Source organism: Mauremys reevesii, linkage group 1 (genome assembly GCF_016161935.1).
Source record: "Mauremys reevesii isolate NIE-2019 linkage group 1, ASM1616193v1, whole genome shotgun sequence".
Taxonomy (NCBI): Eukaryota; Metazoa; Chordata; order Testudines; family Geoemydidae; genus Mauremys; species Mauremys reevesii.
The window spans coordinates 209,333,125-209,441,230 of NC_052623.1; the positions used below are offsets into that span (position 1 = coordinate 209,333,125).

Genomic DNA, 108,106 nt, shown 5'->3' on the forward strand with positions numbered 1-108,106 from the left:
GATTTTGGATGGGCCCAAGCCAATAGGCAGCCTCAACACACCTACTGGATTGGGCCCCGCAAATGAGATATTTCCCTGGGGCTTCAAAAGGGCGGGGTAACCATCAAGTGATCCATCTCCTGTCATCCAGTTCCCGCATCCATCAAGTGATCCATTCCCTGCCATCTAGTTTAATATCAAAGAACAGAGATTCAAGAGATAGCGAGTAAGAATACTGGAAACAAATGGTTATAGAATCATAGAATATCAGGGTTGGAAGGGACCTCAGGAGGTCATCTAGTCCAACCCCCTGCTCAAAGCAGGACCATATATACAAATCATAACACACTTTCTAGAGACTAAACTAACAGGTTAACCTCCTGTGTAAAGAAGCTTATCTGAGCCAAAGTGCTCTGCAGCCTTTTCAACCAACCCCAGCTGAGGAGCCCTTTTTCAAAAAGCAAACTGGCTGTCCGTTTACTTCCACAGTGAAGAATGATGGGGTGTCTTCTTTGCCTCCCAAATATATGACAGCCAGCCTTTGAAGTGCACCTCAAGCTAGGGCTCTCCCCTGCTGTTTGCTTCTGCCTGTTAATTTCAAAGAGAAAAATAAAAGTATCACAATATTGCACTAGAATTCAGTTCAGACTGGTGAGCTAGACAATACTTAATTTACATGTCAACACCCAGCCAGATAAACATTGCTAGTCTGACAGGAAACCTGTTTTTCCCCTTTGCCCATGATCAGTCCCTAGAAACAGACTTTAAGAACATAGTTTCAGTGTAGACACACAACTCCTTACACAAGGTATCTAATGTGTGTTTCGTGAGGATATCAATGACCAATGTGACACCAGCTTTTATCAGAGACCTCACACGATGCTTTAATGAGCTCAAAAGTACATACTAGACCTGGGAGACCCCTGTAACCCCTCTGCACCCCCATGAGGTTGGCACTATGAGGCTCTTGGGTCACAAGAGGCATAGGTGCTGTCCAGGCTGATTCCCCACTCTGGCACTTTGAGTGCAGAAGGTGGGGGCCTGCAAGGATTTTAAAAATTAATACTGGCCACTCCAGGCTTGTATTAAACTCCCAAGGTTACAGCTTCTCTCTGACCTTGGATGGGTAGATGCTGCCACCACCCAAGTACAGAACTCCTTTTAAAGCCCCGGAAGGAGCACTTGGGAATTCCTTCATGTGCAGTACCCTCAAGCCCTTTCTCTCTCTCTCTCTCTCTCTCACACACACACACACATACCCGGGGAAGAGCTGAGGGGGGGAAAAAAGGGAAAGCAGCTGTTGCCACCAGCTAATTAAACATGTGCACAAACCTCTTAAGACACAAAAATCCAATTCTGTTCTTAAAAAAGGTAAATTTTATTAATAAAAAAGGAGAAAGAAAATACATCTGGGAACTCAGGCTATTGCTAGGTTTTACAACAGCAACTACAAGGATTAAGCACCAAGAATAGCTTTCTTGAGGCCCAGCTTAAAGGTTCCAAGCAAAACAAAAGCACCTGGGGTTAGCACAGGGGAATCCACAAGCTATAATGAAATAAAAGGGGTAAACCTAATTGCATCTCCCTAGACATTTCCTGGTCTACTGACATATCTGGGGTTTTAAATGAGTAGTTTCTAGGTATGATACGGATGATTTTTTCATACCTGGCCCAAGTTTCTTACAGCATAGCTCTGCCCTGTCCACTTCTCCCGGGGAGAACAACAACAGACCGACAAAAGTGAAGTCTTGTTTCAATTTTAAACAGCTCTAGCCTTCCCATTGGCTCTTTTGGCCAGGTGCCCACTCACTTCCTTTTACCTATGCATAGCAGTGAGACTTTTTAACCCTTTACAGGTAGAGCAATTAGAGAACAGCTACTAAGAAGGATTTTATAGCTACTGGCTGGCTGGGTGTCCATAAAAGGGAGCGACCTCCCCCACCCCCCTTTCCATTCATCACAGGCACCTAGGGAACTTTTACCCTGAAAACTGAGTTTAAGTGCCTACAGGGTTCAGCAGGAGTTTTTAACTGGGATTTAGGCACCTAAACCCCTGATTTAGGTGCCTAGGTATCTTTGTAGATCTGGCCAAAGTGCACACAGGTTGTGGCAGAGTTGGGACTAGAATCCAGGAATCCTGACTCCCTGCTTTAATGAGCTATGCTTCCTCATGGGTTAATCCACCTGTGTTTGTAAAACACTATAAGGCTCATGGAAGAAAAATACTCGGGCAGTATCCAGTGTTTCTCGAAGCATCAGTGGCTCTTTAGTGCCTTTTCATGGCTGCACGAAGGCAGTTTCAAATTGCAGCTCCCAGCCATCCTCATAATGCAGAGACGTGAGATGCAGAGACGAAAGACCCAGCATGCAATGCTCCATCTTCATGTGAGTACTGCTTATCACTTCGTTTTGTGAAAGAAAAGAAACTCCCAGGCTCCTGGCAAGTGGCCAGTGCACTTCTCAGTTGAGCAACGTTTGTGCATCGTCCCAGAGCTAAAAGGAGAGGGTGATCTGAAGAGGGGCTATGGGAAAAGACTAAAATGCTGTAGTTTGGGAGCTGGGAAGATGAGATCGGAGGCCAGTGTTCAGGGCTGGATTAAGTCTCATGAGGCCCTGGGGCTGTCATAGTTTTGGGAACCCCTTTTTTGCACATCCCCTTTGCTGTTTTACCACTGCCCACGCCCAACGCCAAACCCACGATTGTTGAATTATTGCTTATTTCAATTCTGGTTTTTAAATGTGATGTGCCAATTGTAAAGCTGGGTGCAAGTTAAAAGAAAGAACAGCATTTGAATTTGGGCACGTAACTCATGGCAATACACCTAGTGATGGCATGGCTTTAATTACCTATTTACTTATAGCAGTGGTATTCAATTACATTTGCTGGTAGGCTGGATAAGGCAATGCCCATTGCTTAGCGCTCTCTAGGGCCAAAGGGGTGTTTGCTCTCTCGTGAACCTGCCACTGGTCAGAGGTCATAACCTTTCAAGCTGGATTCTCTTTATTAATCTAAAATAAGAAGTTGAGCGTGCCAGCAGACAATGTTCCAGCAAATCTTCCAAACTAGTAATTATACAAATACACAGCACTGCTAGTAAAACAGCATGCCATTAATATTAATCTAATAAAACCACAACATTCATGTCAGAAGTTAAACTCCCAGGAAATGAACAGACAACTAATTTCCTTTTCTAATTGTCTGAAATTTTGACTCTCGCTCACACTGCCTTCCCCCCGCCCCCACCTAAAAGTATTGCGCAGAACACAGTCAAGTTAACTAATGAAATCACTTCGATTGCTCATCGCTTTATGTTGTGTAAGCATGTGACTAAGTACCTGATTCAAAGGGTACCACTGGGGTGACCAGACAGCAAATGTGAAAAATTGGTATGGGGGTGGGGGGTAATAGAAGCCTATATAAGAAAAAGACCCAAACATTGGGACTGTCCCTATAAAATCAGGACATCTGGTCACCCTAGGTACCACTGTCAGTTGAAATGTACCCACACAGTCTAGCGCAGGGGTTCTCACAACAAGGATTTTGGTGGTCTCAGAGTGTGGCCATCAACTCTTGCTGGTAGCCACACTCACAATTTTTCCTAAAATACTTAATGAACTTTAGGAAAAACAAACACACATGCACATCTACATGTCCAAATCATTGTAATGTATTTATGTAGGGGTTTTTTTTTGTTTGTTTTGTTTTTGCAGACTCAATATTAAAAATAATGTTCAATTGTCTTTATTTTTACTGGACCTAAGTAGCATAGAAACACAAACAAGGTGCTTTGCATGTTTTTAGAACATAGAATCATAGAACATCAGGGTTGGAAGAGACCTCAGGGGGTCATCTAATCCAAACCCCTGCTCAAAGCAGGACCAATCCCCAGACAGATTTTTACCCCAGTTCCCTAAATGGCCCCCTCAAGGATTGAACTCACAACCCTGAGTTTAGCAGGCCAAGGCTCAAACTACTGAGCTATCCCTCCCTTTTTGCCTTTTTTCTTGTTTCTTTTTCTTTTTTGGTTGCTTTTTTAAAGACTTGCCAGCATGTAAGTCTCTTGTGAAAAGTGCTATTAACAAACACACAAATAACACTTTTCACAGTAGACTTACTCAGTCCCGGCAAGCCTGGGGACAAATTAAGCCCTGGATGGGGAGGTGGTTACGGTGGCAGCAGAGACCAGTGACGATGGGGCACTAAGGGAGCGGCAGAGGCCAAAAAATGGGCTATACCTGGAACCAGCTAGAGCGAATGGCCCAGGATAGAAGACTCTGGAGATCTGTGGTTGGCGGCCCATACCCCGGTTGGGGTGACGGGCATGAATGAATGATGAGAGGCCAGGGTGATGGGGGGGAAATGAGCTCAGGGCCAGAGCCTGCCACCACATGGCCAGGGAATGGAGCCTGAAGCCCCATGGCTAGAGCCTGCCACCCACCACCCAAGGGCTGAAGCCCAACGCCATTGTCCTGGGGAAGGTGAGGAACTCACTGGCAGTCTGCTCCTCCAGCTATTGTCTCCAGAGGGGGGCAGGACCCAACCACTACTGACAGCTCATGTGTCCTCCTCCCCCATCACTGTCCAGGAGGCTGTGACCACAAGAAAAGCCCCTGGTGGCCACGCGCGGCCATGGTAGCTGCATTTTGAGAAACACTTTTTCAATGTAATTGAAGAGTTCCCAACGTAAATACACAGCATGATGGTAAACAGAGGGCAAATAAACTGCAGATCTGCCCAGCCCCCATCATCTGTGCCCTGCCCAGCCTCATCTCTGCTCCTACAGGGGTTCTTCACCCCCCTGTCAGACTAGGGGGGTGGGTCCCCTATCCCCCTTCCAGACAGGAGAGGGGTACCTCCAGGGGTTCTTCATTCCTCCCCCCGCAGTCAGGTGTTACAGAGAAGGGTGGAGGGGGGATGGGGGAGGCACCATCTCTGCTCACAGGAGGGGGATGGGGAAGAGGGAATGGAGCCACCCTGAGCTCTTGGGCTCTTTCTACTCCTTCCTCCCCTCTTGTGAGCAGAGACAGCATCTCTGTTCCTCCCTCCGGCTGAGAACAGGCTGGGATCCCAAGGGGAGGGGAGAAAGTGCTGCTGCTTCCTGGGCAGCTTTGATTGGCTGCTGCTTCCCAGGAGTCAGGAAGGAAGAGCTGATGCCTAGCAGTGGGTCAAGGCCTTTGCATGGGATCTGGCCCAGGGGTGCCAATTGAAGAACATTGCAATTATTTATATATGTATATATATTATATAAAATAAATGACTGCATTATATATATATGCTGTCAAGCTATTAAAAATTAAGCACAGGTAATCGCACAATTAAAAAATTAATTGCACTATTAATATTAAATAATAATATAATCATTTATTTAAATAGTTTTTGTATGTTTTTTACATTTCCAAATATATTGATTTCAATTACAACGCAGAATACAAAGTGTACAGTGCTCACTTTATATTGATTTTTGATTACAGGTATTTGCACTGTAAAAAACCAAAAGAAATAGTATTTTTCAATTCACCGAATGCAACTACTGTAGTGCAATCTCTTTATCATGAAAGTTGAAATTACAAATGTAGAATTATGTACAAAAACCCTCTGCATTCAAAAATAAAACAATGTAAAATTTTAGAGCCTGCAAGTCCACTCAGCCCTACTTCTTGTTCAGCCAATCAAGTTTGTTTACATTTGCAGGAGATAATGCTGCCTGCTTCTTGTTTACAGTGTCACCTGAAAGTGAGAACAGGTGTTCTCATGGCACTGTTGTAGCTGGCATCGCAAGATATTTACGGGCCAGATGCGCTAAAGATTCATATGTCCCTTCATGCTTCAACCACCATTTCACAATACATGCGTCCATGCTGATGACAGGTTCTGCTCGATAGCAGTCCAAAGCAGTATGGACCGATGCATGTTCATTTTCATCATCTGAGTCAGACGTCACCAGCAGAAGGTTGATTTTCTTTTTTGGTGGTTCGGGTTCTGTAGTTTCTGCATCTGAGTGTTGCTCTTTTAAGACTGCTGAAATCTTTCTCCACACCTCAACCCCCTCAGATTTTGGAAGGCGCTTCAGATTCTGAAATCTTGGGTAGAGTGCTGTAGCTATCTTTAGAAATCTCACATTGGTACCTTCTTTGCATTTTGTCAAATCTACGGAGAAAGTGTTCTTAAAATGAACATGTGCTTGGTCATCATCCGAAACTACTATAACATGAAATATATGGCAGAATGTGGGTAAAACAAAGCAAGGGGCACACAATTCTCTCCCAAGTTCAGTCACAAATTTAATTAAAGTAATATTCTTTTAATGAATGTCATCAGCATGGAAGCATGTCCTCTGGAATCATGGCCAAAGCATGAAAGGGCATATGAATGTTTAGCATATCTGGCATGTAAATACCTTGCAATGTTGGCTACAAAAGTGCCATGCAAACACCTGTTCTCACTTTCAGGTGACATTGTAAATAAGAAGCAGGCAACATTATCTCCTGTAAATGTAAACAAACTTGTTTGTCTTAGCGATTGGCTGAACAAGAAGTAGGACTGAGTGGACTTGTAGGCTCTAAAGTTTTACATCGTTTTGTTTTTGAATGCAGTTATATAACAAAAAAAATCTACATTTGTAAGTTGCACTTTCACAACAAAGAGATTGCCCTACAGTACTTGTATGAGGTGAATTGAGAAATAATTTCTTTTATCATTTTTACAGTGCAAATATTTGTAATAAAAAATAATATACACTTTTTATTCTGTGTTGTAATTGACATCAATATATATAAAAATGTAGAAAAACATCCAAAATGTTTAATACATTTCAATTGTTATTCTATTATTTAACAGTGCGATCAAAACTGTGATTAATCATGATTAATTTTTTTAACTGCGATTAATTTTTTTGAGTTAACTGTGATTAATCAACATATTGATATATATTGGGGGAGGGCATCAAAACCCAAGGCCCTGGGCCGGCTCCAGGGTTTTTGCCACCCCAAGCGGTGCGGGGGAGGAGAAAAAAAAAGCCGCGATCGCGATCGGCGGCAGCTCCACCACGCCACGCTGCACTGCTTTCTTCTTTGGCGGCAATTCGGCAGCAGGTCCTTCCCTCCAAGAGGGACCGAGGGACCCGCCGCCAAATTGCCGCCAAAGAGCCCGACATGCCACCCCTTCCCCTTGGTCTCCCCAAGCACCTGCTTCCTCAGCTGGTGCCTAGAGCCGGCCCTGCCTAAAGCACCCGCATTAATCTGGCCCTGAGTGGGGCGAGTTATAGTCTGCACAGTTTTAGAGGCAGGCTGTGCACTTGTGTTGAGTATGGAGGTGCAGCCCTCAGCAACTACAGGTGCGAGATGCAATACTCTAGGCTGCATTGCATGCTGGAATCTTCCATAGCAAAACCTCTCTATTAAAGCTGAAGGGCTGCCACACTGTTGGGCTGTGTGCAGCCTGTTGGCCAGTGTTTCTCAAACTGGGGCCGCTGCTTGTGTAGGGAAAGCCCCTGGCGGTCCGGGCTGGTTTGTTTACCTGCCCCGTCTGCAGGTCTGGCCGATTGCAGCTCCCACTGGCCGCAGTTCACCGCTGCAGGCCAATGGGAGCTGCTGGAAGCGGCACAGGCTGAGGGACTTACTGGCCACCGCTTCCAGCAGCTCCCATTGGCCTGCAGCGGCGAACTGAGAACAGTGGGAGCCGCGATCAGCTGGACCTGCGGATGGGGCAGGTAAACAAACCGGCCTGGCCCGCCAGGGGCTTTCCCTACACAAGCGGTGGCCACAGTTTGAGAAACACGCTGTTGGCCATGTTCTGGGCACCTTTGCTTTAGCACTGTCAGGGTGTAAATCCCAGGTGATGCTCTGCTCTCAGTGCAACCCCGCTGCACTCAGGAGGAATTGCACAAGCACAGCCCAGGGCAGATGGTGGCCCCGCATCTGTTGCTTGGCTGCACTGTTTTTCCATTGTGAGCACAGCGCCAGTCTGCCATTACCTGTTGCTCCAGGCCTGCCAGATCCACCCAAGACAATGCTTTTCCTGTATTGTGAAACACTCTAATGATGTCCCCTAGAAACAATGCCTATTTTGTTCAGCAGAGAGAACCTGGGGCCAATTAACTCTGCTATCAACAGCAGGTTTCTCAGATGGCAACAAAAACCCAGCATCAATAATGGATAGGACGGGGAATGAGATGCAATGAAGTGGGGAGAGGGAAGCCAATCAACTTAATGAAATAAGGCGCATGGGTAGCGAAGGGCTATTTATAGACGGCCACTTGTTCAGCCTTGTGCACTTAGATTCTAGCTCAAACTGGCTCCTTAACAGCACTAATAATCATTAAAGAAAAGAAAGGGGGGAGCGGGGCGGTGAAAGCTTGGAAAAATTCACTGCCGGAGGTAAATCTTTAGAGCCAGGGCTGGCTGGAGTCAGCAGTAACTGCATTACAGAAAGATTGAAAGGTTAATAGGAAACCAGCTGACACTGAAAGAGAACAATTAGAGAGGTTAAGGGGCTTAATATTAGATTAATGGCTGCCTGGAGGAGAAAAATCAGAGATTCCAAGAAAATATGGAGCTTGCGCAGAGAAAGCTTCTCATAGACAACCCCGTGTCTGCTGCCGCCACTACTCCGCAGGGCTGAGGTGGTTCTCCTCCTCTTATTCAGTCTCCCCAGTCCTCTTTCTCTCCTTTTCCTTCTGTCTCTCTGTCTCCCTCTGGGTTTCTTCCTCTCTCCTGCACACTCTCCATCTCACTTTGCTTTCCTTTCTCTATCTTTCCCTGGTATTTCTCCCCATTTCTCAGTTTCTCACTCTTCCTTAGATAGGAACAAATAACAAAGTAACACTTAGCCCTGCTGTAGCTCTTTCCATCCAGAGATCAGAGTGCCACTCTTCCAGGTGGGTCAGTATCACTCATCTCATATTACAGATGGGGAAACTGAGGCACAAAGAGCAGGCGTGAACGGCCCAAGGTCAGTCAGTGGCAGGGCCCGGTCTCATCTCCCAGTTCTGTGTCCTAGCCTCTATCTCCCTCTGTCCGGCTGTGCAGTACTGACATCATGCATCTCCAGAAGCCCTGAGTGTCGGGCTACCTGTAGTTGTTTCCAAAGGACCCTTAGCAGGAATGTGTTTGCCTATGGCCTGGGGCACTGTCTTACGAGAGGAGAGGGAGAGAAGAAACCAGACAGCATATCCACACCAGTTAGGATACTAAGGGGGGAACCTCAGTGCAGGGGCCACCACAGAGAAGAGAGAGACCATGGGGCAGCCAGGGAAGCGACCACCAGGACAGGATTCAGATAGGGTATGCTCACATAAAAGGACAGAGTCTTGCTAGAGATGGGCCTGTCTACATGCTGTCACTTGGCCCTAGCAGAGACACAAAGGAGACAAGGTGTTTAAATGGGCCTCATGGAGGCAGACAGCAATCTGAGGAGGGATTTTCATAAGGCTTCAAGATTTGCTTTGGTAGCTTCTCTGAGACCCCCTCGTATCCCTTTGCTGTAGGAACCCTGGCTGACAACCTCAGGGTAGATTCTGGTGTCTCTAGCACAGCCAGTCTCGCAGCCAGCCTCTCTCCTAGTTTTGCACTACTGGTGCCATTGGTATTGTTAGCACCCAGGTGACTGGTGCTTTTCTTGAAGAAGGTTAACTTGGGCTTTTTCTAACGTTAAAAAAGGTTCAGATTCAGTTAAGTTCCCAGTGACAGGTAAGGCTCAGCCAACTCTTGCTAAACCCACTGTTCCTTTCTATATCGAACTTCAGACAGCTCAGGGCCTCTGCTCAGCTATTGCTGCCTAAGGTGACCAGACAGCAAATGTGAAAAATCGGGACGGGGGTGGGGGGTAATAGGAGCCTATATAAGAAAAAGACCCAAAAATCAGGACTGTCCCTATAAAATTGGGACATCTGGTCACCCTATCGCTGCCTGAAAACTCTGGTCCTCTCTCTTACCCAGGGCTCTGGCTGGATTTCACTCTCAGGGTCAAACCCTCAGGAACAGAGCAAAGCCTAGAGAAAGAGCTTTGCTGTATGGGTGGATGTTCTGGAGCCAGGCTGTGGGCACGGTTATTGCAGCTTTGCTGCCAGGAGTCACCCGAGAGATGGTGAGCGGCTGTAATGGCTCGGGTAGCAGATGGGCTTTGCTGCTGCCCCCGCCCTACGCAGGGGTGTGGCCTGGCAGATCTGTACTGTTCAGAGACCCACTGGCCAGGCTCCTGGCTTGCCCATGTTCTCTCCCTCAACAAGAAGCAATGGAGCATTTCTGTGGCAAACTCCCCTCAGCTGCTTTGCCCTGACCCCTCTGCCCATCCTGACACAGCTTTTAAGATGTTACTGGGTCTTAACTGCCCACCGAGGGCACCCCAGGATTTGGTTCAAGTTTTGAGCACATCAAAGGGAGAGTAGCATCCTAAGGAAGCACCTCCAGACCCATAGCATTCATCCCATCCCAGGATTGGATTTTACACTGAGCTCAGTCTACGCTGGGCAGGGCTTTGGGAGCTCAGCCAGGTGCTGCGGGGATGCCCCCGCAGTGTAGATAAGACCAATAATGCTGATAGCGCTGTATTTCACTGGTGACTCTCAGCCTTGGTTCAGAGGTCCCAGTCACTTGGCACAAACCACCTGCTTCTGCTCTGTATTCTCAGAACGATGTTCAAAGCCCCACAGGGTCCACCCCCCACCACGTGTTTCAACTCCCAGGAATTCCTGAAGGACAATGTGAAATTCTTTCCCACTCTGCCACCCCCAGCCATTGTGTTTAAGAATCTTTTGGGTTGCTTGTGCTCCTCCCACACAGCAGAAACCTTGCCCGAGTGCCTAGTACTTGCCTGCCACTAGCAGATTCAAACAAGCGCAAGCTGGCTGAATCCAACTAGTTCTTAAGCAGATTCCTGAAGTACAGCCTCACCTGCAGAAAATCCTCCATGCAGATTAGAGAGCAGTGCCGTGCCTTCCTTGACTGCTGAGTCCAAGCCAGGATTTACGCATTGTAAAGATTTTTTCCCCCTAAAATTTCCCCCTCAGTGAGGAAATCAAGGTTCTGAGATGTACCAGGCTGCAGGTTATTGTTGGCATGTCAGTCACCATGTCATCTAGGCTTCCTGGGTGTAGGCTTAAATGACATGATGCTTCAAATGCTGCTGGCTGGTCAACCTGGCTGCTACCCACTGTTGCCACTAGTGCTGGAGCTGTACAAGTGGTGGAATATTTTAAGAAGAAAAGGCTAGATACAGCCAAGGAGACCCTATGTAGGACACTGCTGGGCAGCACAGGCTGTGTTAGTCTGGGAGCTCAGCTAGAGAGCCAGAGAGAACCAGAGGGTCTGTCTGTGTCCAGTACCCCACACAAGAATCTCCTTTATATATGTTGCATCTGAGTCATGTCTCTTCTCTACCCCGTGTGACACAACAAGAAGAAATATTGTTGCTCTTCTCTCGCCAACATCTTTCAGGGATTCCTGCTTAGCCTCCACATCTTCATAGGGACAGAAGAAGGCATCTGAAAGGATATAATTTCCTCCATTTGTTATTTTCTATTTTGCATAAAATCATTTTCCAATTGTAAGACCTGACACCAAACAGAAGGTTGTTTTCATTTACATTGTTACATAATTGGCACTGTGCCTGAGTCAGACATTTCAGATCCAGAGATGATCTTCCCCAAAGCTGGGGCGGGTTGGGGGAGGCAGAGGGGTCAGGAAAGCAGTTGGATGGGGGGTGTTGACTCATCTCCATCCCGATTAATTAATAATGCTCTTGCCCTGGAGATCACCTTTCACTTGAGGATCTGGTGCCTTGCAAACATCCATTAATCCTCAAATCATCCCCAGGAGGCAGACAAATATGTCTTTCTTGTATATATTCTGCACTTTATCCTGTGCACCCATCACACTGTCTTTTGGGGCAGATACAAAATGTAAAACAATACACACAAGTTCATAACATATGGTAACATTACAGTGACTCCAGCCCAACATTAAGCATGTTACGTTCCCTGTAATCACCCCATTTAGGCAAAAACCTGAGAAAAATCCTAACAGCAGCAGCTATTATTTTACTGATGGGTAAGTAGCGGCACTGAGAGGTTAAGGGACTTTCCCAAGGCCACACAGCAAATGACCAAAGAAAACTGAGATGAGAACCCAGGAGTTCTGGCTCTTGATCTCATGCTACTAGATATTCTCCCTCCCTTCAAGGCAGCCTCCAAAGAAAAAGAAATTGAGCTTGCGCCCTTCTTTGTTTTTTTAGAATGGTCTGAAAAGGGTTTGTTTAAAAAAATAAGTTGTATTTTTCTGTTTGCTTTCTTCCATGAGAAATGCAGGACTTAAGGAGCCTAGAAGACTTCAGTCTATCTAGCCTAGAAAACTCCTGAAATGGTATCAAAATGAGAGAGAAGGGTGAAAGCCAAGCAACAGTGAGGAGAGGGAATTTTTGTACTCTGCCAAACTCTTATTTTTGTTTTGTTTTGTAAACTGCACTTTAACCCCAATACCTAAGCAGCACCGGTGAGAAAGGATGTCTCCATTAAAAGACTCGACACTACCTTCCTTTGAGATAAGGTTTGGGCTCCCAATATTTAAGTCCTCCTGAGAATGCCAACAGATCTCCCAGCAAAACATGGAAATGTCAGCTATCTCTGATATTTCTAAGATAAAAATAAAGCAGACACCTCCCCTCTATCCCTCCACCCTATGTAGCCTCCTTTTATCAACCACGCAGAAACCAAAAAGGTTCTACACCATTTTTTTCAAGCTCTTTGCAGATTACATTTAATTCATCCCACAATTTGATCTGTGGAGAAAAGGGGACAGTTTTCAAGGTCCATTTCTTTGCTTATCATCACTCTGGCAATTGGGGCTCTGGCAGCGCATTCAGTTTGCTCCGTTGGCCAAAGCAATGCATTAGTTGCCTTTTGTGATCCAGACAGTCAGTAATAATTCATCTGAACTATAAAGCCTGAAGCAGGTCTTTTCTTCGTGTAATGGGGGATTTGGCAGAGTACATCTCCATCGTGTGCAATTAGATTCTTTTGCACATGGCCGTTTTCCAGCCTGGCTCTGTGTGCAGTTATCTTACTGAAAGCAGAGCCTACAATGAAAGAGGTGGCAATGGCAAACAGTGAGTGGTTAGCAGTTAGAACAGGAGAATAGGACTTGTGGGTGCTATCACTGGCTGTACCTCAGATTCAGTGTGGGGTGTTGGCCACATCATGTACCCTTGATGGGCCTCAGTTTTCCCACCTGTAAAATGGGGATGATACTGACTAAACTACCGAACAGTAGACAGTTATTATTATTAGTTACTTTATCATGGCAGTGCCTAGAGGCTAGCTGAGAATGAGGCCCTATTTAGTGAGGCACGGCCCGCAGATATAGCGAGAACCAGTCCCTGCCCTGAAGAGCTACAATATATATAAGACCAGACAGAGGCAGGGTGAAAGAAAGGGGTAGAACCTACAAGCCGAGTGAGCAGAGGGATGATTTGCAAAGGGCATGGTAGGGCCACAGCTTTATTTGTGTTGGTTATTGCAAGGCTTTGGGTGGGGGCTAGTGAGGAGGGGATTAGCTAAACGAAAAGACAAAGCATGTGTCTACACGGGAGCTGGAGGTGCGATTTCCAGATCCCCACACTAACTCTAATCAAGCTCACAAAGGTGCTAAAAGCAGTGTGTTGCCATGGCAGCACGAGTGGCTAGCTGCCCTGAGTAGATGCTGAGGCCTGTGGATGGGACTGTACTCAGGGTGGCTAGCCTGTGCCGCCGTCCATGCTGCTGCCACTACTTCTATTTTTAGCACTCCAGCTTGATCAGCGCTAGAGCAGGATTGTCTCCTGGAGCTGGAAATGACATCCTAAGCTCAAGTGTAGACACAGCCAAGGGAAGGGAGAGGGGACATCGAAGGGAGGGAGGGGACGAGGGCCAGGGAGGAGGGTATGAGAGGCAGGTATGGACTGGGGTGAAGAGACTGTGAGGAGGTAGGTGCAAACAGCCAATCAGCACAGGGCAGCGAATGTCTATGGAAAACTTTAGACCGTGTCCCACAGTCCCTCCTGAAACTGCCACAGTTCTGCCCATGGCAGTCTCTGGCTGGCTCCTCCCTGCAGTGCCTTTCCTCAAAGCTATGTGGTGGGGGTGGGGAGGATGCCACTTGGGCCCTGCTGCTCTCAGGGGAGGTTTCCCCTGCACAGTGCTGGGACCAAGAACAACGGAGGGGGAGGAACTGACTGGGTTTTCGACAGGGCAGCAGTGCCTCCTTTAACTGCTTCTGCAGCTGTGAGGTTTAATTCAGGCCGGTACACACACAGTTTTTGTGCCCCTTTGAGTAGATGGGTTCTGAAGCTGATATAGCGGTACAACGCCCTAGCGTAGATGCTGTTACACTGGTATAAAGGTGCTTATACCGATGTTGCTTAGCTCTGTAAATATACAATATAAAGTGGAACACCACCTGTGTGTAGACATGTAAAGCACGGTGGGATCTTAGGATTGAAGGCGCTATAGAAGCACAAACATTATTCTTTATATGAAAGGGCCTTCTCCAGCACATGTACTGCCACAGTTCTCTGACCGATCCAGTACCGGGGCCTTTTAAGCAGGAAACCTTTAAAAACTGGTCTGTACGATTAAATCCATCCCCACCCCACCTCTCCTAAAATCCCAGGTGTTATTTTTATCTCCTGAAACCACAAAAGTGCAGGAATCTTCAATGACATTTGTATTTAATTCCCCCACAAACACCTGCTTTCAGAGCAGCACCTGATAGACACACACCCCAGAGCTGCCCAGGTTTGCTCTCATTATTATTGTGAGCTAAGAAGGAGCTTAGCACAATAGAAAATCAAAGTTTGTGTGGCCAAGCAATTATATGAAAAACAGCACCACTCCCTGTCCTGAGAAACTACAGCAGGCAGCTTCTCACATTAGAGAGATGTCTTTTGCCAGCTACGATATGGCTGCAAAATAATCACTGATACCAGTGAGACCCCTCGTGGTTAGTTGTATTATAGGCATCACATAACATAGTCACACAGAAGTGCACAAACTCATGGTTGAATTTATGAACAAATTCCATTTAATTTGGCAAAAAATTTGCAAGAGCTGCAAAGGCCGATTTCTAGCTGACACCAGTTCAGTCCTTGCCAGAGATCAGCTCATTATAGCTCCTACCTGCTCAAAGAAAGGAGGACCTGGGCTCAGAACAACTCAGCATGGTTTCTATTTACTCAGCCAGGGGGGTGCTCCCAGCTCAAATCTCTGCTGTGATAACTCACTGGTGACCTTTGTTCTAGGGGTCTGGCTAGCAGACGCTGCGTTGCCCAACCAGATGTTGTACTTAAGTATTATTCCTATTTGAGAGATGGGAAAAGTGAGTAAGAGACGTTAAGCCCCTCACCCAAGCCTACAGAGGGCTAGATTCAGAACTGGATAGTCCAGTAATTAAGACACTAAGGCCTGGTCTACACTACACATTTAAACCGATTTTAGCAGCGTTAAACCGATTTAATGCTGTACCCATCCACACAACGAGGCCCTTTATATCGATATAAAGGGCTCTTTAAACCGGTTTCTGTACTCCTCCCCGACGAGAGGAGTAGCGCTGAAATCGGTATTACCATATCGGATTAGGGTTAGTGTGGCCACAAATCGACGGTATTGGCCTCCGGGCGGTATCCCACAGTGCACCATTGTGACCATAGGCGGCAGGTTTGTATAATTTTTGGTGGGGCCCAAAATGGTGGGCCCTCCCCGCTCCCACCCTGTAAGCCAATATAAAATGAAGCTACAACGCGTCAGCACCACAAGATTACAAGGGTCAATTCAAAGTGGAAAGTCAGAAGCAGTACTTGCTTACTTCAATATACGGTATTATATTTTGTTGCACCTGTTGTGATGAAGTGGGAATGTTCTTAATATTTTCTCTGAATACTGTGTGGGTGCCTCAGTTTCCCCTGCAAGATGCCACCTGAAGGTGTTGGGGACAAAGAGATCAGGTGGCCTCCTTGTCCGGAAGAGACACAGAGGCCAGAGGAGGGAGTGTCAGTTTGGAGCTGGCTGGGGAAATGCGGAGAGACCCAGAACTTGGTTCTGGGCTCCCCACCCCGCAAGAAGGACCTGATAGAGGGGTTCTGTTTTCTGTACCAACAAGCTCTGTTTAAACTGTGTTCCCATCATCTAATAAACCTTCTGTTTTACAGTCTGGCTGAGAGTCACATCTGACTGCGGAGTTGGGGTGCAGGGACCTCTGGCTGCCCCAGGACCCTGCCTGGGCGGACTCACTGCGGAAAGTGCATGGTGTGGAAGGACATGCTGAATGCTCCGAGGTCAGACCCAGGAAGGTGTAAGCTTCTTGCCCTGGAGACAGTCTGCTCAGAGAGAGGAGGCTCCCCCAGAGTCCTGACTGGCTTTGAAGGAATGTTCCAGAGCATCCCAGCATCCCCTTCCACCCCATGCACTTTCCAGAAGTCCGCACAGGCACTAACACTCCCTCCTCTGGCCTTTGTCAAGAAGGCTAACAGCATTTTGGGCTGTATAAGTAGGGGCATTGCCAGCAGATCGAGGGACATGATCATTCTCCTCTATTCAACATTGGTGAGGCCTCATCTAGAGTACTACGTGCAGTTTTGGGCCCCACATTGCAAGAAGGATGTGGAAAAATTGGAAAATCCAGTGGAGGGCAACAAAAATGATTAGGGGGCTGGAGCACATGACTTCTGAGGAGAGGCTGAGGGAACTGGGATGGTTTAGTCTGCAGAAGAGAAGAATGAGGGAGGATTTGATAGCTGCTTTCAACTACCTGATAGGGGGTTACAAAGAGGATGGATCTAGACTGTTCTCAGTGGTAGCAGATGACAGAACAAGGAGTAATGGTCTCAAGTTGCAGTGGGGGAGGTTTAGGTTGGATATTAAGAAAAACTTTTTCACTAAGAGGGTGGTGAAGCACTGGAATGGGTTACCTAGGGAGATGGTGGGATCTCCTTGCTTAGAGGTTTTTAAGGCCCGGCTTGACAAAGCCCTGGCTGGGATGATTTAGTTGGGAATTGGTCCTGCTTTGAGCATGAGGTTGGACTAGATACCTCCTGAGGCCCCTTCCAACCCTGATATTCTATGATACTCTAAACTGGCCACCAAATTTAAGTTGCGTGTTTTTCCTGTCAGGTGAGGACTCTGGGGCAGGGCTGGGGATAAGGAACTTGGGGTGCAGACAGGCTGCCCCAGGGCTAGGGCTAAAGAGGACTCCCCTCCACCCTCCCTGGCAGCAGCAAGCTACAGGGGAGGGACCCCTCCTCTCCCCCGCAGTTCACTGCACATGCTCCTAGGGTCCCTCTCAGATCCAGAAAGCCCACTCGCCTCCCCTATGGTGGGTACCGAGGGGGGAGGTTGCCATCACGTGTGGCCTCCTCTGCTGCCACCCCTCACCATAGTCTCACTGGAGATGGGGCTGCCCCTTGCCCAGCATGGTGCAGGAGTGGGGACTGCAGGGTGGTAGCTGGGGAAAGGCAGAGTATCACAAAATTCACCCAAGCCCCAGCTGCACAGGTCTAGGAAGCTCCCCTCCCCAGTGGTGTAGCCAGGTTCTAACGTCAGGGGGAGCGAACACGTAAAAAAAGATGCCAGCCAACATATCCAATTACTAATCAGGTAGTTCTATAACAGGCTATAACAGGCTGCCCTGGACCCCATCACCCCCTGAAGCACAAGGTAGGGGTAGGCACCACCATGTTGTGCAACAAACACTTGACAAAATTACTGGACTTAGTGATGGACAATGCGGGCAGGTGGGTATTATGTCATTCAATCATTCAACCCATAAAATTGCACACATTTTGCCTCAGTGAAATTAAATATCCAGAGAATTACTGGGCCTGTGATGATGATGACCAGGGTTTGCTCACCTGTGGCTCCCCCTCCCTGTGCTGTGGAGGCACAGCCAGGCAGGTCTGCATCTGCAAGCAGGCACCCTGCCTCAGGTGCAGCTCCCATGGGCCCTGATAGCCACTAGACTGGGAGCCTCCCGGCCAATGGAATGGGCTGGGCTGGGCTGGGCTCGGGGGCGGAAGGCAAAGGGGGAGATTGTAGGGAGCTTTGGAGGAGGGGAGGCAGTGGGGGAGGGGAGTGGGCTGGCACAAAGGGAAGGGCTCTCTGGAGAGGAGTGACAGGGACACAGGGGTCATTGGGAGTCTCGCGAGGGGGCAGAGGGTTGTGTGGGTCTCTGTGGGGCAGGGGGCTGTGATGGGCGGAGCCAGCTGCAACCTGGGTCTGCTCTGCAGGGGCTGTTGCTATAGTCCCCTCAGGAAGCCCCCCCCCCGTCCTGTGTATTTTATACCAGCCCCGGGGTGCCCATTGCTGCTCCTTTCCCCGCCCACGGCTCCATCTGTCTGTCCCCACAACCCCCCTGGCTGTGTCCTGGTGTGTGTCTGTCCCACAACCCCCTGGCTGTGTCCTTGTGTCTGTCTGTCCCTCAACCCCCAGCTGTGTCTGTTTGTCCTCACCAACCCCCCCTCCCCGGCTGTGTCCATGTGTCTGGCTGCCCCCACAGCTCACCGGCTGAGTCTGTCTGACAGGCACAGACCCTGCCGCTGCTCTGCCCAGGGCTCAGACGCTGCCTGTGGCTCGCTCCCCCTCCCTGCTGTGGAGGCGCGGCCAGGCAGCTCCAGCACCGCCCCCGGCAGCTCCCATTGGCTGGGGTTCCCGGCCTATGGGCTGTGAGCCAAGTCGGGGCTGGGGACTCTCCCGAGAGTTGCCTCTGCGGTGAGAGCGCCCGGCATTGCAACGCGGGGACCCCCAAAGCACAGGGCCTGGGGCCCAAACATTGGTGGAGCTGGGCCCAGCTTCAGGATTATTGGTGGAGCCTGGGCCCCACGGGCCCATAGAACTCGCCGCCTATGATTGTGACTGCTCTGGACAGCAATCTGAACTCGGATGCACGGGCCAGGTAAACAGGAAAAGCCCTGCGAACTTTTGAATTTCATTTCCCGTTTGCCCAGCGTGGAGCTCTGATCAGCACAGGTGGCGATGCAGTCCCAAATCCAAAAAGAGCTCCAGCATGGACCGTACGGGAGATACTGGATCTGATTGCTGTATGGGGAGACAAATCTGTTCTATCAGAGCTCTGTTACAGAAGACGAAATGACAAAGCATTTGAAAAAATCTCCAGACAGAGGACACAGCAGGGACTCAGCACAGTGCTGCGTGACAAGTGTAACAGAAAGCCAAAGAATCAAATGGACGCTCATGGAGGGAGGGAGGGGGTACTGAGGACTCCAGCTATCCCACAGTCCCCGCGGTCTCCGAAAAGCATTTGCATTCTTGGCTGAGCTCCCAATGCCTGTAGGGTCTAACACATTGTCCGGGGTGGTTCAGGGTATAGCTCATCAATTTACCCCCTACTCCCCCCACCCGTGAAAGAAAAGGGAAAAAAATTGTTTCTTGACTTTTTTCAGTGTCACCCTATGTCTACTGACTGCTTCTGGTAGACGCGATGCTGCGGCAGTGAACAACAGCATCCTCTCCCCTCCCCGGTGGCAGATGGTACAATATGACTGCTATCCATCATCATCATCAGCCCATGAGTGCTCCCGGCTGGCCTCAGATGAGGTCGGCCGGGGGCGCCTGGGTAAAAATAGGAATGACTCCCGGTCATTCCCAGTAGATGGTACAGAACGGCTGGTAACTGTCTTCATCATAGCAACTGGGGGCTGAGCTCCATCAGCCCTCCCCCCTCCCCATGTCTAAAGAAAAGATTCTGTACTGCCTGAACTATCATAGTAGCGGGATGCTGGGCTCCTCTCCCCCCACCCTTTAATGTCCTGCCTGGACTATCATAGCAGCTGGAGGCTGCCTCCCCCTCATTTTATCTCACTAACAAGTCAGTGTTTCTTATTCCTGCATTCTTTATTACTTCATCACACTGCCATGGTAGCCGAGGAGGGTTGGCGGAGGAGGGAAGCAACGGGTGGGGTTGTTGCAGGGGCACCCCCTAGAATGGCATGCAGCTCATCATTTCTGCGGGAGCTCTGACACGGAACGGCTGTGCTCTCTGGTTCTCTACTACACTTGCCCCATATTCTAGGCAGGACTGACTCTATTTTTAGACAAAACATAGGAAGGGAATGATCCAGGGGGTCATTCCCATTTTTGCCTATGCGCCCCCGGCCGACCTCAGCGAGGCCAGCCAGGAGCACCCATGATAACAGCAGATGGTACAGAATGACTGATAACCGTCATCTCATCGCCAATTTACAATGGCAGCAGATGGTACAGAACAACTGATAACCATCTCTGCTATCTTGCAAAGGCAAATGAATGCTGCTCTGTAACACTGCAGTACCGCGTCTGTCAGCAGCATCCAGTACACATACGGTGACAGTGACAAAAGGCAAAACGGGCTCCATGATTGCCATGCTATGGCGTCTGCCACGGCAATCCAGGGAAAAAGGGCGTGAAATGATTGTCTGCCGTTGCTTTCCCAGAGGAAGGATTGAGTGATGACATTTACCCAGAATCACCTGCGACACTGTTTTTGCATTGGGATCGCAACCCAGAATTCCAATGGGCAGAGGAGACTGCGGGAACTATGGGATAGCTACGGGATAGCTACCCACAGTGCAACACTCCAGAAATCGACACTAGCCTCGGTACATGGACACACACCGCCGAATTAATGTACTTAGTGTGGCCACGTGCACTCGATTTTATACAATCTGTTTTACAAAACCGGTTTATGTAAAATCGGAATAATCCCATAGTGTAGACATACCCTTAGTTGGACTCAGAAGACCTGGGTTCAATTTCGAACTAACACAAATGCCCTGTGTGACCTTGGGGGCAACTCAGTTAAACTCTCTGGGGCTGATTTACACATCTATAAAATGGGGTTGATAATACTGCCTTTGTCCATTTATACTATAAACTCTTAAGGGCAGAGACAGTCTCTTACTATGTGGACATACCCCTCTAATTCCCCCCCCCCCCATGTGCAGAATTAATTTTGTTATGTGCACCAATATGGAGGTGAGCTGTGACACATCACCTTCGTACTGGTGCACATAAAAAATTCATGGGGTGGGGGTGAGTCCAAGGGGTTCGGAGTGTGGGAGTGGGATCAGGGCTGGGGCAAAGGGTTGGAGTGCAGGGGTGTAAGGGCTGCAGCTGGGGGTGTGGGATCTGGGCTGGGGCTAGGGATAAGGGGCTCAGGTCTGGGGCAGAGGGTTGGGGGGACATATGGGGGTGAGAGCTCCAGCTGAGGGTGCAGGATCTGGGGTAGGGCTAGGGATAAGGGGTTTGGGGTGCAGGAGGGTGCTTTGGGGCTACATCAGGGAGAGAGGACTCCCCCCAGCTCTCTCTTCTCACAGCAGCACCTGGGCTGGGGGGGAGGGGCGCCTCCTCCCGCCACGGCAGCTCCGGGGCTGGGCTCTGGAATAGGGCACCCCTCTCGTGGGAGGTCCGGGCTGGGGGGCTGGGTTTTGGGCTCCCCGGCCAGGACAGGTCCGGGCCAGGGCTGGGTATGGGCCACCTCTGCCCTGGCCGTGGCAGGTCCGAGGCTGAGTTGGGGCCGGGGGAGGGGCGCTCCTCTCCCAGCTGTGGCAGGTCACGTCCGGGCAGGTTCCCTGAGCGCCTGCATGGCACTCAGGGGCGGCTCTATGTATTTTGCCACCCCAAGCATGGCAGTCAGGCGGCTTTTGGCGGCACGCCTGCGGGACATCCACTGGTCCCGCGCCTTCGCTGTACCCACCGCTGAATTGCCGCCGAAACCCGCCTGACTGCCGCCCTCACGGCAACCGGCATGCTGCCCCCAGCAGCTTGCCGCCCCAGGCACACGCTTGCTGTGCTGGTGCCTGGAGCCACCCCTGATGGCACTAAATAGGCTGCTGCATGGTAGCCACACAGCTGTACAGCTTAAACGGAACTTAGCATACAATGCCTTGTGGTAGGGCCCTGATCTCATCTAGGACGTCTGTGTGCTACCATGAAACAAAGAAGAACTAACATCTGGGGGTTCCTAGCATCCAACCCTGTGCTCAGAGCCTGAGACCTCACTTCCCTCTGGTTGAGAAACTGAGATATTTAGACTAATAGTGTTAAAAGTTATAGTCTGCATGACTGGTTTATGCACAGGTCAGTTAAAGAAATTATGGCACCTACTTACAACAGTCTGTGCCTGCAATGAGGATCTTTAAGCGTTAGTGTACATTGTGCACATGTGGGATTTTATTTTTGTATAAGAACCCCGCAGAGTTTAAGATTTGCTACTAACAATCCACCCGTCTTTATACTTTCAAACTCCTGGCACACCCACATATGGTGCAAGCAGCTCTCACAATTTTAGTGCCAGGGTCATGGTGTTTTTCTTAAAGCCCCAGCTCCTGGAGTCCTCCACAAGGAACTCAGCCTTCCTCTAAAAAGAATAAACATGGTTCTAGCTCCAGTACTTGCAGAGAAAAGGTTGGAAACAAACCCTAAAGGCTCAAATACCAGAACGTAAATAAGCCCCATCCCCAACATTTAAAAGAAAATCTAGTGATTTTTAAGCCAGTCGCATGATTTTTGAAGGCGTTGGCAACACAACTTCCTGTACAAGATTCTAGGTAGTGTAGTCCAACAGGCATTCAGTTTGAGTGCTGTAATCGCACCTGTCACCAGGGGGCACTAGATATGTTATGTGTGCATATTACTACAGCACACACACTGCCACCCAATAGGCTATGAAAGCAACATTGCCAACTAGCCAGCCCTGCAGCTGGTGTCAATTGGGGTAATTCCGCTGATTGTGCTGGAACACTGATGATTTACAGCAGCGGAGGAGCAGGCCTGGCGTTTCGATACTGTTCTGAGTTCTTTTTTAACGCTTTACAAACCCAAACACAACTGCAGCTGCTATTGCAGGGCAGGAGTTATGAAAATCAGAAAGTGAAACTGAGCCATTGCACTGTCCAAACAGAGTAAGAACACACCCTAAAACCCAGCACAAGTGGTGAAACGTAGACTGCATTTTACAATGCTTTAAATTGTAATTATTTTGGACGTCACTAACAACAAAGACAGGAAGGCTTCTGTGTTCAAGTCATGTTGGCTCTCTGTGCCTGTTTCCCCATTTGTAAAGTGGAAATAATAATATTTACCTGGATTAACCAGTGAATGTTTTTAAAGTGTGTTGATGATAGAAGGCACTATATAAAATGTGAAGTAATCAATAATACATTCCTATTTTGTGTTAAGTTATTTTTGCGGTGTCCCTTTACTAGCCATTTACAAAACCTCTTTGATCATTTTGTTTTGCTCTGGACCCCTCCCTGCAAGGGAAGCAGCATAGGGCAGCCAGGCCAGTGAAGATAGGAAGTCATGATGAGAGATGAATTCTGTTCTTGGCTCGCTCATTGCACGACCTTGGGCAAGTCACATCACCTCTGTGCATTGGTTTCCCCATTTCCATTAATGCGTGTCATGTGGTTCTATGCTATAAAACAACAAGTGTACATGACACTAAGAAAATTGGCAAAAATCAATGGAGGAAACTCTAAATACTGTCCCAAATGCTATATACAGGTAGACACATATTTCCACTGATATGCAATGCAAACATAACCACAAATATGATGAAGAATTTCAAAAATGACTAGTGATTCTGGGCACTCCGCTTGAAACACCTTAAAGGGGCTTGATTTTCAGAGGGTTGGTGCTCAGCAATTTCTGGAACTCCAGCCCTTTTAAAGAGTCTCAAGCTGAGCACCCAAATCTCAAGGCACCCAGAATCACTAGTCACTTTTGAAAATCTTGCCCAAGATTTTTGCCACATTAACAAAAAATGACAGGTATTGAAATACCAGCCACACCAGAGCTACGTATACTAACCATGATGGTTGGGAATGTTTGGATGTTGGAGCCTTTGTATCTCTCCCTCTGTTAACAACCACATGAGGAGTTGTTATGCACCTGATGAGAATAAATGGAACAGGTGATATACAAGAAAAGAATGAGTATGGGAAGATACCCTCAAATATGGCCCAAGTTCACAAACTATCTTATGAGAGAGAACAAAAAAATCATTATGACGACTCTGGTATGGAGAACAACAATGGAGCCTGGCTCGGGATTTAAACTGCACTTTGATCTAAACCTGAGAACACTGGGATAATTTAAATATGGACAACTGGAGAAACACAACGTGTAGTCTAATTCATGATACTATAAAAGAAGAGGACAAAAACAGCTGAACATCAGTGTATAGTACTGTAGCACCGAGAGGTCCCAACGTGCTGGGTGATGTACAGACACAGAAAGAGACAGTCACTGTTCCCAAAGAGCTTAGTCTAAATAGACAAGACAGACACAGGGAGGAGGGAAATGGAAGCCCGTGAGGGACAGAACCAGGAACAGAATTCATCTCTCCTGATTCCCATTCCAGTGCCCTATCATTGGACTATGCTGCCTCATTTTACGTTATAGGCAGTGCGGGTAGCGATGCCTGTAGTAAAAGGGGCCTGACACTTTTCATTATAAGGCTACGATTCTGTCACAGATTCCATGGCTTTCCAGGACCTCTGTGACTTCTTCTGGGGCAGGGCTGGAGCAGTTGTCAGCCCCAGGAACAGCTGACTGGCGGCCAGGCAGGGTGCCGCAGGTCAGCTGTTTCCGTGATCCAGGGGCTGGCTTCCGGTCAGCTGTTCTGTGCCCTGGGCTGGCTGCCAGTCAGTTGTTCCCATGGGCAGCCAGAACAACTGACCGGCAGCCAGCCCGGGGCTGCCAGAACAGCGGTCCCCAGCCTGCCAGAGAAGCCACTGGGGTTGGGTCAGTCCCTCTGGGGCTGCAGCAGCAGTCGTCAGCCCCTGCCACAGAAGCAGCGGTGGGGCTGGAGCATTTGCAAACCCCAGCAGCACTGTTTACCCCCTCTCCCGGGTATTGTAGTAAAAGTCAGGGAGAGGTCCCAGGCTTCAGTGAATTTTTGTTAATTGATTTTTATAAAAACACCAGTGACAGAATCATAGTCTTAATTAAAAGACCCTGTTTTCACTTCCTTATAATTTTAACCACCTTTAACATCAAACTGAAATTTTCCATGCTGGGTGTCTGCCTCTGGCTGGTTAGGGGCAGGAGCTAGACAGTGGGAAGGATAGGGGAATAGAGACAGACTTCAGGGGCATAAGGGGGACAGGGACAGGGACAGAAGGGTCTACAGCAGGGGTAGGCAACCAATGGCATGCATGCCAAAGGCAGCATGGGAGCTGATTTTCAGTGGCATTTGCACTGCCCGGGTGCTGGCCACCAGTCCGGGGGCTCTGCATTTTAGTTTAATTTTAAATGAAGCTTCTTAAACATTTTAAAAACCTTATTTACTTTACACACAACAATAGTTTAGTTCTATATTATAGACTTAGAGAAAGAGACCTTCTAAAATCGTTAAAATGTATTACTGGCACGCGAAAACCTTAAATTAGAGTGACTAAATGAAGACTCGGCACAGCACTTCTGAAAGGTTGCCAACCCCTGCTCCATAACCACTGCCCTACAGAACCTGGAGCAGAACCCAGTAGTCCTGAGTCTCTGCAACCCTCTGCTGTCAGCAAATAGTTGTGAAACTCACTGGCAATGTGTGTAGCTCATCCTCCTCTAGTGCCTGAGCTGCACACTCAGCCTACTGCTGCTACCAGATATGCTGTCAGCTCAAGTGGGCAAGGACTATGTTGTGGCTCTAAAGGTCTGAACCCCTCCAATGACCTAAACTGCGGGTCAATATGTTTCCATGTGATGGAATTTCTGTTTTGAAAAACTTCAGAAATTACCTCCTGAAGACACCCACATTACAAGAGCACCAGGGCTGCACTGTCAAAGAATCCAAAGTTAGCAAATGGCAGCACTGAGATTGCCTGTGAAACTTTAATTCAGCCTCCATGTTAGCATTAACTGCATGACCACAAACTATTTTTTCCACAGGAAACCCTGGCTCATTCAGTGCATAAGGGTTGGGTAGTGGCTGCTGTCTGCAGAACTTACTATATTAATTGAGATGGAATATAGGGCCCAAAGATGTTAAAATAACCCAGTCACTGTCCAACATTAAACCATGTTAAGTTAAACTAGGTTTGGGGTTTTGTAAACAGAGACCTTAGCCCGCTTCACACCACAGCAAACACGTCATTAACAATTCTTCTAGCCTTTTATTCAAGATAAAAAGAAAGAAAAAAGCAACAAAGCATTTGAAATGTAATTTTAAATAAGGCTTTCATTTTAACAATGTCCTTTGTTCCCTTTCCCTTCAGCTGGAAAGGGATTTTAGGAGAAAAAAACCCGTCTCGTAGATGGTATAAAAATGGTAATAATTGTCCTTCTGGGGAAAAGAGAAGTTGTTAGCTGAGATGGGCTGGAATTGTTATTAAAGTCTGATCCCGTTTCATCTCAGCTGATGTTTGGGATTCAGCTGGACGTGGGAGAGCTGGTGATGCCTGTCTCTGTGGCAGACGTGTAAAACTCATGCACTGCTCTAGTGGTGTGTCTGTGCAGTATACATATAAACGAAATCCACTGCATTTCAGCAAGCCCTCCGCTGGGATGAGTACTCATGTGACTACTATCTCTGTGACATAATACATCATCCAATGCTTTTCCTTGCAAATGAAAAATGGACACCACCATTGTCTTTGCGTCTGGGTCAGGCTTTGGGGTGCGAGACCCGGCAGCCAAACTGGATAGCTTGTGAAACTTTGAGCTTGTGAAACTTTGGATGCTGGCAAAGTTTGTATGAAACTGGCAAAAGCCTTCCTCTCAGGTAGACAGAGCCTGCAAGTGGCTGGAGGTCAGGTAGAATGGTTCTCACCCACAGGATCAGATGTCCGGAGTTCAAATCCTGCAGGTGTTGAGACTGAGGGACTGAAAATTCAGGCACCTTTAATTGGTCTCCAGAGTTTTCTCCAGGAAAAGCAAAAATGTTCTTTGCAGACAGCTGTACAGTTCCAGCTTGGGAGGCCATGTTTTATTACTTGCCCAAAATTGTGCCTGTTGTGAAAAGTGTCTGTCAAACTATCAACTGATAGAGTGTGTCTGATTTCCAAATACCTAAAAAGCCGTTCTCAGCTGCTTCCCAAAAGCAAGCAATGTCTGTGTGGTACACACATAAAACTCATCCACTGCTGTACAGGCATGTCTGTGTGGTACACATGTAAATCAAATCCAGTGCATTTCAACAAGCCGTCAGCTGGGATGTGAGCATTCACGTGACTTGAAATAGTACATAGTATGAAATACTTGCAAAGACAAAGCCTCCATGTTAATAGGTCAAATTCAGGCTCTGTTGGTGTGAGAACCTGCCAGAATGCATTCCTATGCAGCCAAACGCGGGGTGCTGCTCAGTTTTTAAAGGGCACTTTCTACCTAACTGGCAAAGGCCTTCCCTGGAGTAAGAAAGTCCAGCCATAAAATATCCAAATGGCCTAGCTCTCCCCTACAGTGCAATTCTTCATTCATAATTTGCCACTCAATTTTCCACTGCATATTTTTGACAGTTTTTCATTCTCAATTTTTGACTTGCAAATTTAGACTCTGTTTCCAGCTCTGCCGCCAATTTGCTGTGGGACCTGTGGTAAGTTATTTGTGCAAGAATCCCCTAAAGCAGAGTTTCTCAAACTGCGGTCAGTAGATAGTTCCCTCTAAGGCAGGCCTGCACAACTCATAAAGCGACGAGGGCCATATTACTTCAAAGAAAAGAGCTGAGGGCCGAAACCCCCTCGGCCCTGCTCGACTCCCCCCGATCCAGTGCCACCCAGTCCCCTGAACACACACACCCCCAGCACCGCCCGGCCCGCGGAAACACCCCACCCAGCACCACCCAGGCCCCCCGAAACACCCCCCCCCAGCGCCACCCGCCCCATGGAAACAAACCCTCCTTCCCTAGCGCCACCCCACCGAAACAACAGTATTGAACCTTGGTAATATGTTATAGCGGGCCCCTAAAGTAGTATAATTAAGGTAAAAGAAAACTGTCTTTTTGCTAGAAGTAGAATAAGATCTTCCCCCAACTTTGTAATCAATTGCCCTATTGAATGAATGAGGTGTGACTGAGGAAGGCGTGGAAGGCAGCACCTCCAGACAGCTGCAACCCTTGGAGAGGGGATGGGAGCCAGACCAGATCAGGAGAACAGGTCAGCCACTGACTCACTACTCGCCTCCTCAGCTCCCCTTCCCCACCGCTGACTCACACGCCCCCCTGCCACTGCCCACCCGCTCACCTCCTCAGCCCCACCCCGGCTCGCCTACTCACCCCCTGCCGCTGCCTGCCCGCTCGCCTCCTCAGCCACCGGCTCACCTGCCCCCCCCGCCACTGCCTGCCCCCCGCTCGCCTACTCACCCACAGCCACTGCCAGCCTGCTTGCCTCCTCAGCCGCCTCCTCCCCTGCCACCAGCTCACCTGCCCCCCTGCCACTGCCCACCTCCTCAGTCCCCCGGCTCGCCCACTCACCCCCCCCCCCACTGCCCGCCTGCTTGTCTCCGCAGCCTCCCCCCCCCCCCGGCTCACCTGCCCCCCCACCTACTCACCTCCTGCCACTGCCCATCCGCCGCCTCCTCAGCCCCCCTCCCTCACCCGCTGCTTACCTACTCACCCCCCCGCGGGCCGCACAGTGAGCCCACGTGGGCCGCATGCTGTGCAGGCCTGCTCTAAGGTGTGGGCCTGGGCTGCCACACATGAGAGAATGAAGGGCCAGACACCTAATTAGTGGAGCCACGCAGGCATGGCTCCACTAATTACGTGCCTGGACCCTGGAGAAGATGCACATATAAGGTGAGGTGGTGGCCTTGGGGGGAATAGGGGTAGGTGGGAGGGGGCAGTGGGGTGAGGAGGGGGGGGGGGGAATTTGGGATGTGCAGGGCTGCAGCGGCCAGAGAAAGAGGCGACCGTCCCCAGGTCCAGGACTGCGGCTGCCAGGAGAGACACCCCTCCTTCCCAGCCCCAGTTTGGGGGCTGCTGCAGTAGGGGAGAGAAGGAGAGAACTCACTCCTTCCCAGCCTCAGCTCTGAGGCTGCTGTGGTGGGGGAGAGACGCCCCTCCTTCCCAGCTACAGCTCGGGGGAGAGAGGGCACATCCATTGCATTAGAAAGGTAAGACTACTGATATTAAAATGAGTTGTGTGGTTTTATTAGTGGAACAAAAAAAGTTAATATTAAGATTTTTTTTATATAGTGCTTTTATCCAAAGCACTTTGCAATAGTTAGCTAACGGTACAAACAACATCTGGAAAGATCATTAAGTGGTCCACTCAGATCCTCAGCAATTTTCAAGTGGTCCACAAAGAAAAATATTTGAGAACCACTGCCCTAAAGTATGTAGATTTTTTGGGTTGCTAACTTCATACATCAAAGCCTTGACTTGCAGAGATGCTGAAGTGAGAGCTGTGGGTGCTCAGCACGTCTGAAAAATTAAGCCCCACGTATCTCAAAAGGGCACCCTAAATTTGCGGGGTCTTTTGAAAATACAGTTTTAAACTTTTTTGCCTTTCTTTTCCCATCTGTAAAAAGGGGATAATATCTAATTCCTGTATAGCATCTATAGATTTTCAAGTGTCATGCAAAAATGGGTGAGCATTAAGTGAGTAACCAGCTCTATAATCACAAAGGAGTGCATCAAACAATCTGGTTATTAAATTTTGGCACCCTAATGGCATGAAAGTAAGATGTGCACTTTCCCTAGAACGTTAGCAGTTGAAAGGCTTGCTCATAGGAAAGGATAACCCAGAGCTGCACTATGAGTTTGACTTTCTCTTATGACTTCAATATCATATCAATTTGGACACTAATTTGGTTTGTTGTCAAGTTAAAGCTCATGGGCTATAATGCAAAGCAGCTGGAACATACCAGTAAATCTGGCCCTATTTCTAAAAACTCTTTATCGGTGTTACTAAAAACATTTTAAAGTAATGCAATGAAACAATATTAAAAATGGAATACCTTTCTCCTGGTCAGTGGTTGATTCTTTACTTTTTGCACAACATTCAGTTGGAGGGACCTATGCAAGTGGGTGCCACTCTTTCTTAAGAAAGTGACTGTTAATGGTTTCCTTCTTTGGGAAGAAGATTACAGAGGGAAAAATGACGTTCAGTATCTGGAGTCCTCCAATTGCCGTGACTCTGATCACACCAGTTTGAGACCTGGGTTTGGCACAGAGACTCTACTGGTTTCATTGGTTGATAATCTCCTTCTGATAGTGAATGAAGTGTCTGTGCTGATGCTTTCAGATCAGCTGTTTTGACACAGTTGTGGGTGCCACAGACGCAATTGCTTGACACTTACCCTGGAGTCTGAGGATACATTGTTTGGCTAGCAGGGATTCTCAAACTTCATTGCACCGTGACCCCCTTCTGACAACAAAAATTACTACACGACTCCAGGAAGACGGAAAAAGCCTGAGCCCTGCCCCCTTGGGTGGGGGTGAGGGGGCACCATAACCTGAGCCCCACTGCCCAGGGCTGAAGCTGAAGCCTGAGCCCTGCTGCCCAAGGCTGAAGCCCTCGGGCTTTGGCTTCAGCCCCCCTCCTGGGCGGAGGGGCGCAGACTTTGGCTTCAAGTCTAACACCAGCCCTGGTGACCCCATTAAAACAGGGCCGTGACCCACTATTGAGCCCAACCAACAGTTTGAGAACCGCTGGGCTAGAGTAAATAGCAGAGTTGATACCATCTCCATTGAGCAAGAAGGGGTGTCTGCCTTGTGCTATTCAAAAAAAATCAGAATTTGGTGGTGGTGGTGGAAGGTGATGGTGGTGCTTTCTGGAAGGACAGATAGAAACAAGAGCCAGGAAAGCTGTTGCTCATCTCTGCATGGACAGTGTCGTTGTGGCCTTTCCTTTCAGATAGGGAGGCGGAGAAAATGAGAGTCGCCCTCTGAACACTCTTCTCTTCTGAATTTAAATAATGTTACAGTTAGAGTTTTATATCACGCCCATTAGTTTTTTATTTGTCCCCATTCTCTTGTGTTAGTTAATGTCTGGAAACATTGACATAAATAAACCTGGCTCCTATGTTTCATGTTCACTTGCTTGTAAAACAAAAGTACAAAAAGAAGCACGGATGCAAAGGGACTTGGCTCCTTGACTCACTCTGTCCATTTTCAAAATAACTGACAATGAAGAAAGAGCGTCCATCCTGGAAAGATAAAAGTGGGCATTGGTGGAAGGGATAGCTCAGTGATTTGAGCATTGGCCTGCTAAACCCAGGGCTGCGAGCTCAATCCTTGAGGGGGCCACTTAGGGATTTAGTTGGGGATTGGGACTAGATGACTTCCTGAGGTCCCTTCCAACCCTGTTAGTCTATGAAGCTTGAGAACAAATAAACAAATCTTCAAAACACATCTGTTAAGGAGAACTCCAGCACTCGTGGGCAACATCCAGAGAAGCTAGTTCTTCTCTCAGTGTCTTTTGTCATGCCGCAATGAAGTTTAGTCCATTGTGTTGTTAGTCTGCCTCACTTTGCAGTTTAAGATCTGGAATAAAAGATGAATTCATTATATTTTTTATTTTAGTTTGCAATGTTTTATCAGTTACCCAAGACCACTGGAGATTTTAAACACTTGCAAACAATAAATATGAATTAATAAGATACTGTAGCATTTTGCTATGAAGTCTTTGGTCTATGTTAGTAGCAGCACCAGTTGATACTCGGTGTCGCTCCTGGGTATAATGCTGCAGGGTTTTTTTTTCCTATGGTAACATTATGCATTTCTGAAGCGTCTTTCATCTGAGGATCTCACAGCTTTCCTAAGGCAGGTAAGCATTATCCTCATTTTGCAGATAAGGAAATTGAGGCACAGAGAAATTATAATGAGAAAGTGTCAGAACAGAATATCTAAAGTATTTACGTCACGTGATGGGCATCTAAATAAAACCAGGCTGATTTTCAGAAGGGATACTTAACTGCCACTTAAGTCAACACTTCCTTCTTAGTGCACCGGACACCAGCAACACAGGGAGACCAGTCTGTAAGCACCAAGGCAGATGATGCCTTTCCTCCCACACCAAATCTCAGCCCAGTACCATTTCCACCCACTCCAGACCCCAGCAGGGGAGCTAGTCTAGCAGCATGGAGACCTGAAGCAGCTGGCACAACTCTGCAGTTGCACCGGTACTTTTTGTTGAGTTCAGTTACGCTACATTGAAGAAGGGGAAGTAACTCCTGTGTTTGTTACATTTCCAAAGCAGCCTGTGTCTGAGATGTTATCCGACTGTATGGGTGGGTGGTTTGGCGTGGGTGGGGACTGTGGTTGTTTAGATAAGGGAAACCCCGTCAAAGGTGAGACGGGGCAAAATTTCAAAAGGGAACATTTTAAATTATTTTCTTTCCAAAAGTTAGTATCCCAGATCCATAGCAGCTTTGTTTGCTCTTGTTGTGTCCTGGTGAGGCCAGTCTGAACACAGGACAAAAGAAGGTGACGGAGCAGCATAACAAAACAACAACGTGAGAACGTCAGACTTGGTGTTTCTGGTGTCGGATGTTTTCTCAAGGCCCAGATGGTAGGGTGGTGATCCCCTCCAAACATGGAACTAATGCCCTTCTCCTGCCTACAGCTGTGACAGACAGGGTCAGTTCTTACACTCCCCTAGGTAGTTCTGACATAGGTCACACAACCTCTGAACAGCACTGAATCAAATGCTGCTGCTACTGATTTGTTCCTCTGTGGTGAGCTGTAACAATAATGCTTATACAAATAATGCAATTGTATATTACAAATCCCCAAACCCCTGAACATGGCTCAAACACCACAGCAAACCCCAGTGGCCAAATAAAGCATCCTGTATAGAACAGAAAATCATAATAGCCCATGATCTAGCAACAGCCAGCAAACCTCACAAAATCTTACGTCTTCAGCCTCACGCCTCAGGTTCACTGACAGCCTCTGGGTCCCCTTCCAGCTGATCCAAACTGCCACCGCTTAGATCAGCTTCCCCTTCCAGCCACTTGGACCATGTCACTGGCCTGCCTCAGATCGTCACACTGCTGCCTCGCTTCATCTGCATCAAATTCAGGTTTCTCATCCTGTCCCTCACTTAGGCCTGGTCTGCACTCAAATTTAGTTCGACTTCCATGGCCTCTGTTTCAGCCCTGCCTACACCTTCACTCTCATTCCTCTCTATTCCCCCTCACTAGCTATCCTCCTAAGCCTCCCTTTTGACTGCTCCCTCGGTCTCCAGCAAACACGGCTTGGTTGCTATTAAATAGAAGAGAAAAACTCTGCATATTTCTGATAGCCCCTCCACCCAGATTCCTGTGGAGCCCAGGAAGCTTTAATGTACTATCAATGTTATGTGAAGGGAGAAACCCTTATAAAAAACATACTACAGTACTCACGGCTTGTGTACACACACACAAACACACTCTACCACTTTAACTATACCAATACAATAAAAACAGTGCAACCCTCTAGTATGAGCTCAACAACACCTTTTTAAACCTCAGTGTTTTTGATCCACTCCCAGACTGTTCCCATCCAGTACCCTTAACTGTTTGCACCGTTTCTGTCAAAAATGGATTGCAAGCTCCTTGCAGCAGAGCCCTTTTCTTCCCATGTTTGTGGAGAGCCCCATGTATCTATATGGTGCTATACACATACTATTCAAAGGCTAAATACTAAGCAACTTATTCAGATCTTTACTCAGGTCTTATTGAGAGAGAGTCAATGAGAGTTCACCTGAGTACGAGTTACACGTTCTGGGACACTGTCAGGCTGTTTAGAGCTCACACTTAGGCTTTAGTTGTAGCTATTACAAAACCTAGTGTTAATACAAATACTTGGTGAAATAACACCCCTCCCGAAAGCCATTCACTCAGTTTTATTGGACTTACATCTCCCCCTTATATACACCAGAAAGGGTTTGCTACATAGCTAGACAGATCTACCAATATTGACAAATCCTACTAGTGGAGACGCAGCTTATAACAAGTCCCTGAATGAAACTAGCTATACAGGCAAAAGGAACGTGCCAGTATAACCGCATCTACACTAGGGTTTTTGCCAGCAGAGTTACGTCAGTTAGGGTGTGTGATTTTCTCACTTTCCTGCCAGCCAGCAAAACTTGTGTGTGTAGACCAGGGCTCAGTGTTTTCAGCCCCAAGCACTGTGGCTTTGGATTAGTACCTGGTAATCAGAATGTGATACTAATTAGATATACGAGTGAAACTCGTTAGTTTGTTCTTGGACATGTTCTACACTAGAAACGTTTTACTGGCATAACTATTGATTAGGAGGCTGATTCTTTACTAATATCGTAGACCCAGTATAAGCCTGTGCGTGGATGTAGTTATGCACAGATAAAGGTGCCTGATACCGATATCATTTATTTTGCTTTGTGAACCAGAATAAACTATATCAGTATGAGCTCTTTTATACTGGTATAATTGCATCCACATTAAGGATCTGTTTTGTTTTTTAGCCCACTTTAACTATGCCAGTATAGTTAAAGCATTAAGGCTCTCTAATAGAGACAAGCCCTTCTTGTCCAAATGGAGTAAAATGCACAAAACAAACCACCAAAGTAAATGGAGAAGAGAACCTTGATTACTAAAACCTTAAACTCTAAAGTCTTCTTAATAACACTGGGAAGGCAATTAGTTTTTTTTTTAAATAGTAAACCCCTTCTTTACACTCAGGAACTCCTGTGTAAAAAGGGATAAAAAATGTGACACAAGGGATAGCATCCCATGGAAATCTGGTTTAGTAGCAACCTAATCAGCAATTTTGTGATGCATAGGACATGTTTGTTTTGGTTCACTGCTACATCTCTCACTTGCAGTGAGTGGAAAGGCAGGACAGAAAATTAACCAGCCCTGACTCATTAGTGCTCTACATTAATGTAACCCAGGGGTCAGCAGCCTTTCAGAAGTGCTGTGCCGAGTCTTCATGTATTCACTCTAATGTAAGGTTTCGCATGCCAGTAACACATTTTAACTTTTTAGAAGGTCTCCTTCTCTAAGTCTACAATATAGAACTAAACTATTGTTGTATGTAAAGTAAATAAGGTTTTTAAAATGTTTAAGAAGTTTCATTTAAAATTAAATTAAAATGCAGAGCCCCCCGGACTGGTGGCCAGGACCCGGGCAGTGTGAGTGCCGCTGAAAATCAGCTCGCGTGCCGCCTTCGGCACGCATGCCATTGGTTGCCTACCCCTGATGTAACCTGACTGCACAAAAACCCGAGCCCATCAGAGTTGATGCCCAGTTGTAAGACACTGACTGAAGAGGTCAGCGTTCAGAAAGGGTGTGGGGGTGCTACTCTACCCAAAGGAAAGAGAGATCAGACTTTGAAGGAGGCTCTTGAAAACCAGCTACTCATAACAAGAGCATGTGACTGGCTTAACAAAAGATAGAGTCACAGAGACAGGAGATCCCAACTGCCCTTTAAGGACCCATCAACTACCACTGGCTGCAGCAGGAATCTTTCCAATGACTTTACTAAGAGTTGGATCAGCCCCTGAAGGAGTATCAAAATGTGCAAGACAATGCACGACCACAACCTCAACTACTGTGCCCTGCACTGGCAGGAGAGTTCTTGGAACATACCGCTGGTCTGCCCTGTTACACCTCCATCATACCTTCAGGTGCAGCTCCCTCTAGTCAGGGCAGGATCCCAGCAGCTGGGCCAGATACTCACTGATGGCTTCAGTAGAACTGTGCTGATTTATACCAACCTGAGATCTGGCCCATTGCTTTTAAAGCAGTTGCACACAATTTATGTGCTTGTTACACTTCCTTGTTACCTAGTTTGTATAGTCAGATGTATCATTCAATGAATGATGAGGGATTTGGTATCCAATATCAAAAGAGGAAAGAAAGTTTTGTGGTTATGGGTGTCAAGAAATCTGGATTCTGTTTCTGGGTCTGTCACAGACTTTAAGTGTAACTTTGGCAAGTCACTTTGGCTTACATTTTAAAAAGTGGCCACTAAGTTTAGATGCCTCAATTTTTAGGTTCCCAACTAGGGCCAGATTTTCAGAAGTGCTGATTACCAGCAACTCAACCAACATTCAATGGGAGCTGAGGTACTCTGCACATCTGAAAAGAAAAAAAAATCAGGCCCAAAGTGTGTCAAAGGGCATGAAGTTAGAACTGAAGGGAAGAGATTTTACTGCATTATTGCCATACCTTATTTAGGTGATGTCATATTGCATATGATACAGATTTGGTTTTTGATTCATGCTTTGCAAAAAACAAAGAAAATAAATACATTTCTTTCTAAGTCTGCTTGGCAACTTTCATGGAGCTCACCAGCACCCTTTTCCAGCAGTGTTCTCAAGCTATCACTTAGTGTGGTGAAGATGAGATTTCTCTTTCTAAAACTTCTATGGTGATGTCTCCACTGCAGCTGGTGATGTATCTTTCCAGCTCGGGTAGATATGATTGAGCTCAAGAGCTCCGATTGGCCTAGCACACTAAAAAATAGCAACACAGCTGTGGCCATGTAGGCGGAGAGATGGATTAGCTGCCCCGAGTATATAGGTAGGCTCTCAGACAGGACTGTACTCAGGAGTCTAGTCCAGACCACTGGCCATGCCACCGCAGCTGCACTCTAGTTTTAGCTAGCTAAATCGATCAAAGCAAGTGCACACATGTCTATCTGAGCTGGAAATTACACCTCCAGCTGCACCATAGATGGACCCAAAGAAAAGGGAGAGTATAGCATGGCTAATGCACTGGACTAGGAGCCAGGATCTAGCATAATACTTCATATTTATATTTCCTCTTTCACTGGAGGTTCTCCAAGCATTTCATAAAGATCATTTTATTATCCCCATTTTACAGACTGGGAGTGTGAGGCACACATAGAAGTAGTAACCTACCTAACAAGAGCACACACTGAGCAAGTGATAGTCAGGAAGAGAACCCAGGTCTCCTGATTCCCGGTTCTGTGCGCTGATTCCCAGACACACTGCCTGCATCATCTGAGTCTAATCTAAGGTGCCACAGAATTGTAAAGTGTTGTTATTAAACCTTTGGAATGCTGCTTTATGAAGCACCACACATTTATAAAAGGTTGCACATAAAACACAAACACACACCCCAATAACCTTTAAACCTCCTCTCATTCCTGTATCTCCACTCCTTGCTGAAACCCAGGTTATTGGTAGGGATAAAGAGTACAGTAACTCCTCACTTCAAGTTGTCCCGGTTATCGTCATTTTGTTGCGGGGCAGTGTGCATCTCTCTCTCTCCCACACCCAAGATGTGTGTCTGTCTCTGTCTGCTACGCTGTCTCCTCTCCCTCCTGTTCATGCTGCCTTGTGTGAGAGGCTACATTAACAACGTGTTAATCCTTGAGGGCTCAGCCAAGTGCTAGGTCATCATTTAGCAGCAAGGCATTCCCTGGGAAATATCCCTCCCTCTTCCACCCTCTGACTCCACCTAGGGTGACCAGACGTCCCAATATTTAGGTGTTTGTCCCGCGTCCCAACTGATCTTTGGTTGGGATGCAATTTGTCCCAATATTTTGGTCCAAGTCAGCTTTCTTTTTTTTCTCTGCTAGCAGCACTCGGTGTTTTGTTTTTTTTTTTGCTCCGCTGGCGGACACCTCCCCCGCCCCATGTGTACCGATATCTTCTCCCTCTCATCTGGTCACCCTAATTCCACCACCTCAACCAAGCTTCACAATCATCATAGCTGTGAACAGTATTACACTGTTTGTTTAAAACATATATATCAGTGGTCCCCAATGCGGTGCCTATGGGTGCCATGGCGCCCGCCAGGGCATCTATGTGCGCCCACCTACTGAAAAGGGAGCGCCCTGCCGCTGAGGAGCACAGCCGCCGGACAAACAGCCGCCGAACAAGCAGCCACCGAAAAGTGGCAACGTCAAGAAGCACTGCTGCCGAAATGCCACTACTTTTTGGCAGCATTTCGGCAGCGACGCCTCTTGACGATGCTGCTTCTTGGTGGCATTTCGAGCACGTTTCCTCTTCTTGGAGGCATTTTGGCGGCTAGTCGCCAGGCGCCCGCCACACTGTAAAGGCTGGGGACCACTGTAATATATAGTTTTTTGTCTGGTGAAAAAAATTTCCCTGGAACCTAACACCCCCCCCCGCCCCAATTTCAATTAATTCTTATGGGGAAATTGGATTCACTTCACATCGTTTCGCTTAAAGTCACATTTTTCAGGAACATAACTATGACGTTAAGCGAGGAGTTACTGTAACTGCTCTTTCTTTGCTAAGCAGCCTACCCTTCCCTTCGATTCAGCAGGGAACAATCTTCAGTAATTGCACAGAAATACACAGGCTGTCAGGAGTGAGAGAAAAGAACTACAGCGAAAGTACATGCCAGTTACTTGGTGGTTTCATAATCTTTTAAAATGATCACTTTCCAGAGTGTGTAACAAGTTTGTGCCCTTTCTCACTTCATTATGATGTATAATGGGGGCCTGATTTTTTTTTTAATTCCACCTGTTAATTCACATGGCAAATTCAGGTGGAAGAACTAGTAGGATTAGGGCATCACAGACACCATGGAAGTGAAACCCGATCATTAGAAGAGAGTTTTTTCCCCCCAGACTGTTTAAAATTGGTTGTTGTTTGTATTAACTAAAACATTTTGGCACACAGCTGTCATGTCCTAATATCACATCACGCCTTGCCCCTTTCCCAGGGCAGGTTTTCAATCTGCAGTCTGTAGAGTGAGAGCAATACTGTTACCAAACTGAGCCAGCCCAACAGTGAAATACAACATGTGCAAGTACTGAAAGATCCAACTTTTAGTGAATTCAATACCCGAGTCACCTCATCCCCTCCCAACAGTTCACAACCATTTCACTCCACTGGCCACTTCACAGCCATGCACGTCTTCTTCCTTGGCAAGCAGCTAGTCATTGCCATGCAGCACATGTGCCTCACTTCCCCCACTTAACTCTGGCCTGAGTGTGATCGCCACACACCTGTTTTCTCTTGATTGAAGAGAAGGTCAGGCAGGTTCATTGATTTAGTCTTGAGTTCTTCTCTTCCTCTACAAGGAGGAGAGACAATTGTATAAACTTCAGGGGGTACATAACATGATATATTTTAATAGGAATACAACTTTCTGCCTGGCCATCTACTGCACATCATTTATCATCTAAAAGGAGCTGTGAATATTTTCACATTTTACAACTTCCATGCCTGACAGTTTGTGAAGCTCTTCAGGAACTATCTCTGTGCAGAGTTGCTGAAAGCCAGCCAGCTCTGGGGTGGAGAGCAGCAACCCACCAGCATACAGCTAGTTGTATAAAAGCAGAGTAAGGAGAGAATATTTTGAGCTAGCATGGGGAGGAGAGGGAGTAGGGCAGGCTGCCGCTCCTGCGAGGCTCTCAGGGAGTGGCCACACTGCAGTGACCCAGAGTGGCCAGCTTCAGCTGGTGTGAGAAGTGTCTCCCTCCTGCGCCCCCCCAGGCCCGGCTTCCAGGGAGATGGGCTGAACATGCCAGGGGAGTGGGGGAGGCAGAGAAGCAGTGGGAGGACAGAGTCCCCTCTCCCCCGCAAGTAATTCTGGTGGGGTGGGGAGAGCGTGGCGTCCACGGCTTGGGCACAGGGCAGAAGAGGGTGGAGGTCGCTGCGCAAAGGACACATGTGGGGCAGTCATGTGTCCTCCCCTTTAGATTTGGGTCCCCACCCCGCCCATCAGGATCGGGAGACATGAGTCATCTATAGCTAGAGCAATACTGTTACCAAACTGAAGCTATTGCTACACTGGCATTTTACAGCGCTGCAACTTTCTCGCTCAGGGGTGTGAAACAATTACCCCCCCTGAGCGCAGCAAAGCGCCAGTGTAAAAAGTGTCCGAGCGCTGGGAGCCATGCTCCCAGCTCTGTAAGCTAATCCCCTTGGGGAGGTGGAGTACCTGCAGCACTGGGAGAGCTCTCTCGCAGCACTGGCGCTGCGACCACACTCACACTTCAAAGCGCTGCCGTGGCAGCGCTTTGGAGTTTCGAGTGTAGCCATACCCTGAGCCAGCCCAACAGTGAAACACAACATGTTCAAGCACTGAAAGTTGCAACTTTTACTGAATTCCATCCCTGATTGAATCTGGAATTGGAACCTAGGGAAGCCAGGGATAATTAGACACATTAACCACTTCATCTACAACCACTGATTTGCTATCACAAGTCCTGTCAACCAATCCCAGTCCTTATATGGATATCGGTGTTAATCTGCTATCTACAGCTCTAACATTTACGGCCACTCCACACCTTTGAGACACGCCCCCATCAGACAGCATTAAGCACTGAAAGCCAAGCCAGCCGTGAGTACTATAACCTGAGGCGCTATGTGCACACGTCACATGTATCGTCTTGAACGTTCAGGGATGTTTGGAGCTTTTAGCTGTGGACAAGCTCTAGTGAGCTCTAGCAATCTAACGGACTTTTCCCAGACGTGGTCATACAGGGTCTAAAACGTTCCTGTTCTTTTCCATACCTGGCTTCTGATTCCTGCTTGAGATATTTTTACTGTCTGAAAAGTAAGATGCAAACGAGTTGGAGTTAGCACCAATTATTGCACACGTCATTCATGGTCATCATTTAGGGAGTAAAATTCTTTCCTAACCTACCCGAAGACCACTGGCGTAACAGAGGGCTAGTGGCTAGTTGGCATGTCCCTGGTTCAGAGCAGGATGGGTCATGGGAGAGCTGAAGCATAATGTGATAAAATGCACCCCTTACTGCTACTCCAAAAGGTAGCAGCACGCCTCTTATCCTCACCCCTTTTCCCAGGGCTCCTTGCTTACTGCAGCACCAAGCCGGGGTCCAAGGGGCTTGCTGTGTACCCCAGCCAGCTGTTCAAAACCCTTGTGACTCTTGCACTGTGAACAACACAACACCCGCCCCTCCCATAGTCTTCAGTAGAGCACCAAGGCCCAGGTCCTGAAAGGTATTTAGGCTCCTAACTGCCACTGAAACAGGTGCCTAAATACCTTTGAAGATCTGGGCCGAGGAGTCTGTCCTGGCTGCGGGTGCCATAGGGATAAGAGGGCTTAACCAGACACTGCTCTAGTCACCCTCATTTGAACATTTTGCCTGAAATTTGCAGGGCAGCAATCACACATCTAGTCCGACATGGCATCTGGGAAGTGCGGTATTGTCAGAAGATGACTGACACACAGAGGGGTAGGCTAGTATTCGGAGCACAAGACTGGGAATCAGGACTCCTGGGTTCAATTCTCTCTGTGATACTCTGTGCCTGATTCTCTACCCATTTCACCCTTGTAGCCTACTTGATGCCACTAGGGTGACTCCTGATTGACAGCAACATGAGTGGAGACTCGGGTCCTGTGTGGCTCTGGACAAACCATTTCACCTCTCTGTGCTTCAGCTTCCCCAGGTGTAAGTAGGAGATAACACCCACTCCCAAAGCGGCACAATGAGGATTTATGCAGTTATGTCTGGATGGTGTTTGAGGATGGACGTGCTGATGATTACAAATGGAACGGTAAAGCACAGGCTGATGGGCAGGGCAGTAGCGCTCTACAAGTGTCCTGTGTGCACAGAGGAGGAGCACATCAGCAAGTAACCAGGTCATTACGCCAGAGCAGAGGGCAAGTCGAGGCAGGCTGGAGAAGAAAGATCTAAAATTCTTCTGTAGGAGCCTCACAGAGAATTGTCTTTATTCTCCTTTTGCAGGAAATCTGCCTCCAGTGCACACCCAAATGCCTCACTTCCAGCTACATCAGCAACCTTCATGCTCCCTTCATTTCCCCGGTGAACAACAAGCGACTCTCCAGCCAGAGACCCTCCCTGTTTCCCCCAGCTCCCATGACAGTGTCTCTGTCCTACTCTCCTGCGTGTGCAATGGGCACCTCATCCCCTCTCAACACTTCACAACCATTTCCCTCCACTGGTCACTTCATAGCCATGCACGTCTTCCTCCCTGGCAAGCAGCTAGTCATTGCCATCAGCACATGCGCCTCACTTCCCCCACTTTACTCTGGCAGAGTGTGATGGCCACTCACCTGGATTCTCTTCATTGGAGGGAAGGTCAGGTTGGTTCATTGATTCAGTCTCTTTTGAGCTCTTCTCTTCATCTACAAGGGGGAGAGATAATTGTATAATCTTCAGGTGTACATAACATGATACATTTAAACAGGAATAAATAATTTCTGTCAGGCCATTTGCTGCTCATTATTTATCATCTGGGATTACTGAACCCATCAGCTTCTCCCAGGTGGTGTCAGTCCCCAACAAATGCCCCCAACCAGCACTGATTCACTTGGATGTTCTCTGGACAGTTCATATGAAATTATCTGGCTAAAAGGAGCTGTGAATATTTTCATATTTTACAACTTCCATGCCTGATAGTCCCCGAAGAGCTTCACAAAGGATCTCTATGCAGAGCTGCTGAAACGCAGCCACCTCTGGGGTGGAGAGCAGCAACCCACCAGCATACAGCTAGTTGTACAACAGTGGAGTAAGGAGGGGAAATTTTGAGCTGGGGCTGGGAGGAGAGGGAGTAGAGCAGGCTGCCACCCCAGTGAGGCTCACAGGGAGCAGCCGTGCTGCACAGAGTCAGTGACCCAGAGTGGCCAGCTTCAGCTGGTGTGAGAAGCGTCTCCCTCCTGCGCCCCACCCAGGCCCGGCTTCCAGGGAGATGGGCTGAACATGCCAGGAGGGTGAGGGAGGCAGAGACGCAGTGGGAGGACAGAGTCCCCTGCCCCCGTAAGTAATTCTGGTGGGGTGGGGAGAGCGTGGCGGCCACGGCTTGGGCACAGGGCAGGAGAGGGTGGAGGTCGCTGCACAAAGGACACGTGGGGCAGTCACGTGTCATTCCCTTTAGATTTGTGTCCCCACCCTGTCCCCCAGGATCAGGTGACATGAGTCATCTATGGATAGAGCAATACTGTTACCAAACTGAGGCTCTGGCTACACTGGCCCTTTACAGCGCTGCAACTTTCTCGCTCAGGGGTGTGAAACAATACCCCCCGAGTGCAGCAAGTTACAGCGCTGAAAAGCGCCAGTGTAAAAAGTGTCTGAGCGGTGGGAGCTGTGCTCCCAGCACTGTAAGCTAATCCCCTCGGGGAGGTGGAGTACCGGCAGCACTGGGAGAGCTCTCTTCCAGCGCTGGCTGCACGACCACACTCGCACTTCAGAGCGCTGCCACAGGAGCACTCCCATGGCAGCACTTTGGAGTTTTGAGTGTAGCCATGTCCTGAGCCAGCCCAACAGTGAAACGCAACATGTTCAACCACAGAAAGGTTCAACTTTTAGTGAATTCCATCCCTGATTGAATCTGGAACTGGAACCTGAGAAGCCGAGGACAATTAGACACATTAACCACTTCATCTACAACCACTGATTTGCCAACCAATCCCAGTCCCTATATGGATATCTGTGTTAATCTGCCATCTACAGTTCTAACAATCAGGGCCATTTGGCACCTTTGAGATACCCCCCATCAGACAGCATTAAGCACTGAAAGCCAAGCCAACCGTGAGTACTATATCCTGTGGAGCTATGTGCACACGTCACATGTATGGTCTTGAACGTTCAGGGATGTTTGGAGCTTTTAGCTGTGGACAAGCTCTAGTGAGCTCTAGCAATCTAACGGACTTTCCCCAGACGTGGTCATACAGGGTCTAAAACATTCCTGTTCTTTTCCATACCTGGCTCCTGATTTCTGCTTGAGATATTTTCACTGTCTGAAAAGTAAGATGCAAACAAGTTGGAGTTAGCACCAATTATTGCACACGTCATTCATGGTCATCATTTAGGGGCTAAAATTCTTTCCTAACCTACCTGAGGAGCACTGGGGGAAACAGAGGGGTAATGGTAGTTGGCATCTCCCTGGTAGAGAGCAGGATGGGTCATGGGAGAGCTGAAGCATAATGTGCTAAATTGCACCCCTTACTGCTACTCCAAAAGGTAGCAGCACACCTCTTATCCTCACCACTTTTCCCAGGGCTTCTTGCTTACTGCAGCACCCAGCCGGGAGCTGAGAGGCTTGCTGTGTACCCCAGCCAGTTGTTCAAAACCCTTGTGACTCTTGCACTGTGAACAACACAACAACCAAGCCCCCCCCACCCTCTTAGCCTTCAAGAGAGCACCAAGGCCCAGGTCCTGAAAGGTATTTAGGCTCCCAACTGCCACTAAAATAGGTGCCTAAATACCTTTCAGGATCTAGGTCGAGGAGTCTGTCCTGGCTGCGGGTGCCATAGGTGTAGGAAAGCTTAACCACACACTGCTCTAGTCACCCTCATTTGAACATTTTGCTTGAAATTTGCAGGGCAGCAATCACACATCTAGTCCAACATGGCATCTGGGAAGTGCGGTATTGTCAGAAGATGACTGACACACAGAGGGGTAGGCTAGTATTCAGAGCACAAGACTGGGAATCAGGACTCCTGGGCTCTATTCTCTCTGTGATACTCTGTGCCTGATTCTCTACTCATTTCACCCTTGTAGCCTACTTGATGCCACTAGGGTGATTCCTGATTGACAACAATGTGAGTAGACAGTCGGGTCCTGTGTGGCTCTGGACAAATCATTTCACCTCTCTATGCCTCAGTTTCCCCAGGTGTAAGTAGGAGATAACACCCACTCCCAAAGGGACACAATGAGGATTTATACAGTAATGTCTGGATGGTGTTTGAGGATGGACGTGCTGATGATTACAAACGGAACAGTAAAGCACAGGCCGATGGGCAGGGCAGTAGTGCTCTACAAGTGCCCTGTGTGCATAGAGGAGGAGCACATCAGCAAGTAACCAGGTCATTAGGCCAGAGCAGAGGGCAAGTCGAGGCAGGCTGGAGAAGAAAGATCTAAAATTCTTCTGTAGGAGCCTCACAGAGAATTGTCTTTATTCTCCTTTTGCAGGAAAGCTGCCTCCAGTCCACACCCAAAGGCTTCACTTCCAGCTACATCAGCAACCTTCATGCTCCCTTCATTTCCCCGGTGAACAACAAGCGACTCTCCAGCCAGACACCCTCCCTCCTTCCCCCAGCTCCCATGACAGTGTCTCTGTCCTACTCTCCTGCGTGTGCAATGTGCACCTCATCCCCCCCCAACACTTCACAACCATTTCCCTTCACTGGTCACTTCATAGCCATGCACGTCTTCCTCCCTGGCAAGCAGCTAGTCACTGCCATCAGCACATGTGCCTCACTTCCCCCACTTTACTCTGGCAGAGTGTGATGGCCACTCACCTGGATTCTCTTCATTGGAGGGAAGGTCAGGTTTGTTCATTGATTCAGTCTCTTTTGAGCTCTTCTCTTCATCTACAAGGAGGAGAGATAATTGTATAATCTTCAGGTGTACATAACATGATACATTTAAACAGGAATAAATAATTTCTGTCAGGCCATTTGCTGCTCATTATTTATCATCTGGGATTACTGAACCCATCAGCTTCTCCCAGGTGGTGTCAGTCCGCAACAAACGCCCCCAACCAGCACTGATTCACTTGGATGTTCTCTGGACAGTTCATATGAAATTATCTGGCTAAAAGGAGCTGTGAATATTTTCACATTTTACAACTTCCATGCCTGATAGTCCCCGAAGAGCTTCACAAAGGCTCTCTATGCAGAGCTGCTGAAACGCAGCCACCTCTGGGGTGGAGAGCAGCAACCCACCAGCATACCGCTAGTTGTACACAGTGGAGTAAGGAGGGGAAATTTTGAGCTACGGCTGGGAGTAGAGGGAGTAGTGCAGGCTGCCGCTCCAGCGAGGCTCTGAGGGAGCAGCCACTCTGCAGTGACCCAGCGTGGCCCAGACCCGGCTGCCAGGGAGGGCGGCTGAACATGCTGGGGGAGTGGGGAAGGCAGAGACACAGAGGGAGGACAGAGTCCCCTCTCCCCCGCAAGTAATTCTGGTGGAGTGGGGAGAGAGAGCGGCAGCCATGGCCTGGGCACAGGGCAGGAGAGGGTGGAGGTCGCTGCGCAAAGGACACATGAGGTGCACTCATGGGTCCTCCTCTTTAGATTTGGGTCCCCACCCCGCCCCTCAGGATAGGGATACACGAGTCATCTATGGCTAGAGCAAATACTGTTACCAAACTGGGGCTCTGGCTACACTGGCGCTTTACAGCGCTGCAACTTTCTCACTCAGGGGTGTGAAACAATACCCCCCCAAGCGCAGCAAGTTACAGCGCAGTGAAGCGTCAGTGTAAAAAGTGCCCGAGCGCTGGGAGCCGTGCTTCCAGCACAGTGAGCTAATCCCCTTGGGGAGGTGGAGTACCAGCAGCACTGGGAGAGCTCTCTCCCAGTGCTGACTCAGCGACCACACTCGCACTTCAAAGAGCTGCCACGGGAGTGCTCCCCCAGCAGCGCTTTGGAGTTTTGACTGTAGCCATGTCCTGAGCCAGCTCAACAGTGAAACGCAACATGTTCAAGCACTGAAAGTTGCAACTTTTACTGATTAAATCTGGAATTGGAACCTGAAAATCCAAGGATAATTAGACATGTTAACCACTTCATCTACAGCCTCTGATTTGCTAACACAAGTCTGGTCAACCAATCCCAGTCCTTATATGGATATCGGTGTTAATCTGCAATCTACAGCTCTAATATTTGTCGCCATTCGGCACCTTTGAGACATGGCCCCATCAGACAGCATTAAGCACTGAAAGCCAAGCCAGCCGTGAGTACTATAATCTGAGGAGCTATGTGCACACATCACATGTATGGTCTTGAACATTCGGAGCTTTTAGCTTTGGACAAGCTCAAACAATCTAACGTACTTTCCCCAGACGTGGTCATACAGGGTCTAAAACATTCCTGTTCTTTTCCATACCTGGCTTCTGATTCCTGCTTGAGATATTTTCACTGTCTGAAAAATAAGATGCAAACGAGTTGGAGTTAGCACCAATTATTGCACACGTCATTTATGGTCATTATATAGGGGGTAAAAATCTTCCCTAAGCTACCCAAGGAGCACTGGGGAACAGAGGGGTAATGGTAGTTGGCAGCTCCCTGGTTCAGACAGGATGGGTCATGGGAGAGCTGAAGCATAACGTGCTAAAATGCACCGCTTACTGCTACTCCAAAAGGTAGCAGCGCACCTCATATCCTCACCCCTTTTCCCAGGGCTTCTTCCTTACAGCAGCACCCAGCCAGGGGCCAAGGGGTTTGCTGTGTACCCCAGCCAGCTGTTCAAAACCCTTGTGACTCGTGCTGTTCACGGTGCAACAACCGCCCCCCACCCCCTTAGCCTTCAAGAGAGCACCAAGGCCCAGGTCCTGAAAGGTATTTAGGCTCCCAACTGCCACTGAAACAGGTGCCTAAATACCTTTGAAGATCTGGGCCGAGGAGTCTGTCCTGGCTGCGGGTGCCATAGGGATAAGAGGGCTTAACCAGACACTGCTCTAGTCACCCTCATTTGAACATTTTGCCTGAAATTTGCAGGGCAGCAATCACACATCTAGTCCAACATGGCATCTGGGAAGTGCGGTGTTGTCAGAAGATGACTGACACACAGAGGGGTAGGCTAGTATTCGGAGCACAAGACTGGGAATCAGGACTCCTGGGCTCTATTCTCTCTGTGATACTCTGTGCCTGATTCTCTACTCATTTCACCCTTCTAGCTTACTTGACACAACTAGGGTGACTCCTGATTGACAGCAACGTGAGTGGAGACTCGGGTCCTGTGTGGCTCTGGACAAACCATTTCACCTCTCTGTGCCTCTGTTTCCCCAGGTGTAAGTAGGAGATAACACCCACTCCCAAAGCGGGGATTTATACAGTAATGTCTGGATGGTGTTTGAGGATGGACGTGCTGATGATTACAAATGGAACGGTAAAGCACAGGCTGATGGGCAGGGCAGTAGCGCTCTACAAGTGCCCTGTGTGCACAGAGGAGGAGCACATCAGCAAGTAACCAGGTCATTACGGCAGAGCAGAGGGCAAGTCGAGGCAGGCTGGAGAAGAAAGATCTAAAATTCTTCTGTAGGAGCCTCACAGAGAATTGTCTTTATTCTCCTTTTGCAGGAAATCTGCCTCCAGTGCACACCCAAAGGCCTCACTTCCAGCTACATCAGCAACCTTCATGCTCCCTTCATCTCCCCTGTGAACAACAAGCAACTCTCCAGCCAGAGACCCTCCCTCCTTCCCCCAGCTCCCATGACAGTGTCTCTGTCCTACTCTCCAGTGTGTGCAATGGGCACCTCATCCCCTCCTAACACTTCACAACCATTTCCCTCCACTGGCCATTTCACAGCCATGCAGCACATGTGCCTCCCTGGCAAGCAGCTAGTCATTGCCATGCAGCACATGTGCCTCACTTCCCCCACTTAACTCTGGCAGAGTGTGATGGCCACTCACCTGGATTCTCTTCATTGGAGGGAGGGTCAGGTTGGTTCATTGATTCAGTCTCTTTTGAGTTCTTCTTTTCCTCTACAAGGGGGAGAGATAATTGTATAATCTTCAGGTGTACATAACATGATACATTTAAACAGGAATAAATAATTTCTGCCAGGCCATTTGCTGCTCATTCTTTATCATCTGGGATTACTGAACCCATCAGCTTCTCCCAGGTGGTTTCAGTCCCCAACAAACGCCCCCAACCAGCACTGATTCACTTGGATGTTCTCTGTACAGTACATATGAAATTATCTGGCTAAAAGGAACTGTGAATATTTTCACATTTTACAACTTCTATGCTTGATAGTCCCCGAAGAGGTTCACAAAGGCTCTCTATGCAGAGCTGCTGAAACGCAGCCACCTCTGGGGTGGAGAGCAGCAACCCACCAGCATACAGCTAGTTGTACACAGTGGAGTAAGGAGGGGAAATTTTAGCTGGGGCTGGGAGGAGAGGGAGTAAAGCAGGCTGCCACCCCAGTGAGGCTCTTAGGGAGCAGCCGTGCTGCACAGAGTCAGTGACCCAGAGTGGCCAGCTTCAGCTGGTCTAAGAAGCGTCTCCCTCCTGCGCCCCACCCAGGCCCGGCTGCCAGGGAGAGCAGCTGAACATGCTGGGTATGGGGGAGGCAGAGACGCAGTGGGAAGACAGAGTCCTCTCTCCCCTGCAGGTAACTCTGGTGGGGTGGGGAGAGCGTGGCGGCCCCGGGCTGGGCACAGGGCAGAAGAGGGTGGAGGTCACTGCACAAAGGACACATGGGGCAGTCACATGTCCTCACCTTTAGATTTGGGTCCTCACTCCATCTCCCAGGATCGGGAGACATAAGTCATCTATGGCTAGAGCAATACTGTTACCAAACTGAGGCTATGACTACACTGGCGTTTTACAGCGCTGCAACTTTCTTGCTTGAGGCTGTGAAAAAATACCCCCCTGAGCACAGCAAGTTACAGCTCTGCAAAGCGCCAGTGTAAAAAGTGCCCCAGCACTGAGAGCCATGCTCCCAGCACTGTAAGCTAATCCCCTCAGGGAGGTGGAATACCTGCAGCACTGGGAGAGCTCTCCCCCAGCGCTGGCTCCCCGACCACACTGCACTTCAAAGTGCTGCCGTGGCAGCGCTTTGGAGTTTTGAGTGTAGCCATGTCCTGAGCCAGCCCAACAGTGAAACGCAACATGTTCAAGCACAGAAAGGTTCAACTTTTAGTGAATTACATCCCTGATTGAATCTGGAACTGGAACCTGAGAAGCCGAGGACAATTAGACACATTAACCACTTCATCTACAACCACTGATTTGCCAACCAATTCCAGTCCTTATATGGATATCTGTGTTAATCTGCCATCTACAGTTCTAACAATCAGGGCCATTTGGAACCTTTGAGATACCCCCCATCAGACAGCATTAAGCACTGAAAGCCACACCAACCGTGAGGACTATAACCTGAGGCGCTATGTGCACACGTCACATGAATGGTCTTGAATGTTCAGGGATGTTTGGAGCTTTTAGCTGTGGACAAGCTCTAGTGAGCTCTAGCAATCTAACGGACTTTTCCCAGACGTGGTCATACAGGGTCTAAAACGTTCCTGTTCTTTTCCATACCTGGCTCCTGATTCTCCTTGGAGATATTTTCATAGTCTGAAAAGTAAGATGCAAACGAGTTGGAGTTAGCACCAATTGTTGCACACATCATTCACAGTCATCATTTAGAGGGTAAAATTCTTTCCTAACCTACCCAAGGAGCACTGGGGGAACAGCGGGGTAGTGGCTAGTTGGCATGTCCCTGGTACAGAGCAGGATGGGTCATGGGAGAGCTGAAGCACAATGTGCTAAAATGCACCGCTTACTGTTACTCCAAAAGGTAGCAGCACGCCTCTTATCCTCACCACTTTTCCCAGGACTTCTTGCTTACTGCAGCACCCAACTGTGGTACAAGGGGCTTGCTGTGTACCCCCGACAGCTGTTCAAAACCCTTGTGACTCTTGCACCGTGAACAGCACAACACCCGCCCCTCCCTTAGTCTTCAAGAGAGCACCAAGGCCCAGGTCCTGGAAGGTATTTAGGCTCCCAACTGCCACTGAAATAAGTGCCTAAATACCTTTGAAGATCTGGGCCGAGGAGTCTGTCCTGGCTGCGGGTGCCATAGGGATAAGAGGGCTTAACCACACACTGCTCTAGTCACCTCATTTGAACATTTTGCCTGAAATTTGCAGGGCAGCAATCACACATCTAGTCCAACATGGCATCTGGGAAGTGCGGTATTGTCAGAAGATGGGGTGATCCCGGCAATTACAGACCGGTAAGTCTAACGTTGGTACCGGGCAAATTAGTTGAAACAATAGTAAAGAATAAAATTGTCAGACACATAGAAAAACATAAACTCTTGAGCAATAGTCAACATGGTTTCTGTAAAGGGAAATCGTGTCTTACTAATCTATTAGAGTTCTTTGAAGGGGTCAACAAACATGTGGACAAGGGGGATCCGGTGGACATAGTGTACTTAGATTTCCAGAAAGCCTTTGACAAGGTCCCTCACCAAAGGCTCTTACGTAAATTAAGCTGTCATGGGATAAAAGGAAAGGTCCTTTCATGGATTGAGAACTGGTTAAAGGACAGGGAACAAAGGGTAGGAATTAATGGTAAATTCTCAGAATGGAGAGGGGTAACTAGTGGTGTTCCCCAAGGGTCAGTCCTAGGACCAATCCTATTCAATTTATTCATAAATGATCTGGAGAAAGGGGTAAACAGTGAGGTGGCAAAGTTTGCAGATGATACTAAACTACTCAAGATAGTTAAGACCAAAGCAGATTGTGAAGAACTTCAAAAGATCTCACAAAACTAAGTGATTGGGCAACAAAATGGCAAATGAAATTTAATGTGGATAAATGTAAAGTAATGCACATTGGAAAAAATAACCCCAACTATACATACAACATGATGGGGGCTAATTTAGCTACAACGAGTCAGGAAAAAGATCTTGGAGTTATCGTGGATAGTTCTCTGAAGATGTCCACGCAGTGTGCAGAGGCGGTCAAAAAGCAAACAGGATGTTAGGAATCATTAAAAGGGGATAGAGAATAAGACTGAGAATATATTATTGCCCTTATATAAATCCATGGTACGCCCACATCTCGAATACTGTGTACAGATGTGGTCTCCTCACCTCAAAAAGATATTCTAGCACTAGAAAAGGTTCAGAAAAGAGCAACTAAAATGATTAGGGGTTTAGAGAAGGTCCCATATGAGGAAAGATTAAAGAGGCTAGGACTCTTCAGTTTGGAAAAGAGAAGACTAAGGGGGGACATGATAGAGGTATATAAAATCATGAGTGATGTTGAGAAAGTGGATAAGGAAAAGTTATTTACTTATTCACATAATATAAGAACTAGGGGTCACCAAATGAAATTAATAGGCAGCAGGTTTAAAACAAATAAAAGGAAGTTCTTCTTCACGCAGCGCACAGTCAACTTGTGGAACTCCTTACCTGAGGAGGTTGTGAAGGCTAGGACTATAACAATGTTTAAAAGGGGACTGGATAAATTCATGGTGGCTAAGTCCATAAATGGCTATTAGCCAGGATGGGTAAGAATGGTGTCCCTAGCCTCTGTTCGTCAGAGGATGGAGATGGATGGCAGGAGAGAGATCATTTGATCATTGCCTGTTAGGTTCACTCCCTCAGGGGCACCTGGCATTGGCCACTGTCGGTAGACAGATACTGGGCTAGATGGACCTTTGGTCTGACCCGGTACGGCCTTTCTTATGTTCTTATGTTCTTAAGATGACTGACACACAGAGGGGTAGGCTAGTATTCGGAGCACAAGACTGGGAATCAGGAATCCTGGGCTCTATTCTCTCTGTGATACTCTGTGCCTGATTCTCTACTCATTTCACCCTTGTAGCCTACTTGATGCCACTAGGGTGATTCCTGATTGACAGCAATGTGAGTAGAGAGTCAGGTCCTGTGTGGCTCTGGACAAACCATTTCACCTCTCTATGCCTCAGTTTCCCCAGGTGTAAGTAGGAGATAACACCCACTCCCAAAGGGGCACAACGAGGATTCATACAGTAATGTCTGGATGGTGTTTGAGGATGGACGTGCTGATGATTACAAACGGAACGGTAAAACACAGGCTGATGGGCAGGGCAGTAGCGCTCTACAAGTGTCCTATGTGCACAGAGGAGGAGCACATCAGCAAGTAACCAGGTCATTACACCAAAGCAGAGGGCAAGTCGAGGCAGGCTGGAGAAGAAAGATCTAAAATTCTTCTGTAGGAGCCTCACAAAGAATTGTCTTTATTCTGCTTTTGCAGGAAAGCTGCCTCCAGTCCACACCCAATGGCCTCACTTCCAGCTACATCAGCAATCTTCATGCTCCCTTCATTTCCCCTGTGAACACCAAGCAACTCTCCAGCCAGAGACCCTCCCTCCTTCCCACAGCTCCCATGACAGTGTCTCTGTCCTACTCTCCTGCACGTGCAATGGGCACCTCATCCCCTCCCAACACTTCACAACCATTTCCCTCCACTGGCCACTTCACAGCCATGCACGTCTTCCTCCCTGGCAAGCAGCTAGTCATTGCCATGCAGCACATGTGCCTCACTTCCCCCACTTAACTCTGGCAGAGTGTGATGGCCACTCACCTGGATTCTCTTCATTGGAGGGAGGGTCAGGTTGGTTCATTGATTCAGTCTCTTTTGAGCTCTTCTCTTCATCTACAAGGAGGAGAGATAATTATATAAACTTCAGGTGTACATAACACAATACATTTTAATAGGAACAAAAATTTCTGCCAGGCCATTTGCTGCGCATTATTTATCATCTGGGATTATTGTACCCATCAGCTTCTCCCAAGTGGTTTCACTCCCCAGCAAATGCCCCCAACCAGCACTGATTCACTTGGATGTTCTCTGGACAGTTCATATGAAATTATCTGGCTAAAAGGAGCTGTGAATATTTTCACATTTTACAACTTCCATGCTCGATAGTCCTCAAAGATCTTCACAAACTATCTTTGTGCAGAGTTTCTGAAATCCAGCCACCTCTGGGGTAGAGAGCAGGAACCCACCAGCATACAGCTAGGAGGAAATTTTGAGCTCAGGGCATCCAGGAAATATATGCAATCTGCTGCAGCAGTCACAGCAGGATTCTAACTGCCTTTGTGGCAGGAAATTCTCAGTATATTTTTAAAGTTTAGAGTTTTACCTCTTTCCCCGATTTAGCCCATTTTCTGACATATGCCTTTAGTTCCACCAGAGATCAACAGGAGTTGAATTTCTGCTCCAGATGAGTACAAACACCATTATGTCATATATAGCAGTGTTTTAGCTATCAAAGTGACCATTTTTAAATGTAAATATTATTAAAGCAAGTCTTTACATTTAAACCGTCATCCAATAAAACACCGTCTCTTCTTAACAATTCTTGATGAGGTAATTCTTGTCTTTCTGTCTTCAGTAAGGAGTTGCTTAAGCATTGCCAGATACTATTTAGTTCCCCAATATTACTATTTTATACCCAAATGGCTTCTTATTTATGTGAGAGTTTGAAACCAAGGCTTTTACCTTGCAAAGAGGGGTGGTTTAAAAAAAGCCTACTTTATGATGTAGTTTTTGGCTCTTGGTAACACATCCACGAACATTACTTCTCTGAAGTATTCTGAATACAGCGTCCTTACTTTTTTTTCTTCTTCTTCTTCTTCCTTAAAGTCAGGACTCTCTCTAAAATAAATACCCTACAAAGTTTGTTTGCCTGAGATAGTCTTATCTCTATGCCAGACTTGTAGCTCATACCAGAGGGATGTGACTTGGCCTTTGATAAGACAATCTTGTAAACTTGGTTTGCCTTTTTGACCAAATGGTCCTTAGATTTAAAATCTACCATTAGTAGTATATTTACAACTTAAAATTAAAGATTTCTATCAAATATGCTGTACAAAGCATGAATCACAACAGTTATATACATTTTTCAAAGATATAGTATAAAATGCATAGCTTGTTAAAACAAAATAGAAGCTATAAGTGGCATTTCAAAGCCTGAGTAAACACGTTTGAGGTAATAAACACCATGTTATTTCCCCCTGACAGTCTGGGAGCCTGTTACTAGTTCACAGAAAGCAAACTTCCTAGGAATCTCCTTAGCGTGAACATTTGACATAATTAAATAGGCAACAAACAAACATGGAAGTTCTCATAGTCTCCAAGAATAATGTGTATAAAAATAATTGTACATCTCTCTTAAAATTCAGTAAAGGTACTGGGAAGTTTGTAATGACCTGACATAAGAATAAATTATAATTTTATTAAGTTTGCAGTCTATGATCTACTGCCCCCAGAAAGCCCGAGCAGCCAATCTACTCTGGGACCTGAGGGCTGGTCTACACTCGGGGGAAAATCGATCTAAGATACGCAACTGCAGCTACGTGAATAGCGTAGCTGAAGTCGAAGTACCTTAGATCGAGTTACTTACCGTCCTCACGGCGCAGGATCGATGTCCGCGGCTCCCCATGTTGACTCCACTACCGCCGTTCGCGTTGGTGGAGTTCCGGAGTCGACAGGAGCGCGTTTGGGGATCGCTATATCGCGTCTAGATGAGACGCGATATACCGATCCCCGAGAAATCGATTGCTACCCGCCGATACGGCCGGTAGTGAAGACGTACCCTGATTCTCTGCACCTTGTGCTACCACTTACACCAGTTCACAGTGGGTGTAAAGTACTATTCATTCTGATTGATAGAGTTTTACAGGAACTTTGCACAGATGCAAATGACTACACTAAGGGGCAGGACAGTGAGGAATCAGGCCTATTACCTTCCACACTGCTCTGGATCTGGCCACCACCACAGAGAATAACTTCTGTTTCTCTAAAGACAAAGGCGATCTCCATGCCTGGCAGGACAAACCAAGCAGCTTTCCCCTCCTCCCTCCTAAGCATTCTGGCTAGGGCACAGCAGGCTTTATCGCTGCTCAGCAGTTCCTATTCCCCTCCCTGTACCTTCAACTCCTCAGCAAGTGATAAGAGCCCACAGCTGATGGAGGAAGTAAAAGGAGCCATCAAGCAGCCGGGGAGTGCAGTAGGCTGAAAGGTCCTCGGTTGCCTTAAAGCAGAGAAACGTTTTGTGCTGACATGACTGCTCAGATTCAGCTGCCAGTGCATCTGTGGGGGCAGGTGAGTGCCCAGCAGAGAGAGACACCACATTATCTCTTGTCATTTCAGCCAGCCTGCGCTCATGACAGGTGCTGGGCTGCTGCCTGCTAACTGTACCCTGTACACCTCATGGATAGTGAAATCAAGGGGGGGAGGTACTGGATCCATTGTTGGCGCCTCCATACCCAAGTGTAGGGTGCTAGATTCCCTCAAACACAAATGTGCTAAAAAAAAAAAAACAAACAAAAAAAAACACAAATCTCGCTTGATGTCAATAGTGTTGCTGATTATTATCCTGTCCCTAAGGTGGTGTTTGGGGCAAGGTTGTATTAATGGTGATTGCAAGGCAACTTTGGCGCCATCTGGAATCCTCTCATGGCTTTGTTCAGGATCTGGTTTGGGTCTCCTCCCAGCAATAGACTAAGCTCAAGTGTCTATGCTGTAGCTTTGATGCTGTTGACTATAAGGTTTTGTCTCAACTGTGAAGCCTGGATGGGGTAGACTGTATGGTAACTCACCTTCCCTTTAATTTGGTACCTACTGTGCATCTCACATGCCTAGAAGCACAGCCAGCACCTACAACAGCTCCTCTTGGTGCTGGCGACCAGCAGAAAGCCTTGAGCAAGCAGGGAGGAGCCAGCAGCTAGGTCCCATTCTGTTTGCCAGGCCCCATGACAGCTCCTCTCAGAGCTGCAGGAAGCTTCAAGCCAACAGAGAAGGGTGAGTGACTCAGTGCCTTTCTGTCTAAACCCCAGTGTGTTCTGAAGAGAGGTGGAGGAGCACCTGTCTTGTGTGTCTGGCCCAATCTGACCCGATCAATGTTCCCCCTAATTTTTTTCGTCCATGTGTGGACTAAATTTCCCTCTTTCTTGTGGCTTCCTAGGAAAAAATAAAAATTAAATATAATCAGAATTTATTCCACTCAAGTACTAGTTCAACTGATGGCTCGATAGAGGTAACAATGTAAAAAAAAGGTAGGGTGTGATTTGGAAGGGGACGGCCCTCAACCATTTAAGCTATTTTTGACTGAAAGCTGTACACATCTGTTTTTAACTACTGGTTTTCCACTGTTCTACCCATTTTCATAAGCTGTCATGGAGCTTCCATCCACATGAGAAAGAACTCAGACTGATCTTTCCACTTCCTTTGGGATTACAATGATTGAATTTTGCCCTCCATCCTCACACTGAAGAATTATGAAAGCCTTATAAGGGATATGATTGGTAGTCCTGGCACTAAAGAGAAGACTACATTTGGGAGTTTGCTCATCTCATCTAGTGGTACCAGAAGCCTCCAAAATCTCATGGATTAACAGAGTCTACAGAGACTCCTGTGTCATCTCCCCATCTATAAACAGGGGACAATAATAATGACCTCTGTCTAAAAGCGACGAGGTCATTAATGAGACATTAGTATTTTAACCATGGTTTCAGGACGTAAGTGCTGATTAGTTCTTTAGTTCAGTGGTTCCAAACCAGGGTTATGCATCTTCCAGGGGCTACATCAACTCATCTAGATACTTGCTGAGTTTTAGAACAGGCTACAAACAGAACACTAGCAAAGTCAGTAAAAACGAAAATAGTTCATATAGACAAAATGAGACAGTAAGTAATTTTTCAGTAATAGTGCGCTGTGACATTTTTGTATATTTATGTCTGATTTTGAAAGTAAGTGCTTTTTAAGGGAGGTGAAATTTGGGGTGCACAAGACAAATCAGACTCCTGAAGGGGTACAGTAATCTGGAAAGGTCGGGAATCACTGCTTTAGTTCCATCACTGGAACGGAAGGTGAAAGCGACAGGCTAACAAGCAGGGTAGTAATGCTCCAGAAATGCCCTGTACGCAAAGAGCAGAAGCACATCAGCAAGTAACCACATGAACACACCAGAGCAGACAGGCTGAAGCAGAGCGGAGCAGAGACAGGCTGAAGAAATCAAAGAAAGTGTAGCAATGTACAGTGGGCACCTCCTGTAGAATTGTCTTGTTTCTTCTTTTGCAAGAAACTTGCCTTCAAACCTCCTCTCCAAGTCCCCACACCCAGCTTCACCATCACTGAAGCTTCATGCTCCCTTCCCCGCATTCCCTTCCTGAGCAACAAGCCACTACTCTCTCCTCCCCTCTTCTCCTGTCTGCGAGGGCCAGGGCCACAAAGGGACGGAGGGATGGCAACATGCAGCGGTGCAACCTCTAACTTTTAGGGGCCTAGAAAAATCACTGAAACAACGATAGGTTCAATAGAGGCTGAGTTAGGCACCCAAGGATCCTACACAATGAATGGGGAGAATTCAAGAATGGAACCCACAAAAACCAGCATGCCTGGTGGGGAGGGCTTAATTTAGCCAATGGGAGGTATGGAGAGAGGGGTGTATCCTAAGCCAGGACCTTCTCATGCAATTTAGCACCTACGTCCAGGCTACATCCAGCCTCTCCCTGCTTGCAACCCACAGCCAGGAACCCCTCTTCTACTGTCAGATGGTGTAGGTGACCTATAGGTGGCAGGCAGAGGTGGGCAGTGATCCAGGGTCTCCTATGTTCTGAGTGAGTACCCTACCCACTGGGCTGAAGGTTATGAGGAAGGACACTGCCACTTCCTCCCCACACCCATTCTGTGTGGAGCTTGACATGCTCAGAGGCAGTGGAACCTAAAACTAGGATTTAGCTGCCTAAACACTAGTTACAGGCACCTAAGCTCCTTTGTGGATCTAGTCCAAACCCTCCCTCCCACTCTGCTTTGAAACAATGATAGTTTCATCCCCTCCCATCTCTTCACAAGGACCATGTTTTTAATCTTTACAACCCTGGGCTTCTCTCTCTGGCTGCTCATTCCCTCACTTCCATGCCTCAATTCTAGTCAAAATTAGACAGCCACACACACCTCTCTCAGCTTGGCTTTCGTTACTGTCCTGGAGGCTCACTCGCACATCTTCTCCTACCTGCATCGACTTTGCTGCTTCGCCTGAAAGGGGAAAGACAATGATATAAACTTCAAAACTACAGAACACTAACAGTTTCAATGGCAACTGTGATTTCTACCCCAGCCATCTGCTGGGGACTGATTACCAGTTGGGATTAATGAACCCACCAACCTCTCCTACCCACCAACCTCTCCCCAGGAAATGCCCTTGATCATCACCACTGCACTCGGCCATTTTATGCACACTTCATATGAAATAGTTTGGAGAAAGGAAGCTGTTAGTATTTTACATTTCTATTCAAACATTAGATTTCTCATGCTTGAATGATCCCAAAGCACCTCAGAAACAACATACACCTCTACTCTGATATAATGCGGCCCTCAGGAGCCAAAAAATCTCACCGCCTTATAGGTGAGACTGTGTTATGTCGGGTTCAGTCTAGTACGCTGTGCCGGACTGGACCAGCTTCCCTGGCAGGGATTTAAAGGGCCCGGTGTTCCAGCCACCATGGAGAGCCCCAGGCCCTTTAAATCACCGCTGGAGCTCTGGCATGGGGCTCAGGCGGGGATTTAAAGGGTCCGGGGCTCCCCACAGTGACCGGAGCTTCTGGCCCATTAAATCACTGCCCGACCCCAACTGCCAGAGCCCCGGTGGGGATTTACAGGGCCCGGTGCTCCAGCTGCTGTAGGGAGCCCTGGACCCTTTAAATCACCGCTGGAGCTCTGGCATGGGGCTCAGGCGGGGATTTAAAGGGTCCGGGGCTCCCCACAGTGACCGGAGCTTCTGGCCCATTAAATCACTGCCCGACCCCAACTGCCAGAGCCCCGGTGGGGATTTACAGGGCCCGGTGCTCCAGCTGCTGTAGGGAGCCCTGGACCCTTTAAATCACCGCTGAAGCTCTGGCAGCAGGGCTCAGGAGGGGATTTAAAGGGCCTTGGGGCTCCACACGAATTTGGATACAACACAGTAAAGCAGCGGGGCTCAGGTGGTGCTTTAAAAGGCCCAGGGCTCCCCACTGCTTTACCGCGTTATATCCGAATTTGTGTTATATTGGGGTAGAGGTGTATCTACTAAAATGTAGCCCCTCTGCAGTGGAGAGTGGCAACTAGTTAGCACACAACATGTTATAAAAGTTGTGTAAGGAGGGGAAATTCTGGCCTAGTGTACCTGAGCAAACCCCTGTTCTTACCAGAAATGACAGAGGATCTTTTAAAGTGTAGTTCTATTCTACAGAGCAGCTAAGAATGGCATTTTGGGTTCCATGTTTTAAAGATTCCTAATCGAATCCTCTCATTTTACATGACAAGGGCACTGGGTGAGACCCTGATACTCACACCAGCCCCTCTTTAGCAGGGCCAGAGTGGTGTAAATAAGCCCTACACACACACAAACACCCCATTCTGAGGGGGAAGAATTCTCCTGATTTAGGCACTGCAGAGCGCAGGCTTTAGGCCATCCTCCAATGACATTCTCTCAGGACCCAGCATAGGGAACAAAGTGGTGGGATGGATGCTTTGGGGGAGGGGCAGTTTTGGGCCGCACTGTGGCACAATGGGCAGGCCTGGGACGCAGCCAAAATGGACAGACTGTCTCAGTTATGTCAGTTCCATTATGCCCGTCTGCCCAGGACAGGGGACTCCAGGCTTCTAGGGTCCACGGCCCTGGGGTAGCCCCACAACCCCAGAGTTTCCAGCCTCCCTGACATGGAGTCAGAAGCCTGAAAGCCCTGGGAGAGTCGACTGACTGGGGCTCAGCTTCTAGCTCTGCAGCAGGGAGCCTGAAAAACTTGATGGCTCTCAGAGCTTCCAAGCTCCTTGCCATGAAGCTGGGAGTCTGGGGGTCCTTTGGCAGACACCCAGGGGCTGTGGCTCTAGGACAGTCCCACCATGCGGACTGTCCCAGAGGTAGAGATCCCAGAGCTTCCAGAATCTTGGGCCAGCTGCTCCGGAGCATCAGATCCTGAGGGTACATCTATACAGGGATAAAACACCCACGATTGAACCAGGTCAGCTGACTTAGGTTGCAAGGCTCGGGCTTGGGCCTGAAACGTAGCTGTACAGACATTCAGGCTCAGGCTGCAGCCTGAGCTAGGGCACCCTGTGAGGGGGGAAGGTCTGAAAGCTCAGGCGCCAGCCTGAGCCAGAACATCTACTCAGCAATTTTTTAGCTCTGCAGCCCAAGTCTGAGTCAGGAGATCTGGGCCAGCCGCGTCCCTGCTGAAGGTCTCGGCACCCTGTGTAGCTGTGCCCTGAGAAACCTGGGAGTTGCTAATGGAAAAAGACTTTCTTGTCAGTTTCACAACTACTATGAAGAATGTCAATTTCACTCTGCAGCTATCATGGGAGGGAGCTAGTTTCATTTTGTATCTGAAATGAAATCAGATAAAAATTCCTGATTCATGAGAAACTTCAAAATGCTGAGATTTCTCATGAACTGGAAATCCCAACTTCCAGCCAGCTCTAGTGTGGTATTTTGGAACCATGGCGCTCGTGAGGCAACTTCAGAGCCATCAGAAATCCTCAGATTTCCTCAATCTCTTGGGGCTTTGCGCTGGGTCCAGCACAGAGACTCATCTTCTTCGTTTAGGGTTCCCTCCTAGCAATGGACAAAGGTCAGGCATCTACACTGATTAGTTTAGATCTGTCTGCAGTGACCATGACAATGCTGACTATGCAATTCTGTCATGACTGCACGGCCTGGCTGGGATAAGAACATAAGAACAGCCATACTGGGTCAGACCAAAGGTCCATCTAGCCAAGTATCCTGTCTACCGACAGTGGCCAATGCCAAGTGCCCCAGAGGGAGTGAACCTAACAGTTAATGATCAAGTGATCTCTCTCCTGCCATCCATCTCCACCCCTGCCATCCATCTCCACCCTCTGACAAACAGAGGCTAGAGACACCATTTCTTACCCATCCTCGCTAATAGCCACTAATGGACTTAACCTACATGAATTTATCCAGTTCTCTTTTAAACCCTGTTATAGTCCTAGCCTTCACAACCTCCTCGGGTAAGGAGTTCCACAAGTTGACTGTGCGGTGCGTGAAGAAGAACTTCCTTTTATTTGTTTTAAACCTGCTGCCCATTAATTTAATTTGGTGACCTCTAGTTCTTGTATTATGAGAATAAGTAAATAACTTTTCCTTATTCACTTTCTCCACATCATTCATGATTTTATATGCCTCTATCATATCCCCCCTTAGTCTCCTCTTTTCCAAGCTGAAAAGTCCTAGCCTCTTTAATCTCTCCTCATATGGGACCCGTTCCAAACCCCTAATCATTTTAGTTGCCCTTCTCTGAACATTTTCTAATGCCAGTATATCTTTTTTGAGATGAGGAGACCACATCTGTACGCAGTATTCAAGATGTGGGCATACCATTGATTTATATAAGGGCAATAATATATTCTCAGTCTTATTCTCTATCCCCTTTTTAATGATTCATAACATCCTGTTTGCTTTTTTGACTGCTGCTGCACACTGTGTGGACATCTTCAGAGAACTATCCACGATGACTCCAAGATCTTTTTCCTGATTTGTTGTAGCTAAATTAGCCCCTATCATATTGTATGTATAGTTGGGGTTATTTTTTCCAATGAGCATTACTTTAATCTCTGTGGAAACCGTTTTGAAAGCAGCTCTGTGGATTCCTCTCAGAGTTTACAGAGGGTGTCACTGGGAAATTGTTCATGTGTCATAAAGAGCTTCTCATACAGTGTCTTAATGGTAATACTTTGCTCTTCCATGGCTTTGAGATCTAGGGATGCAAAGTGCTCTTTACAAAGAAGGGCAAGTATTGTTATCCTCATCTTAAACATAGAGAAATTGGGGAATGGAGAAGGGAAGGGATTTGCTCATGGTCACACCGGAGGTCAACGGCAGCGCTGACAACAGAATGCAAGTCTCCCGACTCTCACTCCAAATGGAATTCTTTACACTTTAAGTCTCCAGATGCACAGTCCGACTGCCCTTGTTTTTCACTCCTCTATAGCACGACCTCAGTACCTGATTGATGAGGTGCAACTTCAAAATCACGTGAATTTTTATATTCAGGATCTGCAGGTGTGTAACCTGGAGAAAAAAATAAAAAGATACAATGGTTAGCAAGCTTTATCAGTGTTAAAGATACAGCCAGGTTCTTCAGAACAAACTCTCTGGTTTGGAACACCAGGGAATGATGTCGACTGGCTTAAAACACAGGTCTATCAACTTTGGTGATCCCACCAAAACAACCGAAGGCTTGCCCCTCAAACCATGTGTATGTAGTAACCCTGACCCGGGCACTAGTACCTGCAGAAGCTGTGATGCAGCAGCTCAGAATGCTGCCCTGGAGGGGGAGAGAGCCAGAGTCATAAAGAGGGGGCCTGGAATCTGCCCAAAGAGGGTAGTTGGAAAATGCTGTGAGAGGGGGAGGAAAGAAGGAGAAGAACTGAAGTACTGAGTTAGCAGGTGAACAGGAACTGGGGTGAATAATAAATGAAGGACAGGAGAATGTAAGTAGGGAACTGGGAAATGAGAAGGAGAAAAGAAAAAAAAACAGGAAATGTTTCAGGTCAGGAGAAACAGAGAAAGCATAGATCCGGGCATGTAAGCAGGCACTATTAGAGAGGGAAAGCAGAGGGAAATAAAATTTACAGATATACCATAAGGGAGGACGGAAGAGAGGGAGAGAAGCAAGGGAAAAAACAATTTGGTGAAAAAGGGAATTGATCAGAAAGCTGTTAGATGAAAACAGATTCTGAAAACAGTTAACGAGAAGCACACCCACAAAAGACATAAAGTAAATGAACAGAGAGAATAACTGTATGAACATCTATTGAAAGAACAGAGTTCAAAGACACCTAATGGACAGGTGAGGGCCCACTAGGTGAAGAAATCCTTCTTGTGGATAAACTGAAAAGAAATAAAGCCACAGGAACATTGAATGAAAGGAGCACTATACACTGAAGAGAAGCAAAGAACAGGACAGCAAGGGTGGAACAGGACTTACAGCCAAGTAGAGGAAAAGCTGATTCTTCTCTGATGTCACTTATATCTCCTTTGTTCTTTTCAATAACAATGCATTTGGTATTAACTGCACAGAGTAAGGAAGAGTAGTATGTACACGCTTGCAATGGTTAATGTGTTAGTAACCTATAGTTTATTATTATCCGTAGTAAGTACTTGGTAATGTTCTATATTATTTATGCACCTGGTACAATTTTGGGGTTTTTGCTTATAAAGTTCTAAACATTTAAAAATTATCCCTTTTGTCTTGGTTTGCCTCTGTCTCTCTCACAGAGAACATAGCCTAGCCTAGCCAGGTCACTGCATGTTACACAGGTGTACATTTTTATCCACATACTATCAGTGAAGATTAAGACAGTAGAAGGAATAATGTTCTCAAACTCACAAAGGGAAAAATTTAGACATCAGGGAACAAACTAACATTTTGTTACGAAGTCCCAGCAAGCACAGACCCAAAGAGGAAACTTACTGCTGATTAATACATGAATTAATGGAACTATCTAGGATGGGGCACCTAAATTGCTGTCTCAGAACCACACCTAGTCTGCAGGGCTCTGAAATGCAGCCCATGCCTGCCCTTTCCCCCTAATTTCTTCATGGAGAAATAAAATTCATTTTGGTCAGGAACATAAGTAATTTATAAAGGCAAGGTCATCCATTCAGGTAACAAACAATACAAGGTGAACAGTGAAAAGGAAAAGACATTCAAAGGCAATAGTTATCAGGAATCCATTGGCAGAAAATAGTGCAATAAATTTAGCCCTCATTACCCTACAAAATTACTTCAGTATAACTACGTCACTCAGGAGTGTGAATAATCCACACCCGAGTGACGTAGTTGCACCAATTTACGTGCCGGTGCAGACAGCACTACGTCAGTGGGACAGCTTCTCGCACCAACAGATGGTAGTTACCACCTCTCACAGAGTTGCCACCTCTCCTGTCAGCTTAGAGCATCTTCATTAAAGCACTATAGTGATGCAGCTGCATCAGGCCTGCCCTCATTGTGCTGGCTGACACCTCCACACACACTCAGCTCCTAAAGGGTGTGACTCTGACCCAGACAGGAAGAACTCTGGAGTTTGGAAGTAACTCTGGGAGGAAGGTCAAGGCAGGGGGTGTGTATCCTGCCTGGAGAGGATAAAGTCAGCTGTTGCAGCAGGAGGGGATGGGAGCGGTCTCCGTACTTTCTTCCAGTAATCAGTACACCTGTTATTACTGCTCTCGTGCCAGTGTCATTGTTCCATTGACTCAGCCTGCTTGTGCTAATTCACATGAATGAGACCACGATGTCACATAACAATAGTTCGTAGGACCTACTCAAACAATTTTGAATTATGAGCAAACTTATAAAAATCCATGTCTGTTCACAACTAGTTTGCACACAGATTGTTCTAATACACTTTTCTGCATATAGTTTAGCCAATCAGGCATAATTCCACTGAAGTCAATGAAGTTACACAGATGAAAACCCAGTAGAAGTGTGAGAAGAATAAGGCCTTATAATACTAGCCTCTTAACCCACTCACCTACTGTTTGCAGAAACAGAGAAGCAAATAATTAAATCTTGGCAGAGCAAAAACTGTATTTGAGTTATTGTTCAACTACCAGTGTGGGGGTGGGGGTGGGGGGGAGAAATCAGAGAAAGGACTCTCCCTACAGTATTTTCTGTGATGCCTCTCTCTGTGTATGCTAGGCATTCAGTGGAAATTCATCTAGGAAATCTTGTTGCAAGCTACTGGGCCTTAGAGTCTAGCTACGTTTGCAAACAAGCAACACATAATGATGAACTGGAAAACTTGAAGTGATCTGTTTCACAAAATGGGCCAGGCATGTCACACGAGTCTACAGTACTCCCGATTAGTCAGGGGTTTCACAAGCATCTCCCAAGACCTGGTGCATATTGAGACTATGCTGTCGTGTGTCTGTACCTTTTTTAATCTTAGTTGTTTTAAATGTTTATGATTGCATCATTTGATGCATGCTCATGTGGAGGAGAAAAACCAGTCTCTGGTTTAAACATTAATAGAGTTAATTCTGTCCAATTATAGCATAAGACATTTCAGGAAAGGACAAAGTTCATTGTGCTCCTGTACTTTTATGCCAAGTCACCCAATGTAGCTGTAGATATTTTTCTTATCTAATACTAATAATTATTAGAATTTTCAAAAGGGAGCGTTTGTATTTCTATGACTATATTTCTATTAATAATGAGACCATCTTTAGTTACATTAGGTAAGATAAAAATTAGAAGTGATATAAATCCTTATGCTTCAGGGCATCACACAACCTCTGATTTATGCGGTCAGAAAGTAACTTCCCACCATGGGCAAGTATTCTGTAATGAATCACCCATTATGGGCTTTCTTCTTGTGAAGCATCTGGTACCGGCCATTGCCAGAGACAGCATTCTGAACAAGATCAGCACCAAAGCTGGGTCTGATCCAGCCTGGCAATTCCAACATCTACATTTCTATCTGTAGGCTGATTTATAACTCAAAATTCCAGTGAAACAGATGTCTATGAATTTTTTTTTAAACTTTATTTGCTTCTCAGCTGATACATTGGAACTGAACCTGCTCACAATGAAGTCAATTGTGACACAAGGCAGATGAGGCCCTTTGTATGTCAGGTTCCAGCCTGGAACAGTTTTTACAGATGATGTATAAATCCCTACACAGAATGCTAACAGAGCATTAACGATAGCAGTGTGGCCAGTACAAATATATTATATTCCAGCACTCTCACCTTCTGTTTGGCCACTTTCTTCCGGGAATCTATCATCGTCTGTAAGGTGTTGTTCTTCAGGCTTATATGCAGCTAAACAAATGAAGTACAAACTTGTATGTGTAAAAAAAATCCCAAAGCACATCAGCATAAAAATGTCAAAAACCTCAGATCAAGAATTATTTAAATTTTCTATTCACAAAATGAAACCAATTCTATGACTCAAGGAGCAAACTCATAATTCAGTAAAATACTACACTAATACAGAAGTAAAGAGAAGATCCAGAAACAAAACAGAACCACCTCTAACCCACTTTAACTCAAGCTCATGAAGCGGAGTAAAAAAATGGATCTTGCACCAATAAACTTAGGCTCTGTCAGACCAGTGGAAGTGAAGCTGAGGGCCATTCACTGAGAACAAGCCACTCCCTCCCCAGATAATTAAACTCTACAGACTGTTAACTCATGTGCGCTAGCTGATCTAAACTGCCATGATGGCTCACAGAAAGAGGCGTGGGCGTCCATTTAGTTATGTACTTTATCACTGTAACAGTTGAGTGCCTCACAAATATGGCTTTATCCTTGCAACACCTCTCTGAGATAAGACATAACTGTCTCCATTTCCCTGATGGGGAGCTGAGGGCATCAGCAACTTTCAGACACAAGTTTGCCCCCCGAATGCAACCCACCCAGTTTGAATCCAATCAAATTTGACAGTTTAGTAACAAGAAAATTCTTCACAGCATTGTAATGCAGGCAACTGAAAACCACCAGGTTTCAACCACCTGGGACAGTTATGCCAGATGAATGCGAAGGTTGAGAAAAAGCTCTGTCTCCATTCCAGCCTCACCGTGGCAGCTCAGACATTCTCAGTGATGCAATGGAACAGTGTGCAGTTTCTGTGCCTGATGCCATAACACCTACTTCCTATATTTTATCTGGTGTAGGTCACATGTACACCAAGATGAACTGAGCAGATGATGCAAAGAAAGAGGATGCTTTGGAGACTCGGTACTAATGGGTAAAGACAAAAGTGATCATAATACACTATTGGCACATTGCTAGAGTGAGCCACTAAATATGGAGTATTCTCCTGTAGAAAACCTGAAACCTAGCAGGGTCCATCAGCTTCTGTTGGATCTGAAGGGAACATGGATTGGCCTTGACCTCAAACTGCACATGGTCATGGTCTGATCCTAACAAAGGACTAGCTTTCACCCTCGATCTCCAAACAGGATCCAAAGTGCCCAGCCCCACGTGCAGAGCCAAAATCTCATGACAGAGGCCTATGATTGACATGCCAAGCATGAGATTCCAGCAAAGCCCACAAAAGTCATCACCAATGTGGACAGCAAAGTCACCTAAAGACATATGTCTTCTTAGCAGCTCTCTCAAGTCAATGCCAATACCGTGGCTTTCAGTATGGTGGGTACTGCAGCAGCCAACATCACACAAGACGCTGCCGTTGTTTGGGAGTACAAGATCCTGGCCACTCCAGACCTGCTGATACACCAAGACCTCAATTTACTGCCACTCTCCTGACTCAACTCCAAGAAGACCTTCTGGATCCATGCATCAATACTACAGGCCAATGGAAAAAACACTAGTTCTTTCTGGTTTGAATCACGAGCTGCTTGCGACATCTCAACAAGACAAAACAAAAAAAAACCAAACTTGATTGAAGATCTAATGAACAAAGTCCTGGGGTTCTGTCTTCCCCAGAGGCAGTGGACTGTACCCAACCACATTCAGAAAACACACAGAAGGTGTGGGTATCTCTTCCACAAATGGAAAATCAAAGAATAACCAAATTGAGACTGTGGTGAGGTACAAACCATGCGATACATCAGACCAGTGGTCCCCAACATGGTGCCCGCGGGGCATTTATGTTTGCCCACCTAGTCCCCAGAAGGGGAGAAAAGCTGCAGCCCCACGCCTGCCGGGGACAGAGAACTCCAGGGCTGCAGGTGCTGGTGTTCTCTGTCCCTGGCAGGCACGGGGCTGCAGCTTCTTTCCGGCTTCTCCGGGGCTGCAGACTGCAGGCGCCGGTGTTCTCGGTCCCTGGCAGGCACGGGGCCACATCTTAAGCCAGAGAGAAGCCACGGCCCCATGCCTGCCGGGGACAGAGAACTCCGCGGCTGCAGGTGCCAGTGTTCTCTGTCCTCCAGCTTCTCTCTGCACTGCCCAGAACTGGCACCAAAAAAACCCCAAAAAACAAAAACAAAACAAAACAAAACAAAAAACAAACAAAAAATGCTCTGACTCAGCAGAATGGACAGAATGCTGCCCTGTAGCATGTGCTGCCCCAGGCACGTGCTTGCTCCACTGGTGCCTGGAGCCAGCCCTGTATGTGAGTAATTGTTGGCGCCCGCCACACTCTTCTGAAAACATGAATGTGCTAGTGGCCACAAAAAGGTTGGGGACCACTGCATCAGACAATGGTCCCACTCACACATACAGGGTGGCACAAGGAGGATCCATCTAGCTACCCCAGAAGCATTAGAATGGCTTTCATATCTCAAGATTCAATTATAATCCCAACCCATTGCTTTTCAAATACAAAAGCAGCCTGGGCAATTCCAGGGCCAGAGCAGACAAGAACTCTCTTAGCTCAGATAAAAGTTCAGAAGTCCAAGGAGGCACCCTGTACATCACACCTATTCCCAAATTAACCTCCTTCTCATGTTTTATCCCAAACAACTCTCTCTCTTTCCTTCACGTCAGTTAGGCCCACATCCACCAGTGACCTCCTCCCAACTTGAAACCCGATACACACAAAAGAGTGACACTCATTCCTACCATTCATTCCTAGCAGGCACTGAACGCCTGTCTGGGGAGCTGAGCTAGCAAAGAGCCAGATGAATCATCCAGCCAGGGCTTGTGAAGGGCATTTACCAGCCACAGACCACACATTAAATAGCATCAACCAAAGAGTAGGATTCCTGCCAGCCAATGTCCTGTCCTCCCAACATGAAACCCCTTGGTGTGCTCAATAGGGAAAATAAAAGTTCTCGAACTATAAGTCTATGTCTCAGGAATCTTTCTCCATGCTCTTCATAACAGGAACACAAGAGCCCAAGGGCCTACAAAGAAACCCTCAACAGTGCGTCAACACATTCTGTTCCCAGCAAGAATATTGTTGTGAAGCCTCAATTATGAAGAGCTGCACACAGTGTATAATGAGCCCATAAGGTTAGTGTAATGTTTACCTGAGTGCTTTGTGGGTATCCGATGGTGAAGGCTGGAAAGCAAACCTTAAGGGGGAAAAGAAAGAAACAAAGCTGATGTGTCATTTCTTATTATTCTTGACATTATTGTAGTGCCTAGGAGCCCTAGTCATGGAACAGGACCCCATTGTGCTAGGTGTTATACAAACACAGAACAACAAGGTAGCCCCTGCCCCAAGGAGCTCACAATCTAATTTTGGGTGGAGGAGTGTGTGTGCAGAGAATAGGCTTTAAATGAGGCACATATGTACAGTAGGGTAAATTCTGTCTTAATAAGTGCACACCAGATAAAATATAATTGACTGGAAGCAGCAGAGCAAATGATAACTGCCTTAATTCTGGCTCAAGCTAGCAAACGTAGAGACATCTCCATGGGGCTTCCATTTCTGTTAAGAGAAAGGGCCCAAAATGGGCAGTGATCAAGAGAGAGCATACGGTCCATAAGCAATAAATACCTACATACTGTATTTGCAGATCCATACCTAGAGCTCCTGCTCCAAACACACACTGATCATTTGATTCCTCCCAGGAGTAAGTTGCATGGAGAGTGCCCCTGTTGAAGCCGTTGTCAGACAGAATGAGAACGGCGCTCTGTGCTGCTTTTGCAGCCAATGAGCTCAGCTCTGGTGCTCCTCTGCATGCTGAAGTCCCACTGAAGTCAATGAGCGCTCTACACACAGAGCACCTCTAGGATCGGCGCTATGTCTGTGCTTGCTTCTGAGGGGTGGCCGGGGGAATGGGCATCTTTTTTCCAAGCCAGTTCAGCCCATAGTATTAATTGAAAAGTAATTAGCGGGGGGGAGGGGGTGGGGGGAGGCTAATGGCCAAGTCCTGCCCTTCCTGCTAAAGACATGTAATATTTAACTGGCAGCAAAACCAGTACAGTCTCTCTGTACAGGACTCAGGGAGCCTCTACCAAAAGGGGGCGTTCAACCCCCTGCACGTCAGGTTCCACACACAAACACCTCTAGGGACAATGGCGGTCAGAGGCATAACAACTACCTGGATCTACAGGCTGACTCCCCAGACACGCATGCAGACAGGACAGAGTGGCCACAGATTCTGGTAAAGCAGCAGCTCCAGAAGAACTGCACCTACTCACACACAGACAGTCAGGATGTGCCTGTTGTGGGATGCGTACAGAGACCAGGATTTAGCCCTAAGGAAGTTAAAGTGAATTTGTTCTCAAGTCCTCCAGCCCTATAGAGATATAATAAGCTGGGCTTATTAATTACATAACTAAAATGTATTTTGATGCACAAAAGCTTATGTTCATCCTACTGAAACGCAGAATGCAGCAAAATCACACAGCACATGCAAACAAATAAAGTGTTACATACCTCTTTTCTGCAGAACGAAGAGTGCGGCCACGAATAGAAGGATAAGAAGAAGAATAACAAAAATTGCTATTAAACCATCTCTACCTCTTGAAATACTTTTATCACCTTAAAGAAAAAAAATGAATAATTAGCTAATAAAAACATTTCAATGTGCTGTAAACAATCTCATTTGAGTCAAAAGTCTATAGAGAAAGTGTGTTTAAAAGGCACATACAAATGTAAAACTTTTTAAAAAAGGAATAATTTGAAAATAGTATTGGGCCAAATTCAGTCACTGGTGTCACCCCCACTAGCTCCAGTGGAATTACATCAGGGATGACTTTGGCCCAATGATGGTATGTTACATTATGCTTAAGCTATTTTAAGGCTTCCTATCTTTAGAAAGTTAACAAAAGTTTCTATTTTTTAATGTAGGGATTGCATGCCAGATCACAGTACACTGTCCAGCCTGCTGTCTTACCAATGGCTTGTTCCTGATGCTTCAGAGGAAGGGCCAAAAATCAACATGCTGGACAGCCATGGAATAACCTGTCCATAAAGGAAGTTACTTCCTAATTCCTGTCAGTTAGTAATTGGCTTATGCCCCTAAAGCAGGAGTGTTTATGTTCTATATACATGTTTTAGTCTATCCAATATAACTGTAGATATTCTTTTTATTCCTATAAAATGTCTAATCCTGGCCTCAGGCCTAGACAACACACCTGAGAGACGTAGTTAAGTTGACCTTAGCCCCAGTGTAGACACTGCTAGGCCAATTGAAGAATTCTCCCATTGACCGAGCAACCACCTCTGGAGGGGATGGGTTTAATATAGCAATGGGACAACCCTTTCCATTGCTGCAGCATGTGTCTGCACTACAACAGCATAGCTGCAGCACCATACCTGTGCCTCTGTAGTGTAGACAAACCCCGTGTGACACTCTGTGGCCCTGAGTTTCACGAGTTAATTAAAACACAGAATTTGCCGATGCGGCGATGAGAGAAAATATTTCCACCCCCAATTTTCTAAAACACCAGTGCAAATCCAGACCAGGTCAGTAACGATTGAAATCATTAGCCTCTGATGACTGCTTGGCAGGTTATGTGAAATGATTTGACAGACTCAGTCCAGTTCTTACAGGGCAGATTCCACAACACAAGACCACCATCATAATTGACATTAATAAACCCCCTTATTGGCAGGTTCAGCAGAGAGGCCAAGGTTTACTCTGTCCACGGAGACTGAACTCACGCTTCTCCCTTAGTAGTTCATTCCCAGGAGCAGCTGACAGCTTCCACTACTGCTATCCCTGCATTATATGTTCTGTGCAATGGGCTAACTATCAATCTAGCACCTTTCACCAGCTCTAAAGTCACTTTTAACACCATACAGACTCTGCTATAGTGACTTTTGCATTTTGTTCCCTTTTATACTCTATGCATAATTTCCTGAGACATCAAGAGGAACCCTGCAGTCCGAATGAACATCTCATTTCCAGCTCAGTCCCTGGTCCCCTCTCACTGTTACATGCACCTTTCTACCCACATACTTACTCTTTGGGAAGCACACGCTCAGAGAGATTGAGTCGTTGATTTTTGTTTTGGAAACTTCTCTGACGCACAAAACTTTCCCTGAAGGGTCTGCATTTTCTTTAAGTTCAAGAACAGGACTATTAGCATCAATTTTTCTGTCATTCCAATACCAACTGTAACGCACATCCTTCGAGAACTGTATCGCACATGATATTCTAATTTGACCATTAGTGTCGCTGCAATTTAATACTGATGGTGGAGGAGGATCTGGATGAAAAAAAAAATCTACATTAGTTTGACTTCACATTGTTTTGCATTTCAAGAGCACTTTTTCTAGCTGTTTGTGGGTGTAAAGTTTAAAACATAGTCCAGCTGCATAGGGGATATTTGGTTCAGTCACCAAGCAGCAGTAACAATACTTACAGTTCGGTAACACACACAATAAACTTAAGTGTTTAGACTATATTGGGGGCCCAGCTCTTTTAACAGGACACCAGCTTTCAAGGTAGCAGATTCAAGGGCAGACGTCGCTATTTTTTACTTCACAATAGGACCAATCCTACAAGTGTTTCCAACCTGTGGAAAGTGCACTCTCCTTACTGTGCAGCATTCCCAACGATTTCCATAGGAATTCTTTTGTAGGAAGGCCTTGATGGATCAACTCTCCACTCTTTAAAGGCCTAAGGTGATATACTGCTTCTCTGCCCTATGGTGCTGCTTTCCCTTACGAAAAGGTACGACAACATTCTATAGTAATGGTATATAACAGTGGTCCCCAACGTGGTGCCCGACGGGGCATTTATGTGCGCCCACCTAGTGCCCAGCAGGGGACCTGCCGGGGACAGAGAACTCAGGCTGCGGGCGCGGTGTTCTCTGTTCCTGGCAGGTGCGTGGCCTGCCTAGTTCCCAGCAGGGGAGAGAAGCTGCGGCCCCGCGCCTGCCAGGGGCTGCAGGCTGCAGGCACTGGTGTTCTCGGTCCCTGGCAGGCGCGGGGCCGCGGCTTAAGCTGGAGAGAAGCCGCGGCCCCAGGCCTGCTGGGGACAGAGAACTCTGGGGCTGCAGGCGCCGGTGTTCTCGGTCCCCAGCAGGTGCGGGGCCCACCTAGTGCCCAGCAGAGAAGAGAATCTGGGGCCCCGCGCCTGCTGGGGGCAGAGTACTCCAGGGCTGCGGGCACCGGTGTTCTCTGTCCTCACGGCTTCTCTTCGGCTTTTCTCTTCTCTCTGGATTCATATATTATGTTATATTAAATATGTTTTTTGTATTATTTAATGTACAAATACAAAATAAGCCTTGAAAAATCATTGGCGCCCGCCACACTCTTCTGAAAACATGAATGTGCTACTGGTCACAAAAAGGTTGGGGACCACTGTATATAGCATAGGTCCAAGACATTTTACAATAGAAGTTACTATTATTATAAATTATTGCCTCTGCTGGCCTCAATTCTGTAAGTTGATCCTTGGAAGAGAACCCCTGCATCTGCACAGCAGACACTAAAGTCAATGAGCTTTGCAAAGCTACAGAGAACCACCTGCACAGAACTTAGGATATGGGCCTTCAGGCCCAAAGTATTTTACTAACCAATAAGGAGAAAACACCTCTGCAGTTCTCGGATGCTAATGATCGAATACTATTTTTACAAACTTTTTTTGTTTTTTAAATGCTGGAGTAGCACTGTCAGAACACACACAAAATGTGGCACCCTCCATTTTAAGCATGTAGCTGAGAACGGCAGGTACAAAAGTGTGAGAGTGCTGCTGCTGCCGCCTTCTGGTGACTGGGTCCACAAAAAGGATATGGGGATCGACTGCTACGAGCATCTAGAAAAGTGTTTCTTTAGTTCAAGTGGACCTGATGAACCAAGCTCTTCAGGTGCATGTGTGTATGATTTATTTTTTAAATCCAGCCAATTTCTGTCTCGGTCACATCACTGTAAATTCAGAGCAATTCCAGTAACTTCTGCTTGGTTGCTACAGATTTTCACCTGTGTATCTGAGATCACAAACTGGCTCAATTTGTCTCTTGTCCACAGCGTAAGGATTCACTACAACAGCAAAGGTGTGATCATCACCAACCTAATTCACAACAGTGGGACTGAAAAAATCAGGTTGCGTATGTGAGTACAAATACCCATCAGTAGATGCCTCAAGGAAGTGATCTTGAATATAGTCTGAGCCAAAATCACTCAGGACTTAAAAAAAAAAAAAAAAAAAAAAAAAAACCACGGGCAGTTCCATCACTTTCTAGACAGCTACCATAAAGAAAGCAGGGTGGGAGCAATTTATGACCAGTCGTGCTCAAAACACTGCCAGTTGCTGTTGTGAGGATGTCCTAGCTGCAGACTGCACAAATGGAGCAAGTGAGAAATCAGCAATCACAGAAACAGATTTCTTGGCAAGTTAATCACAAGAGGAATTGCTTTCACTTTTGGTCACACCTCTCTCCAGCGCCAGTGACAGGGTGTCTCAGTCAAGACTGACTGATTATGAAACTCGACCCACTTGATACGAAGATAATAAGTAACTTTTCTGGGCCCAGCAGCCAGCAACTTGAAACAGATTATATTTTGCAACAAAAATTATGACTGAGCTATAGATAAGAGACAGATGGGAAAACGAGAAATGAAAAGCTTATGGGTCAAATTCAGAGATGCTGTAGAAAGTGGTACAAGTTACACACCAGGAAATGGGTGTAAGGAGGCTAAAAGGGTGTATGTAATTTACACACTTGCGGGAAGAACGGACATGACAAGTTAAAGTGTGTGGTGGGGGAGAAGGGTTACATTTACATACACCTTCTGACACCCTCCTGTTAGTTGTTTTTCCTGCTGTACTTCTGTCTTCCAGCCCCTGCATCTGCAAGGTATACTACTTTACACTCCCCCAGGCTTAGTTACACTCCCCTCTTACTAGCCTATATCTTACACCACATAGCCTCTGAATTTGTCCCACTGAATCTGCTCTTGGGCAGAAAGCATCTTCTTATGCCATCGCCTATGTTAACATAGGAGTACCCCTCCCTCTGAACCAGAAGCAACCGCCATGGCTGCATAGGCCAGCAGGGTTCATGAGGGCTGCTTTTCGGTTGGTCCTTAGTCTTACTTAACTGTATCACAAACACCAGTGAAATATTAGTTTTTGTTCAGAAAATGCCGTGCCCTGTATATGGCCCATGCTTAGCCTAGCTAGATGAACTAACAGCCTTGCAACTAAATAACGAACATAAGGTGAAGAGCTTGTTTTCTTCAAAGTGAATTTTGTTCCATAGACCCATTGCCATACCTCATTACAATATAAAGACATGAATATGCTGGAGATAAGAGAGTAACACTTTCACTTTTCCATGGGTTTGGATTCTTAAAGTGTTTTTGCTACTGATTAAGTTTTCTTGATTTTTAATTTTTTTCCCCATTTTTAAGCTTTTCAGTCTTTCTGTTGTCATATTACAAAACAATGGGTAACTAATTTAGGAACAAATTACCAAGGGGAGTGATGGATCGTGTGTCGTTTGATCTCTTCAGATCAAAACTGGATGCATTTCAGGGAGATATGCTTTAGACAAGTTATTGGGCTGAAATTCTCTGGCCTGTGACATACAGAAGGTCAGACTAGATGATCTAATGGTCCCTGTTGGACTTAAATCTTCTTACACTATGAATAATAATACTTTGTGTGGATCCTTCATCTTTACAGAGATTTACAAACATTAATTCTCAAAACCACTCTCTGAGGTAGGTGTTAAACTCCTTTTTACACAGGGGAAAGCTGAAGAACAGAGAGATTAAAGGTTAAATTTCAAAAAAAGGCCTTGAATTTGTTTGCCTCCATTTTCCAGTGTCCATTTCTAGACTACTTGGCCCTGATTTTCAGCAGTGCCGAGCATTTACAGCTCTTGATGAAGTCAATGGGAGCTGTGATTCCTCAGGACCTCTAAAAGTCAGACCCAAGAAGTCTAGAAATAGGCACCCAAAAATTAAGGCACATAAAATAAGAGGCTGTTTTTTAAAATTTGGGGCTCAGTGACTTGTCGAGATGGGACAGCGTGTTAATGGCAAAGCTGGAAATTGAATCTCTTGAGTTCTGACTCCCAGCCTGCTACTTCCATTAGCACACCCTCCCTTCTTCAGATATTTGAGTGATTCTCTTTCTCTTGACAAACCAATAAATATTGTTGCCCCTCTATTTCTTATAGAATCAAAGAAATATAGGGCTGGAAGGGACTTCAAGAAATCATCAAGTCCAGTTTCCAGCTCTGAGGTAGGACCAAGTACACCTAGACTATCTGTGACAAGTGTTGGCCCAACCTGTTCTGTAAAACCTCCAGTGATGGGGTGCTGTGGCTGCGGGGAAGCAGCTCAGGGAAATGCAGCAATAGCAGAGTCAAAGGGGTGTAGCAGGAGGCTGCAATCCACATGGTCACTGTACTGGCATCCGGAGTAGTGGTCAGGTCTGGGTGCCCCCCATTTGCCACTGGGGAAGTGGCTTGACTACTGAGGAGCTAAACCTGCCCCAGAAGGGGGGAACACAGACAGTGGTTCCTGATGCTGCAAGGGGGTTGCAGGAGGACTGTGGAGAAGGAGTGACAGGGTGCAGGACAACTGACAGGGGCGTCGACCTCAAGCTAATCTCCAGAGAAACCTGGAGGAGGTGACAGTCCAGTGGTAAGTGATTCCATGACAGGTGAACACCATCTGGTCCTGGTAACTTACTATGGTTTAATTTATCAGTTTGTTCCCAAACCACCTCTAGTGACACCTCAATCTGGAACAGTTCCTCAGATCTGTCACCTTAAAAGAATGGCTTGTGTGGGACTCTTCCTCTCACCCTCCACAGTGAATACTGATGCAAAGAATTCATTTAGCTTCTCTGCAGTGGCCTTATCTTCCTCGAATGCTCCTTTAGCACCTCGATCGTCCAGTGGCCCCACTAACTGTTTGGCAGGCTTCCTGCTTCTGAGGTACTTAAATGGTTTGCTCTTAGTTTGTGTCTTTAGCTAGTTGCTCTTAATTCTTTTTACACCTGCCTTATTATACTTTTACATTTCACTTGCCAGAGTTTATTACTTTCTATTTTCCTCCCTAGGATTTGACTTCCAATTCTTAAAGGATACGTTTTTGCCTCTAACTGCTCTTTTACTCTGTTAAACCATAGTGGCATTTTTTGGTCCTCTTACAATTTTTTTTTAATTTGGGGTATACATTTAGTTTGAACCTCTCTTATGGTGTTTTTAAATGGTCTCCATGCAGTTTGCAGGCATTTCACACCTTGTGACTTTTCTTTTTAATTTCCTTTTAACTAGCTTCCTCATTTTGTGTAGTTCTCCTTTTTTAATGACATTCTGGTTGGTTTCTTTGGTAGTCCCCCCCCTCCCCCGCACAAGGATGTTAGATATAAGTACATTATGCTTATTACTGAGCACTTCAGCTATATTCACCTCTTGGATCAAAGCCTATGTTCCAGTTAGGATTAAATCAAGAACTGCCTCTTCCTTTGTGGGTTCCAGAACAAGCTGACCCAAGAAACAGTCATTTAGTGTGGTTGGTAGCATATTCCTACTGCTACACACTTATTGTTCAAGCATGGAATTTCGAACTATAGAGATACTATAGTACAGTTTCAGTCACTGATTGTTTCATAATTTGTTCCAGTATATCTTTCCATGTATCAAAGTTAGGACAACTAGTCTATCATTCCCCAGGTCCTCTTTATTCCTTTTTCTTTTTCTTTTTTTTTTTTAAAGATAGGCACTACGTTTACACTTCTTCACTCCTCCACAACCTAACATCTTCCAAGAGTTCTCAAAGATTATTGCTAACATTTCCAAGATTTCTTCAGCTAGTTCCTTCAAGTACCCTAAGATGAATTTTGTTAGGCCCTGTCTTGAATACATATAACTTGTCTAAATATTCTTTAATCTGTTCTTTCCTTATTTTGGCTTGCATTCCTTTCCCTTGCTGTTAATATTAATTGTGTTGAGTATCTGGTCACCATCAACCTTTTTAGTGAAGTCTGAAGCAAAATAGGCATTAAACACCTTGGCCTTTTTGATGTAATTAATTATTAGCTCTCCTTTCATGCTAAATAGAGGACTACTCCTGGGGGAATTCTGTGTCACTACACATGTGCAGAATTCATCTCGTGCGCAGAATTTTTTTTTCTCTGCAGAAAACACATTCTGCCGGAGAGGTGCTGCAGTTATGCCTTTCGCCCACCAGGGGTTGGTGGGGTGCTAGAGCAGAGAGCAGCCACTCCCGAGCAGGAGCAGCCCAGCTGTGGATAGGGAAGAGAAGAGGCTGCATTTCTCACAGCGCCCTACCCATGGGGCCAGTCAGGAGGCATGGGATGGGGATGGGGGGGGGGGGACGACAGTGTGGGGCATATGGGATTACTGAAGGGTCACAGACTGGGGTTCAGAAGGGCAACATTGCCACATGGGGAGGAGGGCGGCTGAGTGCGGATGCAGGGAAACATGGGAACAGGAAGGTGCAAGGACACATGGGGACGGGGGAAGATATGTCTGACTGAACGAGTTGTTAGGGGTCAGCCAGGCTCTGTATGGGAGAGGCTCCCTAACTATTTCCCCACACACACACCCAGAAAAAAGAACCATGTTCCATACTTCTCCCACTCACACCCAATGACCCTCCAAGGTCATACCCAGGCTCCTTCCCAGCAATTACTTCCCTCCCCCTCAACTCCTCTGTCACACCTGACTCCAAGCCTTGCACTGCTTCTGAGGGGTGAGGGAAATAGGTTTCTGTATTGTAGTTTAAATGTATTATTACTCAAAGTTCTGTATTAACATGCCTAGGAAGGAATCTATTTGTCAAAAAACATCTGAATCTTTTGTTGTCTATATTGTTACAAACATACTTGCAGACAAGTGATAATATTTTGTTATCAGGACAATTAAAATATGAAGAATTTAATTTTTTGTTGCAGAATTTCCCCAAGAATAAGAGGACCTACATTAGGAGCAAGAGAAAGACAAACAAAAGTATTTCAAGAACCTCTTATTGCCTTTTATGTCCCTTGCTAGGTATAATTCATTTTGTGTCTTAGCCTTTCTAATTTTGTCCCTACATGCTTATGCTATTCTTTATTACTCCTCCTTAGCAGTTTGTCAAAGTTTCCTCTTCTTGTAGGATTCGTTTTTTGATTTTCGGGTCATTAAAGAGCTCCTGCTGGAGCCACATTGGCCTCTTATTATTCTTCTTATCTTTCCTCTGCATTGTGATAGTTTGCAGTTGTCTCCTTAAAAAGTGAAAAGTTAATAGTTGCAAATTGTTTTTGCTGCTTATCCACTACTTACCCAATACTTCAAGTATAAATTTTGTATATTGGAGCGGGCCTTCATTACCAGGCAGAACTTGTGCTTCATACTCTGCAGCATCACCAGCGTTTAACTTTTTGATGGTAAAATTGCCAGAAGATGTCTCAAGCTTTCCTCTCTCTGCTAAGCTAGAATAATATGTAGGTGACCCAACACCATCTTCCCATTCAGCCACTTTATCTTTTCTTTTCATCCAGGTAATTTCTTTTATAGTTCCGATAACTTTTGGTGAAAAAGTAAAATCTTCTCCCACAATGGCAAACACAGACTCTTGATCTTGAGACTGGGTGCATACTATGTCAAAAAAGAAAATACATTTAATCGGTCACAGTTATCTAAACTATTGTTCGAGTCATTCTGTATCCATTCTATATAATATTACACACACACAAATGATGGTAAAAGAACATTAAGACTGCAAAGTCAAGCACACAAAAGCCCAGACCACCTTTATTCAGCCTCCTTGTGAAGATACATTACGAGACGGTCTCCATTTTCCTCCTCAACTCCCAATCTCCCCTGCAGCCAGCCTTCAGTCCCCTCAGCTTCTTGTCCCAATCTACTCTTCTAAGACAGACAGGCAGTTCAGCTCTTCACCCATCTATACTCAAATCAGGCATCTTACTCCTCCATGCTTCCTAGGCACCAACAAGGGGGCATTGAGAGCACAGAAGAGACCCCTGCTCTCAATTCCAATACCTATATCTGGCCTGCTCTGGCCCAAGTACACAGCAGCAATTGCAGGGAAAGTCCTGCTCAGCCCCTGGCTGAAGCATGCTCAGCATGGATGGAATTTTCAGAGTTTTTAGTTGCAAAGCTCTATCAAGCTCGTACTAAGTATGTGTGAATTGTGATTTTTTTCCCCCAAAGGCTTATAACTTGGCCAAATTCAAGCTGATTTTCAAAAGGCACATCCCTGACACAAAGGCCCCCCTCTCCTGCCAAATTTCAAGTCCCTGCTCCAAAAGCATGGGGCACCAGCACTGTTCAAAGAAAAGGTCACCAGAATTCAATATGGGCAAAACAATGCATTCTCCCCCGCCAGCCTTGTTCTCAGAAACATCTGAACCATTTTGGCTAAAATCTTCCAAAAATGTTCAGCCTGAAGCAGACACCCATCAGGTAATGTGGCATTCCTGAATGCTTAAAGTTTGGCCGAGTTACAAGCAACTGAAAACAGGATCTTATAATGGGAAATGTGTGGCAACCTTAGTAATTGATGATGCTCTCAAACCTGCCTATAATTCTATTTAAATACTAAAAACAAAGAATCCTGGAACATGTTTGAACCAAAACAAGGCTGAAAGAGAGAGGATGGGAGATTTTCCCCACATGTTGCTGAAAAGTGTTACAAAAGAGACACAAAAACCTACCTTGTTCACCATTGTAACAAAATGAAGATGAGCTGGCAGTGGTTACAAAATTGATTCTATAGCAGAGTTTGGTAAGACAGCTAGTGACAGTCACTCCTAGCCATGTGGCTAGAGCAGGTTCAAGGAGGGGCAGGTGGGAAGGCTACTGGAGGCAGGGCTGTCCCTAGGGGTGTGCAGGGCCTGTGACGACGCCCCCCCCCCCCCCCGTGCCAAGGTCCTGCCCTCACTCCACCCCTTCCCCCAAGCCCCCCTACTCCACCTCTTTCTGGCTTCCGCCCCCTCCCCCGAGCAACGCCAACGGGGCGGGGCAGAGCGGGACGGGCTGGAGCCGGGTTATTCACTGCTGCCGGCACCAGGCCCCCCGCTAGTCTCCCCCAGGCCACCCTGAACCCCACATCCCAAAGCACAGGACCCCCCAAAGCATGGGGCTCAGGGCAGTTGCTCCAATCCATCCTATGGACAGGACAGCTCTAACTGGAGGCGTGCTGCCTTCTCCCACAAATGAGACAGAATCCCAGGCTCCACCTTCAGGCCCAGATCCTGCAAAAGCTTACGTAGAGGTTTTAACTTTACACACACAAGCAGTCCCACTGAGCCCACATGGAGAAATGTTTGCAGGATCAGGGTGTGCATCCAGCTGCCTGCTGCTCTCCTCCTCTCACCCCATTAAGAGGCATCTTAAATGTATTTAAATTGTCCCCAATGTGACCTCAGGGGCAAATATAACAATAAATAAAACAGTTACAAAAACAACAAACTGAGAAAACAAAAAATATTTGCCTCAGCCATAGCTACATGTTTACCTCTTCCCCACCTGTGACAGTAGCACTGACTACTAGGGTCACAGGAGTACCGCAATAGCATATGTTGATACAATTTACTACATTCAAGTCCTGTGTGCAGCAAGGACTTGATCCTGCTCCACTGTAGTCAACAGGAATTTTGTCGTTGACTTCAAGATCTAAATGAGGATCTATTGCAGCCAAGTAACATTTATTTAAGATTCCCAGTGCACAATAGGGAAGTTTCCCCTTTAACTGCGATTATGGTTAGAACAAGTGACTCAGAATCTTAGAATTCTGCGGAGGACAATGTCTTTAAGCGTAGCATACCCCCAGCTCTCCCCACCCCTTCTGTCCATGGCATTACTGCTAAAACTCCACAAGCCCTTTCCATGCCATGTCCCATGGGCTGGCTACTGTGAAAGGCAAGGCATGGGAGACAGCCTGGAGAGCACCCTCTCAATGCTCAGTTCTGGCAGACAATCATGGTTCCGGTACTTGGTTTGCCTGTGCATTTCTGTTTCCCTTCTCTATGCCTCATACTTCCCCTATGCAGGGTGGATAAAAATCGATGATTTTTTTTAATCGGTTTTTTTTATTTAAATCGGATTTTTTTGTTAAATTGCTTTTAAAAGAAAAAACCTATCTAAAGATAGTATTAATTAATATACATTATAGCTCAGATAGCTCAACATGGAACAAGGATTATAAATTCTAATTCTATAGTATGAGACAATATATTCATTTAATGTTTAAGAAAAGTTTGGTAAATGAGTTCCATTAGTTCATGGATTAGGGACACAATCTTATGGCGTTCCGGGGGCTTTTGTATAGATTGTTTAGGTTAATCTTTCTATCTACCCAATGAGACTCAGTGCTCAGACTAGAAGATACCATCAGAGATGCTTTGTTTTGCAATTCTCAAACTGTGGATTTGTGTCTCCAGAGATAATATGCTTGTTAGCAGCAAAAAATGTTTTTGATACATAGATAAATAATATATAGAGGTGAGAAATAACAGACCTCAACCCTATTTTTCCTCCGCAAATTTGTGTAGACAGAGTCAATCCCTCTAAAAGTGCAAAGTTTCAAAAAGTTCAATAAATAGAAGATTGTTGAGGGCAGAATAGATCTGGACAAGGAGAAGTCTGGAGATAAACGTGAGAAGGAAGGGAATAGAAACAAAAGTCAAACTGTTTGAGCAGCATATTCCAGAAGTACTGAGGTCTTTCTGAGTGTAGCCATCATTGATTTTAGGTCTACCATGACATTCTCTCACTAGAAGGGAAAACCTACAATGGCAGCAGGCCGTAAAAGAGACCCAGTTTGGGAATATTTTAATGAAGTTCCTCTACCCGTGGGTAAGACAGGCATGCGTGCAAAATGCAAACAGTGCAACAAAGAAATGCAAGGCCTGGTTGCCAGAATGAAACAACATCATGAGAAGTGTTCCTCCTCAGGAGGAAGCTGCGTTGAAGATGATGAAAGGAACATGTCTGAACATACAGGATCTTCAGGTTGGTAAACTTTTTTTATTTCATACTTCTTTCTTAAAGACTGGCTGTCTCCCTTCTGGACTATTCTTGAATTCTCATGTCTGAGCAAAAAATATAGCTGTTACTCTATGGTCCTATCATTTTAGATGCAGTTGTGATAAAAAATAAATAGCTGAAATAGGCAGATCTTCCTTTTACAATTTCATCTATAAAGTAGTTCTGAGCGTCAGTGAATGCAATGAGTAATACTAAATGAGCACTATGGGAATAATAATTAAATAGCTGCATTGACTTATTTTGTTTAGAAGAATCCATCATCAACATACAGGACTCTGAAGACTATCCACCTTCAAGATCACCATCATTTTCTATAGTTTCAGAGTTATCTGCCAATGATAGTGTTTCAGTCACATCATGTATGTCACACAGCCATAGTATATCACCTATAGCAAAAATTAAAAAAAATGTCCATCATCCAGAAACAACCATAGATAAATTTGTGATAAGAACCAGCAGATTACAAAAAGAGGTAATTGATGAAAAAATTGCCCAGTTTGTTTATGCAACAAACTCTCCTTTCCGTATGATTGAGAACTCACACTTCATTAACACGGTTCAGTCATTAAGACCAGGATACAGTCCACCCAACAGAGCAGATGTCACAGGCAAATTACTGGATAAAGTGTAAGAGAAATTGAGCAGTGTGCAAAAGGTCTAGAGGGTAAAATTGTTAACCTGAGTCTTGATGGGTGGAGCAATGTCCACAATGATCCTGTTGTACGTGCTTTTGTGACAACAGAAGAAGGGAATGTCTTCCTTACAGAAACAATTGATACATCAGGAAATGCACACACAGCAAAATACTTACAAGAAGTAACAGTAAAAGCTATAACAAACTGTGAAAAAAAATTCAAATGTCTAGTGTGCAGCTTGGTCACAGACAATACTGCAAATGTATCCAAGATGAGAAGATATTATTTAGAAGAGAGTCCCAAGCTAATAACAAACTGTTACAGTGCTCATCTGATGCACCTCCCAGCGAAAACTTCAGTGTTCCAGAAATAAGGCTAATCTTGTTGAAATTGCAAAATTCTTCCGTAACAACCACTTTGCAGCAGCTGCCCTGAAAAAAGTGGGAGAAGCCAAGCTAACTCTCCCACAAGACGTGCGATGGAACTCAGTAGTGAACTGTTCTGAGCACTATATCAAGAACTGGCCTACTCTGATGACAGTTTGTAAACAAAATAGTGAAAAAATAGATGGCACTATCACAGCCAAAGTTCTCAACATTGGGCTTAAGAGAAATGTTGAACACATGCTGAGTACCCTGAAGCCTATTTCTGTAGCCTTGAACAAAATGCAGGGAAATTGCTGTTTTATTGCCGACACTGTTGAAATTTGGAAGGAACTGAATGAGATCTTAAAAAGAGAAATATGCAATGACAGAGTTAAATTACAAGCATTAAAAAACCGAATAAGACAAGCACTATCTCCAGCTCATTTTCTTGCAAATATTCTCAATACTCAGTACCCGGGTCAACCCTTAACTGCTGAAGAAGAGGAGCTGACTATGATATGGACATCCAGCAATGATCCCTCCATAATAATAAACTTCAGAGCTAAGGATGAACCATTCAAGAAATATATGTTTGCTGATGACATTTTAAAGAAAGTTACTCCAGTAAACTATTGGATGTCACTTAAGCACTTGGATTCAGAGACTGTCAAAGTGATAATCTCACTTTTAACAACAGTAGCTTCTTCTGACGGTGTAGAAAGAATATTTTCTTCCTTTGGACTAATTCATTCCAAATGGAGAAATCGGTTGGGACCTGAAAAAGCAGGAAAGCTTGTTTTTCTTTTCCAGATTATGAACAAACAGGAAAATGAAGGTGAAGACGACTGAGTTAGCTGCAGAAGCCAATATTTTAAGTTTCTCATGTTGACCTGGCTGAGATAATGGATTTAATTTTTTATTTGTTTTTTTTTAAATATTTCATTTAACTATTTTAGTTAAAATAAATTTTAACAAAAACAAACCTGATGTTAAAAAACTTGAATGTTTAACTAAATTCAAAAATTCATATGCTTGTTTTGTTAAAATATTATATGTTTGCTGTTGAAGAAAAAAATCCAGAATTTATAAAGGTTGTTGTTTTCAGTTAAATAAAACAATTTAAATGTTTGTCTGGTGATGTTCTCCTCCTAATACAGCATGGCAAGAAAATCCTCCAAATATTAATGATTAACCTGTTGAACTGGAGATAGTTCACCTCCCAACGACTTCATAATATCTGCTTCAATTACCTTTGGTAAATGAAATAACCAAACAATCGTTCATTTTCTGATATAGCTGTAAAACTAATATGAAAAATTTTCAAAATCAATCACTTTAAAAATGTATATAGTGTGTACCTTCTAAAAATGAAACCTACATCTATCTCGGAGTTGTGAAGAATATGTATTAAGGTTATAACACTTTTATGAATGCAATTTTATGTATAATTCCATGATTAAACTGAGTCTTCCTGATTCAATCAAATCCACCCTGCGCCTATGGCCTTTTTAAGACCAGGTGACTAACTCTGAACACAATGCTCAGGTAGAGTATATGCCATTGATTAATCCCATGCCATTGTAACATTTCCCATATTTTTCTCCATCCCCTTCATACGGTTTTCACATCCTATCTGTTTTCAAGGACCGGTGCTGCCCAATGTCAAAATGTTCATTCAACCAAGTCATCTTACATCAACCTAATTATGGCAGTGAACACACTACAGCCTTGCTCCTGCCCATGTAAGTGCTCTACTACACCGACATAATAACTCCACCTCCACAAGAGGTGTAGTGCTTATGTAGGTGTAGTCAGGGAGTCAGGGCAACACAGTGTCCCTGTAGACACCACATTACTTGCATCCACTGTTGGCTGTCATTCCTGTCAATTTCATAGCTCCCCTCTTCAGCAGGGAGCTCACAGCTGGAGCTGTGAAATTGACAAGAAAGGCTGGTCAATGCTGTGCTCTGAACCCTGTGCTGGGCTCACAGTTCGAGCTGTCACCCAGGGCGGATGGGGGCTCCATTTGTGAGCCCCGCTACCACCCAGGCTCTCATCTTGCCATGGAGCTAACCACCTGGAGTCCGGCTCCTGGGGAGCTGAGAGCCCAAGCTCTCAGCCACCCACACTGACCCTCAAGTCAGTGCAAGTGCTCCTGATGAGGACACAGACCACTGACGAAGGGGGATAGAGTGGACATGAAAAACTACAGTCATTACTGTGGTGGCTGTATGTCGACCTAAGTTTGTGGTGTAGACATGCCCACAGCGTAGTAGACACTCACGGCCCTGAAAAGTTTATGATTTAAGCAGACAATACAGACAAAGGGTAGGGAAAAGCTCAGTAAATTGTATTTGCCAGCTCTCCTTTTGTCCTGAGTCCATCCCTGCCATGCAACTTCCTTCTCCTCCTTGAGACCCATTAAAGTAAAGGGGGAGAATGGAGGGGAGGGGGAGAGAGAGACTAAAAGCAGAGGGACAGTTTCTCTCCATGGCCCTTCCTTGACTTGCAGGAGCTCAGCTCTCCTCACAGTTCCTTCTCCTCCTTGGCTGGTGAAAGGAAGACTCACCAGGCAGGGGAATCTGAATGGGGAGGGACAGAGGGAATGTCTGAGGCTCCCAACCTTTCCTGCCAGTGGCTGAATTAGCAACAGGACCAAGCTGGGGAAGATGGCATCCTACCAGAGCTTTTATATCGTGATGCCAACTTTTCCCAACCTAGCGCTAAAAATTTCCCAAATCTGGTGAAAAATTCCCAGATAAAGTTTTTTACAGTGCTTCTATAGCCTGGGAAATTTCCCAAAACCTGGGAATTTTTGAGTAAAATGTTTTGAATGAAAATTCCCAGATTTTGGGAAATTTCCCAGGATACAGAAGCACTGATACTAGCTGGGAAATCTCTATTCACCCTCAGAGATCTTCCACTTCTGCCCTCCACCTCCCACTGCCTCTTTCATCTCTAAAGGGAGAGGGGATAAGACCTGCCACTCACTCCTGCCAGCCCGCTTTCCAAAGATAAACAACATATAATACAGAGATGTTGCATAAAATCCCTTTAGAAATGACTGATCTACTAAAATGCAGTACATTACATCAAGCATTTCAACATTTTCCACAGAAGAACCACCGCCCATTTCTATTTGTTTATGCATCAGTAGAAATTTTCCATCCTGGTCAACTTCTCTATTACAGATGAAATGAAGCCACTAACTCTTTTTCTAGACCGTCTAATGCAGAGATTTTCAAACAGTGGGTGCACCCCCTAGCAGGGTACAGAAGGACATTCAGGGTGGGAGGAGGGGAGTGGTGACACCAGGCAGCTTGGGCCAGACCCACATGGCAGGGCTCAGGTAGGGAGCACCACCTCCACCACTGACTCACCTCAGCAGGCCACCTAGCCCGTGGGTCAGTCTCAACTTCCACTGAAGCCACCATTTTTGTCTGGGTAGGGTGGTCGGGGGGGGGGGAGGAGACAACCAAAATTGTAACTCAAAGAGAGGGGCTCAGCTCAAAATTTTGAAAACCGCTATTCTAATGTGCGTGGTGGTGTGACATTTTTTTCTCTTCACACACACACAGAAGTGTAGATGGATTTTTTTTCTGATGTATAATTTTGGGGGGAATGTTATCTAGACACCATTGAAACACACTTTTGGCTTTAACTCAAAAAAAAAACCAAGGTGGGTGAGGTACTTTTATTGGACCAACTTCTGTTGGTGAGAGAAACACGCTGTCGAGCTACACAGAGCTCTTCTTCAGGTCTTTAAAAAAAAACAGCAATTTTATTGTGAATTTCCCTGTTTATTTTAATTAGTACCAAAAGTTTAAATTGGATTGGTGTATAAAGGCAATCGGATGAGGATTCCTGCTCTGCAAACCTTATGAGATGCAAAAACTGGGCTTTTGTGCTTAGCAAGTCCACAGGAAGTGGTTGGGTGGTGGGGAGGTATACCTTGGTGATAAGGGGCTCCATGCACCCCCAGAGATCTACCTGCCAAAATTTGTCAGATTGGGGTCTCAGTGCCCAAAGTGTGCTAAATGGCTTACTAACAAATAAGGAGGAAACGTTCCTGCTGACACTGCAGTTTTAGGACAATTTTTTTATCAGCCTTTTTTTTAATGCCATAAATGTCAGCAGAGCATTGTCCCCATACCAGCCTTCAACCAGGAGCTGGTAAACCGCAAAAATCAATTTAAAAGAGAGCACAGAAATTAAAAGTTGTTTTTTAAAAAAATATTAAAATTAGGACTGCATACGAATAGTAACTATTTTTTCATTAAATCACTTGCAAATACATTGGCTGTTACATGATGGGCTATTTTCCAGCCCAAACCATTTCAGTTTCAGTGGAAGTGGAGGGGGTGGGGTGGTAGGGATTTGTGCTTGGGTGATATGGAGTAGGGGATGGTAGAGGAGACTGGAGAGAGGGGCAGAAAAAACTTTTATCCAAATTGAGAATGCAAAGTGCTTAAAATTTTGTATCTAGGAAATTTTTAAAAATTTAAGTTTTTAACATAGATAAATGACTCCTTTTCCCTGTCCTCCATGTCTCCCCGTCTTCTGAACCACTCAGTCATCTCCAGCCTCCCCCTACCACCTCTCCCGCCATTCTCCCATCCATTCCTCCTTCAGTCTCCTGATACCCTATGCTCTCCTTAGTCCCCTCCACCCACTTCCATGTTCATCTCTGCTGCTTCTTTTAATTAAAGATTGGTTATTAAAGATGACTCATAACAACAAAGTCAGAAATCTTCTGTATCTCCACCTCCAAAATAAAAGTCCAGTCTGATCCAAATTTTGCAGCTCACTGCTAAAATGACCCCAAACAAGACCTCTGAAGCCAGGACTCTGGGGCAGTTTGGATATAGATCTGAATTTTGCAGCCTGAGCCACTTTCTTTAGTCTTTATATTCTTGGCTTTTTGTTCCTTAAACATTTTCTTAGCTTCCATTTCACATCTCCTTTAACAAAGTTTATGCTCTATGCTAGCAGAATCCACTAGGCTGAATTTCCAGGTTTTAAGATTAATGCTTGTGCCTTTGCCCTTGAACTCCACCCTTTACTTCCTAGTTATTCTGAGCTGCCCTCATTTTAAAAATCCCCTTCCTGATGCTCAGTGCTCTAGTCTACTGTCTGGGCATAACCACTGTTGGGTCTTGTCTACATTATGGATTTTTTAACCCTGAAATTTCTCAGTTACCACCGGCTCCACTCCAGCAGCGCTAGCAGTGTGAGACAAGGCTCTAGGCAGCTGACAGCATTTAGCCACTGTAATGTCTAGACACTTGAGCAATGTTAGATGACACGGGGCTAAAATGTTGGTCTACACTAGCACTCTCACTGATGCTATCCCTGGAAGTGCTACCCCCATGCTAGCCCCAAGGGAAATTTTAGGGAACAAAGGCAACTGTGGACACAGCCTTATTGCCACAGCCTCGCCTACTTTCTGTGATAACTCTTATTACTCAGAATTAAGCCAAAATTAGTATCTCCTTTGTTTGCCTTAGAACAAGCTACACTTCAAGTCACCCATTATTAAAGTTCTAACAGAGGCCTGATTGATCTAAACACCCTCACACTTATTATTATTATTACATTGTATCTTTATGACCAGAGAGTTTTAGCCCTGCATACTCCACCTCATGCTCTCACCACCCAGAAAATCTGTGTAAGATGCTGCACCTCATTGGAACCTTATTACTTGTTATTCATTCACAATCAATTAGAAATGATTGATGTAACAGTTCCCTCCCTCCACACTAGAGGGAGCTCTGTGAAACGCAGAATCTTGTCCTTTCCACCAACAGACAGTCCTACAAAAGGTATTCCCTCACTCACCTTGTCTGATCCTGGGACCAGCACAGCTACCACAATGCTGCTAACATTTAAGCAGATAGGCAAGGAGGTCCTGAGGAGTAGCTATCTTGTGTGTCTATACTGCATTTTGGAGTAAGTGGGAGGAAGCTTCGCAGACAGGCTGACAGACTCAGGCTAGCGGGGCTCATGCCTGTAGCTATAAAGACAGCTCTTCTAATCTGTGGCTCAGGCTGGAGCTTGGGCTCTAGAGTCTAGGGAGGGGAGTGGGCTTCAGATCCCAAGCCACAGCTTCAAACGCTGTCTATACAGCTATTTTTAGAGCACTAGCACACGTGCCAATAGCCCGATTCTATCAACGCAGGCTGGGAGGCTCACTTTGCTCACTCCAAAATGAAGGTAGACATAGCAAGTGGCCAAAGCAGTGTTTTTGTGGCAAAAAGCTTTAACCACACTGTGAACCACGGGGGCCAAAGAGCTATATGTGCAGCTCACAGAGGAATTTGGCCCATAGCAACTTACTCTAGAAAGACTGGGTTAGTTTGACAATACACATATTAACCAAATAATTCGGTTTTTTTCCTCCCTTGTCATCCAGCAAAGGGGAAACAAGGATTTATGCCCCTTTTTGCTTATTTTTTAATCTATAAAGAAGGGCTGTAAAGGTTTTTGTTTGTTTTGTGTTTTGTGTTTTTTTTCCTACATTTTTTAAATTAGAAATTCAGGTCTTGTCTGCCCTGTTTATCCTGGAGAACTCAATGGAGAATTGATGGTTATATGGGATTACTTCATCATAGATATGAAGCAGTGAAACCGGAATAATTGAAAGGGAAAGGAATTTTCATTCAACTGTGTAAAACAATCTGGTTTTGTTAACACATTTAATTCTGTTGAAAGAAAATATCTGATTATTAAAGAGTCAATTTTCCTGCCCCTACAGTTAAAAACTGAAACAATTCCCAATAGATCTGAATCACCCAAGGAAACATCCAACAAAATCAAAGACCAGATGTTCCTCATATTTGTAAGGTAAAAGCAAGTGGAATAATAATTTTTTAAACAAAATATCTGTTTTTTTTTAAATTATCAGGTTTTCCTTATCTATCATAAAAGGGCAAAGGAGGGCAGAAGACATTTCCCCCGCCCCCCCAGGTCTCCTTTAAATTGTGGGGAAACAAAGTGTGTTTGCTTTACCATGAGAGCTGCCCACCACTATCCTTCTGTCCACTTATTATCAACATAGAATAAAGTACCTCTCTCTTTCATACAGGCTGCATCGATTTAAAGAACATTCACATCTCCTCTTCTCCAAACTGAAAGAGGAACAAAAGGAAACCCTCCCTCCCCAAACCTAAGTACTGAGAAAATATATCAAAATTCAAATGATCTTAGGAAAAGACTAAGGTTTTAAATGTCAGGTAAAAGACAGGTAAAGTGGTCCAGGAACAATGGAGAAGAGTTTCCTAACTCTTGAGAGAGCATCCACCAGCCAATGTGTCCACATGTCACAGTGTGAGTGTGTGGAAACATTATTTCTTCAACATATCTATTTACCTCTCCTCTGTAATCTTGGCATGAAACTGTGGCCCTGCTGAAGTCAATGGGAGACTTCAATAAAGCCAGGATTTCACTCTTGGTATACTCATTTGAGCCCTGATCCTGCACCCATGCAGAGTAAAATTTATTCACTGGGGTTCTGTGAGTGTGCAACAGTCCATATATGAACAAGTGCTAGGAACAGGACCTTATTTGGTCTAGAAATGCCAGTGTGCTTCTACTGTGTGTACTTGGCATTTCTAGAACATTATCACCTTGCCAAGGAACTTGCTACTTTCATCATCAGTGCCATTTTGGGCAAACACTGGCAAGGGCAGGGGACAAAAACAGACAGACTCAGGAAGACAAAGCAGACATAGTGTGGCTTTAAATTCTTTTAAAGGAGGAAGCACTTAGATACTATATTGAGGTGGGCCAGAGAGGTGGCAGCTGGTGAGCTGTGATTTCAGTTTGTGATAAGCAAGAATTGTGCCCATCCTACTATTTTTGTTACCCTGTCGCCCCCACCCTGATCCCCTTATTTACCTCATCCACCTGTTATGTGCTCTTTTAAAATGTAAGCTCTTTGGGGCATGGAACGTCATTTGCTATATGTTTCTTCAGGATCTAGCACAATGGGGCCCTGACCTGGTTGGCCTGTACGTGCCACTGCTATTTAATTAATATTTACTTATTCAGATAATTTGCTATCTTTCGAAGAGTGAATAACTAAAAACAATGTGATACTGGAATATAATTTATATGACGCTGACACACACCCAGATCTATATCACTGCCCAAAAACCTGCTGAAAATCAAGTCCGCAGGTCTAGGGTACAGACACCAAGATCCTGACCCTGCAATTAGATGCATGAGGGTGGACTCCTGAGTACCTGCAGAGCACCACTGACTTTATATGGTGCAAGTGCAGGGGTCCATCCACATAGAGATCCAGTTGCAGAATAGGAGCCCACAATGGTTATAAAATGAGAGAGGCTTATCTCCAGAGACCTTATATGGAGCCCAGGGAAGGTAATCTCAAGGGATGGTTTGAAACAGTTAGTAATAGAGCAAAGACAACAAAAGGTGACTTTGTTCTTATATCCCATTTTATATACTCAGGAAACTCCCAATTAAACACAAAAAGTCACAAGCAAGTCTCCTATGCTAAATAATTAAATTAATATATAACATGAATCAGAATTCCTGTTTCAAAACATCTATTTTGGTCAAATTAGCTTAAAATGTTCTGATAGCAATGATCCCTTTTCTTTATCATCTGACGAATCTTTTCAAATGGGTAATTTTCAGTACAGATAGCCTTTAACGCTAATCAAGTAGAAACCTGAGAGGCACCTGATATATATTTCTTATCCTGACAAGTTATGTCAAAAGTTTGTATCTCTCCAGGCAGAGGGAGGAAAATGTCACCTATCTGATATTTAATGACAAATATTACTAGTTATTTAAGCACCTGCCAAAATTCCAAATCGTACTTTAAAGTAGGTAAACCAGACAGAACTCTTGTGACTGATAATTTTTGTTTTTCAAAGAAAAGTAAAAACCCAGAATACAAAGCATTCACCATTTTATCAGTAACCAAATCTAACTAAAGCCAATGAGCCAGTGGCATAGAAGGCATGGAGTATAGTTTCCCAGCCTCTGCAGTGCTACTATGATCACAACAAACCTTCACCTGTTCCTAAAAGAAACCATGCAAGGTTGCTGTCTGCCCCCAATTTTGTGGGGTCATCCTGAATTTACTAGAGCCATCCTGGAAATACTGGTATCAAGCAGCCAGGAATAATTCTGTCACATTCAGTATTTTCATCCCGCTCTGATTAAGACATGCCAAATATGTCTAGAATTTCTATCAACAAGAGTGAAATTTTTAACAGCCCTGAGCAACATAGCTGGGTTGACCACAGGGCCAGATTTACATCTTACCCACCCCTAGGCACAGCATCTTCAGCACCCTGATGCCTACAGCTGACCTCCATGTTGCACACGGTTTTAGAGAGGTAAGGCACCATTAGAACAGCATTCCTAGGCATGTGCCTAATGTTCCTGATTGGAAACCCAGCCCTCGTCTACCTACATTTTAGGTCTAGACCAGGCCTCAGTGATTCCAGATTAAATATGCTCATTTTACAGGTCAATTTTTTTTCTTCCTAAAGGTCAGCCCTGCAAAACTCCAGCTGGATTCTTTCTGCCACATTCATCATCACCAGCACTAAAATTCTCTGAGCCAAGATAGGCCCTTAACGATATCTGTGTAATTCCATTTTCCTCAGTGGGTTTACAGAGGTGTAAATGTTAGAAACCTAAGCCGGAGTAGTCAATCAGCAGACGATGGGCCAAATCCGGACCTCTAGACGCTTTTGAACAGACCCTGAAATCTGATTCATAGATTCTAGGACTGGAAGGGACCTCGAGAGGTCATCGAGTCCAGTCTCCTGCCCTCATGGCAGGACCAAATACTGTCTAGACCATCCCAGATAGACATTTATCTAACCTACTCTTAAATATCTCCAGAGATGGAGATTCCACAACCTCCCTAGGCAATTTATTCCAGTGGTTAACCACTCTGACAGTTAGGAACTTTTTCCTAATGTCCAACCTAAAACTGCAGCAAGGGTGGTTAAGCCCATTGCTTCTTGTTCTATCCTTAGAGGCTAAGATGAACACGATTTCTCCCTCCTCCTTATGACACCCTTTTAGATACCTGAAAACTGCTATCATGTCCCCTCTCAGTCTTCTCTTTTCCAAACTAAACAAACCCAATTCTTTCAGCCTTCCTTCACAGGTCATGTTCTCAAGACCTTTAATCATTCTTGTTGCTCTTCTCTGGACCCTCTCCAATTTCTCCACATCTTTCTTGAAATGTGGTGTATAGAGCTGGACACAATACTCCAGTTGAGGCCTAACCAGCGCAGAGTAGAGCGGAAGAATTACTTCTCGTGTCTTGCTCACAACACACCTATTAATGCATCCCAGAATCATGTTTGCTTTTTTTGCAACAGCATCACACTGTTGACTCTCATTTAGCTTGTGGTCCTCTAAAACCCTTCAGGGCGGCCGGAGCCAGGGAGCAGGGGGACCCCCTGTGCTGCAGAGTGTGCGCCGGGTCTAGTGGAGGGGAGGGAGAGGGGGACGGAGCGGGGGGGGAGAAAAAGAAGGGGGGTGGCCAGCGCTTCAGTGGGGCGCTCGCCACACGGCCCCAACCGCCGCGCTGCTACCGGGAGGGCTCTGCGCTGCTCCGGTTGGCGGGGAGGGAAGGATGTGGGCTGCCCTGCCAAGTCTGCTGCAGGGCGCTCCCCTTCTCCATGCCACCACCCCTGTACAGGGCAGCCGAAGCAACGGGGAAGAAAAAAAAGAAAAAGCGGCCATGCCGCCCTAGGTTTGAGCAGAATGCCGCCCCATAGAATCTACCGCCCCAAGCACGAGCTTGCTCGGCTGGTGCCTGGAGCCAGCCCTGCCACTGCTTCTCCCTTATTCACAAGGCTCATTAGCCTATCAAAGAAAGCTATCATATTGGTTTGACATGATTTGTTCTTTACAAATCCATGCTGGCTATTCCCTATCACCATACCACCTTCCAAGTGTTTGCAGATGATTTCCTTAATTACTTGCTCCATTATCTTCCATGGCACAGAAGTTAAACTATTATTACTTTCTCTGGAGTCTTGACCTTGACTATACCCTGACCATGAAATTTGGACCCTGTCAGAAAATAATTGACTACCCCTGACCTAGGTCTTCATCCTTCAAATGACTCCATGTGTGCACACACCCGCACTGAGACCCAGTGAAGTTGGTGGGTAATGCCCGGGTTTGGCCTTGTCAATTGCAGGTTTGAGATCTTAGCAAACAATTCTGTTCCTGAGACACAAAGAGGAACAGACTTCAGCTCGCAGTGGTGTGGCCCCTGTGGGGCTGGCAAGCATTCAGATTCCAGAGTCATAAACTTTTTTTTTTTTTTGCACAACTGGCACCGATAAGGCACTGGCACAGGCAGGGAGCAGCTAGCCAAAGCAGGAAGAAGCCATTCTTCTGGGCGCATCCCGGCCGCCCCTGTAATTGCAGTGGGAGCTGGCCCGACCCTTCACTTTGAGTCAGACTGAACACAACCTCTCCTGGTTGAGAAGAGGCGTCTGACAACTAACAATCCCAGGAAGACCCCTCCACCCGCTCCCACGAATAGCTCGGCCGGGTCCAGGGCGGGCTCGGACTGCGGCTTCCCAGTCTCATTCCCCCGGGCCCCGCGTCAGCAGTTCCAGCTCTCTCGCAATTCCCGCCCAAGCGAGGCCCGGACCCCGGGGCGAAGCAACCCGCTCTGCGCAGCGCTGCCGCGGGGCGGGGCGGGACCCCCGAGTCTGCGGGGAGCTTCTCGCGCGCGGTCCCGGCGGGGAGGGACGGAGGCAGGAGGGACCCGCCCTTACCCGGCAGGGCGCGCAGCAGCAGCAGCCCGAGCGCGGAGAGGCGGCAGGCGAGCCCCATGTCGGCTCGCGGGGTCAGACGGGGGGGAGGGGGCGCGGCGGGCTCGCTCCCCTCTGCTCCGGAGCCGCTCCGCGACACCAACCCAGATGGCGCCGCTCAAGCGAGGTGCGGCCCCGCAGACCGAAACTGAAACCAGCGACAGCGACGCGCCGCCGCAGTCGGGAGCCGCCCGTGGCCCAGTGTTTTCCCCGGGAATTGAAATGGGCGGGAGGTGTTCGGATGTACAGGGGTGTCAGGACCGATGAGGGGTGAGACTGTGAGGGTGAAGGGGGGAGGGCTGTCTGGCGCCGTGGGTAAAAACGTTTCATGATTATTTTGTTAGATTTAACTCATGTTTTGAAATCCTCACACACATTAAAGTTGAGTATCAGAGGCGTAGCCCTGTTAGTCTGGATCTGTAAAAGCAGCAGAGAGTCCTGTGGCACCTTATAGACTAACAGACGTATTGGAGCATGAGCTTTCGTGGGTGAATACCCACTTCGTCGGATACATGCATCCGCCGAAGTGGGTATTCACCCACGAAAGCTCATGCTCCAATACGTCTGTTAGTCTATAAGGTGCCACAGGACTCTTTGCTGCAAATTAAAGTTGGCTGCTCAAGCCTTCTATGAAGCACAACATCTACATCCTTCTTGGTTTCTTGTTAAAATGTTGTATATCTCTGTTAATGAACTTCATAGGCATGTGCACAGGTGTGCACAGGCACACCCTAATGCCCACGGGCCAGATCCAGCCCCTCAGGGCTTTGGCTCAGCCCAGGAGCGGCGCCAGAAACCTAGGCAGAATTCGGGGAGCGGCATTTTGTGCGCTCCCCACAGGGCACATGGGAGCTTCCGGTTCCGCTCCCGTCGCGCCACCGAAGAAGGACCGTCCGCCAAAATGCCGCAGGCGACGGCGGCAGTCATTGAGCTGCTCAATTGCCTGCCGCTGTTTTCCACAGCACGTCGGCAGAAGGTCCTTCTTCGGCAGCACGACAGGATCGGAACTGGAAGCTCCCGTGCGCCCCGTGGGGAGCGCACAAAATGCCGCCCCCCGAATCCTGGCGCCCTAGGCAACCACCTAGGGTCGCCTAATGGAAGCGCTGGCCCTGGCTCGGCCCGTGGGATTTGCCCCCTGTGGTGCTCCAGGCGCCACGCTGCTCTCAGAAGCAGCCGGCACCACGTCCCATGGGGGAGGAGGGCAGTGGGCCCCATGTGTTGCTCCAGGCACCGCCCCCATAGCTCCTATTGGCCGGGAACGGGGAACTGCAGCCAATGGGAACTTCGGTGGAGGTACCTGGAGACGTGGCAAGGGGGGGCCAGGGCAGGCAGGGAACGCACCGCTGCAGCTAAGTGATGCTGGGCCAGAGTCTGGACCCCTGCACCCGGCCCCCCAACTCCCTGCTCTGAGCCCCCTGCCTGCACCCTGTACCCCTCTTGCACCCCATCCCCCTGCCTGCACCCTGTAACTCTCCTGCACCCCAACTCCCTGTCCTGAGCCCCCTGCTGCACCCCTCCTGCACCCCACCCACTGCCCTGAGCCTCCTGCCTGCACCCTGCACCCCTCTTGCACCCCAACCCCCTGCCTGTACCCCGTACCTCTCCTGCACCCCAACTCCCTGTCCTGAGCCCCCTGCTGCACCCCTCCTGCACCCCAACCCACTGCCCTGACCCCCCTGCTTCACCTCACATCCCAACCCCCTGCCACACCCTGCACCCCTCCTGCACCCCAACCCCCTGCTCTGATCCCCCTCCTGCACCCTGCCGCCCAACTCCCTGCCACACCCTGCACCCCTCCTGCATCCTAACCCCCTGTCCTGAGCCCTCTGCTGCACCCTGCGCCCCATGCACTCCAACTCCCTGCCCTGAGTCCCCTGTTGCACCCCGCATCCCTCATGTATCTTGCACCCCAACTCCCTGCCCTGAGCCCCCTCCTGCACTCCACACCTCTCCTGCACCCCAACCCCCTTCCCGGAGCCCCGTCATACACCCCGCACCCCTCCTCTGCCCCAATCCCTTGCCCTGAGCCGCTTCCTGCATACCGCACCCCCCCCTACACCCCGCACTCCCTCCCACACCCCAACCTTTATGATGTTCGCCTTCAAAAAATAAAATAAAATTCCCTGGGTGCACACCCTAATGAAATGTGCTGCACACACCTATGATTAACTTTTTGAACGCAACGCGTTCATCTTTGGTGGCTTCTCGTGTGTGTGGTACTTCCATTTCTTCAATTGATGTGGTCATTAGTTCATTCACATGATCAGGCAGAAGGACGACTTCTTTCAGAACACAAAATCCTATTCAATGATGAAAAAGAACACTCAGCTGTAGCTGTTGTGACTGGGAGTAGCAAGAGATAAATTCCTGATTATTTTACCCCAGGAAACATAGTACAAAGATCAGGTCGAGCCACTAGTGATGATAAAAAAGAAGTTGAAGTCAAATCTTCATTCATTCATTGTGTATTCCACTCTGTGTTCAAATTCTCTATTCTGTCCTGAGCACATGGGAGCCCCATTGCTGGTAGTGCCTCAATCCACTCAACTGTTCGTGTTTTATAGGACAGGGATCTGTAAAAGCTACGTAGAGTTTGAGTAGAATCTAGAAATCGCTGTTGTAGATTTTTAAGAATCAAGTCTGTGTACTTTTTCAGTTGTCTTAAACACTTAAACTTGTATTGCTGGACAAAGATCTACTACTGTTGTAGCAGACATAGGAGCCAACTTTCTCCAGCCCGGGTGGGTGCTCACACCTCCCCATCCCTGGCCCCATCCTGACTCCACCCTTACCCTGTCTCTGTCCCTGCCCCCATTCCAACCCCTTCCCCAAAGTCCCCACCCCAACTCCGCTCCCTCCCTGCCTCTATTGGATCCCTTCCCCAAATCCCCGCCCCAGACCCACCTCTTCCCCCAGGGCACCGCGTTCCCCCTCCTCCCCCCCCTTCTCTGCCCTACAAAACAGCTGTTTCGTGGCACAAGCTGGATGTCTAGGTAGATTAGGTGTGAATGTAAATACAATCTGGTCCTGAAGCCTTTCCCCCCAGCCCCAGCTCATCACTAGCTGTCAGGGAGAGCTCATTTAGACTTCACTTACAAATCATAATTTGAAATTATTAGGTTGGCCAACATATCCAAAATGAATGCACTGATATTGTCATAAAAAACAACAGCTGTATATGGAAGCTAGTCTATGTTCATACTTTTCAAATCTATTATACTTTTTCAGATACATGTATTTTATTATGCACTTTATATGCTTTTAAAGTGTGTATTCATGTTTCAATTGCAATTCAAATGTCCAAACAATGACTAAATTGGCAACACTGCATGTAAACAGTTCACAAAAGGGGGGGGGAATTCAGGGAGGGTGTAGGGAAATCCCTGGTCCAGCCCCTACTCTGCTGCAGTGTCCCTGTCACCGCCTCAAACCCAGCCCCCCCCGTCAGCTCCCCACCACACCCCAGCACCCCTCTGCTCCGCCAGCCATCTCCCCAGACAGTCCCAACCCCTCCCTCCAACCCACACCCCCTTCTCTTCCCCATTGCCCTCATCACCCCACCTCTTTCCTGGCCCCAGACCCCGCTCCATCCCTCTGCCTCTCCCATAGTCCCCCATCTCCATCAACCCTCTACTCTCCTGGCTCCATCCTTGTAGCCCTCTTCCGAGTGGCAGATTAACCTGGGGCCCCTGCAAGAGCGCTAGCACCTGGGTAGAGATGGGGGGGGGCCTGCTCCTCCCCCCCCCCCGGCCCTGCCCCTCAGCCACACTGGAGCTGGGTAGGGTTGCCAAGTGTCTGGTTTCCAACTGGAACACATGGTCGAAAAGGGACCCTGGCAGCTCCAGTCAGCACCGCTGACCCGGCCATTAAAAGTCCTGTTGGCGGTGGCGGTGCAGTGGGGCTGGCATGCTCCCTGCCTGGCTCTGCGTGGCTCCCAGGAAGCAGCCGACATGTCCCTCTGGCTCAGGGGCCGCCATGGGGGCTCCATGCACTGCCCCTGCCCGGAGCACTGGCTCCGCAGCTCCCATTGGCTGGCAAGTTCCTGATCAATTTTGATATAGATTTTAATAAGATGTACGGGATATGACAAACAACATACTGTACTCGAGCATATAATCAGGTTCTACAGGGGCTACTTCCTAATTCAATGCATGTAAAGTGCAATGAGCATATTGTAAGTCTGGCAACAATCAGTGGTGCATTCCTTTTTCTAAAGTCAAGAAATTCACTGCTGCAATGAAAAAAACGTTTAAACACTGCACAGCTCGCAAATTGTGTTTCCAGAGTTTCTTTGAAGAAAAAAAAACAGCTTAATCCTCCTGACCAAGTGCCTCTGTTTCCAGAACAAGTAGTGACACAATGGAATTTGTGCTTTGAAGCAGTTCTTTACTGCGCTGAGCATGTAAGTGACTACGTCGAGTTTATTGAAAGTGAAATGACGATTTCACCTGATACTCAAATAATTGACAGCCTGATCTCGCTTTTAAACGCCATGAACTTGCTACAGATCATTTCGGAATGCCAAACCATTGATGAAAACCATCACATCTTTTGAGATGTGTTCTGTTTCTGTCCATCAATCATACAACACCGTAATGGTTTTGACACACTGGGCAGACTCCAGTGCAAAAGAAAAGCACAGCGAAGATGCAGAGCAGAATGTGTTTTTTATAAGTGTTCAAGAAAACAGCAGACTAACTGAAAGAATACTACTGCAACACTGAGGAAAGTGTTGCTAGACCTGCTCAACGGATCAAAGTTCACGCAGCCTGGACTGTCATTTATGAAAGCAGTTCAGGTATCTGATGTGAAACAAATGAACAGGTTATCAGAGCAGGCACTCCCTCTGGAGGCAATCCCTGTGTTTGGCCTGAAGCTACAGTACAGCTTGCCCCATACACATTTTTTGCAAGTAAATGTGAATGACATGATCTTGTTTTGGGATTCACCTAAAGTTCTGCAGCATTTTCCAGAGTTAGCAGGGACAGCAAAGTGATCACTATCAATCTTGCCTAATTCTATGGGTGCCGAGTGTGCAGTATCTCGGTACAGGCAAGTCTTCACAATGCAAAGACTGGTCATGAAGGAGACCCCTGTAGCGGGGTGTACTGCACTAATATTCAATGCTTGTAACATGTAAAAGGCTAAAGTGACTGGACTCGTTTCTACAGCAGTTGTGTTAAGACTTTTAGTCTTCTGAATTGCATATTGTACCAGTTACTTTTAAAAAATATATATAATATAGTTGCAGAAAAATGTCTGGTTATCAAAAAATTAGCAGGCATAACATAATACTTGAGTGTTTATATCATTCCAGCAAATTTTTCTTAAACAAATAAGAACATAAGAACGGTCGTACTGAGTCAGACCAAGGGTGCATCTAGCCCAGTATCCTGTCTTCCGACAGTGGCCAGTGCCACGTGCCCCAGAGAGAATGAACAGAACAGGTAATCATCAAGTGATCCATCCCCTGTCGCTCATTCCCAGCTTCTGGCCAACAGAGGCTAGGGACATCATCCCTGCCCATCCTGGCTAATAGCTACTGGTGGACCTATCCTCCATGAACTTATCTACTTCTTTTTTGAACCCTGTTATGGTCTTGGCCTTCACAACATCCTCTGGCAAGGAGGACGGCAGATTGACTGTGTGTTGTGTGAAGAAATACTTCCTTTGTTTGTTTTAAACCTGCTGCCTATTAATTTCATTTGGTGACCCCTAGTTTTTGTGTTATGAGAAGGAGTAAACAACACTTCCTTATCTACTCTGTCTATACCTGTCATGGTTTTATAGACCTCAATCATATCTCCCCTTAGCTGTCTCTTTTCCAAGCTAAAAATAGGCTTTTCCAAACTACCATTACTAGTAAAGGTCCATTACTTTTTGTGATTTCCCACATCTTGTCCACAGCTCAGTCACAATTTTTTAGAGAACATCCTGCAATTCAAGTAGGACCTTATTTATACACATATTCTTATGTCTGTGAGCTATTCCCCGCTCATTTCCCCAATTCGCCCCCTCCCTTCCCAGGATGTACTCACCATGGCTGGGACTGCTGCCATGCCCTATAAATCCCAAGGAGAACTGAGAATGTAGTGCTTGTAGCTTGTGTGGGTCAAGGGGACTGAATTCAGTATACCTAGTTTCCATTTATCTCACAAATACACTCACAATAGTACCTTTGTACCTTGTATCTTTTGCAGCTGGAAATGTGACCTGGGGGTCTCTCCATCCACACCAACAGAGCAACTCAGCCAGATAAGATGATCATGATGGTCCCTTCTGACCTTAAAGTGTATGAGAAGGAAGAGGAGGTGAGATGACTTGTTCCAAGAGCTCCTGCAAGCCTCTGCTGCTTCGAATACTGAGCAGAAGGCTTGGAGGCAGGGCCGGATTAACCTTTTGTGAGCCTGGAGCAAACCATTTGTGGGCCCGCAGGGGTACAATTGTAAAAGACAGGCGCTTGACACAGAAGTTGTTTTTGACACACCACACAGCTGCAAAGGTTTTAGTTACAAAATTTACAAGTTTCAGTTACAGATGGAGGTGGCTGCCCTGAGAGTACCAGCAATGGTAGCCTTAGGGCAAAAAGAATACACACACGTGTACAACAAATACATTATAAAAGAAAACAAACGTGCAAAATAAAATACAGTGGGTAAAAACAATTAACAAAAGCCAAAGCTGGCCAAAACCACCAGCCATGTGCTGATCCCACTAAAAGGGAACCATCACGCTATCTCACCCTTCACATTTCACATATGAACAATCAGGGCTTGAATTAAAATTTTGTATGAAATTGGGGCAGATTTAAAACTCTTTAAAACATTTTTAAAACACAAAATATGGAAAACGTTAATACATTTTACTTATAGCATCATTATTCATACTAGACTTGCTAGTAGGGTTACCAGATAGCAACTGTGAAAAAATGGGATGAGGGTGGAGGGTAATAGGTGCCTATATAAGAAAAAGTCCCCAAAAATGGGACTGTCCCTTTAAAAATGGGACATCTGGTCACCCTACTTGCTAGTCCTTCCCTGCAGGTAGAGAGGCAAAGACACTAGGATCAGGACCAGCTGTGCATCTAAAAGACTCAGCCAACCCTTCAAACTGGACCTGACCCACATCCCTCCCCACAAGAACCCCTCCCACCCCGGACCAGACCAGACCCACATCCCTCCCCAGACCAAAACCCCCAAACTGGACCAGCCCCCCTTCCAGCCCAAACTGGATCAGACCCCTCTATGAACCGACCCCTCTCAACCTGAATCTTCTCACTGCCTACCAGTCTCCTGGCTTCCAAATCTCTATTCCCAAACCACCCCCCAACCCTGAAACCCCAGCTGGAGTGCTCTGAGGCACCCCACTCCCGATTCACCCCCTGCTGATGATCCACCCCTGTTCTCCAAATTGGGCCAGACCTCATCTGGCTACAGCTTAGCCTGGTACAGCTTGGACCAAGGCTGCATCCACCCGACTCATCCCCGGTGCCCAGGGGGCTGTGACTCCACTAGCCGGAGGCCTGGCTGCTCCCCTTTCACCTCCAGGCTGTCCGGGACTGGCAGGGGCAGTGGAGCAGGAAGGGTCAGGGCAAGTGTCTGAGCTTAGCGCTGAACCCAGCAGTGGGGATCCCCAACCGCAGGGGGCAGCCCACGCCCACCTCGGACTAATCCGGGGAAGGGGCTGCAGCCCCTACCCAGGGCAGAGGGGACCCGGGGCAGAGGGGGCATGACTGCCCCACCAGAGGCTGGGAGGGGGCTAAGCTGCAGTGGCAGCTCCAGAGGGAGGGGCATGGAGCCACGATCTGTGCCCCACAGCTGCAAATGGAGCCAGTGCCCGAGGGAGCCGTGCCCCAGAGAGTGGAACATGGGCCCTGCAGTGAAGCGCCCCTGGCACCATGAGTTGGGGCACAGCCGCCTGAGGCTGGGGGTCCCCTCCCCATGGCAACACTTGCTGCTGCTGCTCCTGGCTGGCCTGCTTCCGTGCCTCGGCAGCTTCAGCCGCTTTGCTGAGCCCAGGGTGCAGTGCTGGGGGGCTGCCCCCTGCAGGTGGCTCTGTGCAGCGTTTGGGAGGCCTCCTGCACCAGCCCGAGGGCCGATGCCTGCTGGGCTCACCCTCTACGTGTCAGGGCCCCTTCCGAGTGTGGGGCACAGCATCATTGGCACCATTATAAACCCAGTACTTCTTGGAGGCACACCCTCATGGACAGGGATAGAGCAGAGATGAGAAAGGCCCATGAAAAGGACAGACATGTGCAGCAGGAGATGCTAGCGCTTCTGAAGCAGCACACAGACATGCTGCAGACTCTTGTTGACCTTCAGATTCAACAATCCCATGCTTGCCTCCCTCTGCAGCCCATAGAGAACTGCATTATGGGACCTCCCTACACACACACACCCCAGAGTCGCTGCCATTCCACCCCAGAGGAGAGTACAGACAAACACAGCTGCACATACACTGACCTGTGAAAGACACGGTTGGTGTATGTGTTTCTGAAATGGAAATGACTGTTCTTTCCGCCCTTCAAAAGTTTTCTTCTCTTTATTTATTAAGTTTTATTCGGTTATAAATGTGTCTGCATGAGTGTGGAATCAAAGTCTTTTTTTTGTGTGGAAATTTAATCAATCATTATGAGTTCACAACATATGCAGGCTGCGGCTGCCATCGTTTACAGATAACAGTAATAGGTGCATTTGCAATGTTACGTTACCACACACACAGCACTCATTACAAGGTTCATACCCGGATGCAAAAGAGCAATGTCAGCTAGAGCACACTGCAGCCATGCACGTTATGTGGCTCACTATTGAAACGGTCTTTCAAAGCCTCCTTGAGCTGTGCAGCTCTGTGCTGAGCTCTTTTTATAGCCCTGGTATTCAGCTGCTCTAAATCAGAAGACAGTCATTTCACCTTCCCCTTTTTGCTGTGCAGATATGCAGGACACAGCGGGCAGCTATCACCATTGGGATTTTTTTCACTGAGATCCTGTCTTGTGAGTAGACAGCGCCAGTGACCTTTCAAATGGCCATTCTGCATGCGATGAGCCTGTCGCGGAAGTGCTCCTTGGTGCTGTCCAGGTGGCCGGTGTACGGCTTCCTGAGCCATGGGAGTAAAGGGAAGGCTGGGTCTCCCAGATCTCTAAGGCATTTCAACATCCCCAGTGGTAATCCACAGGTCTGCTGGAAAGAAAATCCCTGCTTGCAGCTTTCTGAACAGCCTTGTGTTCTTAAAGATGCGTGTGTCATGTGCCTTCCCTGACCAGCCCACACTGATGTTGGTAAAGCATCCCTAGTGAAAAGAACAGGAGTACTTGTGGCACCTTAGAGACTAACAAATTTATTTCAGCATGAGCTTTCGTGAGCTACAGCTCACTTCTTCAGATGCATAGAATGGAACACACAGACAGGAGATATTTATACATACAGAGAACATGAGAAGGTGGAAGTATGCATACCAACAGGAAGAGTCTAATCAATTGAGATGAGCTACTATCAGCAGGAGAAAAAAAACTTTTGAAGTGATAATTAAGATGACCCATAGAAGGTGTGAGAACTTAACATAGGGAAATAGATTCAATTAGTGTAATGACCCAACCATTCCCAGTCTCTGTTTAAGCCTGAGTTAATTGTATCTAATTTGCATATTAATTCGAGTTCAGCAGTCTCTCTTTGGAGTCTGTTTTTGAAGTTTTTTTGTTGCAAAATTGCCACCTTCAAGTCTGTCACTGAGTGGTTAGAGAGGTTGAAGTGTTCTCCCACTGGTTTTTGAATGTTATGATTCCTGATGTCAGATTTGTGTCTATTTATTCTTTGCGTAGAGACTGTCCAGTTTGGCCAATGTACATGGCAGAGGGGCATTGCTGGCACATGATGGCATATATCACATTGGTAGATATGCAGGTGAACGAGCCCCTGATGGCGTGGCGCGGCGTGAGCCGCCAGTGCTTTCAATACCACAGAAAAGTAGCCCTTTATGTTGATGTACTCTGTGCCAAGGTGGTCTGGTGCCAAAATAGGGATGTGTGTGCCATCTGTCACCCCACTGCAGTTCAAGAACCCTGTTGCTGCAAAACTATCCGCTATGTCTTGCACATTGCCCAGAGTCACAGTCCTGTGTAGCAGGAGGCAATTAACGCCCCTGCACATCTGCACCACCACAACCCAACTCCAAATCGATTCCCAAATAATGAGTAGCAATTGGGCGTTGCAAGTTTCCACAGAACTATCACAACTCACTTCTCCAGTCAATGCCGATCTTATCTTGGTGTCCCTGCACTGGAGGCCTGGGGTGAGCTGAGCACACAGATCCAGGAAGTGACTTTGCACATCAGAAAGTTCTTCAATCACTGTTCTTCATCCTAAACCTACATTACGATGTGTTCCCACCACTCAATGCTTGTTTCTCAGGCCCAGGACCAGCACTCCACCATCTCCAGCTGCTCTGTAACACCCCCTATGACTGAACTGTTTCTTTCTACATCCCACACAGCAATCTAGCCCCTATGGAATCATCATGTTCCCCAAGGCCCCTCTGGTAGCTTGGCAGATACTGCAGGATCCGTGCTTGCAAAGCTCATCACAGCAGTGCAGAACTGTGGGGGAATCCATGTTTCTGTCAGAGATGGCAGACAGTGAGGAGGGATATGCGGGTTTGCAGCGATTTTTGAAGAGACACAAAACATTATGGGATGCAGATGAAATTATGGGATGGAGAACACTACATTATGGGATGTTGAAGTCATGTTCCCACTCACTCCTGCGTGACTCATTTGGCCCCAAGAGGCATTGCAAAACCTTGTCAAAACACCCTGTGCTAAATGGTTGTGAGTTGCACGGTGGGATAGCTACCCATGGTGCACTGCTTTCTGCATCAGTGCAAGTGCTGCAAGTGAGGATGTTCATCACCAACACAAGGTGTGTAAAGTGGACATGCAAAAGCAATTTAATTACTGCTGCAGCCAGGGGTGAAAGTAATATTAAACACTTACCTGTATGGGGGCCCGGCTCCAGGCCCCAGAAAGGGGTGGGGCCTTGGGCAAAAGGGGTGGGGCAGGGGGTCAGTCTTCCCCAGCCAGCCCATCCATGCTGCCTGGCCCATGCCACTTGGGGCTCCAGCGGCGATTTAAAGGGCCCGGGGCTCCGGCCACTGCTTCTTACCAATACCCTGTACCGGCCTACTTTCACTCCTGGCTGCAGCTATATGTCAATGTTATTCACATAGCTGGAGTTGCACAATTTAGGTCAACTTAGCCCCATAGCGTAGACTTGCCCTGAGGCTATGTCTACACTACAAACTATGCTATAGCTGTGCCGCTGTAAAGCGTATAGCCGCTCTTTTCCGGCAGGCGAGAGCTCTCCTGCTGACATAATTACCATCTCCAACGAGCAAATTAGCTATGTCGAGATGAGAGCCTCTCTTGCCAACAGAGCACTGGCCACACCAGCCCTTTTGTTGATTAAATTTATGTCAGTCGGGAGGTGTTTCTTCACACCCCGACCAACAAAAGTGGTAGTGAAGACAAAGCCTTTGTGTACCTTTCCCAGGCCTGAAGAAGAGCTCTGTGTAGCTCAAAAGCTTGTCTCTCTCACCCACAATATGCTGGGGGGTGCTCGATCCCTGGCTCTGCCCCAGGCCCTCCCCCACCCCATCCCTTTCCGCAAGGCCCCAGCTCTGCTCCACCTCTTCCCGCCCCCACCCCACCCCTTCTCCAAAGTCCCTAGCCCCACCCCACCTCTTCCTGTCCCTGTTCCACCCCCACCCTGCCTCTTCCTCCCCTATTCCACCCCTCCCCCCTAAAGCGGCATGCCCTCACTTCTCTCCCCTTTCCCCCCAGAGCCTCCTGCAAGCCGCAAAACAGCTGATTGCAGCAGGTGGGAGGCACAGGAGAGAGGAGGAAGCGTTGATTGACGGGGCCTGCTGACAGGCAGGAGATGCTGTGGGGAAGAGGGGAGCTGATAGGGGTGTTGCTGGTGGGTGCTCAGCACCCACCACTTTTTCCCCATGGGTGCTCCAGCCCCAGAGCACCCACAGAGTCAGTGCCTATGCTCTCAACAACAGAAATAGGTCCAATAAAAGATATTACTTCACCTATCTGGCCTCTCTAATATCCTGGGACCGACACGGCAGCATACAAGTATTCAGGAGTGATACG

At 46.8% G+C, this 108,106-nt stretch overlaps 1 protein-coding gene across 14 annotated transcripts; it reads right to left on the reverse strand.

Moving 5' to 3' along the window:
• Window positions 1-28,765: 28,765 nt before the first annotated feature.
• CD58 (CD58 molecule) lies at window positions 28,766-96,108 on the reverse strand. Of its 14 annotated transcripts, XM_039482565.1 has the most exons (19): window positions 95,920-96,107; window positions 79,399-79,713; window positions 72,109-72,354; window positions 70,577-70,681; window positions 69,219-69,263; window positions 66,031-66,102; window positions 62,281-62,346; window positions 58,236-58,316; window positions 56,145-56,240; window positions 52,857-52,928; window positions 49,819-49,854; window positions 48,189-48,260; window positions 46,663-46,698; window positions 45,078-45,149; window positions 43,539-43,574; window positions 41,892-41,963; window positions 40,361-40,396; window positions 38,848-38,915; window positions 31,388-31,416 (listed from the first exon to the last, which is right to left on the reverse strand). In XM_039482565.1, exons 1-18 carry the CDS (start codon window positions 95,975-95,977, stop codon window positions 38,884-38,886), a joined length of 1,548 nt encoding a protein of 515 aa, XP_039338499.1. In that variant the 5' UTR covers window positions 95,978-96,107; the 3' UTR covers window positions 31,388-31,416; window positions 38,848-38,883. The 14 variants fall into 14 exon arrangements, with proteins under 14 accessions (XP_039338596.1, XP_039338572.1, XP_039338590.1 ...); XM_039482574.1 differs by lacking the exon at window positions 38,848-38,915 and having other exon boundaries at window positions 28,768-31,416; XM_039482609.1 differs by lacking the exon at window positions 56,145-56,240 and having other exon boundaries at window positions 95,920-96,108.
• Between the last annotated feature and the right edge of the window lie 11,998 nt (window positions 96,109-108,106).

Bases quoted from the DNA above. Each gene is read 5' to 3' on its own strand.
- CD58 (XM_039482565.1), bottom strand. From the start codon at position 95,977: ATGGGGCTCGCCTGCCGCCTCTCCGCGCTCGGGCTGCTGCTGCTGCGC. The intron at 69,264-70,576 runs GTATGTAACACT...TTCCCCCTTAAG, and splicing joins CTTCGTTCTGCAGAAAAGAG to GTTTGCTTTCCAGCCTTCAC. The intron at 62,347-66,030 runs GTGAGAGTGCTG...TTTTTTCTCCAG, and splicing joins AGAAAGTGGCCAAACAGAAG to GTTACACACCTGCAGATCCT.